The 124,220-nt window shown below is 32.9% G+C and overlaps 6 protein-coding genes across 7 annotated transcripts; 3 read left to right on the top strand and 3 right to left on the bottom strand.

Moving 5' to 3' along the window:
- Positions 1-2,659: 2,659 nt before the first annotated feature.
- LOC123696896 lies at positions 2,660-4,075 on the top strand. Its single transcript, XM_045643280.1, has 3 exons — positions 2,660-2,910; positions 3,222-3,649; positions 3,859-4,075. Exons 1-3 carry the CDS (start codon positions 2,822-2,824, stop codon positions 4,029-4,031), a joined length of 690 nt encoding a protein of 229 aa, XP_045499236.1. The 5' UTR covers positions 2,660-2,821; the 3' UTR covers positions 4,032-4,075.
- A 1-nt stretch (position 4,076) lies between these two features.
- Positions 4,077-16,260, bottom strand: LOC123696895 (protein CREBRF homolog). 2 transcript variants are annotated; one of them, XM_045643279.1, is made up of 7 exons: positions 16,089-16,260; positions 15,045-16,008; positions 10,531-10,717; positions 10,032-10,236; positions 9,250-9,500; positions 8,743-8,859; positions 4,077-8,408 (listed from the first exon to the last, which is right to left on the bottom strand). In XM_045643279.1, the coding sequence occupies exons 2-7, from the start codon at positions 15,765-15,767 to the stop codon at positions 8,314-8,316; spliced, it is 1,578 nt and encodes a 525-aa protein (XP_045499235.1). In that variant the 5' UTR covers positions 15,768-16,008; positions 16,089-16,260; the 3' UTR covers positions 4,077-8,313. The 2 variants fall into 2 exon arrangements, with proteins under 2 accessions (XP_045499235.1, XP_045499234.1); XM_045643278.1 differs by having other exon boundaries at positions 15,045-16,260.
- A 433-nt stretch (positions 16,261-16,693) lies between these two features.
- LOC123696846 (peroxisomal N(1)-acetyl-spermine/spermidine oxidase) lies at positions 16,694-22,685 on the top strand. Its single transcript, XM_045643225.1, has 3 exons — positions 16,694-18,080; positions 18,706-18,826; positions 21,036-22,685. Exons 1-3 carry the CDS (start codon positions 16,744-16,746, stop codon positions 21,222-21,224), a joined length of 1,647 nt encoding a protein of 548 aa, XP_045499181.1. The 5' UTR covers positions 16,694-16,743; the 3' UTR covers positions 21,225-22,685.
- A 1,908-nt stretch (positions 22,686-24,593) lies between these two features.
- Positions 24,594-26,813, bottom strand: LOC123696854 (8-oxo-dGDP phosphatase NUDT18). The gene is made up of 2 exons (XM_045643232.1): positions 26,715-26,813; positions 24,594-26,684 (listed from the first exon to the last, which is right to left on the bottom strand). Exon 2 carries the CDS (start codon positions 26,480-26,482, stop codon positions 25,481-25,483), a length of 1,002 nt encoding a protein of 333 aa, XP_045499188.1. The 5' UTR covers positions 26,483-26,684; positions 26,715-26,813; the 3' UTR covers positions 24,594-25,480.
- Positions 26,814-27,625: 812 nt separating this feature from the next.
- Positions 27,626-39,067, top strand: LOC123696727 (protein TAPT1 homolog). Its single transcript, XM_045643088.1, has 10 exons — positions 27,626-27,881; positions 27,964-28,228; positions 28,372-28,685; positions 29,018-29,115; positions 32,657-32,895; positions 33,329-33,517; positions 33,992-34,141; positions 34,536-34,638; positions 35,154-35,288; positions 35,679-39,067. The coding sequence occupies exons 1-10, from the start codon at positions 27,764-27,766 to the stop codon at positions 35,829-35,831; spliced, it is 1,764 nt and encodes a 587-aa protein (XP_045499044.1). The 5' UTR covers positions 27,626-27,763; the 3' UTR covers positions 35,832-39,067.
- Positions 39,068-39,957: 890 nt separating this feature from the next.
- LOC123696741 (early growth response protein 3-like) lies at positions 39,958-82,477 on the bottom strand. The gene is made up of 2 exons (XM_045643103.1): positions 81,935-82,477; positions 39,958-43,360 (listed from the first exon to the last, which is right to left on the bottom strand). The coding sequence occupies exons 1-2, from the start codon at positions 82,209-82,211 to the stop codon at positions 42,459-42,461; spliced, it is 1,179 nt and encodes a 392-aa protein (XP_045499059.1). The 5' UTR covers positions 82,212-82,477; the 3' UTR covers positions 39,958-42,458.
- Positions 82,478-124,220: the final 41,743 nt, after the last annotated feature.

Raw genomic sequence — 124,220 nt, 5'->3', positions numbered from 1 at the left:
GGCATTTTGTTTACCACCGTAGTGATGTAACACATCCAGCGTATATTATCGATTTATGACATAAAATCTATTTCATATTAACGTTGATTTATTTATTTTGTTTCTTATAACAGATTTATATGTAGTTGCTGTTGCAAATAAGATGTAAATTTTCTACAGCAGAAAAATAAAAAATACCACGTGGTTGTTTTATTTGACTTATGTGTTTAGTTTGTTGTTTATTATTTTCTCATTAAGATTATTAATAAATTCATTTTGTTTTAGATTTCCAGAGCTAAATAAAAAATGGGTATAAAACATGAGACGAGTAGATTGGACGCCGTCGAAATTTGCTAGATTGTGTTCACTGCATTTCGAACTCTAGATGAATTGTGCAATCTTACGCTTACGTTTTTTTTGTTCCTGTACATAATAAATACATTTGAATAAAGAAGGTGAATTTTTATTTGGAATTTTTTTACACATAAGTTACTTGTGTAACTATGTGTAAATTGAACGGTTGATTAAATGACAGTTCTCATAGATGAGAAACTACTACATACTTGATATACATGCGTTTTCAAAGAAAAACCCGCATAGTTCCCATTCCTGTGGGATTTACGGGATCAAAAGTAATTTTTCCAAATTTCATTGTAATCGGTTCAGCAGTGAAAGAGAAAGTTATCCATTCTCGCATAATTTCGCATTAATTATATTCGTAGGATTAAACAAATAATGTATTGAACTGAAATTAATTATTAATTTTGTTTTTTATTTTTTTTATTATTTATTATTTCACGAAACCGTAAATGCAAAATGCATCCACGATTTTATCGATTGAATCACATCCCATCACTATCACCTTCTATCTATATAAATACGTACCTATAGTAAAAATGGTGCCATGACTATGTTGAAACGTAGCTTGTAGTCTATAGCTATCTCATTCTTTCATACGACGTTTTCTTTAGATAGAGAGAAACAAATATATGTAAATTGTATACGCTCGATACAAGTACTCTATAGGTTTATTGCTCTGAGGCCAGCAGGCTATAGCGCATAAAGTGTCATGCAATACGTCAAAAAGGGTTTGTATAGTAAAAAAATGCCGTCTTGTGATAATAAAACGCTGTAAAATTTGTTCCCGAAAACAAAAAAAAAGATAAAACATCGTTTCACAGGTTTTCTGTAGATTATTTGGCTGATTTATTTCTTTAATACGAATAATAATTTTACAGATATGAAGGAATACAAAACTTCAACGTATGTTGCCAGTATTTTGAAAATGAATTTGCCATTTTTATTGGTAAAACGGTGAAATGGTTAAAAGATCTTCAGGGTAATGCTGTTGGATTTTTCGATCGTGAATGTGATTATTTGTATAGTGCACTAAAGGTTCATGATAATTATTAGACTATTTTAATAAGCATAATACATTATTTTGTTACTTTTATAAAGCTTAAAAACGTCATAGTCGTTTTCGCTAGCGATTTAATTTATGTGAACTCTATGATGGATATGATGAAAATAAACGACTGGTACGACTGGTATCCTTACTGTACCATCACAGTATATTTGTAATAATATTTTGCATGAACACAAAAGCTCCGACTTACACACAAGAGTAGGAGATAGACACGATTATGGCACAAGGAACAGGAATAGAATTGAAATGCCATTTTTCCGATTAGCTAAAGTTAAAAATTCATTTATGGGTCAAGGTATACGCTTTTACAATAGAATTCCTCACAATATTAAAGAGTTTAGTAGTTCTAAATTTAAAACTTATATAAAAAATGCTTTATTTTGTAATCTAAGAAAAAATGTATTAGTTCAGAGAGCGTACTACAGTATTCAGGAATATATGGACGATAAAAACCCATGGAGGGTTGTCGCGTAAAAACCACAAGACAGTTCATTGGCATATTATGATATATTATGTAGTTAGATATAAGTTTCATATATTGTAATATTTACATGATGTTAAAAGAGCAACTATGGAGTTTCTTGCCGATTCTTCTCCATAGATACTGCTTTCCGAATCGGTGGTAAATGTTATAAATACTTACCTATGTAATGACGATTCGAAAGTGCTACTAAATAGTAGTCTAATTGAATAAATGAATGTTTGAGTTTGAGTTTGAAAGAGGAAAGGTTTGTATATATGTATGTATGGTAACATTATAAATGCGTAAGTAACTGTTTGTCTGTCTGTTACTCAATCACGCCTTAACTACTGAACCAATTTGTATGAAATTTGGTATAGAGATATTTTGATACCCGAGAAAGGACATAGGCAACTTTTTACCCCGGGACATAGGATAGGTTTTATCCCGGAAATCCCACGGGAACGGGAACTATGCGGGTTGTCCTTTGAAAACACGGGCGAAGACGCGGGCGAAAAGCTAGTGTCTAATAAAAATATTACGAAACAACAAATACAACGAAATTGAACCACGTTCATCTTATTCGTACAAAAATTTCACAAAAGGAATTTTAAGCTGGATAAGCACAGTAGGTATTTAAAATGTGATTTAAAAATTACAAAACAGGCCCCATACATAAAAAAGTGATATCTTTAAAATTATTTTATCATCAGTCATGTAAGCAAATTGCTTTTCAAATGGCAACTCCCGATCAAGTATTTATAAACTTGACAGTGACAGTATATAACTTACTCTGTGACAGTGACATTTAATCAATAACAATGATCAGTGAATTTTATAAAATTGCCTGTTGATCACTGTCGATAGTATTTTCAACTTATTTTCAAGTATTTTGTTAAATTGCCTATTAATTACATATCAGTGCGTGAATAAATATAATTTAAAATCAATCAATCATGAGTTTATTCGGAGAAATTGTTGAACCTGGCTCAAGAACTTCGTGGGAAGATTGGGATGATCCATCGATGGAAAATAATACACCGGAGTACATATTTATCTCTATCGTAATAATATAAATATCTGTGATAAATATAATGCTCCTGACTTATAATTGGAAACCAAAATTGCACTTTAATAGTTAAAATTCCTCGATAAAAACCGATTGCTATCTGTTGTCCTTCATGTTTTCATAAAACATTTTCTCTTATTTAGTGATTCAGATAAAATCTGCTACTTTGTTGTTTAATTTTTTTTCTCATTTATGGTAGTACTCCTTGGTTTTTCTTATAATCACTGCATTATGATTTCTTTGAGATACCTACTTCTCGACTTATTTCGATTTTATTCAATTTTCAGACTCAAATGGCCAAATAACCTCAACATACCTGACGAAATTGATCTTTTCATAATTTTCGATGGCAAGCGCATAACAGAGGCCGTTCAGATACGTCCACAACACTCCTTACAACTAGTAGCAACTGTAAAAGATATTGGTCTCGAGTTATATAAATTAAGGCGCCAGAAAGCTTTCATATGTCTTCTTAAAGACTACAATTTTCTTCTCACTACAGACATTGTGGAGCTGTTGAGAGTCTTTTTAGAAAAGAGTGAAGAGGTTTTGGTATTAGTGAATAGACCAATATCAGATTATTACAGCAATACAAACTTGTGCCACTCATGCATTGTAAGAACATTATGTACTACGATAACCCCAGAAATTGATCTTGATCTTAATTTCCCAAAATTGGAACAACCTAATATAATATCTGGTGTGGCAGCTGGAGGTATATGCATTGTGATTGTTTTTTATGATTATTAGTGAGAACCAGTAAATACTAATTTCAGATGATCATTTTATAAAATCTTTTTTCATTACTGTTCTATTTATAAGGTTCTTTTTACTACTTTTACTTCTAATAAATTTGTTTGATGCAAAAAAATGTATTCTTTAATGTACAGAATTATGTTATGAATGTTACTTCTTTTTTTACAGTTGTTACCTTAAGAGAGCACCTTGATTTACCAGCAAAGGTGGTGATTTATTACGTTGAGTATTCAGAAAATTATCAGATGCCAGGATTATTCCACTTCTTACAAAATCTAAATGTCTATTATGACATGCACGCAATGCCAAGTAACTTAATCAATTCTAATTTATACATTTAATGTACCTTTTATTAATGCTGTTATAATAAATAATACACATCAAACTTTGTTTTATTTTTATTTATTCTTAAGGTAAAATAAAATTACAATGATATAAATCCATTAGAAAGAACAATACCAGAAACTTAATAGAAATTATACAAATAAGCACAGCCTATTGAATCGCAGACCAGTTCAGTTTGGTAATCGAATAAGTTCACTAAAAAGGAAAGATTCTACTGTCGTTTTTGTAATATCAATAGTTAAAAAATATTTAAAACCGATAGATATTAATCAAATTCTGATATTTCTAAAATTAGCAACAGATTATCGTCCTTAAAGCGCTAAAAATAAATTTAAAATGGAAAAATTTATGGCAATTTTTACATTTTTACAATTTGAATTTCACTTTCATTACCCAACCAAGAATCTTTCCTAAAATAGTGTGCCTTATGAAGAAACAAAAAATATATATAAAGCAGAATAAAATTTGGTGAATTAATTATGTAACAACAATATAATATATAAAAATTTAATAACATAAACTTCACAAATGAATTACAAACAAGTTGATTCCTTGTTGTTTACAACAAATTATTCATTATGTAGAATAGCTGTATTGATTAAAGCTACTATGTGCGTCATTGAGACACAACTTTGATGTTTTTCCTTGCCTTTGAAAAAAATTGTGCTAATCGATTTGAGATTTCTGCACTTGATTCAGTGTATCAATTTCTATAGCATTATAATTGTTTTTTGGTATCAACATATGCTTTGCTTTTTGGGAAATTAAAACAGACGAAACTTTAAATACCGAGTGTAACAATGTACACATTATGTTAAGAAAAAATTTTTTATCTCGGATGAAGTTTGTATTTTTTATACATGGCGAAATGCAGTCGAATCGTATTAATAGTTAGCCTTAAATATTCCTTTGATTTATGGTACAGCCAACAATATTCAATACAACATATTATAACCATCGTATTTTAACTTATCACAAAATCAATAAGAGTAAAAAAAAACATGTATCATTAGTGAAATAACTTATTTGAGTTAATCGAGTAACTAAAAACAACGTTTAAAACATTACAAATTATATACATAATTATAATTTACATTGTAAAATATCATAACACTTATAGTATCACACACAAATCTTTAAGATTAATATGACTACTTGTTAACTTAAATATACTTAGATATATTTTTTTCAAATTCTTTTTTTTTTTCATTCAATTTACTTAAAACCCGTTCTAAGCTATAAAACGATACTGGTAATTTTTTTCGTTTACTTGAGTTGACTCAAGACATATTAATTGTATAAATATGTATAAGTTAGTCATAAAATATGAATATGTTTTGCATAAATGCAGTTAATATTCCATATGTCGAACGTGAAATAGGTATAATATTTTCAAACTTGCAGCAAGTGTTCATTTTTTATACAATAGCCAAAAGAATAAAACCCGCACTATACCACAATATATAGATACAACCAGTAGTGAAACTTCATACAAACGTTCGAAATGGCTCACGCACACAAGCAAGCGTATTTACGAGAATCGCAAGGGTATTCATAAATTATCCGTCAATTGTCATAATACCCTTGCGATTCTCGTAAATACGCTTTCTTGTGTGCGTGAGCCATTTCGAACGTTTGTATGAAGTTTCCCTACTGTACGTATCTGTATATTGTGATTATACGTAGTTTTATTTTCTTAATGCATCACTAGGTCACAAGTTTTCCCTGCCAATCAAAAAAAATATAATGGAACTGATTCTGGCAATACTAATCAAGTGACTTATCAAAATTACCGCCATTTTCCAATAACTTCTAACAGGGTTTATAAACTTATTGATACATCTATAATCTTATAATCTAGATAAAAATAGAAGTCAATTAATGTTAAACTACATAAAATTTGCACTTTATCTATATTGCAGGTTTTATATTAAAATTTATTAAATTTAATATGTTTAATAATAGTAAATTCTATTTTACAAATAATGAAATATAATTTTAAAATCTATCTTTATATACGACAAAATATATTTAGTATTTACTCTCTGTTACTTTATATTATTAACCACATACTCTCAGACGCATCATCAATATAAAACTAATTTAGATGAATAATTTTTATCATAAAATATGTGCCGCATCTATGCATAAGACAAACATCTTTTCGGCCTCTAAGTACCTACTGAAGATATGCATGAAAAAATTTTGTGAAATGAAGAGTTCAAATTACAAATGCATAATATAAAAAATAGCTTTTACTTATCATTGAAACGGAATATAATTATTCCAAAAAGCTAGTATTTTAACAAGAAGAAAAGAGACATTATTAGATAACATCTATGTTATCTTTTATACTTATTCATTGGTCCTATTAATTTTTGAGAACTCGTATATCAAATAAAAAGTTACATTATAATGGCTTTAATGGCAAGTTATATAATAAATCATACATTAATTTGATCACAGTTAATAGGTACCTAAAATAACGTCTAGTCAAACTTTATCTTTCAATATATTTTTGAAACATAATATGTGGTAATTTTTATCCGTGGTTAATTTTGCCGATAAAAGTGACAATTTGCACATTAAAACAGATGGTAAAAAATAACTTTTTTTATGTGTTGTAAAAATGTAAATAAGAGTATTAAATAATAAAATGTATAATTTATATTCATCGCTTTAACATATTATTATGTACCTATACAATATGTATGTAGTATGTTTGTACTGTTTGATATAAAATGACCCTGTCATACAGGTTTAATAAGTTATATGAAAATATAATATAATATTTCTTTCTATTGTTAAGTGTGTTATAGATAATAATATAAGTATGTGTTTATAATATTTTCAGATATATGTTATTATTTAAATCAATATGTCAGGTTGTTATTTGGCACCACATTAAAAATAAACATGGGTCACACTGAAAATCATGCCAGGGTGTTTTATTGAAGATAATCGAAATTCTGAAGTCAAATCTTTACTTGTGTTTCAAATAAAAAAAAAAGACGTGTGGCACTCGGGGACTGCCGCGGTAAAGAAATTGTATACAATATGGTGTGGCTTGAAGGCATGCTATAACATCTATAGCAGTCCGTACTCCGTGCCCGTCGGAGTGGGGAGCGAGAGGTTTTTTTTCGTACGGAATTTCTGGATTCGGTCCCCGCGCTCAAGGCCCGCGATAGAAGCTATGCAATAGCTTAAAAATATCTGTATTCTATAAAATAAGAAATTTTTTGAAATATGGTATAATGTAGTATTTCTCAATTAAGTAAGTACATTATCGTTAGGCCATGGTGCATGATATTTAGTGTTACCCACATATTATTATGTTCATTTTAAAATAACATATAGCATTCTAAATATCTATCTTATATATAAATAAAAGAAAGCTACACCATTTATGACTTTAGATTGGCTGCATTGGCTGATTATTGTTTTTGGTTTGTTTGAATTATCTTCTTTTTGAATAGTAATAACTGTTAAATTTTGAATTTTTTATAAAAAGAAGACTAGCAAGTTACCAATATAGTAAAATTAATGTAATTTTGTCACATTATTATAATTACCTACACAAATGCCATTAGTGCACATGAGTTAATTAGAACATCTTTCTCACTTTTGAAGCCAATAGTATATATGTATATTATATAACAATAAACAATTATAAATATAAAATCATGTCTGCCATCAAAATATATAAGATTTAGATAGAAGAGAGATATTATAAGTTATAAAACTATTTTAAATAGGTTTCAAATACTCAAATTCTACTTAGTTTTCGTATGTAATTAATATGACAAAATGTCACACTATCCGATAACTTAAAAGTTAAGTGTAGTCGAGTATTTAACGATTGCATCTCAAACTTTCTACAACTTCATTTAATATGATTATATTAAGATTCAAAAGCAGATTGTTAGATTGTCTACCCATTGGTATATAACATTAAAACCATAAGTTAAATAAAACTATAAAACCATAACCAAAACTAACTAACGTTTACTTAAAACCACTATTTGGTTTGTAACGATCAATACTTTCTACATATGTACTTATAAATACCTAATATATATGGCAAAAGATAAAAATGATGAGTTACCATTACCTTAGTTGCCTTTCGAAGCTCTAATGACTAAAACATTGAATTCGTTCATACAAAAATAAACATTGTCTTGGACAATTAAGCTTTCATATGACATAATTTTCTTCTAAATAACTTTGGAGGTACATAAAACAGCCTTTCGTTTTGCAATCTTGTACAATGTTTGCGAGTTATATTTCGTTCAGCCCGCCATTATTCTGTCCGGATTTTACGTTTTCCAATATTTTGTTGACGAATTCCGATGTTTTGCCGGCTATTTTCACTTCTGTAAATATAGTTATTAAATGTTAAAAAAAGGTTAAGAAGAAAAAAAATTATCGAAACAAAAGTTTTATTTGTATTCCTAAGAGAAAAAGTAAAAGTGAATAAATAGCTACGTAATGAGTATTTTTTTTTTCTGGCAAGCACGAGACTTCTTTTTGCTGCCAGTTGCGAATTTTTATAATTGTCAAAAATTTTCGAATTTTGAAATTTACGCACTACATTAAATTAAGACGATCACATTTACGACATTACCTTTACACAAATAATTATTTATTATAGATATTCATAACAATGCTGTTTAAATAGATTTGTACATTATATAATGAATAATTTACCTGTAGCCGTGCTAACAATATTATTAAGATGTGACGTCCATTCAACATTGTTGTCGGGGTTCGTCACTCGATTGCCTATTATTTGCTTCATTTGATGTATACCATTTATGAGACGCTCTGAAACAATGGCGAAGGATAAATAATTGCTCTTAAATTATATGAATTATATAGTTATTAAAATAAATATAGTATGGTGCATGAGAGAACCATATCTTGTATTGAAATATAATCAGACAAATATGTATTTTGAATAAATTTTTAATTTTTATATGACCTGGTATGTGGACAATGTAACAGTTAAAAAAACAAATTGAATTATTTCTCTTCTAGAATAAGATATTTTAATGTCTAATTCTAGTACCCATTCTACATTCTGATTAGAATCTTGTTAGAATATTTCTTCACTTCGAAAACACACACACACTTCGAAAACCGGCATTCCCCCTCAATAATAAAATAATAATAATTTAAGTAATACATAAATATAAAATGTTAACAAATACTCACTGTGTTCCTGTTGTAACCCATAGAGTTTCAATTTATTAGCTTCATGTTGGGCCTTTTTCTTTAACCGACAAGCGCGGGAGGCTAGTTTGTTTTTCTCCTTTCTCGTTTTTGGTCTCACATTGAACGGTAACTCGCTGACAGGTATCATATCGTTTATCACTTTACCCAAATTGTCCAATTCCAATCCAATAAGATAAAGCTTCCTTGGATTTGGTGTGAGATCGTTGCCATCGCCTTTCCTTGCTTTTCCACTGATAAAAATAAAAAATAGCAATAGGTATTATTGTTACTTTTAAAAGTTGTTTATGTCTTTGACGTATTTGCAATGCTTTATAATAGGCTTATTATTCATTTCGACTTTTCTAACACTTCATATTATGAAGTTCATAAGGGTGTTCGATACTTTCGTAACTAAATGAAAAATATATCCGTAAGTCTATAATTTCTAAATGTTAAATGAAACATTTTTTCAACACAAAATTTTTTATAAACCTAAGTCTAGTCTGCAGAAAATAAACAACAACAGAGTTTTGCGGTTATAAGCATTGTATAACGTCCGAGCGTTTTTTTTGTATATTTATCCATTTCATAGAGCTGTGACTCATACTCTTCCAATGTTTTGATCAAAACAAATGTCGTCAGAGTGAAAAACCAGTATAATATTATTTTGTACTGCATAGAGCGACATTATAGCGATTTCGGGGCTGTGCAGGTAGCATGATGTAACTTAAGCCAATCTAAAGTTATTTTTATAAGAGATGACCTTGGTCTTACAAACATACCTGTGTTTTATGCCTTTAACATTACAGTTTGGACTAAAAACTGGATCGGTGACAGAATTCAAAACATGAGGGTCTTCCGATTTCTTCTTCAATACCAGTCGTTGTCCTTTGGGCCCTTTGGCTTGTACATTGTACTGCCAGAAATACCTTTCCTTTTTAGCGTTGTGTCGGGCTTCTTTTTTCTCTGGACTTTCGTCATTTGATTCTAAAAAAAATATTTTGTGTGATTTTTTTTCAATTATGTTAACTTTCAAGCGATCATTATTACCTACACTGAATTTATACGAGAAGTCTTCAAAAATAGCATTTTATAGAGAGAAAGTTCTAAATTAATAACTTGTATCTTATCAGTGAATTACTAAATTTGAACTTACCCTTTCCAATAAATTCCTTATGAACAATTTCAGGGGAAATAAAATAAGACACACACACAGGAAAATTTGGCAATAAAATTTACGTTTTCACAGTAATAGAACAGATTTTAAAATAAAACACATACCATCAGAAGACAGATCCTCGTATCGGTCACTATCTTCGTCTGATTCAATATCTCTATCATCTTCATCCTGTGAAAAGTCTCCCGTTCCAGGGCTTAACAGACCTCCTGATAGCGAGGAAACTGATCCTGCTTCAGCGAGAGAGCTCGTGGACAGTAAGTGCTTACGAGGCTCACGACGTTGCCATATCTATCAAACATTTTATACTATACTTACTATTATCATACTATAAACACAAAATATTGTAAGTATGGATGTATGGATGTGTCTTATTCTTTCACTTAAAAACTATGGAACAGATTATAATAGGAATATTTATTTATTTATTTTGGTCTACCAACGTTAGTTTACATTACATATAAAATATCAAAATACATATACACAATTATAAGATCAATGTAAAAAAACACTTATAGGTAAGCACAGCATGCGAAAAATAAGTTTTAAAGTATACAATTACACCAAACAATTTTATTAGTGAAAAAAAAAGGAAAACCAATGAATATAGGTTTCACATCAGAATAACAATACAACTGAATAGTTATAGAAATACTTGATTTTGCACGCGGCTTTGTCCACAGGTGAAACCGCGTGGCACAGCTACTTTGTGTTTAATTATTGTACCACACCATTTAACATTTTAATGCATAAAATACATAGCATAAAGTATATTTAATATTTATCCATGTTCTATTGAACAACAACAAGGTTTGTTTAGTGAATGAATATATTAAACTTGGAAATCCACACATCAATAATGGTAAATAATCAATAACAGAGTAAAATTGGATAAACACAGTTGTTTGTCGAACAGTTTGTTTTGATCATTCTTATTGGAAAATCCTTTGAAATGTTTAATTTAATTTATATGCTATTATCAATGGATAATTGATGGTTGTGAATATATCATTCATGATTCTTATGTACAGTCACGAGCAATAATATATGCCTAGGGGGCGATGTGCAAAAATATCTGTCACTAGAATAAATTCAATAATATCTGTCTGCCCGTATACAGCAAAAATATCTGACATTAGTAGGCAACATAATAAAGTGGCATCAAAATAATGTGACGAAAATGTACAGCAAATAATTGTGACAACCTCTCACGGCATAAATATGTGACATCAACTAGATGGCAATAATATCTGACACAATTTCATATTTCTGTATTTTGCATCGATTCCTCACGAAAAGCATAAATATGTGACATCAACTAGGAAGCAATAATATCTGACACAATTTCATATTTCTGTATTTTGCATCGATTCCTCACAAAAAGCATTTAAATATGTGACATCAACTAGGAAGCAATAATATCTGACACAATTTCATATTTCTGTATTTTGCATCGATTCCTCACACAAAGCATAAATATGTGACACAAACTAGGTGGCAATAATATCTGACACAATTTCATATTTCTGTATTTTGTATCGATTCCTCACGAAAAGCATAAATATGTGACATCAACTAGGAAGCAATAATATCTGACACAATTTCATATTTCTGTATTTTGCATCGATTCCTCACACAAAGCATAAATATGTGACACCAACTAGGTGGCAATAATATCTGACACAATTTTATATTTCTGTATTTTGCGTTGATTTCACACAAAAAGCATAAATATGTGACATCAACTAGGAAGCAATAACATCTGACACAATTTTATTTTAATTTAATATTGAATTAATACAAAATATAAATTTTATTTTAACTACGTTGTTTTAAAACATTATTACCATATTAATTAATACCTATGTGCCGTCGTTGTATACTACATATTGTATGTCTAGATATTATATCCTACTAGCTTAACACCCGCGGCTTCGCCCGCGTTTTCAAAGAAAAACCCACATAGTTTCCGTTCCTGTAGGATTTCCAGGATAAAAGCTCTCATAAGCGTTAATCCAAGTTACCTTCTATGTGTGTGCCAAATTCCATTGTTTTGCCTTTTATTTGTGTGAAAGAGTAACAAACATCCTTACATGATACGAACTTTCGCATTTATAATATTAGAAGGATATCATATCATGAGTCATGACAAAATTAAAGTATTCATATAGTTAGGTGTCGTGGTCATATCGTAGATTTGATCATTTCATGATATGAGTGGCCATTTCACGAAATGGTCGCATATCGTGAAATGGCCAATTTAGTTTGGCCACATCATGATGTGGTTTGGGCAGATCAATGATAAGAAATCGTTTCACGATATGGCCAATTAACGCACGGTTTTTTCATGAAATGACCAAAATTATTTGATCATATCGTAAAATAGTTACATTAATCGTTGGTAGAGGCGCTGCAAGCTCTGTGTTTATGGGATAAGATGGCGGCCGCTGGCGAAAATTAAATTATTCGCAGTTAAAAACTTCATAAATCGTTTAATAACAATATTATGAAGAAAGTCATAGCAAAGAATTTACGACGAAGAGGTACGAATACTATGGAAAATGTGGATATCTTATATGTATTTAAGAAAAAATGCGACTTAAATAAAATAATTTAAGAAACTACTACTATATTATTATAATTGTTTGTTTTTTAAAAAGCGATCCGCTTCTGGCACTCGCCGGCCGCTGCCGCGGCACGCTCGCTTTGCTCGCTCGGCTCGTGCGTTGTTTATCAAAGTGTAACCTAACCTAACCTAATTGTTTTCTATTGCAAAAACGATTCGCTTCTGGCATTCGCCGGCCGCTGCCGCGGCACTAACTTAAATGACATTAAACAAGTTTTTAGAATATAGTTATTCTGAAATTTTTTAATATTTTATGGACTCTTTATATTTTATACGATCTGGCCAAATGTGGATGACCAAATCGTGAAACGTTGACGATTTAACGATCTGATCAAACTATGTTGGCCATTTCACGATATGCGACCATTTCGTGAAATGGCCACGCATATCATGAAATGATCAAATCTACGATATGACCACGACATAGGTACTTATATGAATACCCACTTGAGTAGATCTATTTTATTTGAAGGTTCAGTGTAACCTTCGTGTATTATTTAGAAATTGTTTTGTTATATTTGACGTTAGCGGCGTTTGACACCTTTGACACGATTGCTCCGTTATTCATTTTCTTTTACCTATAATATTGCTATTATTTTATTGAGTATCGAAAATTATGGCAAGTTAACATATTTCATTTAAATAAATTATCGTAATTTCATTTAAATAAAAAATATTTACAAAATATAATGTGTCTTTTGTTCATATTCTTGCCCCAGCAAAATACAAAACACTAATTCAATAAAAAACGTTTGACCTTTTTAAAATCCTATCCTATCTTATCCTACTAGTCCTACTATAATCCTACTTCCTATCCTACTAATCTATTATTATAAATGCGAAAGTTTGTGAGGATGTGTATGTGTGTGTTTGTTACTCTTTCACGCAAATACTACTGAACCGATTACAATGAAATTTAGCAGACATATAAAGAGTAACTTGGGTTAACAAATAGGATAGGTTTTATCCCAAAAATCCCACGGGAACGGATACTATGCGGTATTTCTGTGAAAACGCAGGCGAAGCCGCGGGCGGAAAGCTAGTGTCACATATTTATGCTTTTTGTGAGGAATCAATTATATTTTACAATACAGAAATATAAAATTGTGTCAGATATTATTGCCTCCTAGGTGACGTCACATATTTATGCTTCGAGAGGTTATCACAATTATTTGCTGTAACATTTTCGTCACATAATTTTGATGCCACTTTATTATGTTGCCTACTAATGTCAGATATTTTTGCTGTATACGGGCAGACAGATATTATTGAACCCGTTCTTATGACAGATATTTTTGCTAATCTGCAAATGGTAATATATTTATGCTTCTGACTGTAATTATCTCATTACTTCAATGGTGTATTTTATTTGAATAAATTATTAGCAATGAGTGAAATGCAATATGGAAAATGATTATTTAAAATGTATTTAATGTGTAAATAACCCCTACAACGACTTTCGTACAAGGAAAATGTAAAATTTTTATGATTTTAGTCATTTGTTAGAAATAGTTTTTAATAGTTTGTAGCATTCTAGTTAATAGCTTTTTGAAGGAAACATTAATAAATAATAATGATGTGATAATAATGTACACATGTAACATGATATGAACATTCACATAATTTCAAGTACATAAAAAAATAACCGTAATAACTCAGCCCCCAGAATCACAGACACAATAGAGAATCTATTGTGTCGTGGTCCGATCGGGCCACTCGGGGCTCAATAGGATACTAAAAGTTAAAAACACTCACTTTATTTGATTATTTTATTATTATCTTTTAATATGATTCGGTGCAGAGTTTTATTATATCTTGAATAAAGATAAGGCCACATACTTCAGATATATTAGTTACAGTATTTAAAAGAGGGAAAAATATAATATTATATATTCTTAAAGTTATGAAATAGCTTATATTTCTTGCATCAGTAATTTAATATAAGTATACAATATATTGTTTACATAGTACATTATAATTAATTTCATTTACCTGTTCCATAGTTAAATGTGTTGGAGCCGATGATGACAATTGCGCTGGTTGTGACTTTACACTAGTAGGAAAGGGTGGTAGTACTGAAGATGCAGGGACAGACTGTCCTAAAGCTATTTCCCCACTATAACCATCCATTCGCAGTAACATTTCCGGTAATTGGTTCATTGGCTGTGCGAAACTGGATGAAGCAGAGCTATGCTGGCTTGACGGAGAGAATGCTAGCTGAGCTCGACTGTATGGACTACAGGGACTCTCGGAAGCTAGTGGAGCAGTCTGTAAAGTATTTGCAACCCGCCTGGAACCACTCATCGCACCACCAATTTGTATACAATATTCACTCTCTTCTGGCATCAACAGATCGGCAAAGTCCAAATCATCCAATGATGTATCTGGGTTTGCGTTTAACTCCGCCAGTGTCGGCCCCAATATTAAATCAGCTTTGTCAACTTGAAATATATCATCGTCCTCCATTTTAAACGGTTCAATTTTAGAATTCTCCGCATCGAAAGACAGCTTATTGTAAGTGGGAACACTGTGGAAGGAACCTACTTGTGTGTCGGGTAAACAAAGATCGAAATCAGAGTTCAAGTCACCAAAATCGGTACGCCTCTGTGGTATTGGTACAGAAGCGGACATCGTGCCCAATTCGAAGGGCGATTCCTGCTTTATATCAAAACTGGACTCTAAAAGAAAGTCATGAGTGTAAATAGAATCCGACATTGCACGTGTTTATGTAGGTTGACCTTGACGTAGAATCGTCTCGTTGATACACAGGCGCACGCTTACGTCTTTATCGATTTTAATTCACTGAGGCCCACGTGTCGTTTACAATGTTTATTTATTTTGATTGTATATAACAAATATATTATATGTCACCATTGCACACTGTTATGAAATGATTTATCTGGGTCAATTTCATCTTTCAATTACATAATGGAAAACACAACCTAAGAACACAACACTAAATAAAATCCAATTAATTATTCACAATGACTTTTGATATTGTAGCTATTTAGAGCAATATAGATTGTTAATACACACAGGATTGAAAACGTTTCAACTCAATAACAAGTCTCACAGAATTCACTCAAATTGATATTAAAAACAGTATTCAAAATATTTCCGGATAAAATTTTTACAATAACAAAAACACTTGCACGAGATTAGACTAGTCGAGAAGTAAACAAAGATTTCACGATATTATTATTCAGCATATTCAAAGGTCATTAGAAAGCAATAGGTATAGGAAATGACAAGTGACAAAAAGAGATAAAAGATTTGCCAATCTTGTCGTTGCTAAAATCAGGAAAACAAATTCGCGGGACGGGAGGGTATCGGTCAGTCAGGATGTGTGCGTAGGGAGGCGACATATATTATATCCTATCGATTATTTACTTTTTTATATTCTTATGGAAATAATTAATGTTTAATATTTGGGTTCATTTTATATTAAATTTAAATATAAATAATAAATATATTAAATATCATATCAATGTTTATCAGTTTTCCAATAAAAATATTATCTGTATTCAATCAATTAGTGAGGCTGTATACAAACTTACCATTGTCCAGGAAGCCATGATGTAAAATTAAAAATAGTGTTTGACAGTGACAATTACACAATTAGATTTTAACAGCTGAGCGTCAAATATAAAAGCTCAGTTGTAAATTTTCTCTGTAAAATATAATATTTAGTATGGGCGACGACGAAATTAATTCTAGTAAAAAATGTGAAAAAAATAAATACAATGTAATTATAATTGGCGGCGGTGTGGCAGGTCTAGCCGCCGCTAATCATCTTATCAATAATGGGATGCAGGACTTTATCATAATAGAGGCAAGAAAACGTATCGGTGGTCGTATTATTGCTATACCAATGAAACATCACAGAGTAGAACTAGGAGCGAACTGGATCCACGGCGTTTTGGGTAATCCAATATACGAGTTGGCAACAGCAAACGGACTTGTAAATATAATCAACGTACCAAAACCACATAAGGTTATAGCAGCAACAGAGGATGGGAAGCAAGTACCTTTCGGCGTTTTACATGAAATTCATGAGGCTTATGTGTGTTTTTTAAGACGATGCGAGGAATATTTTTTGTGTCAGTATCTACCACCGCCTGATATTCACAGTGTGGGCGAACATATAAATCTTGAAGCAGCAATATATCTTGAGCGCTTACCAACGTCAGAAGAGAAAAGGTTGCGACGCCTAATCTTCGACTGTCTTTTAAAACGTGAAACGTGTATATCTGGATGTAATTCAATGGATGAAATTGATCTCTTAGAACTTGGTAGTTACACAGAATTACAAGGTGGTAATATTTTGATACCTTCAGGGTACAGTCGAATTTTAGAACCATTGACCAAGAATATTTCAGCAGATAAAATAATGTCAAATCATCCAGTGTCTAAAATAATTTGGAATACAAATGGAAACTCTGATGATTTAGGTGAAGAATCAGAAGATTCAGATCAGACTGTTATAGAGGATATCTCAAAAACATCAGCCCCTGACCAAGCTAGTCTACACAATAAAGCTAGTGCAGAATCGGAAGATAAGCCAAAGAAAAGAACACATTTAGTTGAGGTACACTGTGACAATGGTGAAAGTTATTATGCTAATCATGTTATATGCACAATTCCTTTGGGTGTACTCAAGGATCACGCCAGCACTCTATTTGAACCTTGCTTACCTCAATACAAATTGGAGGCGATAGAAAGGTTGCTTTTTAGTGCTGTTGATAAAATTTATTTAGAATATGAAAGACCATTTCTTAATCCTGACATAACAGAGATCATGTTGCTTTGGGATAATGCCTCGTCCACGGAAAGTATGGCAGATTCATGGTATAAAAAAATTTACTCATTTACAAAAGTAACGGAAACCCTTTTATTAGGCTGGGTATCAGGTAAAGAGGCTGAGTACATGGAAACTTTATCAATGGAGGAGGTTGGAGTGACATGTACCAAGATATTGAGGAAGTTTTTAAATGACCCCTTTGTTCCAGAGCCTATACTCTGTGTTTGGTAAGATCCTTCATATATATCGTTTTTTTATTAACTATAATGTTTTGGACTATGAGGCTAGACATCTGGCTTCCTAAAGCACTACAATGTTTGTAGAGTAGTGAACTTCGTAGAGTGAATTGGGGTTATCATCTCCGATTAACAAAATAGTTGTGGATGTAATATGCATTTCTTATAATAATTATTATTTCATTATAAACAAATCCACAAGATAGAGCAAGTGATTCATTGAAGGAAATTGTAAAACCAAGCCCAATACATTATGTACTGAACAGATTATCAATCTACACACCATAATCATAATTAGCAAAATATTTCAAAATTATGTCAAAACATTATCATTTTCATATTCTTACGGAACCAATTAGATTTTATCAGTTCTTCCATATCTATAGCATATTATTAATACCCATGTGTTTATCTAGCAAGCTAATAAACTTATCCTTTTATCTCAACCTTTAATTGTCTTCATTTAAAATTACAGGAGCTGAAAAATATATTTTAATCTCAATTTAAAACCACTAGTCTTAAAAGAAGTAATAATAACAACAACAAACAATATATTAAAAATATAATTCTTGAAATAATTATCAATAATTTATATAAAAATGTCTTGCCATTTCAGTACTAGTTGGAAAAAGCAACCGTACACGCGCGGCGCATACACAGCTATCGGAGTAGGGGCAAGTCAGAGTGATGTAGAGAGCTTAGCCCAACCACTATTTAGGAATGTACGTGATAAAAAGGTAGTAGCTAGTTATCTTATCATATCATTAATCAGACCATATTTGTATCTTAGCTATAATATAAATTCCAATTTATTATTTATTGTGTTTCTTGTTCGTTATTTTTGTTTAAATGTCAATGCACCTCTATAATGGTTTCATATCTATAAAATACAGAAATATCATAGTAATCATTTGACTCAAAAGTATCTCTAGTAATGTCGCCATAACATTGATGTTAAAACCGTTAGATTATAATTTTTCGACAGATTGCAATCTCGCGAGCTATAATAATCTAATTGTTTCTATAAATTTATGGTGGCAGTTATTACCAGGTTTCTGGAGTTTGAATAAACACACATTTCTTTCACTTACTTTATGGCCAAGTAAGAATCTTCAGTGCCCTGCCAGACCAAATGTAGGTATTTGATGTACCTATGGCCGAAATAAACTGCATTTTTATTACATAATATTATGTTGTAAGTTTTTACACATTAAACTGATGTAAGCTGTTGATTTTATTATTATTTGCCAACTATTACACACATAATTATAAGTTATTTCCTGTATGATGAACAGGGTTTAACGTAACGGCACCGGTTTCCGACTAGCCTCCTCTATCCGACCATTTTGATTTTTATTTGATAAAACGTTTAAAATACGCGCGACACTCGTGAAACTGAAGGCTTTCGATCCAATCACTTATCGTACGTCATCTGTCCAAAATTGGGTTTCAAATTTTAACCGACATTTCGTCAATCCAAGAAAAGCTAGGCGAGGGTGTAGTTTGTATTGAATTGAATGCGAAAAAAACATAAAATGGTGAAAATAAACATTTGGATTTTTACGCTAAATACTCTGGTAAGTTTGTGGTTAATTTACTTTGAACGTTTTATTGGTGTTTTAAATTATTAATTTTAAAATATACATGCAAAGATAGCGTGTTTTTATAGGTTTTTTTGGACAAATAATTATGGACGGAATGAGGAGCTTTTCAAAATAACAACATTCCGAAATCCGACCAAATCGGTCGGTAAACGGAATTTCGCACTTTGTAAAAGAAGGTAATTATCTATTATGCATGTTGTTTTGTGGAGGTTTCGTATTAAGTTATTTATTCTAAACGCTATGCTTACATACTACACCTGTATGCGACCAATGCTAACTTTAATGGATTATTTGTAATATACGTTTTAACTGACACTCTTTTTTGATTTTTTTGTTATTCATTTACAAAGACCGGTCCGGTTTAAAAACCCTATATTTTACGTTTATGACACATAATTGCATACCTACGAAATTGTGAGATATTTATAAGTGTACATATGAAATAGAAATGAACTAAAAATGAATATCAATTTCGGTTTAGAGGCTTTATTACGCAAATTTAGGTTTGGTCGGAATCTAGGTGCGATATATTTCCCTGTTTCCGTCCAACTGGGTTGCTTTTGCTTGCGCTGTGCTTGAGTGAAATTGCATGCGTTTATTTCAGGTAAAGAGGCTGAAGTATTCTCATTAGCTGAAATAATACTTTTGGTGAAATGGATTTTAGAATTGGGCAAAGTCAATGGGACATTCTAATTTAGTGTGGATGACCAGTGAGGCATTTTATGAGTTTGAGTTTGAGTAAATGTAATTTTAAACTACTACAGTCTAACATAGAGTTAGTTTTTGTTATTATAAAAAATGCTCAAATATTATTTAAAACTAGCGGTCCGCCCCGGCTTCGCCCGTGGTACATATTTAAAATATCTCTCCATAAGAACCATCCTCGTACTTCAAGTAATATAATAAAAAAAGAATTATCGAAATCGGTCCACGCGTGCGATGCAGTGAAAAGACGAAACTGGTTTTTACGAATTTCCATTGTATTTCTATTATCATAAAGTTGATTTTAGTAGAAAATATTTGACTGGTCGGAATCTAGCTACTCAGTGGTCGGAAACACGTGTATTTGTACTCAGTTGGTCGGAAAATGGTGCTTTCAGTTAATTTCCAGTCGTGACAGTTAAAATCCAAATTTAGGTAATAAAAAGCCATTATGAAATACAATTATGTGCATATTTTAAAATATAAGTTCGTAATCTTTCATAATATCATTTTTTCTTATGACCTCTAGAGTATTTAATTTATCTTTTAAAGGATTCATTTAGCCGTATCAATCAGTGGTCGGTATTCGGTGCCATTACGTTATATTTTTTTTAATCATTGTTATTTTTTAAATTTTCAGCCAGTATTACTCTTCGCTGGAGAGCATACACATAGCAGCTTTTATTCAACAGTGCACGGAGCTTATTTATCAGGTCAAATTGCCGCGCGGAGGATACTAACTCCGGATATAGCACCAGAAAATGATCTAGAATGTCCTGGATCAGCTGATATCAATGCATGGATTCAAGGTATACAGTTAGAAGGGTAAAGTTACCATTATCTGTGGAATGACTTTTTTTTCATGACAATGGCAGCAGGCCTGTTATAATGTTTTTGTAGACTCTGTAGGATGTGATAGTAATTAATATTTATTTAGGTTTATTGAGCCTTATGGCAGCATATAAGACAATGCAATTTTCATAAAATGGCTTATGGTTTATGCGTTTATAATTTTTTATTAGATTAGTTAAAATTAATAATGAGTTGAACATAATATTATATGTGCTTCAAATTGAAAAATGTTATATTTTTTTTTAGTATTGAGGTATTTTGTTAAGTGTATGAGTAATGAGTATAGCTATTTACATATTACATACATGCATTGGTTTTTGTTTCGATTGAAATGTTTAAATTTGTTAATTTTGTGTAATCTATGATACCAAACTCGCATAATACCTATTTAATGCAATAGTCATAGAATCTACAATTTCGATTACTCCAGTCTGTATTTATATATTTATGTCCATTACTGTTTCAAAAGTAATACCCCAGCCACACTATGCTACTCGTCCTGCTCATCGCGCTGCCGCTCGCCTCGATATTGCCGTCTGGCCACACACTGCTCTACTCGCGCGATTAATCGCGACGCTCTTCATTTCGCACTCGTATTGCCGGTCCTTTGACTCGCGCGCAAAAGCCGACAAAATAGGGAGCAGTGAGCAGGACGATGAGCACGACGAGTGGCATGACGAGTAACGTTGCCACACTACGTCCCTGCCTAATTTCCTCGTCACTTCCCATACCACTCGTCGAGTCGTGTGGCTGGGGTATTATGAATGGATAGGATGATTTCGTAATTTTATGTTTAGAATTATTTTTATATTTAAATTAAAATTATCTCAAATCATAATAGTTTTACCTCGAGCTTCAATTCCGAGTTTTCTGGATAGTCAATAAATAGGCATTTATGTAATCTAGATAAGATATAGGTTTTTCATTGATCAGAAATTGAGGCTTCACCCAAATCGTCTACTAGAGTCGTAACGGCTTAATAAAGAACCCTATGAAGTTGCAATAAGGCATACATTTCAATTGACCAAGGTTTATGTTTGCTCTCTAATTTATCAATTATCTTATTATATAAACTAAACGCCTTTCACATTCAAGAACTTATGCTTCAAACTTGTTCTATAAAAATTCTAAATATCCATTAAGGGCATGAAATAAAATATGTAATACTTAATACGTTTAAAATTTACGCTCGAAATTAGACGTTCGAAATTTATGTAGCGGTACATGAGCGGTACCTATATTAATGTGAATACTGTCTTCCATAATGCCTACAATGTGAAGAACACCGTTAGCAAAAATCGACATGTTTCATTAGGACAATATTTTGTGATGGGGAACCCCATTAATTATTATAATAATAATATGTTAATATGAAATATTAAAATACTAGCTTTCCACCCGCAGCTTCGCCCGCGCAGTCAAAGAAAAACCCGCATAGTTCCCGTTCCCGTGGGATTTCCGGGATAAAACCTATCCTATTTCCCGGGGTAAAAAGTAGCCTATGTCCTTTCTCGCGTATCAAAATATCTCTATACCAAATTTCATGCAAATTGGTTCAGTAGTTAAGGCGTGATTGAGTAACAGACAGACAGACAGAGTTACTTTCGCATTTATAATATTAGTATGGATATTGTGATCTCTGCCTAAAATGTAATTGACTAATAAATAATGTTTAATTCTATACAAAAACAGATTATGAAGTTGTGTACACTGTGTTCATTATCTAGGGACGCAAATAATAGGCTATGGCGTGGAACCAATAAGTAATAGAAATAACTAGTTTACTTGTTATATCATGCCCTGTTAGGTTGACACATTTTTTAATTGTTTAATATATCAGGGGGTTTTAGATACTATATAAAATATTGCAATTTTTTCTGCTAGCTAACTAAAATAGATTTATTAAATTTGATAATTTTGATGAACGGTACTCTATAATAGGGTAGGTAAATGATATGAACTGTGAAATTATCTTCGATCATGAATGTATGGATACCCATGCGATTAATGGAATGGAATTCACATAATTACAAAATAGCACAAAATCGATTTTCATACAATAGCTGGATGAGACTTATGTTATAATTTATAAAAATATGTATATAATTATAATAATATGTACAACCAATTATGGACTACACTGTACACAATGTGTATTATATTATGTACCAAAGCTTATTTTTTACAATTAATGTTTTTGTTTTTACCATTATTGCACTAAAACTGTTATTCCAAATCTTATGTATTTTTTTTTATTCTCTCTGGATTGGTAGAGTTCTTGTAGAGTTAATAATGCACATTGGTTTTACGAATCGCATACAGCGATGTTAATAGTGATACATAGGTACATTTACACATAAATATTAGGAATTATGACATGAAATTTATTGAAAATAACCTGCTGTTCAATTTTCTAGTCAGGTGCAGGTTTTGTAATGCTTAAATAAAATCATATAAAAAAAAAAAAAACAATTTTATTTTATTCAGAAACTAGTAACCCTGAAATGGACGAACTCCGCTTGTTTCCTCTGTGCAACAAAATATTAAGCACTTATTCCAAAAATTATTATTTATTTATTTATTTATTTACGGCATACGCCAAACCATACATATATTAAACTTAATTCTAAACTTATCTCTATGTCCTTAGTTCTAGGTACCTCTTACATTCTTCACCTATCATTCCCATCCCTGACACAAACAAATCATATACTGGTGCAGAATTGAGGACTGAGTTCAGCAGCGAAAGCAGCGCCCGGCAGACTTCTTGGCCAAACAGTAGCGTGGTGGGGGGAGTTTGCGCATCAAGTTTTAGTTAGTACCACGCTACTTTTTGGCCAAGAAGTTTACCGGGCGCTATACTTAAGTAATCACGGACGGTTCTCAATTTAACTGGCAATCATAATTAATTAAGAAAACAAAAAGTTAGTTTATTGTTGTTAGGCAAACTAGGTATTTATGTTATTCTCCTTCTCAGGTGAGTGAGAATAAAGACTTAACGAGGTCTATAGCTTTCTCTGTCTACAAAATGTAATCACTAATAAATTAATAATGTCACTACTTTACCGGCTTTTTTTCTGTGAATGATAATTAATTATGGTGTTAAAAGAAACAACAGAATTAGAAAAATATTTTATTAAGAATTTAACATATTAATATAATATATGTAAATCAAACATAATATGCAATAAAATGCATAATAGCACCTTGAAAAAAAATGATAACAATATTCAGATTATTGTATAATGTATATTACAGCTAGAGGACAAGAGCAACTTTTGTCTCCGCAACTATTTTGTCTCTCCCATCAACTCTATGGGCTAGTAAGAAAGTGCGCGCACGTAGCGACGACGCAACTCCCAGCAACTCCCCATAGAGTTGATGGCAGAGACAAAAGTTGCTTTTGCGCGCTAGCTCTTATGCTCACATATGAAGACATTTTACCTATGTGTATACTTTAAGTAGCTGCTTTTTTGATAAATAAAAAAATACAATATGTTTTACGTTTTACCAAACAATGAGCATACAGTTTTTGGACAATACTTATCCTCAATGGAATGTTAATTTAATACTGATTTTGTCCTTATTGAATATACATATATATCTATATATCATGGCTAAAAATTTAAAATAATATTACTTAAACCCATCTTTTTTGGTCTCTTTGATTGCATTATTAATTATTATCAGAAAAGCGTTAGGGTAAGTACCCACCAGAAATATTTATTTTTACAATATTTGAATTTTACTAAAATTTTTGCTATTGTGATTTAGTTTGCTTGCAATATAACAAAATTAATTCTACTAAAAGTGATTAATTTTCTGGCAAGCAACAATTTTGTTAGTAGGTTAGAACTTTAAATATTGTCCCCATTCACCCGTTTTTCTTATAATATGTTAATTGTTTTGTTAAACTTCTTAGATTATTATAATATGATTATTGAATAAAAAGATATATTATGGGCAATTATACTTTAAATTCAAAACTTTCAAGTAAAAATAAGCTTGCTTGTAGCTGACACAATATTCCGATTTCAGATCCATGAAGTAATAAATAAAAAGAAAAATAAATACATATAGTTACATTAGGTAAAAATAGAAAAATATAAATAACCATCTTTTTTGGAAACAAATGTTTCAACTATACATATATAGCAATTGTTTATACTCTTCATAGAGAGCCAGCAGTAAATGAGTATTTGAAATTCATATGGTACAAGTATTTGTGTCATTTTAACGTACCACATGCAATTCAATAGTAGAATTTTTTCTCGACACAACAGGTAAGAGATTCCTTTCAACTTCTTGTGACAGCTCATGCCAAGCACATTTACCAATTAATGGCACTTCCTCAAGTGGAGGTCTGAACACTACAAGTAGCGAGAGACAGCAACCATGAGCTGAAGGATCGGCTTCCACATTAAAGAGGCCCAATGGTCTGTGCTGTGCAACATCAGCCCCAAACATTTCAACCATAAACCTTCTCAATGTGGAATGTACACTCTTAGCTGGGTTTATTTCACATGTAGGAAAATGTATAGAACTTTTCTCACTCAATAAAACATGCAATCTGTTTGTACTTCGTTTTTTTATTAGGACGATAAGTCGCAATAGATCTTTTGTGTGTGGAGTTGGTGCCGGTAGAATGTTTTTATGCCAGGTTTCACCAGGACAGTTCTGTTTGTACATTTTAGCTCGCTCAATTAAATGCAAAACGTCATTTGCTCGTAAAGTTATCTCATCTAAATTCGAAATCCATTTTGCTTGTAAAGATTCCTTATCAGCTTTTGCTGTGGTTTTGAGTTCGCCACCAGTCACTTTTCCCGTTAAAACAAATCTGTACCAAGTTCCGCCTGCGGTTTCCACGACTAGTAAAGTTTCTGGTTTGCAGTACAGTCCAGTTTCCTCGAGTACCTCTCTTGCTGCAGCTTGAACAATTGTTTCGTCTTTTTCCATTCGACCCGCAGGAAGATACCACTTACCGGCACAACTTTCTTTAGCCTCTTGCATCATTAAAATCTCATTGTTTTCATTCAATATCACACAGGCTACGACATAAGTTACATTACTGCCGAGTACAGGTTTAAAATTAGAAGGAGTCGTTGGCGTTATGCCTTGAGATTCAGCAACAGAGTTCTGGTCGGCTATAGTAAAATCGCAAAAATCATTTTCATCTCCATCGAGGCCTAATCCATCGAGTAATTTGTTAATATTCACGTCCACTTGGCGCGACATAGTTACCCACTTTTAAATTTAAAAATCTACTTACATTCACAATATTTACCGACAATAATTTAAAAAGCATGAAATCTTTTAGATTTAAGTTAATGTTAATGTTTATATTCGAGTGAATTATAAATAAATATTTTTGTACTATTGTTAACACTTTGACATTGTAGCTACCTACATGATCGAACCACAGAGCAAGTGATCGAACCTATATATAAAAGTACTCTGTGGATCGAACTCAATTCAAAAACCGGAATGCGATTACGGTACGTATTACGTATGTCGTATAGCGGACTGCGGATACTGCGGAAATAATAAATTCACAACTTCATTAATCAAGATTCAAGAATGCGGATTGAGCAAGTTCGTGTTTTGAGGGCCCGTGTGTATTTAACATTTAATTTTTAAAGATTAAATAAGTTCAGTTGTAATATTGAGAATGAAAAGTAAGAAAAATATAATTAATACATTGAGATACTATTACTACGTAGTAATAATAGCTCAATGAATTAATAGTACAATGTTTAGTACCTAGTTATATAATTAGCAGTAATTCATAAAAAAAGAGACGTGTGGCACTCGGGGACTGCCGCGGTAAAGCTATTGTCATATATATTATATTACTCTATGGCTATTGCATAGCAATTAGCATGCCTTCAAGCCACACCTCCGCCAGTCGGAGTGGGGAGCGTGAGGTTTTTCGTTACGGAATTTCTGCATTCGGTCCCCGCGCTCAAGGCCCGCGATAGAAGCTATGCAATAGCTTAAAAAAACTCTTACTCAAATATACGATAAACAAACGAGTATATTATAATCTAGATTAGTTAGCCTTACATTGGCTTAATTTATTCAAGTTCTCAGATTTTGTTTATAGCATGCATGAAATATTATCATAGTCGTCCGTATTGTCCTTAGTACTGCGTTAATTTAATTGTATGGTCCAGCATCATTTTACAAATATTTAAATACACACGAGAAAACCATTTTTTTTAAATTAGCGCTTTGCAAACCTAGAAAACGAATTAAACTAATTAAAAAACCACAGACGCAAAATTGTTAGTGTCAAAGTCACGACTGATATGAGATTACTTACTCTGTAGCTATGACATTTCGATCTGTCAATTGTCATATCATGAAATGTTTGTCTTCTGTCAGAATTTTGTCTGTTGTCGGTCAAAGTATTTTTAATTTTATTTGGGTGTAAGTTGTTTATTAGTTGTGCGTTTAAAACTCTTACGATTCCTTTAGCAATGTTTTTGAATTGACGACAAAGTAAACCTGTATAACATGACATTAAAAAATGAAGATTTACAAGAGCACACCAAAAGGTTACGTTTTAAGAATGTTAACCAAACTAACTCCGGAGAGTTTACGGATAGAGCGATTAAAGAGATAAAAAGCAAAGGTACGATTTATAGATAATGTCAAAAACTATCTGTATTAAATTATTATTCCTTATGTCTTTTGATTTGCCTTTAAATTTCCAGATAGTGAAAAAAATGCTTCACTGTTTACATTTCTGCATGTAGAACTTACTAGAGGCTATTTATTGGAACACGATGAAGAAAGATTCTCAGCGAGACGAGAGAAGGTGTATTCATTTATTAAAATACCACAAGAATTGGAGAAATTTATTGCATATGGATTTTTCCAATGTGCCGACTCGCTACTGTTCATTTATACATTTCTTCCTTTAAGATTTATAATGGCGTTTTGGTCCTTTTTGGAAAGATTATTTAGAAGATGTTTTGGGTAAGTTTTATGTTAAAGTAGTTATTTTGTTCATTAATATGTGTAGCATAGGCTATTTAAGTTCCCAGCCAAGTGTATAATTCTTAATTGATTATGCTAAGTTGTTAGAAAGAAGATCAGGTACTATTAAATAACTTTTTCAGGTTCTGCTCAAACTCCCATAGAAGTATACTAAAACCGGCTGAGACATGTGATGTACTTAAAGGATTCATACTCTTAATATGTAGTATATTAATGTGTTATATAGATACCAATATGATGTATCATCTAGTGAAGAGTCAGAGTGTTATGAAGTTATATATATTCTATAATATGTTAGAGGTTGGAGACAGGTTGTTTTCAGCGTTTGGACAAGATACAATCGATGCATTGTTCTGGACAGCGACAGAACCAAGAGATAGAAAACGGGAACATTTGGGTGTTATACCACACTTGATTTTTGCTATGATATATGTCTGTATCCTTTTTAAATGATATGTAGATCTAATAAGACTTGATATATTTTTTATTGTAAGAATGTATTAAATAGATCTTGCAGTGCTATTTATTAAATCTCATGTTTGTCTGGAAATATGTGATAGGCAAAATATTATCATCAGATGTAATATATTGATTACTAATTATACAAGTAATTGATAATTTACTATTTTTGACTGTAATTTTTAATGGTTTATGAGAGATATTTACATCAAATTATGTCAACAAATTTTTCTTAGATTATTAATGAAATATAAATTGTTTTTCAATAATATTAAACATTGCAATACTATTTTCTTAACACAAATTCAGTTCTCCACAGCCTACTAGTTTTATTTCAAGCGACCACACTCAATGTGGCATTCAATTCCAACAACAAGAGTCTACTCATCATTATGATGTCCAATAATGTAAGTTGAGTCATTTAGGTTGCATCATTTAATTAGCGCAATGCTAACAATATGCTAATAAACAATGGCTATTGTAGTATATGGATATTATGATGTTCATCTTTTATATTGTTGATTATAATTTAGGTTTTTGATTGTTGAAAATTAGTATGAATTTATTGTTGAATGAATCAGGAAATAAACTTATGTTGCAGCCAAACAATTAAATGTACTGTTTCATTTATATCCTAGGCTCTTGCCTAAATGGCTGATTTATAAACACAAAAACATTTATAATAATAATTTGGGCTTTGTTAAATAGATTGCTTAGAATGTTGTCTTCATTAACCTAACCTAGCAGAATACTGTGCCTCCAGTGAATAAGGGAATAACTCAAAAACAGCACTTTTCAGGAGAGACAAAAAACTATATATCAACACTAAATCTTTATAACTTCAAATTTTTAAGCTTGTATGGGTAAGATATGATGTTAGACTTTAGTTTTACATATAAACAGATATTGTAACAACCCCATAAATATACTTTTTTCGTGTTTTTTTGTAGTTGTGGCCTTATGAACGAGTACTTCATGGAATAACTCAATGTATTCACATAATTTTTTTTTTGCTCATTGCAATATAACGACTTATGCCCTAAAGCACTATGTTCATAGTCGCATAACACGACTTATATTATTGACACTTTTGGTTTTATAGAAATAATGCGACTTATCATGCTTGAAATTTGTGTACTTTATGACTCAATTGAAGCCTTTTAGTGGAACAACCATGCATGTAGCTTGAAAAACGAGTGAAATCAACGGATTTTTTAACGTTTTTAGATATAATAAAAACAAAACAACATTTAGGTGTTTATGCATTTAATCCTAGAAGTCCAATCTACGTAAATTTGATGTACACCGCGGCGAAATATCTTTGTCTTTTCTATATTTACCATCGAATCACTTCGAAATCCAGAAACAACTCATTAGCCGTCGAGACCTAGCAGTACATAGTTGGCTCCAGGCATGGGCGTTGAATCAACGGACTAGTTAAATTAACCGTCTATGTACATTCAACGATTCGACTAGTCCATCGCTCACCAACGCACTAGTTGAATTCAACGACTAAACAAAAGAGTCGAAACGCTCGTCAACGCGTCCGCGACGGTACTCTTCGACGTGGCCGTTAATAGTCCACCGTAGACGACTAAACGACTCGTCGTAGACGGCTCGTCAGTCGACACGTTTGTATTAACTATCAACTTGCGACGCGACGCGTCGCGAGTTGATAGTTCAATATTTTTACCGTTAATTCCGTTAGACTTTTAATGAGATTACTATGATCAATGCTCGAAATATTGAAAAAAAAGGAGACTTATTTGTATTAATTTGATATTATTGAATTGTCTTAAAAATCTAAGATATTTTTTTTATTCAGTTAATTTATTACATATCATAAGCTATAATAATATTATATTGAATAATGTTAATATATCGACTCTAACTAACGACTTAAAACAACAAGTTAAATCATAAACAAAAACTTGGTAATAGATAGGTGATATATATATATATAATTATTGTTAAAAAATAGCTTTGACTTTTAAAGTGAAACTTTTATTACCTACATCGTCTCAAACTTTTTGGTCTGTGTAGCGCATGTCGCGTGACGCACGATACGTACGATAATTATCGTACAAATACGATAATTTTTAGTTAAATGTCTATAGTGTGAAAAAAAGTTTCACTTTTACCGTGGTTTCATAAAACCACACAACTTTTTTCTTTACTAGAGGCAACCCTGACATTGAATTCTTTGAAAATCTATAATTCGTAATAACTTCGTGGTAAGAATGTGGAATTTTACATGTACAGTGTAGACCTCAGTTCAAGGTAACGAACGTTCGATTACCAATACCGTCGCGCGTCGGTCGACCGTGTCAATTCGTTTCAGTTTACACATCGACTAGTCGAAGATTTTAACTAGTTGATCGACTAGTTGATGAACGACATTTAACGGTCTAGTCTCGTTGATGAAAAATGCGTCGACGACCCATTCCTAGTTGGCTCTTCCCGGTAAATTCCGCCATTTTGTAGTAAAGAGGATGTTGTACGTCATTTTGACGTATAATTGGGCTTTTCGTAACTTTTACGATTGTTTAAAAAAATTATTTTGTAATTTATTTGAATATTTTTTTTTCCAAGTCACGTTTTACATGATATAGTATTATATACTATATATTGAGTATAAAATAGGATCCAGAAAACTTTAACACTAGGACGAAAAACCTTCAATTTTAGTAAATGACTGTTGTCCTCCGCTGGATTTGGACTCCAAGAAAGAGGATTGGGTGGCTGAGATGTTGTCTGGTGGTTATAAACGAATATGTGTTATACATTGATGATACAAGCACTATAAAGAGTTAAGAGAAGCTCGAAAACCATATTCCTGTATGTTCAGTTACCTTACAGGGAAAGTAATAGGTGGTCTGTGGCGATATTTTACGGCATGATATGAAATTTTAACAATTTCTATATCTTATAATATCAAAATAATATAGATAAATAAAGAAAAAACAATGAGCCGCAGAGATTTTATGAAAAAATTAAGCACAATTTGAAGGTGCCTTGGATGCAAATACGACTTGAAGAGACTCTACAAGACTGGTTTTAATTTTTTTTTCTATGCGTCTATAATTATAGTATTATTGGTTAGATTAAATTTAAAAAAAAGATTAACAACTAGTAATTTTTTATAAAACTTACCCAATTATAAGAAGAAAATATAAGTTTAACATTTTTGTTGGCTTTTTTAGATAATTCAATTATCGTTCTGTATTTATATAAACAAAGAGTATATTATCATTAAATGCACTTAATGTGTTAATTAAAACTGTATTTTTATCAATTGCAAAAAATAGTTAATTTCCATAGAAATATTATTAGTATTCCAAGTTGATTGATAAATACCTTTTTTTTTAAATATAAAGATTTATTGTTGCATATTTATTGAAAAAACGATTGAAAAATATTATTAAGCAAAAAGAAATAGTGTCTGTTGTTTCCGTGCAGTATTCAAATAGACCAATTACAACACGGCATTAATGCGAAACTGTCTCATGTCGTCACTTGAACCAATGACACTAAGAGTTGTTCCTTTATGCTCATGTTAGAAAAATGACACAAATGCGTTTATATACTAAAATAGTGTTAGCACGGATGGAACAAAATGAATTATGTCTTTATTCAAAAAGTATAACTACACATACGTCCTTGTGTTCGTGGGTTATTTTGACTCGAGACGAATAGTTCCTTTGCGATTGCCTAAAATGATGGATAAGGTAACTTATACCGTTAATCACACCCTACTTATACCGTTTGGGTCATTCGAAAAAATGGGTTAGGATGCAGCTAGAGATATGTCCTTTTGATATGTTGTGTATTTTGACGAGCTGAATCCAATGGTGCAATAAAAACCAAAGGGAATAACTCGTCTTACTCCCTTATTCACTGGAGGCACAATAAATACCATTAATCTTTAAACAATGATTGTTTTTACAGTTCGTAGAGCTAAAAGGCAGCGTATTCAAAAAATTTGACAAGAACAACCTCTTCCAAGTGTCTTGCAGTGACGTCAGAGAGAGGTTACATCTCTCCGTACTACTGTTTATAGTAGTGCTACAGACTATGAAGGAATATGTGTGGAAAGAGGAGCGGTTTTGGATTTTGGCGCCAGACTGTGTGCTTGTGTTGACGTTTGAGGTTATTATTGATTGGGTGAAGCATGCCTTTATAACTCGGTGAGTAATAAAACATTTAAATATCCTAGACTTTGTAAAAAGTTGTAGATGTTTTCATCAAGTGCAAATGAAACACCTTTATATTGGAATAATACAAAATTATAGTAACTATATAAAATTTTAAACATTTCAAAATAACAACCCATTGAGCCCCGAGCGGCCCGATCTGACCATGACACAATAGATTTTCTATTGTGTCTGTGATTCCGGCGGCTGAGTTATTAATAAACAAATAATTAATTTGAATTATAACACAAATTTCAATCATCATTGTCTATGAATTTGTGTCTATGCGTACGCATTGTGCATATTGAACACTTTGCCGATTTCCGCGTTTCGCGATTTCACAAACACCATAATATATTATTGCATTTATGATGATGATATTAATATTTTGGCCAAACCAAAAATCAATTATACTTTTATCATTTAGTTTCAACGAGATCCCCTACGGCGTGTACCGCGAGTACACAGTGAGCCTAGCGTACGATGTTGCCCAAACTCGACAGAAATATGCGTTCAGCGATCACTCGGACTTAGTAGCGAGGCGGATGGGCTTTATACCACTTCCTTTAGGGGTGGTTATCACGAGAGTGTTGGTGCACGCTGTTAAGGTTGACGGGTGAGGATGTTTTTTTTAATAAATGATATCACTTTTTTTTTGGTCTATGGTTTGTCAAAGCCTCTATCGCTAACAAAAATAATAATCTGTGTTCGAAAAAGTTAATAGAGAAATTATATTCTTTATGCCTTGATAGTCATGTGTTAAAGATTTTTCTTATAATAGGCTGCCAAATTGTACATTTATTTTAAGTTATATCCATACTAATATTATAAATGCGAAAGTAACTCTGTCTGTCTATCGTTACTCAATCACGCCTAAACTACTGAACCAATTTGCATGAAATTTGGTATGGAGATATTTTGATACCCGAGAAAGGACATAGGCTAACTTTTATTGCGAAATATGTATCACGGGCGAAGCCGGGGCGGAACACTAGTTTACTATAAGTGTGCATTGTACAATAAAGTGTATTCTGTGTATTCTATCGCACACCATACAGTTATATTTTTAAATTATAATATTATTTCACAGATTCGCGGCAATATTCCTAATCTTCCTAGCGTACATATGCCTGATAACAGTGCGGGTATTGATATCGATAGTGATACTGGGCAAAGCGTGCGACCTCATCACCTTGCACCAAAGCGAAAAGACTGACAGCCATCAGACTACGCCTAAACGGTAAGATATTACCACTAATTTTTTATAGTCAAGAAAAAAGGCTATGAACTGAAAGAAAAGTAAAACAAATAATTATCTTGTTTTTTATATGGCTTTGTTACAACGAACTTTTGAGATTAGAGAAGCAGTCTAGATGTTTGACGTGACATGAACATAATAATATTATGTCGTTTCAAAGGAAAAAAAAGTATTCTCCAATTTAAAGACCAAACAAAATATATTATATATTTTGACTCGTATGATTCAACAATTTATGAGTGTGCTCATTATTTAACCATATTGTTAGTTTTTTTCTTTAGTTCATACAAATTGATCCAGTTGTTTAATCTTATTAATTTAAAATATCCCAATATACAAACCAATACAATAATGTAATTGTATATTTATTTTTCAGAGAGCACAAAGACTTCAAAGAGATCTACACACACAAAACGCCAGAAAGCGAGCCGCCCGATAAGAAGCAGCAGTTGAAGTTTTTGGTGCCCAGTGATACCATTGTGAGTTTTATTTATGTACAAATGATTAGTCTTTTCATATTTTAATTTGAAAAATAATGTAGGTATACTATAGTATAACATTGTTTAGTTCCTATATGTAACATCAATGTTGGATCAGTCGCTAAGGCCCCTAATTTCAATCAAAGTGAAACTAGGCAAGTATGTAAAAAAAGTAGAAATTTTTAATTCTCATTCCAGAAGCACCAATACTTATAAACCTGTTATGAATGAATGATCTAAATCCACCTTATTAGTATCTAAAAACCCGCACGACTACGATAACGATGACGACGATGACGATGATAATCTCTATGTATAAAATTCTAGTGTCACAATGTTTTATGTTAGTTACGGAGGAGTACTTCCGAAACAGCTAGACCGATTCACATGAAATTTGTGTGCCCATTGGGTAGACCTGAAAATCGGACAACATAAATTTTTCATATCTCTAAGTGATAAGAGAAAAAGCAGAACAACGTTTGCCGGGACAGCTTATAATTTATATTTTGCTACAGAAAAGCGAACCGCGTGTAGACTCGACGGGTGCGGCGGCCATTTTCTCCAACAGTGCCATAGACCTGAACGGCGTATGTTATCTCAACGATAATCTCGCTGAGATCAAACACGAGCCTGATTATGATAATGAGCTGGTTAGTATAATATAGTTAAATAATAATAATATTATATAGTTTCGATCATATAGGACTCTTGAACTGGTAAAACAATGGTTTTCACTGAATATCTTTTATTGATAACTTGAAGTTGTAAATGCAGAAGATTGAAAAAACAAACTGTATCAATTTTCTTGAACTAGAAACTAGGAACTGGAGTCTTTGCTGTCTTAAAGTTAGTTGTGTCTTTCGCAGTAGCGAATATGTGAACTAGACTACATAGTTACTTATTCTCTTGGATGAACTGTTTTCCTTAACACAGGATTTTCCTAGCTACAAAGATAGATCAACAACAACGATTTATTGAATTCTGTATATCAAATTGTCAAAAAAATATTTATAGTAATAATTATGATTTATATCCAACAGGTGGACGTAACCCGCAGTGCGCCAGACATAAATAAATCCACAACAACAACAACAGAGAGCACAGAGCGCTCGATCTCACCGGACGGCGACACGCTCAAGCGACGCTCTGAGTCCGAACCGAACCTCGCTAAAGCGGACGATGAGACCAGCTAGATAAGTGGCTTGTTAATTAGTCGACAGTTGTATACGATTTCAGTGTAAAAGTGATTATTGACAGTGACATTTGTAAAAAAAATTAGGTGTTGCCAGTTTTTTGGGGGGTCAAAAAATAATAATTCATCCACCCATCTTCATAAAACGCGTATATAATCATGGGGTTATGTACCAATTTGGATCCGATATTAGCAAGTATTGAAAGAATGGAAGGTCGATGGATCGAACTTGCCTAAAGAGTACGACGAGAGCAAATAGAGAAGTGTTGCTTGTTTATAACCTGATTGTTAATAACTAAACTCACAATCGGCCAAAAAGTCAACAAAAAATGTTCGAGTCGACTTGTATATAACATACATTCAAATTAGCACCTTATATCCTTGCAGTAAGGTTCAAAATTTGTTGTGTAAATACACTCATTACGAAACTGCCTAATACATGATAAGCAAAGTTTTTCTTTAGACAGTTTTTGAACGTGATTGTGAGTCTAATTGTTTATTGTGTAAAGTTTTTCACCCAATCTGACTGAATTTGACGATGAGAGTAAAATAATAATTTGTAACTTGCCAAGTAGTTTGCGTTCATTATTCGACACATTGATATATATACGGAAAGTGGACTGACTAAAGCGGACAGGGAAAGTAATCGAATAAGTGACTAGTTGATTACTTGACATGTACATTTGTTTGTACAAATGTGATACTCTAAAGATTTTCAGAATGGGAACGCGTGTAGAATTTAGAATTGGGTGAATAATTAAGGCCTATTCAAACTATTGCCTGTTTTCTACTGATACGGATCGGTACGCGATTAGAGTCTCTATAATATTCTATATAAGAGATTTAATAGCGTACCCATCGGGATACCGCTACCCACGACGGTAGCGGATACCGCTGTACTTTGATTAGGCCATTATGGTCAGAATGTACCCAACCTAACAAGTGGTGCTTGTTAATTAAACATTTGTAAAGATTTGCGGGAATTAAATATTTTTATGTAATTGAACAAATATGAGCCATATTCTGAACGCTTAATGAATTTAAAAACGGATGTAAACTGTCATTGTTATATACTGATATAACTATTTAAATTTTGAATTGGAATAAAGCAGCATTGGCTTTTAATATACTAGGTATTTTAATGTTGTAGGTAGGTTTTTTTTAAATAATTTCACTTTGAGTTTAATGCACTCCATGACCTACCTATGTCGCTATTTATTTTTATAAAAGGTATTATTTGTAACAATACATTTTATAATGTTTTATTTATTAACTTAAGGCTTATGTTTCTGTTTATAAATATTGCAGCCTTGTTCTTGTTGTATATTTTATACATTTTATTGTTCCTACTGTTATTTTATCTGTAGTCTTTTTAAATTGCGGTTATATTTGTGTGTGTTCAAGTAAATATTTATTAGCATAGTCTTTATAATTTTTGCATGCTCCTTCCTGGATTATGCTGTCGAAGAATTTAAATAAATAAATTAATTATAATTAGATAGATATGTGAAATAATATTAAATAATGACTCAGTGCGCACACCTTGCGCGGTCGATGGCAGTACCGAGACTATATCATCGAGCTACTGACTCAAGGAATATAAACCACAGCATGGCCCGTAACCCCATGCATTTCATATTGACAGTTGAATATCGACATTATGTTGTACACCATAGAGTACATTGTAATACGAAGGTATAGCCACATAACAACTACTCTGTTATAATTCTCTCATTGCCTTTGTTCCTTATAATTTAACCAACTTTCACAAAATAGTATCTTGTTTGCTTTGATTGTATGTAATTTATAATATTTGAAAGCAAGTATGCACATAACCGTAGATTAGATAAAATTATTTTGTAATGAAATGCGAATTTTATTAGGAACTGTAACCTAGTCTTAGGTTAATTGGTGCGAGATTCATTTCATACTATGTTGAGTAATAAGCTATAATTTTTAAGCTATTGCATAGATTCTATCGCGGGCCTTGAGCGCGGGGACCGAATCCAGAAATTGCGTAACGAAAAACCTCACGCTCCCCACTCCGACGGGCACGGAGGTGGAGGCTTGAAGGCATGCTATGCAATAGCTTTACCGCGGCAGTCCTCGAGTGCCACACTTATTTTTTAAGATTTTTTTTGTTAAAAGTTTCGGTTCTGTGAGATTTGTGGTAAATTGGAAACGAATTGAAAGTGCTCTATGTAATTATAAGAAATTATTTTGCAAATTTGTAGTGTTTTATTGATAGAAAGGCCTTAATAAATTATAAACATATACTATAACAAAACTACAGCTTACTCAAACATGTACATGTCCTTTTATATCCAGATTAATTCATTATTTATAACACAATTTTGCATTCAAGTATAGTAAATATATTACGTTTTAAATCCTTAAAAATAATTCACTATATAATCGTTAATATCTAATAAAATATATAACAACTGGTTTAGACCTTTAGTGATATAATGTGAGTAAAAAGAAAATATATTGTTAGTTTTAAGACTGATTAACTTGGGTGCTTAGAAGAATAATTATTGAAATATTAGATTCTAACATGCCAACAATATGTTTAAAATAAATTATTATGGGGCTGTTTGGTTGTATATTTTTTATGTATGAATCAATTAATACTAAGAGGTGTTTCATTTTGTGTTTGAAGTATAGTATAGGGCGTTGTTTACATTTATTTATTGACAATTATTTATATAAAATGCGATTTTTTCGTATTTGTTTTTTTCTGATCAAAAAGAAACAAAACATCTCATTTACCATGGATGTTATTCTAAAATAAACCTAAAAATCGTGCGATAGGGCACATATTAATAAAATGCTGAATTTATTTTTTAAGTTAGTTTTCATTAAAATGAAGCTGTCCAATAAAAGACATAGTTTCCTTGTGTGTACTGTAGCTATCGGTTTAAATGTGTGGGTTTTGGCGACAATGGTTTTCATACTAATTATGACATTGTAGCAGTTCTAGTGTCTTTTTATTTAGATTACTATGAATAGGACAAAACATCTCCGTAAAAACGGATAGATAGCATTCTTCTTCAAAGAAATATATCACAGAAATTACATTATAATGTATATTGTAAGCTATTTCCATCTCCTTCGGACATTGTAAAACTTCATTTTTTTGTTTGGTCTCCACAATTCGAACGAGGTTTGTTTTTTAAGTAGGTATTTATTTTATAAAATAGCTTGTGTAAATACAAATAAACTTATAAGTTTATACTTTGGTGTTTTATTTTTAAGACAACACTACACATTTTACATAAAAAATTTTATTCTTTATTTTCTTAATAAATAAAAAGTAAAAATAATATTATGTATATTTAAAAGTGATTAGAACAAAGAAAGTTAGTACACACGAGTGACGAAGACGAGGTCCATTTCTAAACAATGAACTAAGACTTACATAAGTTACGGGTTAATATTAATAGATGGCGCTATGTGTGATACTTTTTGATAATAACGCCCTCTAGGGACTGGCAATGAAAACACTTCGAAGTAGCTGAATTTCACAATTTTGAATAAAGCGCCATCTGTTGGTAGGATTGAAATTTGTTTGAAAAAGTGACGACAGCACTTTTATCAATAGATGTCTCTGTCTGTACTAAAAATTACTTTAAATTATTTAAATTGGTTGTGTAAGGTGTAAGGGTTATGTACTCTTATATATTTGTTTCATATGATTCAATAGTTTTTGTAAATAAAGACAGCTCTTTTTTAACTTTATTTTTAATTTGTGAACTAAAAAACCATTATAAAAGTTTCAGATTTAATTTTAAAGTCTCTTTCATCTTTAAATTGCGACATTATTGTGTTTAGTGTTTACGTTCATGAATTTATCTGGCAATCTTTTGACTTTTCTACATGTACTGTTAAAAAGACATCGTTGTCTTTGCCAATTATAAAATATTTGTCCCAGTAAATTTAACATGCTAATGTATCCATGTAGTCGCCAAGTCACAATTTACATCAAAGAATTCGCAAGAAAGTTTAGTTTTTACGACTCTTTTATAGTTCACAATAAAATATGTCGCATTTTCTAAGCTAGATATTTTATATCCAGCTTTCAAGGATCGTTCACATTTAGTATCTAAATAAAAAGCATATTTCAATTTTTCAACAATTTGTATTTTTGCACCTTAGGTGATTTTATATTAAATAAAAATTTCTTTTCCTCTTATATACACATTAAATCAAAATTTAGTCAAGTGTATTTACAAATATATCTATTAAATAGAATTTAGTAAAAATTAGAGAAATTTAACAATACCTAAATTGATACTTAAAACTATCTATAATTAAGAACATCAACAACATTTTTTCACTCTGGCGAACGCACAAGATAAGACTAAACTGTAATAGTAGGAAATTCGTACACATTCACAATAGTGTGAACACCATAAAGCATTACCGTCACGTTGAAATTCGCTGAGGGCTAGAGAGACATTCATCTAACGAACCGGTGAACTAGCGACCGAGTGGTTCGCAGCAGCGCAATAGTCCTAAACAAGTTCAACAATACGAGTTCTCTTCACAAACAACACATTCGCACAGACCAACAACCATTGCTAACGTTACATTTGAATTTCCGTGGTTCGATGGCAACCGTCAGTGCTATAACAAATTTGAACATCGTGTTAGACTCAATTCACTACAAACCGTACATCGATAACGTTAACGCGATGCAACAATACATAAAATGTCAGAATTTAGTCTTCTCCGTTTCGATAGTCACACATTTAATTTGTTTACACTTTTAAAAATACCTACCTACGCTAGCCTTGTCTATGGAGACTTCGTCTCTTCTACAATAGTAAAAACAGTATAAACTTTTAGAGCCACACTATTTAACAGAAGCATAACAAATGGGTGTAGTCGTGATGCGCGTGAACGACACTCGCGAATGTTCTCTATTGATTCAGTGGGGGCAAACGGCGCCAGTACTGTTTAGTGTTTACATCAGAATTTACTCAAATTTTCATGAACGCCGTTCTCGATAATTTATAGCTTTTAGTTGAAAGTTAGTAATATTATTGTCAGATATTCTAAATTCATAACGATCGAACTCCAAAAAGGCCCACCCTGTTTTGTTTGATTTTACTCGTTCGGTGTGATAACGTTATCTTTTTTATTCAAGCGTAATAAATAACGACTCAAAGAAAAATACGTACAATTTATAGACACTAGTAAACAACCATTAGAAAGGCAATTAATTTGTGCTCGTTCAACATCTGTGTAGAAAGAAGTTTGTTTGTGTGATATTTAGCTACACGAATAGCGAAACGGCGACAGCCGTCGCGTTCGTCCCGACGACCGTCCACTAAACAAATATTTATATCTACGTATAAAGAACTTATGAGTATTATAAATAGGGGCCTTTTCTATGTAAATAATTAATAATGATTAAGAGATCATAATTTAAATCCTACTTCTATTACCTTTGCTAGATTAGTCTAATTACACAAATTTAATTATACATGCCACTGGAAATCAACGAAGGTGGAAAATAACTGCTGCGTTGGAAATTTGAAAATGAAAAAGGGCAATAGTTACATCTAAAAGAAAGTTGAGCAAATTTTGTTAAATAAATCTTGAGCAAGGGAAGTTTGAGACAGATAAAGTCGAGGTTCTGATCTAAAGCTTACGAAGGAAAGAGTAGTAAATTCGAAAGAAGTAAAAAGAGGAGCAACACGAGAACGAACCGCAGTTGGATACTCAAACACCCACAACTACGACTAGAAAATTCCAAACGAATTACATTATATAAAATTATCACTTAATCAACAGTCATGTTACACTTAGTATTAAATAATCTGCCGTGGCACGTGGTAAAGTTAATGAATGGCACTGTTTCACGTTAGTTTCAAGTACAAGAACAATATAAAAATTTACAATTACAACTACTAATGATAACGCAGTAAGGTAGTTTGGTTATGAAATGTTTGCCGATGATAAAACACTTAACGGAACAACACCAATAAATCGTAAGCTAGCAATGAAAGGAGACGGCAAACATTCGATGACCAAAGTCGTATACTACCGTAGGCTCATTACGTATCACCAATGATCAATCACCTTTCGATGCATAACACGACCGAACGGTCTCATATAAATTTCTTAACTACAGAATTTACTGAAAGATATGACGTGTTCGCACTGCACCGCGCGACACTCCTAACGAATCGGTGCGCACACACATACATTATTTTAGGCCATTCCTCTCCGAATCTATTTGTTCCCAGTCTATTTCATTCAATTATCCTATCTAATCAAAAATAAATACATCGAGTTGATCATTACCTATCGCAATAATTACAAATATGTATAAAAAGATATATAAATTTCAATGAATTTACAAATGTAGAGTTAATAAAGCTTCGTTAAAGACGATTTACATCTAAGCGATGAAATTATTTGATAACTTCAACGTGAAAATAGTTATAGTTCAGTTTTGGGGCGCCGGGGGCGCGCGGGGCGCTGGGCCCGCGTGGGGCTCCGGGTCCGCCCGGGTCGCCGGGCCCGGTTGGGGCGCCGGGGTGCCACTTGCGTCACTGTAGGTGGCCGGCGCCGCGGTCGGCGCGGTCGCGGTCGCCGTGGTGGCGACCAGTCTCTGCTAGAGGGACGCGTGTGAGTGCGGCTCGTGCGAGCCGCCGCCGCGCTCGCGCTTCAGCCGCTGCTTCAGGTGCACCTTGGCGTGCCTCTTCTTCTCATCCGAGCGGGCGAACTTGCGGCCGCACACGTCGCACGCGAACGGCTTCTCGCCCGTGTGCGTCCGCACGTGTGTCGTCAGGTGGTCCGACCGGCTGAACGACCGCATGCATATGCGACACTGGAACGGCTTCTGGCCCGTATGTATCCTTATGTGCCTCGTCAGCTCGTCGGAGCGGGAGAACCGGCGGTCGCAGCCTTCGACGGGGCACGCGTACGGGCGCTCGTGGACGGGCGTCTTGCTCGGCCGGTTGGGGTATTTGCGCGGCTTGACGGGCACGAGGCGCAGCGGCTGCGCGCTCTGCTGGTACACCTGCGAGAGGATCTCGTGACCCTTGCTCGTGGACGGGTTATACTCGGCGAGCTGCACGGGGCGGTCGCCCGCCGGGCTCGGGTAGGGCTCGCGCTTGGGCAGGCCGGACGGGCCGGGGGTCGGCTGTGGCACGCTCGCGTACTCCTGCGCCTCCCAGTGCTGCTGCTGCGGCGGCGGGCGGTACTCGCAGTGCTGCGGCGCGCAGGCCTGCGGCTGGCAGTAGGGCGGCTGGCAGTCGGGCGGCAGCAGGTCGACGCGCTCCTCGTACTCCTGCTGGAAGTACTTGTCGACGCCGGGCCCGGGGCCGGAGGGCAGCAGCCACTGCAGCGGCGGTGAGGGCGCGCGCTTGTTGCCGAGCGGCGGCCCGTACAGCGACGCGCTGGCGCTGGACGCGTTGCTGGCGTCCTCCGCGCGCGCGCCCGGCGACAGCGACGACTCATGCTTGTGGCGCCGCGGGGAACATCCTAGGGACAGCTCGTCGCCCGCTAATGTACCTGCAACAACAGACACAATACGTGAGCCAACGTTTTTCAGAGCTTTATATAGCAGACATAATACCTACTTATGTGTTTAAAAATAATGTTGAAAACGTATCTATTGTTCATCAATGCCAGTAAATTTTGAGTAAACAAAAATAATTGACCGTAATACCGTTTGAATATTATAATCTTATTTATATATTTATTAGATTAAAGAAAATACAAATACAGCTTCAGTATTCGCATTAATTTTATAAGTAGGTAAGTAGGTAGGTAATTCACGCTGTGTTTTAATCACTGATTTGTGCACTAAAAGTGAAAATAAGGAAAGACCGTTATACATCAATATTTTAAATATTGCTAAATTTTATTCATAAATCAAACCTAGCGTATAATTATTATAAATCTTAAAATTTTGAAATAAGTACTTTTTAATTTTTCGCATAAATCGATTTTCCTACTCTAAATTTAAGTATTATAACTATATAGTGTACTCGACTCTACATTTTTTATCTTACGCTATTAATTTAATTTATCCTAGAACCAGTAGAAAATTTTTACTTTTTATTTATGTTTGATAAATAAACATTTAAAATGCAAAGTCTAAAATGGTTCGCGTTTAGCTGACAATGTTATGGAGCGGAAGGCAGACCCTCAGATAAAGACGGAAGCTGATAGCCTGTTATCATTGTAACATTTTACCAACTATTGTTGTGGTCACCTTGTTGTGAACATTAATTACCTACTATGAAATATTTATAAAAATAAATCCACTTTTTCATCCATTAATTTTCTTCAGAAAATTTATTTTGTTAAATTATGCAAAATAAGTCCCATGTTGGGTTTCATATTTTATATTTAGTATCTATCGATTCAAATAATGTAAAATGTTTTCGATATCTTAAAATTTCCGATATGAAGAAGTTAAATTATAATTTGTTTTGTAATCTGCAATAAAATGTCGATTTTATCTGTAATGTGAACCTTTTCGAAAGAATCTGTCGATGTGAAATAAAATTATTAAGTTTATTGCACGCCACATCACACATGGAAGGCTTTATTGTGCGCTTCGACATAATAGCGTAATTTGTGTAAATTTAAATTGGCATCTCAAAGCATTTATTTCAAAATAAGTCATTGATTTTGAAGATTTGAATTTGTATGCTAATTCCCTAACGAGATAAACAAAATTAATAAATCCGTCCGCCTTTGACGCACGTTACCGTCGGGAATTCACAATGAAAGTTCCTTCATTCAAATAACTGTATCGATCCGGGCCAAGTTAGAGTCGCACTCTAACTTTCCTTTTCACTCGAACGCAACACAAAATAACTTTACTGAAACTCCGAGCACGTGAACATAAAACACAAAAATACACTATGAACTGTGCACTGAATGAAAAACCGCATTGTTTATTTACAACGTTATCGGTCGACCGGGGGTGTACCGCCTACGGGATCGGGCGCAAGGCAGCGGCAATCGCGGGGTCGCGCCAACACACCTGAGATCGGTGGCGGCTCCAAGAGGCTCGGGAAGAAGGCTGGCAGGTCGGACGTGGCCACGGGCGTGTTGAGGTCCGCGGGCGCGCCGGCCGTGCTCGCCGAGATGGGCTTGAGCGGGCAGTCGAAGCCGAGAGAGCCCACGTCAGCCAGAGACAGGAGGTGCGCGCCGGCCGGGGGCTCCACGTCCGTGCCCATCCCGTCCGGCACCACCTGCTCCTCGGCCCACGGGCCTAACGGGATTACGAACAGCGCCAGCGTGAAGACGGCCTCTCGCGTGGCCGGTGCGAAAGGGACTGGCGCCGCGCGACCCCGCGCCGCAGTTTTATCAATGGAGCGGCGGTCCCATATTCGGTAGCGGCGCGCGCAGGCGAGCCAATCGCGTGGCGGCGGTCCCCCCGCTGACGTCACCGCCCGGCCCGCCCACCGCCCGCGCCTCCCCGCCTGCCCGCCCGCCGGCCCGCCGGCCCCCTCCCTGAAGCCTTCGCTATGAATCGCGTGCCTTCACCGCCGCTGCCCGACATTGACAATGAATCCGCTGCACGTTCCGTTCAATAACAAAACGCCGCCTGTTTATTTACACGATTGCATATTGTGTGCTCAGCGTATGTTTCATTTTATTTTCATTTCGAATTCTTGCATGAAAAATGTATTACGAAATACATTTTACAATTTTTAAGAATAAGGTTGTAGGTATATTATTTTCTACTGCTCCATATTTTAATAGATAGGTGAATTAAACGAAACAATACCTACACAATGCTTGTTCAATGTTATAAACTTGTCACGACAAAATAATTTCTCGATTCTTTTTCTCACTCTATAATCCTCTGTGCAATATTTGAATAAATATAAAATGTACTTTATTACGTTCTGTAAGTAGTTTTGGGAACAATATATTATTTTATTTTTATTTCGTAATAAATGCTTGTATGGGTACCTACCTAAATAATTCATACGATAATCCATATATCTCTACATAAGTATTTAATAGTAGGATAGGAAATAATTCGGATTTATGATAAATTTTATGTTCAAATAACTTCCAAAAATTTAAAAAATCTGGAAGGTAATGAAATATATTATAATCCTTTTAAATGCAAAATTATACAACAAACTCGCAGATAGAGTCAAGGAGCAAATTACCTAATACATAATATTACCTATTTTAAATAATCTTTTCGTGAAATATTTATATAATTCGTATTTAAATCATTTAAATACTGAGCTTAGAGATTTTATATCATCGTAAGAGTTGCATTTTAAATGGCTCTTCATCATATTTTCTGTATTTGAATAAACGTATCTAGAGCAAATTGCTCTTCATTTTATTTTTAATTAATTTTTTTCTAACTTTAGTTAATATTTCTCTTTTATATCTTCTATCAGGGTAGATACCTACGATTAGATTATATTAGGTACGGTTTTAGTACCTATTATAAAATAAGATGTGTAAAATTTTTAAACAATATAGAAATTAGAATGATTTTGAATCAAATTGTTTTACATTAGGATAAGATATCTATCTTAGCTACAAAATTAAGATTGGTATGAAAATTACTTATGATAATTTATTATTTTCCCACAACTTATTTTACGAAAAAGATAACAATATTATGTACTAACGTAAGTAGGTACCTACTTAATGTTCATAATATATGGTTTTAAAAACAATAGGTACCTACTAAACCTGCTAGTGTCAAAAAATTAAAAACCTAAATTGGTAGTTTCACTTAGGTGCTTAGAAATCATTGGTTAAAATACAGTATAATGTATGTATTGGCTTAATAGATTCCGCTAATAAAAAACCGTTTAACATGCAAATAAGTCATTATATGGAAGTGTGACTGCCGCCTACTCGAGTATCACGGTTTTAACTAAGGGTGACCATGTATGGGCGAATAGGCACTTTATTCTATATATTTAGGGTATGTGTACAATTGCGATTAATAGTCGCTAGGTAATGAAAATTATTGAAGGAGGTTTTGGTGTATTAGTTAAATATTGAATTCAGTAGTCGTTTTGGTATTGACTATGAGTGGCAAATGAGACAAAGGTTTTTAAGAAAAATTTGCGAATCATATTTAATCAGAAATACCTAGCATGATTCATTTTCGTTTATCGTTATAGTTATCATCTATGTATTGCTGCATGTAGCTATCGCCATGAAACATACGATTGACAAATCTGTATTAGATATTAATGCAATTTTTTATTTTTTTAACCTAATGCAGAGCTATTGGCTGGGTAATGTTTAGTTGGTTATATAAAAAAATAAACAACTTCATTATATTTACGACATGTGATACCAATAACTTATATATGTAGGTAAGCCAAATACAATTTTTACAACTCTTTATAGAATATCATTTTATGGACCAACTAAGCTCTAGCGACTATAGGCGCACGTGTGTACTCAGCTTTATGGGTGTATTAGGGGAAACTTGCCTAATTCGTACCACTTAAGGAGAACCTCAAAAATTTTGGAAATGAACAATGATACACAGTTATTTATATTAAGTAATTATAATTTCACTAATGTTCTATTAGTATTTCAACAAAAAGTAACATATATCTTATAAACTTCTGAGAAATAAACAATTTTCAAAAACTTAAAAAAAGTACGATTTAAGACCATTCATCTTAAATCGTACTAGTATATTCTTAAATCGTACTTTGAGATCCTATCATTGGTTTACAGTCTTAAAAATCACAATCTTAATAATCTTCTCCTCTTTTTCTTAATTTTAATGTACCTAGATTAATTCTTATTAATACAGCAGATGGTCTTTGCCAAATCCTGACAGTCATCGCAGTAATAACATTTTGTTTTTTTAGTTGTCCCTGCACATAGCTCATGTAGGTAATTGTGAAGTATGGGTAGGTACCCATACTTCACAATTACCGCATTTAATCATGTTTTCTTTAACGTCTTCTTGACATATTTTGCAATACCAACTGTCATTTTCATCTTGTTCTTGTTTCCTTTTTGAGGTGTTTTCATTCGTTCGTACAGGTACGTTTTAAGAAGTTGCTGCGAGTACGAAATAGGCACAAGTATCAAAAGAATTTCAAATTTGCCGCAAAAAAAACTGTCAACGAACAAGCCGGCTTTACTATGTGAAATATATTCACAAATATACGCATAAATATAAAATAAACAGTTAAACAACTTATGAACGGTATACTTGGAAGACAGTTCTTGTGAAGTGTGCGAAAAAATTACTCAAAAAGTAAGAAAAAACTTACTTGATAAATATTTTAGTCGGGAGCAACGTAACAGGTATTTATTTGTCACATGGCAATATGACCGACTATTATTGACATTTTATGCCACCAGAGGCGCTGGTAACTATTACCCAAGCCGAGATATAGACGAGGTACGATTTAAGCGCAGGTACGAATTATGCAAGTTTACCCTACTAATTGGTTGATTCTGTCAATACGTGTATAGTGCATAATTATCTATCTAAGTGTCGGTGTGGGCGGGGCAAGTATAAGCAATGTTTATCAAGAAATTACCTCCGTGGTAATTAGTCAGCGTGCCTGTAATTGAGGCAAACAGGTAATTATTAATACCTAATTATTATTTTCGGTAGGTAAATTTTCCAGCGAGTATTCGATTTGATTTAGTTCAAATTCAAATTCAAATTCAAATTATATTTATTTGCAAGAATGTAGTTACAAATTATAGATGTTTTCATTACAATATTATGTGGCTAATACATTCTACCCATTTATTGGGTGTGCAAATATTAAAAAAGAAAGTTGATTAGTTTAATTATTTAAATGTACACACAATTCAATTTTCACAATTACGCGAAAGCACTACGATTTACACGATTATATCACTACACACTTCACTTATCACACACAATTCAGTTTACACTACTTCAAAGTCATAAATTCTTCAATGTCATAAAATTGTTTTACCATTAACCAGTTCGTCAGTTTATTTTTGAAAAGATTTACTGGTAGTTCCTTGAAATTGTCCGGTATTTTATTATATATTTTAATAGCCATAAATGTTACACTGTTTTTAGCTTTGTTGATTCTACACGTTGGGAAATGTAATTTGTTTTGGTATCTTGTCAACATATGCGAATTTACTTCTCCTTTCTTCTTAAAGTATTCCGGGTGATATTTTACAAATAAACATACTTCTCTTATGTACATGCAAGTTAAAGTAAGGATCCGTAATTTACTAAACAGAGGTCTACAACTGTCTCTTTGGTTCAAACCGCACAGAGCTCTGATACATTTTTTTTGTGAGACAAGTACAGTGTTACAGTTTACATTGAAGAAAAATCTGAATGATTTGATAACTTAATGACTTATTAGCTATAAAACCACTATACTATCAACACTCCAATTTGTCAATCTTTAAACAATTCAAACAACTCGTTATTCCCAAAAACGTCTAACCATAACAGATCATTCGTCATGTTCATACTACAAGCACACTAGGTGTAAGGACAAGGCACGGGCACGGGCAGTGCACTCCCAGACACGCCGACGCCCTAACCCACATGCAACTAACCCAATTACGACGACGATAAAGAAAAATAACAAACCCACGATTTCACCGCGTCTAATTATAGCGAACTATTTGTGTGTGCGCGGGCGCAGGCCGCATAGCGTGGCCGGCATGTCAGGGCTATTCCTGGCCGTCAGCTGATCCGGATCGCTCGTAAACACGCGAGCTATTGACGTAAAAACAATCGCCACAGGTGAATCACGGGATGAAAACGTCCCTGCTAGTCGTCTATTATTAACTTGACTGTTTTTGGGCCGAAGGCGGGCTCTATTTCGGCGCGCTAACTCACTTCTCTATTTTCGACGCGAACGTTCTGCTAGACGTCATTTGTGGTAGCCATCTTTTGTCTTGCAGTTTACTTCACGTTTTTTATAGGTTTGATAGGTATTTATAGTGATCGGGTTATTGAACTAGTATTTGTATCGATACATCATACCTACGTGGATAATTTTTAGGAACCTATACGTCATATTCTAGACGACGAGATGAGTTATCTATTAAATTATTTAAAATTAAAAAGTTATCTATACATAGATATAATAAATCTGTAGAAGGGTCAATTCTGTACATTGAAAATATTGAAAAAATAAATAGCAGGGGGTGTTACTGGATCGATACCAAACCCAAATATGTGATTTAAAAAAATTTTGTCTGTCTGTCTGTCTGTCTCTCTGTATGTGAAGGCATCACGTGAAAACTAACGGTTCGATTTCGATGAAACTTGGTATAATTATCCCTTATTATCCTGGGCGTAAAATAGGATACTTTTTATCCTGGAAAAATACGTAGAAAAAAATTAATCTTAATTTTTCAGTTTTATCCATAGACGTTGTACTGTAGAACCGCGAACACACGTTGAGTATTATTATAGGCCTAGCCGTATTTGGGTCCAATAGATATTTATAAGATGTCATTGTCAGAGTTACTCAAAATGGAGAAATAAGCCATCCACGCGAAGACCGACATCCGCGCGGGCCGCGGATGGAGTCGCGGGCGGAAGCTAGTGTAACATATTTTTATACTAAATATTTCTCTGCTATAATCAAGATATGTTCCAGGCATTATTGCTAATTATCTACAGGCATATCGTTTTAAATTAAATATAGATATAAAATGTCGATAGGTACCTAGAAACAACTCTACACATGCACCTCTAACTTCTCTTTTGCAGTTACAATGAGAGCTTTAAAAACGTACGTCATTACATGCCATCGGTTATTTACTTAGTAGCACATTGTCTATAGCTGAGCAAATGCACGTCATAATATGTCTGAGCACCCTTGAGGATTGACAAACACATTGGTTCCCACGGCCGGCGCCATGGCCTGCTACTCGTGAATGCCTTGCACACACACTATGTGTACTTTGGAGGTTTTACCTAAATCTCTTTGAGGTTAAGTCAATCGTTTTATAAGTTACGCGTGAAGCTTTATAGGCTGTTAATTGAATGTGTTGGTTTATGCTGTTTGGTTTAGGAAATGGCTGAGCTGACCAACTTCGCACGAACGCATCACGTTCCTACATATTCATTTCGTAACTGTCTTTTATAACTATAGTGACATTAAAAATTTAATATAAGTACGTAATTTCCATCAGCTCTATCGTCCTTCACTACACAATAGGTAGGTATATCCTTTTAAAGAAATTACCCCAAATGTTCAACTAGTTATTTAAAAATGTAGTAAAATTGACACTCATACAATTGTTAGTAAGTAAATGTAAGTTTCCTCAAACGAGCAACAGTTTCAAATCATTATTTTCCTAACAAGATGTCCAGCTAACTGATGCCAATTGATTTCGTACGCCGTATTCATTAGTAAGTGAAACTGCTTTGTTAACACAGTAGAGATAACTCGTGAATTATAACTTACTAGGTATGTAGGTAGTTGTAGAAATTTCGCATGTCAAAATTTCATTTTATAAATTTAAATAGAGTTCAATTGACTAGGAGATAGAAATTGTAAATATAGTGCCTATCACAACCATCGATTATTTATAGAGAAAAGTTAATTAATAAAAAAGGCAATTTATTAATTTCGACTTCAATCTTAGAACTTGTTGTTTTTTGAAAATTACCGCCGCCATCTTTCTTAAATAATTTAATTTCTAAAATAAAAGTAATTTTGTATGCAGTTATCACAGAAATTTCTTCAACCAATGTTATCTACAGACTACGTCGCAATATCAAAGTCACCTATTAATATTAAACATCAAGGTCAAAAGTTGGTTTCAATTTCTTTAACATTTTATTGATGTGCTAAAACCACAGTAACCTCGATCTAATAAAACAGAGAATAAAACAAATGTTCATACAAACGGTACGAAAAGCACTTAATTTGTCGACCCACTGTCATTTGGCAAGTCGAGAGAACTATTAATAAGTGTCGCCAAATCATTTCTAGGTGACGAATCTAGTCTATTTCTAATGCATCAGTTACCTGTCCGCTATTTATTATGTCTTGTGAATCATTTTAATGTCTGAATGCACTTTTATAAATACCTACCTACAGAAAAACGGCCAATATAATGTAGGTAACTACTATTTCTTGTATTTTATTCGATTTATCTTGTCATTTGAATGTTTATTTCGCCACATGTCTGTAATTTTATTTTTTACAATTCTATTTCTTTGAAAATGTGTCGTAAATTTCGTGGTGTGATCTTGAAATTGTCGAAAAATTTCATGTGATTTAAATTTGGAATTATAGGATTGAGAATTGATTTATAATCACATAATGTGACTGTTACATAATGTTGTTAGTAGATAAAATAAATAAATAAATAAATAAAGCTTTATTTTTCCATAAGAATATACAATTTTAGTTACAGTTACAGTTTGAGTACATTGTAGAATAATTTAGATACTAATCTAGTTTATATAATTTAGAAAAATTAAGAACTCGTTGTTAGGTTTCTATATGGACCCCGTACGGGTAAAAGCCTCCCCCAAAGAATGCCACTTATCCCTGTTTTGGGCCAAGTTCAGCCAATTTCCGCCAGCGACTGCTACTATTTCGTCAGCCCATCTTGCCTTTGGTCGACCCCTTGTCCTGGTGCCTCTTGGCCCCGACCATTTAACTGACCTGAGGGTCCATCTGTCGTCTTTGTAACGAGCCAAGTGACCCGCCCACTTCCATTTTCCCTTCAGTGAAAAACCTAAGGCATCACATACTTTTGTTTTTTTTCGAATGTCGATGTTCTTTATCCTATCTCTAAGTTTGATGCCTAGGCAGCTTCTTTCCATTCTTCTCTGCGAAGTCTGGATTTTATATCTAATTTTGTGGTCGAAGGTCCATGTTGGGCACCCATAAGTGAGGCAGGGCAGTAGTGCTGTGTCCATGACTATTTTTTTATAGTTGCTAGCGGAAGTTGCGATTTAAGAATTTCTTTAAAGCTCCAGAACTTGCTCCACGTAATTGCGACCCTTCGGTTTACTTCTTCAAGGTTTCTTTCCTTACTAAAAGAAATCTGTTTGCCTAAGTAGATATATTTATTTACGTACTCGAGATATGTTAGTAGATAGTATTGTTAAAACTCCACACAAAGAATTATCCACTGCCTATTAGGCATTATTGCTCTTACTTTGGAGTCTAAATTTTATCTGTAAGAGAAAATATTTTAACTCCATACAATATAATATGGAATATTAATTTGAATAGAGAAGGCAAACTATTTAATATCACTGGGTATAAGTAATGGTGGCTATGCGAACCTGCCAGCTGGAATATCTTTCAACTTAGTAATAACTTCTAACCAACTTGTGTTAGGATAAGGTCGGATAGAAACCTAATCGTGAAATTAATACCTACATAAAATATTTTGAATCAAAATATATTTGAGTATTGCCAACTCTTAGTCTTATAACTAAAAACAATATTTTCGTATAAAGCGTAGGTACATAACAATTTTTCATCAAGCGGTTGGAAAAGATCAGCATACTTAAAAGTGCCAAGAGGAAAATAGAGCTTCAACAGTGATTGCGATCAAAGTGTGCTCGGAATATGTTTTACACAAGCAAAGATACGATATGACCGATAAGCTAGAACAGTCGAAAGCAAAATAACATCTGCTCATCGCACAATAATGTTGGCACGAGTCGCCGCGCGTCACGCGCCCGTCACATTTATAATTACAACACTCTACAACTAATCAGAGATTCATCACCATTGACGCGTTTCACGGCTCAAAAGTTTCGAGTATATATAGGATTCGTGTAATCGACAACGTAATGCATTTACGTATAAGATAGTCGCTATCTTTATGGGAGAGCGTGACGTTTGATGGCTGTAGTTTCGGCCCGATGATGTATTTTCGTGTACAGAATGCGTCGAATTCCTAACAGTAAATATTTTGAAGAAGCCATAAACTCGTCGAACATAAAGACAACGCGTTACAAAGTCCACGAATATTGCAAATAATAATCAGGTATCTGCATATACTTAAACTCTGAAACGCAATACCTAGGTACCTATATCACGAAAACAAAACGCAAGTGTGTTATAAGTATTTTGCAACAGGCGATCCGCAAATACCTACATTCTTACCACGTATATTTATACAAAGAGGAATCACTGTCGCTAACAATAACATTTATCCGATCGTGATTATGTCACTGTGCAGTAAATTTTATGGCTTCACAACGACGTTTCATAACATCACACTGAATTTAAGAGCGAGTTAAAAATATATTAAAATACACCTACGGATACGTTAAAGCTCGTATTATGGTTTAGTGCAAGTGATTTTGGATATGGGTCACATGTAGAGAAAGGAGACATAGACAAATTACATTTTGGGTGTAATTTGTAGAAGTTGTGAATCACGGGGGGATGGGGGTCGATTGCGTCACGCGCCGGCCCGCGGCTGTCACGCCGAGGAGACCCGACTAGTGACGCACAATGGACTTTTAGTTTTACTTCATAATTCTCTACATTTCACAGATCATAAAATATTTATAAATACGAATACGATTATACGTTGCGCTGAATATTTCAGAATGTTAAAGATGGGTATGAAATAAACGATACACAATATTGTCTGTTTATGTTATTTATGATATAATATTATGAGCTAAAATTAATAAAATAAATTATAGCGTCAAGTAATAGCACAAACAACATGATTTTACAAGCTGTGAACTGAGATATGTTTGAAGTTATTTTAAAGATTATTAAAATTTATTTCACATGCACACAAGCACACAAAGCAAGGTTTTGCGTCAAATATAAATTATATTAAGATATACAACGTCAATAAAACTGTTTCTTTTGTAATATGTATAGCATGATACACTAAAAAATTATCAAATAATATTAAAAAAACTATTCATAGGTATATCGTTTCAATTCACTTAATATTTCGTCGTATTCAAGAGCAAGGTGAATACGAGAATGACACACAATAATAGAAACGTAATAATTTTTAAATCATATAGTATCTTTTATTTATTTATTTAATCTTAGTATGTATTGATAATTTTAGTTTCATATCCTTCAACATAATTTATTATATTTTTTTATATTCATTTCAGTTTAAATACATTTTGTAATTTCATTGTTCCGACTATGAAGTCAGGCATAATATGTACATATTATGTCGATTTTGAGATACAAAAAGTTTATTGTTTCCGATTTCATTTTTAGACTGTTCCATGATTAAGTGATTCCCTATAAAAATGTCGTATTATATTTTTATCAATACCATAATTAATTAACTATATTAAGCTTCTGATTACATTTCGACTATAAATAAATTATCTTTGAAGATGTAACCAAATGAGTTACAGATATTAAATAATTTTTCTCAAAATGAAAATATGAAGGATGTATAAAGGAAAATTTTCTATAATCATTTTCATACTTAGCATTGGTTTAATTAATCGTAACGATATAATATGGTTGAAGATTGCTTTTCTCTTTTCATTCTTTCCGAGTTATTTTCCTTTAAAGAAGAAAAGCAATAAAAACTTTTCGGTACCATTTTCCGGCAATTATGAATATGAATAATGAGCGATTTATAAAAATATATTGAGCTAGTATAAGCTATAGGGGTGTTCTAAAACTGAAATATACGCTCTAAGTTTCAAGTGAGTTTCTCTTCGAAGGCCATTAGCCAAATCCACTTATAAGTCGAGACTGATATAATAAGATCGCAACGCTAGCCAGATAAATAGCTGTTCCTTTGTTTACCATCGAGTGCGTCTATCATCAATATAGCCTGAATAAAAGCTAGAATAAACATGATATCGCGTCAATGATAATCAAGTAATGACGTCATATGTGACAAAATAATATTTAAACGGAAACCTCTGAACGTTTTGCGTCAGCTGGTGACCTGTTGCTGTGCCCTTGTGAGCAACCTCAGCCAGGGCCGCGATCGATACCAATGACGTATACCCTCATTCATAAAGAGGGAGTCACCCCCTCCTCTCTCCCTCTCGCGGCACCTGCCTCCCTGTGGGGGGAAATTTATGAATGGCGCGCACACTTGCGTATTCCGTTCGGTTTTTTGGTGCTCTGGGAATTTGATGCGATACAGTCAAGTTTAATGTTGGAAGTTTTTACTTGTTTGTTTTGTGTATTTTGATATATATTGATTATGTGGGTTGGTTTAATTATCTGTGGGTATTAGAATTTCAAAGAAGTAACATTAAGTAATTAACGTAGGATATTTCAATGAAATGCGTGATAATGTAGATATGTGTTACTTTTAAAATTTCCTACTGCCTACTTACTTGCATTCGAATTACTTTCATTTTATCAACATTAACATGGAAGTCATTGAAGCCTGGAAGAGATCGCTGATAAGCGATAAGGTTGCCTTATGTGCTATGCATGTTTTCCATTTCTTTTAATATTATGTAATGTAATGGTACATTAAATGGTTAAATAAATGGTTAAATAAGTCAATCCATCGTTTTATCGATTCTACAGACTACAAACCATTTACAAAATAATCCCCTTAATGTTTTTTGTACAGACCATCCTAGACTTCTAGACCGCTGAAAGTAGGAACTACGAAGAGTAATCGACATCCACTGTCAGACACTACACGTGGGCCGCTCGATTGGACACGCACGCGACAATCAGTTTCAGAGACTACGTTGTAGAAAGCTATAGAGTATTGCTTTTGAGTCTTTTTTAAGTATTAATAATAATAAATAATTAGTAAAATGGATTGTGTTTATGTTAAACTTGCTATGGTACAAATCGCTCTACAATAAACCATACCATAAGGAGCTTCATTACGTAGCAACGAAACCTTCTAAGATATAATAAAAATCGTAAGACCGTAGTAATCATATTTTATCAAATAAAGCACAACATAACGAAGAAATTATACGTCAAGAAATATCTGATTAGAGTTACATATGCATCGGATATACTTAGCTTAAGAAATGTACCAAGACGTGACGTACATAGATAATACAATATACTATGACGATTTATATGATGACGCAATCACTGAATCTAAGAACTAGGGATGTAACGATACCGATACCGATACCGATATATCGGCCGATATATCGGCAAGCCGATATATCGGTATCGCCGATAATAAAACAACCGATACCGATACCAAACAATTCAAAAAACCGTGGTTCTTAGTAAGAACCATATGGTATATCTCATAGTTATTACGATATAGATTATTATACTAGAAGATGAACTCGTAGAAATACTGAAATGACGACTAATCTACGTTGACGTAAAGTAATATACTAAATGTAGGTCAATATTAATTCCAATAGAATTATGAAACAGCTATAGGTTAAGTGAATTTGAAGAACATCTCAGTGTTAATCAACAGCAATAAACAAACATCAATGTGTACTATTCAACAGTCCTATTATTGCCTCTACTATGTAATTTTAATTCCTCCAATACTAAACTTTCGCTTAGCAAAGCTATTTTTAAACCAATCCACCTCTACCTATAAACAACGACTCTGTTTACAATCTTCAAATGTTTTCTTATCAAAAACATGTTTTATTCAAACTAGTTCGTAATAAAATAATTTAAATTATAACACGTAAGCTGTTTTAAAATTTATTGTATCATCGTATACCTACTCTATATTTATTATGAAAGACATAAATCTTGAAGAAATGGCGCAAGAATTTAGGCTCATTAATTTTATGAATTAAAATGTTAATAGAGGATTTGACGTTTGAATGTAATGTATTCTTATTTCAATTTTCTGGAGACAGAATATTAATGGTTGTAAAGTTGATATTTTGAGATAGAATATCTTATTAGCCATTAGGAATTAAAGTTTCTTACTATGATTTATTTTATACCTGTATACTCTATTATACAAATTTAAATAATGTCGTATTGATGTCTAAAAAAGGATTAATTTTATTTGTAGTAGATCCAAAATTTTATATAATATAGGTAATAAAAAAATGGAAGTAGTTACCTATGAAATGCATTTTAGTAACTTATAAATTTTTAGTACTTTATTTCATAAAATTTTGTATGATCGTCGATCAAAAATATTTTCACATAAAATTGAATGTCTACAGCTCTATACCTTTCTTTGTTCCCGTGTGTAATCAGCGATGCGCACGCGTCTCTTATTTATGCCGGATTACGCCCGCAATCAAGTCTCGTTAAATAAAAAGACCACATAATAATATATGACAAGGTGTCAACATTTTTATTTTACGAATATTGAAGGAAGATGAAATATACAGAATTCACACTATCAAATTATTAAATACTAGCGGTCCGCCCCGGCTTCGCCCGTGGTACATATTTCGCAATAAAAAGTAGCCTATGTCCTTTCACGGGTATCAAAATATCTCTATACCAAATTTCATGCAAATTGGTTCAGTAGTTTAGGCGTGATTGAGTAACAGACAGACAGACAGACAGAGTTACTTTCGCATTTATAATATTAGTATGGATTAAACAATAATTTTTAAACAATAATCTGTACTTATCTATACTAATATTATGAATCTGAAGAGTTTGTTAATTGTTTGTTTGAACGCGCTAATTTTAATAACTAGGTACTGGTCCGATTTGAAAAATTCTTTCGGCGTTGTATATCTCATTTATCGAGAAAGGCTATAGGCTACATATTATCATCACGCTAATATGCTATAAGTTTGGCATATTATAATATTAAATACATACTGGTATAAGTATAAAAGAACGTAACTACTATAGACTAAAGATAAATTCCTTGAATTAAGTAGATGCGTCACATTATGGTTTACGACGAAAGCAGGCAACCCCAATAATTCGTATTTATTGTTGGGTGTGTTGCCAACCTATGGGTAAATGGGGGAGGTAGGAGGAGGGGGGAGTGGGCTATCAGCTGTCTTATTCATAGTGTGAAATGAGGTGATATAGAAATGTCCTACCAATTTACAGATTTTGCCGAGGGTGTGGCTGTTTTCTTTGTGTGTGTGACCTAATTTCTATGTAAATATATTTCATCATATTACTTTGACATTTATTTCTTATTTTATATTTCCTTCACATATTGAATTAGTACTTATATTATTACCTACTTATATTTATTTGGATGCTCAATTTTCTGTTTATTTATTAGAATATGATAAAGGTTATTGTTTAAAGTGGCGATATAAATAATTGATTAATTAATTGATTGCGTGTAAAGTATTCATCTCATCTACATTTACTACATCCCTAAACCCAGAAGTATTCCCACAAAAGCAACAGAACTGAACTGTTCAAAAGGTTCCACGAGCGTTCAACCTGCGATCTGCCCCTGGCATTGCCATTGAAGATACCTTGCGATCAATGTGCCCCTGAACTTGGCGCATGCGCTCTGCCCCTACGTCACAGCGTGGCCATGGCCGAGACACCCGCCCCATCCCCTCTGGGGTTTCATTCATCGCTGCCTGACCCTCAACTTTGCCATTTCTGTATCGATCAGTGATGCTTGTGGTGAATTAGCCGGCCTGTTTGTAAGTCACACGTTTAAGATTTATTGCTATTTTGAAGTAATTAGGACGAAGTGATTAGTTTCTCTAATATAAGGTAAGTAGGATATTGACGGACGATTAATAATAGATTAAAAATTTTAATTTAAAATCTGGTTATACGGGTCATTTTTATGAGCTTTGTATAGAATATGTAATTAACGTTCTCGTAAACAAACTTAGTTTTCATTAAATCGTATTTATATTATTTTTTTATTATAATATGCTGGTATAGTGCACAGCTGTTGACAGACATATACAGATGTTATAAGGGGTTTTCCGTTTTGAGTGTTACTGTAAATATACATATAATTAATTTTATAAATTACTTTTAACGATAGCAATAAATACAAGCATAATATGTTTCATTATTCAACACGTGAGAGCGGACACAACCTTTTGAATATATTTCCTTCTACATAATTTCTTCATAATATTCGCGATATAATTTCATATTTTTGCAATAAAATTGTCATTGGTATAGGAAAGATTTAATTTTCAATCATTGGTTATAATATTCTGATGGGTATTAAGAAAATATTCCTATTCAAGTTTTATAAAATCTGTACTTATTCAAAGTGCAACTAATAATTAATTATTTATGAATATTCAAGTTCGATATTTATATAAAGCTTTTAATGAAAGCAATGCTTTTTTTTTCTAAATAAAAGTGAAAAACATCGCAACCATCATTTTTATTATTAAAATTAAACATTTGCAATTATTTATTTCTCTTGAATGTGTCTAGCTATGTTGTAGGATTGTTATTGCCTATTAAAAATAACTATATAAAATGCAGTGTTATATTCTCGTGTAATAAATAATTCATTCGATAAATATATGACATAATAACAAAGTTTTAACTTTATTCGCTACATTATTATCGTATTTCAACATTAGATAAATGATTTTGTAACCGCATCACGCTTCCGCACAAACTGATACACTATTATATATTTTTAGATGTGACGCCACTCTAACTAATAGGATTACACTTACTGTACTCTAAAAGTGTATTTTACAATAATCTCCGACTTTGAACTCTACCCTTTTCGGTCGCACGTGGACAACCTTTCACATTTGTAAAGAAAATGCATGGAAATTGGCCTATAAATTACAGGATTGTCTCGTCATGCCCGAGCATTATGTACTTTGCCTGCAATTACCTTCAGTTGAAATTTATTTAATGGATAGAGGTTCCACATGGCTGCAATTTAAGCGTAGTTGACTATCAATTTATTGCTGCGTATTTTGCGTATAATAAAATAAACAAAACAAAGAGTAGAATTGTGAATACTTGCGGTGAAATTGACACACGCGCCAGTTATACAAGATGTCATTGAAATGACTGTATTAATAAAATGAATTCAGTATTAGGTTTTTGATCTCGACCGTTACTATAATATGGCTAATGTGAATATAAATAGAAGAAAGACGAAGCAAATTATGAGTGACTTTAATATAAGATAAAAACAGGTTTTGTTATGAATCATGTCACACAAAACGCCGTCGCTGGACAGGATACATCCTTTTATCTTCATCTCTCTTATTCATAACTCTGATATATCTCTTTATAAAATGCATTTAGATTTTTGTTATGTTTATCCTTAAAATAAGATATACTTATAAGATAAAAATAAGAAGCCTAGGTAATTTTTCACTCGCTATTGAACTGCAGACACCAACATTTTGATAAATAATTAGGTAAATTTTGAAATCAGATGAACAATGAAGCTTCAAAATTGATGTAGGTACCTACGTGGGTCATTCAAATTTGTCCAGTGACTTAGAGTAACTTATAATTTATTCGAGATAAATTTGTATTTGAATGGTATCTATCAATCTATGACATAAGTACAAGAAATAATTTTAGTTGCACAGTTATATTTGCACGTAACAATTGCCTTTTAACATCCGCAACAAGAATCGACTTCTAAATCCAGTAGCCATGATTCGTATCTTCCGTAACTCAATCCAAACAGTAGCTTGCAAAAACCACATCCCAATTCCCCAATGAAGCGCACAATTAAAAAACGATTACGTAAGTATTAATTGAAAATCGTAGTGTGTGTAAGGTTACGTATGTTAGTGGGTCGGCATTGAGGCGCAGGGCCGCTCAGTATGAATGGAGCCGTCGTGGGCGGCGCGCGTTTCATTCATGCCTTTTCTTCAAATGTTAGCAATTAGCCAGATGTGATTATCACGTGGTTTTATAGATTTAGGGTTGATTTGGCCGTATAGTTTGATCGGAATCCTGAGGGATTTGTAAAGGTTATTAAACTTATATTATAATTTACGAATTACGATATAGATCATGAAGTATGAATGAGTTCATAACATGGTTTACTGATTTTTATTTCTCATAGACTTCTTTTCTTTATATGAAGTTATATCTAACAATGTTTATAAGATGTGTATAAGTTATCTCTATTATTTTGTAGACTTTCTGAAGCGATATATCCTTTAAATCGGGTTGGTAGAGATAGCTTATATCGATAAGAGCTTTTGCCCATCATAAGCTGTAATTTAAGTTGTATTCTGTATTTTATCTAGCACAATAGGCTTATTCATTCATAGTCAAACTTTCACGTCGAGACAGCTAGTTATAATTTTCATTCGTCCTTACTAAGTAACATTAGTTGCTCATTATAGCGTAGGAGTCAAGGTAAGGCCTGCAAGTTTTGCTAACACGGATTAGAGCCCGCCAACACACAACCATATGCTTCTAAAATCGTCTTTGGATTTAGTGTATTATTTTTTATTAACGATTCCGTGCGCAAAACCGACATAAAATGTACATATTTGGCGATACCACCCACTCTTGTTTTGATAGAGTTAGTAATATTTGTTTTTGATTTTAGTGATTTGACACGTTTGATGTTGAAAAAACGCGTGACTGATAAGTAGCTCGATTGCGATGTTTTTACTTTTTACCAAGTTTTTACCTTATACAATGTTAACGCCACATCATTTGTACAAATTATTTGCCAGATCCATTCATGCGGAATTTATTAACAATTATGTGAATCTATCTATAATACACAAACTATTGAAATCACATACTATACTCTAATAACTACGAACTAGAATTTACGAGAAATTTTCTGACAAAAATGGTATGAACTGTGATGCTTAAAAGTAGCAGAAAAAGTTATTTACACCACAAAATATTCTTCAATGCAAAGGGGTTTATTTAAACAGACGACGTGGCCAGACAGATCTCCAACTAAAACTTGTAGTATGACTGAAATGTATTCTGCTACAATAATATTGTGTAAATCAATGTTGGATTACAATAGCATTTGTCGTCGGCGGACTTGCGGCCTGTCAGTTTGATATACAGTACGAATCAACGTCAAATCATTCGAATATGCCTAGTCTTGGTTTGTAGGAATATGTATTGAAGTTTAAGTAAAGATTTTTGTACGACTTTGTCTTTGTGTAGTTTTTCTTAATTATTCTTTTCCGAAAAATTAAATCTGTAGAGGGTATATATAGCTTGTTTTTTCAATAGAGACTGATTCTTGTATCTTTGAAGTATCAATTTCATTACTTCGTTTTTATTGACAACTAGTGGTCCGCCCCGGCTTCGCCCGTGGTTCATATTTCGCAATTAAAGGTAGCCTATGTCCTTTCTCGGGTATCAAAATATCTCTATACCAAATTTCATGCAAATTGGTTCAGTAGTTTAGGCGTGATTGAGTAACAGACAGACAGACAGACAGAGTTACTTTCGAATTTATAATATTAATAATATGGATTAATATGGATATGGATACGTGTTTAACAATGTAACAGGAGTTGTGATTTCTGCAATATTATTAAACAAAATATTATATTCAGCACTAGATTTTATTACAGTTGCGTAGTTCGAGCGTATCGTCAATTAGCCACAGATTACTTCTGGTATAATGTTATGAAGTCCATTTATTGCTGACATAAATTAATTGCACATGCTCATAATGTGTGCAATATTTACGATACAATGGAAATTTTAGGGCGCTGTTTATTATGTAGTATTAAGACATAATGTCTGTTCATTATTAGTAAATAGTAATATAACATGTGTAAATGTGTTTTCGTATTAAAATTTGTTCTGATATACCTAATTGAAAATAACTGTTGTATTGCGAACTATGAAGGCTACAGTAAATATACTATTTAAATTCACTGTCTTATTAGCAAAATATGATCCTTATTGTTACTCTTATTTAGAACTAATTTCTTCGTTCCTTTTGTTTTTTCGTTTTTATTAATTATATCAATGTAACTATTACCTATTATAGGTGTTAATATAAAACCTATTGTTGGTAACGTGATTTAGACCAGCTATGAAATACAACTTAAAAATATCACCTTCATCAGCCATATAATGTTCCCACTGCAGAGACACGAGCCTCCCAGTCCCGTTAGGGATCTAGAAAATATATTTGACACTACAACAAACAAAAGAAAACAATACACTTCGCGTATCTCGCAGTCAGCTGCATAACCTAATGAACCGTCATTTTGGTCACATTAGACGCGCTCGCAGACGGCTCTAATTAGATGAGCGTGTCGGGGTCCTGACCGCAATTACTTGTGCCCGTAAATATATGTGTCGTAAGGGTCCGCCTGGTCACGTCTTTGTTGCAGTTATGTGGAGTAATGGTAGTAGAGTATCGGTATTTCGTGTGTCTTGTAATGTTCAGTTTGGTTTTCAAACAGTGCAAATGACTTTCTGGCGGTCTATTATAAAAATAAGTGTAAACTCTACTACTGTAGTTATTTCTACCTATTGGATACTTTTGACGAGAATATAAATTTTGAAGAACTTGAAAATGGCAACTGCCTGTTGCACGATAGTGTAAAATAAGACTTTTGTAATAATTATGAATGAGCTAAAGAACAATAAAAGAACGTTACCTCGGACCTTGCCCTTCATAATGCAGAAGGAAACAATTTATTTAAATTGTAACATGAACAGGAGTGAAGTAAAAGTGTCCCCCTGATTAAAGCAATGCTTTCCACCTTTTAAACTGGCCTTTATAGGCTTTTAACAGTCCAATCGTTTCTACATAGTGCCACCATTGTTAACTACAAAGAATGTTCGAGACTTGTTGCATCTAGAGTTAATAGGTACTTAGTTAAAGTTTCTTATGTATAGGAATGTTTTCCCGTTGTATTTGGCATATTATGTTCTTTTTATGTGTTTTGTGGACAATTACATTAAGGCAATTGTAGGTATATGGATTACATGAAAATGGAATTAGCATAGCTATTCAGTATGGTTATTGCTAGATTTGAGTCAAGTTACATAATGGATTGTTCTCAAACCAAATTACATACTTATGGAAGAAATTTTATGAGTTTATTGGTTTGGCTTATGCAGCAATGGCAGTATATTCATATTGAGAGGACCAAATTGCAAATACAAGAGGTCCAATACAAGTAGGTAAGCAATAAATGGCGACTCAACACACAAATTATAAAAAAAAATAATTATGTTTTGATAAATTCTATTCATTGAGTTTGCACGTCAAAATAAAGTAAATTTTAAAAGCTAAGTCAATGTACCAACCTTCAACAAATTACTAGCATCATATTATAAGTCAAGATGTATAGACCGCTATCCACAAGACATGTCATACGACGTGTCGAAACTGCATTGACCGGTCAGGGTCCGCCATCAATTAGAGTATCCGCTTTTTTTCTATTAGCCTGTATATTACATTAGTGATGATTCAATGAGGGCACGCGACAGTTAATTACTTGATGAATTAATGAACACTTGCTTTGTCTGATGCTGTGACTGATTGGCGTTCAAATTGAAGTGAATTCTGCTTTGTGTTTTAAGTGGATGTGTTATACAAGGTTGTGTTTTGACAGGAATATAATATGAAATCTTTCAAGGTGAATATATGTACAGTTTTGAGTAACCTAAGTTTAAATAATGAATAAAAAGCTCTGTTTTATTAGTTGTAATTTCTAACCTATTTCTTTTCTACCTTTTCCATAAGTTTGTACAAAACTCTATAATTAATTGCATTCTATTGACTGCATTAAAAATCCTTAACCTTGAAATCGAATGGTCCTGAATCGTAATAAAATATATTTTGCTAAGTTGTCAACAAGTTCTCGGTAAAGAAATTAAAACAATGGTTTTACTTTTACATTTACTTTTAAAATTGTGATAGAAAAATACTTCTTGAAGTTTCTACAAACTATGTATTGAAAAATAAAATTTTTCGTGTACTCTACATGAGACAATCAAAATCGCATGTTATTAGAGTAACAAATTGCAGAAACAAATAGTCCTACGACTAGTATTTATACCACAATAAAAGTATATTGTTGTACAAATGCCACAATTCCTAACAGGTGAACACGATTAATCTAACAAACATTCGTGTTGGTATTTATTTCTGAGCGCGTGAACTCCCGCCGCGACGCTTATAGTTTAAAAAAATAGGACGATTGCACAAAACTCGAAATGTGACGAATTTTGGCACAACTCCAGTCGTTCTACCATACGCTATTAAATTTAGACGACAAATTAAATAAAATTTTCAGTAAAAAATCTTACAAGATTAAGGTTTTGGCTGAATAATGTCTGTGCGTTTGTTATTCTGTTTCGTTTAAAGATATGCTAATTTGAATTGCGTTTGTGGATAATAAGACTATTATTAATCTTGTAATTTTAATAGAAAAGCTACTTTGGATTTATAAAATACGTTACAAGAAGTTTCATTTTATTTAGTACATTTACAACGTACCGAAGGTCATAAAATAAGACAGCAATACTAAGACTATAACCAACATTATAAAATCAGATAATTTCATGAATTGATGACTCTACTACATGGAAAGTACCTTCTACGGTCTACCTATATTAAGTCAGTTTGGGATAGCAATATTACAAACCTAAATTAAAATTTCAACAATACTAAGTAGGTAGAGTGTAGATAGCTATGCCACGCGGTTTTACCCGCATTGCTCCGCTCCTGTTGGTCTTAGCGTGATTATTTATAGCCTATAGCCTTACTAGATATAAGGGCTATCTAAAACCGAAAGTATTTTTCAAATCGGACCAGTAGTTCCTGAGATTAGCGCGTTCAAACTAAACTCTTCACCCTTATAATATTAGATTTCACTCAATAACACTTTTTACTTCAAACTTCTTACCAAACTTACAGTTACATCAACAGGAAGAAGGATCAACTCCATACATACCTACATCTGTATACAGTGATCACGGACACGGTAGCCGTTTGTCTGTCACGTGCGAGCCGGAATGCTTGCGATAGTATCTGAATTCTGTACCATCTGTACTCTGTGCTTTATTTCGTTTTATGTTGAATTAACAGATTAAAAATATTTTTAAACACTATTAGTTTACTTAGTATATTGTAACTAGCAAAACTTTTTGGAACGATTGACGTGTGTCTAATTCTATGAAATAATGCTGACTAATGATTTATATATCCTTCTATCTACTTATGGGAATAAATCTATCGTGTCCAGTCTTTGGCCGATTTTTACTCTTTTTTTGTAAATAACATAGATAAGATTGAGGTATACTAAAATATTTTATACTCTTAAGTGATAGACTGATGGAACACCATATGATAGTTCATCCATACTTACTTATAAAAAATCGAAATAGCCCTATTAGTAGGTACTAGGTACCGCAGTTATTGCTAGAAACTTACTAGACGAAATGTTTTATTAATAAGTAATAACTGTTTATAATGTCATTAAAATATCCTCTCTTGCAAAGTATTTTTATTCAATAATACATTCATCTTATTGATTCAATATGCAAAACATACATTCAGGAATATAGCAATCTGCGCTCTTGTTGGTGACAATATGATATAATGGGCGTGCTTTCATATTAACAATGAAGAATATTTTATGCGCGTGCCAATAAAATAGCGTTCTATCTCCGACATAGTCAATTGGGCCGACTCTATTATATTTAATCTGCCAATGATCAATCTCTAATATCAAACTCGACGCGATACGTGTGCTATGTTGTAAACAGTTTCAATATTGTTGGCTGCCAATTCGAACACACTAAACACAGAAACTAAAAATTTGAACTTTTTTTAATTGTAATGACTACAATTTTCCTTTGCAATTTTTCGATATCTTGTTAATGCTCTACATTGTATTTAGTATACTATTCGGACAGTATTTATTGTTGTACAGACTAATCCCTACAAAACTACAATTATCCTACGCCCATTCACATAAACATATGTCATATAATATACACTTTATTTGCGAACCGTACACTGATTTAGAACAAAACGTTTGCCACCGTCTTCCGGTCGGAGATAAGTAGATCTCAAAGTGACGTGAATATTTTATGCTCACATTTGCTAAACTCCGTACGCCGCTTGAATAACATTTGTGACTCATACTGTAACCTTTTGTTAAAGCAATCTTATTTTTATTTATGCAGCGGTCGTTGGAACTGATTGATGTGGATTGATGGGATTCAAGCGAAATTACAGATAGTGTTCACTTGTTTTGATTTTACGCGGTTATTTTATGTCTGCCAAAGATGTGCCACGTGGGCTGTGTTTGAAAAGTGTTAAAGTGTACAATTAATAAAACCCCGTATTATTTAGTTTCTAAAGTAAGATCATAAAAATCAACTTTTTTAAAGAGCTTTGCGTATCCTTATCCTTACTAAAGATAAGCTTCGGCTTCACTGTTGCAATAATTGAAATTGCGCAGCTCTCTGTTGTTATGGTTAGTGCTGCATTTCTTTGCTAAATTAGTGAAATAGATATTAAATTATAACTTTATTTTCATATTAATTATTATCACATTTTACAGAGCAGTTTATCTACACGCGGCACGCGCTCATTGCATTGTACGATATACAATAATATAAATACCTAACATGTATGAAATGTTTATGTAATGTATGAAACATACTATTTATAATATCCTTTACAATAATAGTGTCTAAACCGGGTAATAGTTATACTCTTAAGTGATTTCTAATACGAAATTATCTTGTTCACAATTGATACAAAATTCTATGAGAAAAGCTTAAATTCTAAGTTGTCAGATCTTGTGTTACTGTAGTGAGACAACATTTCATAGATCGTATCAGTACAACGTTTAAGTAATTGCGGGAACGACTATTGTTAGCCCACAAATTGGGCATTAGCAATAATTTATCGACTTTTAAATTACCTAACTTGCTCAATGTTTGTGGATTGGTCAGGGATTTTCAAATATTACATTTGTGTGGAAATCAAATTTGATCAATCAAATTCAAAATCAGATTTTGATAAAATCCAAATTTGATCATTGTGATTTTATTTGTGGATTTTATCAAAATCTTATTTCAACGTTAAAATTATTGTTTACTAGCTTACCGCCCGCGAATTCGCCCGCTTTGAATAAATTATATACTAAAACCTTCTTCTTGAATCACTTTATCTATTAAAAAAAAACCGCATTAAAATCCGTTGCAAAGCGACATAGGGACATAGGGACAGAGAAAGCGACTTTGTTTTATACTAGGTATGTAGTGATTTAATCCTTCTCCCATAAGATGAATTCATAATGTTATTTTGCCTTTTCTATTTACCAATTCTAAATATTATGAGGTTCAACTGCTTATCTAAAATAAAAAATTACAAGACATTGTTTCAAACCTCAACTCAAACTCAAACATTTATTTACTCGAATAGACTTCTTTTAGAAACACTTTCGAATCGTCATTACATATTTTTAACATTTACCACCGATTCGGAAAGCCGTATCTATGGAGAAGAACCAGCAAGAAACTCCATAATTGCTCTTTTAAAATCATGTCAATATAATAATTTAATTTTACTTAAAAAGTAACTTATATCTAACAACATAATATATCATAATATGCCAAAGAACTTTCAAGATTGTATCCTTTGCGTGTTTTTAAAATTAAATTAACTTCTTATCTGAACGTTTCTAGGAATACTAAAAATAAACAATAAATTTTAAATGCAGATACATGTTTTACAGGGAACCTTCGAAACTTCATTATCCTTTATATCTTACATTATATATTACAAAGTTTGAGAAGTATCAAGTGAGACAAGACGAATGTCAATGGTCCCTAATGATCGCGATTGTTCTATGTCATTGAGCGCGGGTTGCAGGTGCGGTCTGCATAAACAATGCGTATTGAATCCAACTATCGCGTAAACAGACAATGGTTGCTGACTTAATCGACTCAATTTTCATGGGTGAAAAATCACAGAAATTGGTCTTTGGATAGATTTGTTTGTGTTTTGTTTTTTGAGATAGTAGAGCAAAATCATAGTTTTTAAAATGTAAAAAGTTAAAGGAGCTTTTACCATCTAAAGTAGATAAGTTCTATCTATCTGTTTGTATTTTCTCTATTTCATAAATGCAACAAAGAACAGATAAATAATTAAACTCAGAACCTTTAAAAATCTTGTGAAGTTTTGTCGGCACATGACTATTGATTTTAATGTGTAACATTTGTCAGCAAGTCGCTTTTAGTGTTAAATATTTAAAGAAACCCAGATCTACTTCATCTATACATATAATAAATCTGTAGAAGGGTCAATTCTGTACATTGAAAATATTGAAAAAATAAATAGCAGGGGGTGTTACTGGATCGATACCAAACCCAAATATGTGATTAAAAAAATTTTTGTCTGTCTGTCTGTCTGTCTGTATGTGAAGGCATCACGTGAAAACTAGCGGTTCGATTTCGATGAAACTTGGTATAATAGGCATGACGAAAGATTTAGAAATCCTCTTCCATAATGTGTGTATACGTTTACTATACAAGAAAAACCCTATATTTCGGTAATATACTTAAATTTAACGAAGATAAAAGCCATTTTTCAAAAAATATTTATTAACTGTGCCAAAACAGCTCGCAGGTGTCATGGCGTAAGCGTGACGTCACTCTTTAGTAAATACGTAATTATTTGTACGCATTGCGAAGAAAATTAAAAAAAATATTTATTTAATATGTGTTATAGAAACGAATTTCAAAGTTTATAAGTGGTGTGCAGTATTGCAGTGTGAATCCACATAAAAATAATGCTCAAAAATGTGTTAGTAATTATTTCAAGCGAGAAAATAATAAGAAATGATTGTATAAAGTTGGCGCGGAGAACCCCGAAACCACGTTTTCGTGAATTCGCAATTATATTTCAGTTCTGAGTCGATAAAGCATACGTGAAACAATAGAAAATAAATAAAAATGCGTATTCTCAACATATTCATAACAACAAAATACATCTGACGTGAGTTGTTTACGTAAGCGTGACGTCACGCGTGTTTTAGTCAAAATGGCCAACTGCAGAATTTCAATGTTTTATTTTATTGATAATCTCATTAATCTTAATGTTTTTTAGATTTTTAAGTCACTATATTTAATTTATTTATTATACATTTTCCCTTAAAAACACTAATACGATCATTTATGGATACTGTCGTCATGCCTATTATACCTTATTATCCTGGGCGTAAAATAGGATACTTTTTATCCTGGAAAAATACGTAGAAAAAAATTAATCTTAATTTTTCAGTTTTATCCATAGACGTTGTTCCGTAGAACCGCGAACACACGTTGCGTATTATTATAGGCCTAGCCGTATTTGGGAATTGGGTCCAATAGATATTTATAAGATGTTATTGAATGAGGTACTCAAAATGGAGAAATAACCATCCACGCGAAGACCGACATCCGCGCGGACGGAGTCGCGGGCGGAAGCTAGTTCTAAATATTTTCATATCAGAAAACTGTCTATGTACGCCTATGATATATGAATAACTTTATTCTACGAATTGTTCTGTAGTTATTATTGTCAGGTTCTCTGAAATGAAACCCGTGTATGGTAACTACCGATCTCAAAGACGTTTCACGACAAATAGACAATAACAATAAGTAAATGTAAATAAATAGATAGTATGTTTAAAGAGCCACTGTACAGTGCTTTGGCATCATTATTATGATATGTAAATTATGTCTAATTAGCTGAATGATCTCGTGTATACGCCATTGTAATAGTGTAATATAAATCCCACCAAAAACATTTACACGTAAAATGTTGCCAAGACGAGCCCATATGACTCGCACTGTCAAAAAGTTATCAGATCTCATGTAGAGCCAAGCTTCTAACACTACACGCCCTAACTCTACAATGCCTAACTTCACAAACTCTACACCTTAGTCAAAATATGTGGCTTGGCCATTTCGCTACATTCACATAGGCGTAAGGTGAAAAATTAATTCACTGTTCATTACTTTTGTGTTATACAATAGTTCTTGTAGTAACGAACGGCCAAGCCACATATTTTGACTAAGGTGTAGAGTTTGTGAAGTTAGGCCTTGTAGAGTTAGGGCGTGTAGTGTTAGAAGCTTGGCTCTACATGAGATCTGATAACTTTTTGACAGTGCGAATCATATGGGCTCGTCTTGGCAACATTTTACATGTAAATGTTTTTGGTGGGATTTCATTTCTTTTTGTAAGTTGTTTGTAACAAAATTTTATATGTCGATTAAAGTTTTAATTTTTTTTTAACAAGGAGTACCTATACATATATATATCTAGGGGAACCAAGTTTTAGATTATTAGATTAGACCTCTAGCGTCATCAAAATTTTATTTAAAATTACAGGTCTCATACAAACTCCCATCGTATGAAAGTTACAAGTTTTATAATTTTTTTGTTGTTTGTGGGCTAATACTAGCTTACATACAAAATTTCAGCTTTCTAGGGCATTAGGAAATACCTTAAGAATTTTGATGATCATCAGTGAGTCAGTGACGAAATTAGCGTTTTTTAGATATAAATAAAATCTGAAGTATTAAAGCTAATGTAATTAAAACTTAATATGTTCAATAAGTCCGCTATTGACAATATATCCCGAAAATTTTGTTGATCTAGCATAATCCAAACCCAAGTTATGAGGGTTCAAAAAAACGTCGAAGCGCTTCGAGAAAAGGTAGGTAGTGCCCGTGCGCTTCGCTTGTTCGCTTGGCTCGTCGTCTTGGCGGGGGCACTACCGTGCCCCCAGATTAGTATGAACACAGGCACATAGCCTGGGTCATTAAATGTATGTAGCAAACAATGGTGGAAAATAAACGATTTTTTATTCATTTATATAATATGTAGTTAAATCTATACATATAATAAATCTGTAGAAGGGTCAATTCTGTACATTGAAAATATTGAAAAAATAAATACCAGGGGGTGTTACTGGATCGATACCAAACCCAAATATGTGATTAAAAAATTTTTTGTCTGTCTGTCTGTCTGTCTGTCTGTCTGTCTGTCTGTCTGTCTGTATGTGAAGGCATCACGTGAAAACTAACGGTTCGATTTCGATGAAACTTGGTATAATTATACCTTATTATCCTGGGCGTAAAATAGGATACTTTTTATCCTGGAAAAATACGTAGAAAAAAATTAATCTTAACTTTTCAGTTTTATAGACGTTGTTCTGTAGAACCGCGAACACACGTTGCGTATTATTATAGGCCTAGCCGTATTTGGGTCCAATAGATATTTATAAGATGTTTAATTGTCAGAGTTACTCAAAATGGAGAAATAAACCATCCACGCGAAGACCGACATCCGCGCGGACGGAGTCGCGGGCGGAAGCTAGTATTATATAAAATTACAATATAACATTGACATGATTTTAAAAGAGCAAGTATGGAGTGTCTTGCCGGTTTTTCTACACAAATGCTTTCCGAATCGATGGTAAATGGTAAAAATATGTTTCAAAAATGTAGTAGAAACCTAATTGAATAAATAAATGATTGAGTTTGAGCTTAGCGTTGTATATTGCCTGAGTAACAAAACGTCTCTTTACAGATTACATAATTACCTAGTGTTCCAGCTTTGTTTAACCGCAGGCTTTTCCTCTCAGGCATCAAGATCACGCGGTGGTACAAAGCACGTGCGGCTACCACGCGGCGTATCAAAGCCGTATCGGTCATCTTGGGGCAAGGTGTAATGCTCTATGTGGGCTCCTCTGACGCGCCGACGCGCCCAAAGTGACGCATGACGCGTGGGATGCGCCTTTTTTGACGCGCTCTTACGTGACACCCGCCATCTTTGGGTGCTTTGTGATGCTATTGCATGTTAACTGTGCTTCTGATTGCTTTGATGTGCCGCGAATTGGAGCAACTAGGAGTGAATGCTTGGTACGTGAGGACTACTAAATAAACATAATACACATTGAGATATACATATGGAGACGACACCGCCTACATCACTTATGTTCCGCTCACCATAAGCTATATGGCTTAACTGCCCGCTCATTTTTTATTTGTTTTAAAGTGAAACGCATCAAATATGCCTACGTGTGCACAAATAATACAAATAATACGGAAAAGTGCAAAGGAATAACTTTTCATCGGTAAGTACTAAGTACTTAACTAGATTTTAAAACTTTTTTACGATTTTAAAACTTAGAGCAAAAAATGGCGCACAGATTTTGCTCGTGGTGTCTCCTGTCTCCTCCATACGTATTAATATTATCTCTATGATAATACATGTGAACGTGGCTTTTGTGTTTGGAAATGTCTGAATGTATGCTTATGATTCAGTAAACTATTTTTTTAATAAAAACATGATTCTTGTATGTGGTGTTTTATTTTCTATTTACCTGTTTAAATTTTTATCATAAGAAAGATAATGATCATAAGATAAATAGGTATTAAATATTTATGAACTGTCTTTTGAACTTATTTGTTAAAATAATTAATATACTTACCTAGTTAAAAAACACGAACACTCATGAAATTCTTGCATAGGGAATTGGTTACAGGTGTAGCTAAGCTAAAAAGCTTTTCAAAAAATAAAACGTTATACAAGCTATAATATTTTGTATAATATTTAATAATTTTTTTTATTTGCATGTTTTTCATTATAGGTAATTAGATTACTGAAACATTGTGATCAATTTGTCATTCAAATTATTCGATTCTATTTATAAGTTGTCGCTAACTGGATACAGTCAAAATGAAAAAGTTAATTGGCATCTGTGTCATTTCGACATGGTAACAGATATTTCTTTACTGATTGCTTGCTATTTATATCATGCTTTGGAAGTTTGAAACAAAGGATTGATAAGCTGATATGGCGTAGGCGCAGCGTAGGCAAACTTTTATATTTTGTGTTTGAAAATGGAATTCAATTTAAATATTTTTCTTTTGATTTTTAAAGTGAAACTTTTACATCGTCTCAAATTTTTTGGTCTGTGTAGCGCATGTCGCGTGACGCACGATACGTACGATAATTATCGTACAAATACGATAATTTTTAGTTAAATGTCTATAGTGTGAAAAAAAGTTTCACTTTTACCGTGGTTTCATAAAACCACATAACATTTTTTTTATAATTATGCCATCGATGTATTCTGATTTCTGCCAGTGTTCCGTGCTGTTTCAATGCAGGACTATGTTATCTCTGTGAACATAACTAATTTTATTTTTTATCAATTTTTTGCTGGCAGAGCTTTTTGAGAATCTGTGCAACGTTTAAACTATTGGTTTCTAAACTTATTCTCGTGTTTTTCTACTACTATTAATAAAATAGTTTGTAATATTTTGTTACATAATATAAAACCATACTGTCATTCATTCATTATTATAATTTATAACGGTCTTTTGTTTTTTGTGAAATTTTATAATAAAGTTTATACGACTACTATGTTCATATTGAAAGGCAAACACAAAAACAGAATTAAGAACGTATCTAGATTAGCAACCTACACGTCTTGCGAACCATAGTTCGCGTAAATAACAGAATCGAAATATAAAATCCCGTTTGACCGAACCTCATTGGCTGATAATTTCGTACAACGGTTTCGCAAAAGAGAAAATATTTACTAGAACCAATCACACGCTAGCAGTTTTTCATAACTCCTCCTCTTTTCAAGTACTAATAGCTAGCTAATAAGATTAACTTGTGTTTAGTCGAAAGCTCTTATGGACAAAGTAGGTTTCGTTTATATTTAGATTTCTTTATGGGTTCTAGTGTTATTGATTTTCAGAATAGGTGTACGGTTAAAGGAAAACAATGTTTCATAAGTCATTAAAATTTGTGATAAAAACATAATATTATGTAAAAATTATTTTGATGATACTTAAATCTGTTTTCTCGTGAAATGTAAACAAACGACGTAAGTGCGGATGCTTAAATGCTTATATTTAAACGTACAGTACAGTAATATTATAATAAGCTTGCTATAAGAGGTGCCGGTTACCCCCCAGATGACAGATAATATTATGTTATATGAGTTTTTCGTTTCTTATTTAGTTTAAATTTGTTATTTGTTATTTGAAAGATATGATGGATTCATTTTGGATAGAAATTAGACATAGAGATAGGCTATAAGTAGTGTCCGATATTTTGAATGAAGCTGTGAGCGTAGCCATGAGGCAGCTTAAACATTTATCTTTTTTAGTAAAAGAGAAGAGTTAGCCAATCCTGTGATGCCAGCAGTTGTTCAAAGAAGGCACGTGGATGTCTGTAAACTATATGTAATAAATAAACTTTATATTGCCACTAAGGTAAGAAAAGTTATAACAAACTAAAAGTCTAATTGTCTGCCTGTTACATTGCTTTAGTTAGCGAATCACCGGTAATTTTTCTATTGAAAAAATTGCCAGTTTAATACATGGGTTATTGGTATCATAAAAACTAGGTATCAAAAATAACATTTTTCACTACTGCTCCATTTGATGGGCATAGCCTGATATTTTTAGTAATAAACTATTAGTTAACTTTAATATGTTGTATGAATTTAGAAAAATTCTACCTACCTATATTTACTCTTATCGAAAGCATAAAACAAGATTCACTCGATTTTCTTTAATAAAAATCCCAAATACATTCGGTGATGTGGCCGTATATTTGCGTATAAGAAATGTGAGGTAAATATCCAGATTGAAGAGAAAGGACAAGTAGCTAATACGTTATCCTTACTAAAAGGGCATCAATATATCTAGTTATCCTTAAAATAGTTTGGTTTCTATGGAAACTATGGGACAAGTTCTTTGTTTATTGTATATTCCTATTAATAAATATATATTAGTCATGTAATACACATGCACGTTCATCTAAGGTAGGTTAATTTAGTCACGTAAAATTATAGTTTTGGTAATATTGAAAAAGTAAATAGCAACTGTTGATTTCTGTTAATCAAACTCAAATTCAAACATTTATTTATTCAATTGGACTTCTTCGAGAAGCACTTTTGAAACGTCAATACATATTTTAACATTTACCACCGATTCGGAAAGCAGTATCTATGGAGAAGAACCGGCAAGAATTCAAATTCAAATTCAAATTCAAATATTTTATTCCATGAACATGGGTACAATACAAGGTGTTATACAAATATGAGATCCAGCCATATTCTACCCGTCAAGGCATATGGAATTACAATTAATAATTTTATCCTAAATTTCAATATTATTATTAAATTATCAATTCATTAATAATAAAAAAAAATACACATCAATAAGTCAATAGTTATTATACATATTAAATGTCAAGTGATTTATCATTAATGTAGTCCCTTACACAATAATAACATTTCTGTACTAAAAGTTCTTTTAATTTAGATTTAAATAGAGCTGTATTTCCTATTTCTGCCATTGCCTTAGGCAATTTATTATACAATATTGGACCCATTCCAAAAATACTTTTAGAAAAGTGCCTTGTTTTACTAGATAACATACATATTTTATGATTATTACGCTTACTTTGGTAGTGGTCATACATACTTAGATTAGATTTTACAAACATTATAACTTCATATATATATAAACATGGTAGAGTCAAAAGTACAAATTTTTTAAAATATGGAGCACAGCTGTCGGTTCGCTTTATACCAGATATAGCTCTTATACACCGTTTTTGTGATTTAAATGCCGTTTCTATATCTGTACTATTACCCCAGAATATTATACCATAGCGTAATATGGAATTCACATAGGCATGATACGCAGTTATTAGAGTTGCCTCGTTTGCTACTTTTCTCAGCATATAAAGGGCATAAGATAATTTGCTTAGTTTCGAGCAAATATGTTCAAGCAAGCAAGAAACTCCATAGTTGCTCTTTTAAATCATTTCAGCATTACAATTTAATTTTACAAAATATGTAAGTAACTGTACGTATATATTATCATAATATGCCAAAGAACTGTCCTGTGGTTTTTACGCGACAACCCTCCATGGGTTCAAATTATTCTTCTATAATGACTTACTTTTTTGTTAAAAGTACCTATTACCATCCTTTATAACCATTGTCAAGTCCAAACAGATAATTTCAATTAAATACAGATAAAATTAGAAACAAATGAATACGACCATACATTTTAAAATAAAACAAATTACGTGTATTTACAGGCTGTGTAATTCTTAATCGTGAATAGAAATAGAGGCTTATAACTATTCAGAGAATCTACTCTGTTACTTAAAATTTTATAGAATTAAGTTAGGTAGCAATTTTTTTACGTTCAATGTTCATATTGCATCACCAATATAATAATTAGTAACTTAGAGATGGATAAATATATTCTGAACTTACTTATACTTACTTTAAAAATAGCAAATCGAGGTAGAGTCTTGAGTGTCTTAAAATGACACTAGATTTGATAATTGAATTTACAATTTTGTGTTTATACGACCAACTAATTTTATCTGTTGATCTATATCTGTATACAGGGTGTCCCACCGTCGGTATTCTAAGCTCAATGGGTACGTAAAAAATACTTAAAAAATTCCAGACGCATTTTTTTTTCAAATAGATGAATTCTTATAAGTCTTTGTGTACACGCCTAACAAGCAACCCACCCAACTTTGCCATCCGCACGTGAGCTATCGTTTAAGATTATGTTTTCATAGATAAAATGCTCACAGTACTCAGTAGCGAAGCGTTATATGCTGGCTGCGCGAAGCTAGAGAAGAAAACATTAATTTTAAGCAAAAATTTAGCAAACAAATTTTAGCGTAATTTTGGTGTTTTAGTATTTTTTTACGTGATCAGTGTATTTACTACAAGTTACTTCGCGCTTAGTATACCAATAGTGGGACACCCTGTATAATAAATTTGATTTTTATTTAACACTTTACAATATGATTAGTCTAGTTACATCATTCAGTGCTGAGCAGATACCATACCGCAGACACAGATCAACGTCCGGTGCGATAAGGATAATATGTGGAATGCTGACCAGAGTTTGTAAATGCTTGTTCAGGTCGGTGTTAATGCGAATGTTTCATGGTAATGCGTAAGTTCAGAATTTTAGTGGCAGATTATCGTTATAGGTAGGTTTATTAATATTATGTATCTGTTGACTACTTGGGATATTCTACCCTACTTATTAGCAGTAGGATTGAATATCCCAAGTACAAACTTTCGCATTTATAATCCCGAAATATTATAAATGCGAAAGTAACTCTGTCTGTCTGTCTTTTACGCTTTCCCGCTTAAACCTCTCAACCCACGTTACGTATTTTCAAAGTGCATGCAGTGCTTATTTTTTATTGGTTGTCCATCATGTTCTCTAATTTATGTGTATTTTGTATGTAATTTCATCAATGTACAGCTGCTAATGAGCCTTAATAAATAATCTAAGTAAACCCATTTTGATGAAACTTGGCACAGACAATCTTAAGACCCTGAGAAAGAACATAGGCTAGGTACCTTTTATTGCGAAATATGTACCACGGGCGAAGCCGGGGCGGACCGCTAGTATTTTATAAATGCGAAAGTTTGTGAGACTGAGGATGGATGTATGGATGTTTGTTACGCAGCTTTCACACAAAAACTAGTGAACTGACTTCAATGAAATTTAGTATGTAGGTAGCTGAAGACCCAGAATAAGATAAAAGCTTTTTATCTCAGAAATCCCACAGGATCGGGAACTATGCGGGTTTTTCTTTGAAAACGCGGCCGAAGTCGCGGGCTGAAATCTAGTTAAATATAACAACAGCGTATCATTTATGAAGTGGCCAGGCATCGTTGAATAAAAAGCATAGGCTGTTTATGATGATTTAACCCTTCGGTCGCGAGGTATTTTTTAGTTCCCTCTATGGCTTCGATAAGCTATTGCAACTGTCAATGGTAAAATTATTTGATAGTAATTCTAATATAATGCATATTTAAGCTTAAAGATGTTTTGCAAGAATGTCATGACGAAATATCTTTTTTTGTGTGGTGTCTCTCAATGTTAGCCAGAAGGGCTTCTACATTTTAACGCGGACGAATTGTCTGAGAACAAGGTGTAACTATGCTGTATTTAAAACAAAGTTTTCTTTAAATTTTCTATTATTGTGTAATTTGGTATGTGAATATTATTAGTTTACTGAAACTGAAAAATATAAAACAAATATATCAAAAATATAATGTATTCCAGTACGACTATTTGATACAGCTTTTAACTGTTTTAACAAAAGTATGGCTACCAGTACATAACCTTAATATATGATTTTTAAACTGGATCTAAACGGAATCAAATCTGTAACTGTAGGAAGTCCGGAGGCCTTACGAAGGATTCGATTCAACCGTACAGTGTATAACGACGATCAATGAGCTTTCACCTCCGGCCGACATTACTCTGACGAGGAGCTATATCTTACGGAACAGTACGTGAGAACCTTTCTGGATACCTTAAAAAGGTCTATAACTAATTTATAATTCAATCTTTTATGATTTAATGAGATAAAAATGAATATGTCATGAAACAAACTATTTAAAGTTATTGTTCTATGTCACTACATAGAGCAATTTTCATAATTAGCACTATTATACACATTAGACTATAAGGTAATTTTTAATAACTGAAGAGATAAGTCGGACATTTTATTTATTATTGTAATGGCCATTTTCATCGCTTCCAGATATGCTGAACAAGCTTATCTGTCAGTTAACCTAATATGTAAATATCGCTTTTCATAGCAAAATGTATAAAAAATCAATTAAAAGGCGATCAGGGACTATTCATCAAAAATAACCTTTACAGATGTCAATTTTAGCCCCGTATTCATGGGAAACATTTATTAAGAAACAAAGTTGAATCAAGAAGCTGCAAAGTTGCTGGCCACATTGCGTACACAGTTGTTGTAAATTACGCGTGTTGAAATGTCCTCGTCCAAAGAGCGTCAACGATCAAAGTATCCAGCAACATTGTTGATCAAATGTTGTTCAACAAATGTTAAGCATGAATACGAGGCTTAGGTCATTCCGCATAAGAGCGGTTTTGGGCAAAAATCATCACCAAATCTAAGTTATGTAGTAATCATTTGAGCATTTTATTCTGTGTTACATTATTGTATGCATTCATTAATCTTTGTAAAAAGAGTTGATTTACCTGCTTAGAAACAATTTTTTTTACAAAGAAGGGTGGGGATAGCAGTCATTGAATTTGGAAGTGACTCTGATAGTCTAACCTTAATTTATATTTTTAAAATTGGTAGAATATTGAATAAGAAGAAGAGGAGGATTGAGACTCTTTTTGGCGCGAAAACAAAACTTAAAAGAGGTAAAATGGAGTGAAAACTTTAATGGGCGCTAGTCGCTCTTGAAGGAAATCTTTGAAGAAAAAATAAGCATAAAATATTTTCACTTTGAGGTTTTGATGTGATTGTTAAGAAGTTTGCAAAATATTAAAATATCGATTTTTTAGTTTATGAATTATTATGAATACTGCATGTGATGTATTGACTTTATAATTTTTATCCTGTCTTTGTTTGTTTATTTCAGAGGCAGTCCTGTCCATTCTCCATACTATATTCCAAGTACCGCTCCGTAGATGAATATTTATTAGTATAGAGAAACATTTACATTTTGATTGGTAGAGCCAGTGTTATCAAGAGAGAGGACATACACAATTATTGTAAAGTTATTTCTATCGATGGTAAAATTTGTGTTATTTCTCTGTATTTTCTATAGAACAAAAATGAATAGCCAAATCTGTTGCTTAGTGTTAATCTCGAGAATGGCTCTACCCTTACTGCTTATTTTTTTACGTTTTTGTTAAGGCACAAGGTTCTTATGGAGCGAAAATACGAAAAATGGTCAAGGGCAGAACAACGTCTGTTGGGACATCTCGGTCAATAAATATCTACATTATACCTTTAGGTGTTTTCGTAAAAAATCCTTCCTTGAGGTAGGATAACACTAACCTCGTTAAGGTGATAATGATAAACAGTATAATGATGTTTTCCTTATCTAATGAGGTATCTTTTCCTGTCACATACGCTGTAGAACTGGTTTCAGTTGTATTGTTTAATAAGGTCTTAATTCGAATATCAATGCATAACACGTGGTTTTAGTGGCGCGTATTTTCTTCCATGTAGCGTTTAGCTGATCGCGATTAATTTTTATGAAACTGAATTTATTAAATAACATAATCCTGTAACTTTTATGAAGGTGCATAAGTGCTTTTAAATGTAAATACTTATAATATACACTATATATTATGTTTAGCATACCCATAACCAGTTTGCATTCATCCATCATTCTTATTCTAGTTCTATAGCTATATTGGTCCTGTTTGATAACAGCAGCAGACTATGGGAGGTGTAGCGGCGGCTCACCGTGAGTAGCCGGCGTGAAGTAGAGCGCGAACAGGTCGTCGACGGAGGTGGAGGGCGCGGGCGGCGCCGGCGACTGCACGTAGGGCTGCGGCTGCGCGAGCGGCGGCGGCGGGCCCCCGTAGTGCAGCCCGCTCGGCCCGGCCTCCACCAACAGCTGCATGTGCGAGATGTCGACAAACTCGTCGCCGTCCCGCCCCAACTCCTCGTCCTCCGGCCGGCGCATCGCGATCGCACAGAGCATCGCACGAGCGCATCCCCGCACTTGGCACACCACCATACGCACAGCCACACGCACACTTAACGATAATTGACGCGATCACAGATTATGACTATCTCTACTGTTAAATGAACACAGGTTTCGCACGCGCGTCGCGTCGCGCGGGTCACGCCGCATTGAGAGCTCGGGGCGGCCGCCCCCGTGCGATGCGCGTTATCAATGGACGGCTCGAGCAGCCCGCGTTCGGCGTTCATTCAGCCGGCTGCGTTAATGGCGCGCGAGGGCCTCACTCGGTTCGCCGGTCGCCCACGTGCGCGGGAAAATGGCGCGAGGTACGAGCGTGAAAAGCGCGGGACGCACAATGAGGATAGCAGTTCGCGAGCGCGTGGGCACGGAGGCTCGCCGAGCGTCATCTACCACTTTCACCGCTGAATCACTCCCGCCTTCGTGCTATACCGTTTTGGTGATGCCACAATTAGCCCGTGACGTCGCCGGCCCGGTCAGATAGCAGAGAAGTTACGTCCGATGCTTGGGCTAAAAATAACATTGATCATATTCGAATCTACGTAACGCGACGATGCAGTACATCGTATTTCTATTTTTATAATGACATATTGACGTATGTATTTACGTAGGCATCGACTCATCAATTATGTTCGTAACGGCTTTTTCATTATGTATGCCGTAGGTATGTACGTGTTTAATTCTAGAACAATTCAGAATGGAATTCCAAAGATAAACTAGTAGGTTGATATGATGTAGCACACCTACCTACGACTAAGATTTACGTTTTAGAATCAAGTTCAATGGTCGACCTAGCCCACGTCATTTGATATTTGAATATGATTCCATTAAACACCAATTAATTATTTCTCTTTGTTATCGCTATAATTCTTCCCCACGTCCAATACACGGGTACTGTAAGACCGAAATAAGGAAAGGTCGTGAGCCGCCACCGCCGTTGCCATGACAACCACCTGTTGATCTCCGAACCTCCGAATCGTCTAAATGTCAAAGTGCACGTGAGTAGGCTGGGAAATTGGGCAGCTTAAGATAAGGTGTGAGTGCACCTTAGCGGAGTTATTATATTTTGATAAACAGTAAATACGAGGAAAAGCTCGCTTGAAAAATATGACACGAAATAAATGTATGATATAATAGGTAAGACTAATTACTTGAATGTTACTTACATTATTTATTTAATGTTTATTTACTTTACCGCCCTTCATTTCTCAATATTACTTATTTATAGAAAAATCTTCGTGTAGTAAACAACACAAAAATAGAATTTTTGTTCGATGTAAATTAAATAAGGAAATTCCGAATTATTAAGATTCTCTTCTGATATTAAGGGTGTAAGTTGTAAGTTATATATCTATATAAAGTTTTTTCCAGAACTTTCACAAGAAATTTCATGTTATTCACAAAGATAAATAATAAAAATGTTCCCATAAATCAGTTAGCGCTTTCATAATCGACAACACATAAAATTAATGAAATAGTCGCCACATATATGAAAGAAACTATTTCATTGGCACGCAAGTTAATAAATGTCATTTATTGTTTTTTATGTTTAATTTAAAGCTCTATAAAGCTGACCCAGGATAAAAACGAAATAAAATATAAGTTATGTTAACTAATAAAGTAGCTTTAAATTAAAAAAAACATTCAAATCAGTCCAGTACTTTAAGAGCCTACTAAATAGAAACAAACAAATTGGTTGCCTAGAAGAGATCACTCATACGTGATAAGGCCGCTTCTGTGCTGTATTATCCTTTAGAAAAAGTTTTGTTTGTTTTGTATATTATTGCCAGCACAATAAAGTATTCAAATAAATGGATAAATTAAAAATAAAAAAAGATCTTGTGTGCCGAGCACATGACTCAGAAATTAAACTTCTTTGGCAAGTTTCAAAGATAGATACCAATATCGTCGCCGTACTCCATGACAACCTTAAAATATTACTCTCAACGCGCCTAAAGAAATTTCACTACAATAAATAAAAAAAAACTTTTCTATTCATAATATTAGTGTAGATGTCAATCGGCCGCCCACTGCATGATTGACTAGCCCAATAGTATTGTTTGATTTTGATTTTGATACCTATACTGTTTGATTCAGTTACAAAGTTCATATGTCAGTATTGTGAAAATTGTGGAAATCATTCGCGCCGCCTACGGGTTTCCGGCGCCTACGAATCTGATTGCTAAATAGGGCTGCGGGCTTTGAGATATTAATAATAATTAATTATTACGTACGTGATTAATTTATTTAAGCCCTACATGGGAAATTGGTAAGTATACTTATATTGCTGTTTGTTAGCAAATTATTTTCTGTTCAATTTATAAGCTTTTTATCATTACTGTATATTGTATTCAGTATTTTATGTAATTAGGAATAAATCTTAAAAGCATCACGTTGTATTTGTATATTTTATCTCATAAGTTCTTTCACCCACGGCGGATTCCCTGGAACGTGGGCAGCTTTCTTCAAATACACTCTTAAGACATTAAAATTAATTAAATGAAAACATTTCATCGACCATTTATTGATTAAAGGATATTTTTAGAATATCTGCAATTTAAGATTTTAAATCATACAGTCTATCTCAATAGGTATTTAGCCCTAGGCAGCCCTAGCTAGAAGCCTTTAAACAAATGTTTAACATTTATGTGGGTTTCATTTGGTGAAACAATTGTTAAAAATGTTATGTTAAATCACGTTACGCGAAATGGCGTGGGAGTATTTACTTCTCGATATCGTTATGAGTTTAACATTTAAGTAGATTAAGTAAACGAACTTTATAACAACGCCCGCACATTGTCGCGTACTGTTTTAAACGTTTCGTTATTTATTGTTCTCTTTAACTGAAAATAAATGGGAAAATTGATTATAGACGTATATTATAGATCTTAAAATTTGCTATTTGCATACGTTGTACTTTGAATTGCACTAAGCAGAGTGAGAATCAGCACTTAACTATGTAAAGTTATTGCCATTGTTTATGACTTTTTGTGCTTATGAATGAGCGTATATATTTTATTTCAATCAAATATCGTAAATATACCCGAAAAAGTTTTTCAGGAAAACCTGGAATATATGTTTGTAGTTCATTTAGTGATTACCTGATAAATATATACAAGTTTCTGCATATTGCAAGTTAATTACTTTGTAAATTAATGTTAAATACGAAATTTAAGAAAATAAAGACGATTAACAAATATTAAAACGAACAATCCTTTGCAAGTTTTCAAAACAGGTACTTAGGCATAAAAATTCCCAGCCGCTGCTACAGCAAAAGCCAGATAAACACAGTGAGTAACCAATTGACCAAAAATATACTGATAAAATTAACATTCTAATAAGGCCAGGTTCGATAATAAGCATGTTGTTTCTGCGGGGGCGAGTAGGAAGGCTTTATATGGAGCGGGGCGCGTCACCGCCGAAATTATACTCTGATCACTTGATCAGTTAGATATACTTACCTGTACTTTTAAGGACATAGGAATAGAAAACTCGTGTCATAAAATTAAACTGCTTTTAATATAGTGTTAACTGTTTGGAGATAAATGATTAATTTAAAACAGTTCTGTGAGAATTTCGAATTTACCTACCCAGTAGAGATAGGATGTCAGATTATAAGTGTGGCATATTTTTATAATTTTCTCATTAAATATGTGTTTTTTTTAATGTACAGTTCGATCCAACTTGAGAGATAGGATAGTTTAAATATCAAATCGTTTTAGAGAAAGCTGGCGAAGCCGCGGGCGGTAAGCTAGTGTGACTATAAATATTCCAAATATCATTTCTTAAAAAATGTTTAACGCTTCGTGTTTTCTTTCGCCGAAATCTGCGAATTATGCGAAATACCCATTACAATTTTGTTTTAATTCCCATTCTTTATATCCCATTTTCTTGGAATTTTTTGTAATTAAAGCATTAGGTAACACAAACATAGTGTTATTACCGTTGGATTTTAACACCTACAACATAATCCCATTATGATTCTGTACAATATGTGATTTTAAAAACACACGACAGATCTATAAACAACAAAAAAATTCACATATTCTCGATTCTACAGCCTCATGATTAAAAATACTCATATCAAGCCTACACAATACATTATCTACATTAACAGTCGACTTTTCAAACAATTTAATTGCTACATTCAAAGCCGAGTCGCGAACTGAAGAAAAACGACGCTTTCAAAGCAAACATGCATTAAATTACATTACACAGATGTATTTTGTACAAGGCTTGAATCGACTGAATAATGTGGCCATTTAATTATGTGTTGAGACGTAATTAACAAATAGCCGGTTATGATTACTCAGCCGTGACAGGCTTGCTTAACTGCACGCGCTGTAGCTTTTGTTATACAATTATACCTCGACTTCATACATTGAATACTTTTATTTCACAAGGTATATTATGCTAGTGTACTGTTTATGAAGTCGCTTACTTGCACTCTATATTTTTGTGGTATAAAATTTCGTGTCAAATTTTTTGTGATGAAAAAGCTTCCTTCCTTTATATGTAAGTATATCAATAGTGTGCCATCATTCGTTTCTTGTTACTCAATTGAAACAACGAAGCTTAAAGCTTCAATTTTAGAAATAAAGTTACACGTATAAATCTAAAAACGAATAAAAATAAAGTAACAATGTAAAAAAGAAAGAATTTCATAAATAGAAACACACAGATAAACACTTCCAATTGTGGAACAGTCCTTAAGGCGCAAGTTAAAAAGCGCTTTCATGTAGTTAAACCCTGACAACAACCTGCAAACCGACAATTACGCAGTTCACGATTCAACACCTCAACAAATTCCCTACCACATTTAGCTAAACAATCCTAATACGCGCTGCATTCACGGGAGCAATTTACCGTCAATTGCAAGGCCGGGGTGCGATCTCGCGAGATAAATTATCCAGCTGTCGGTACTAACACCGTATTAGATCGGCTATTGAATACAAATCGCGGAGTCATTGCTGCACGTTTGAATAAAGATTTAAAGTTGCCGTTTCCTGGATGGAACGGAGGTTTAAGCAATTTGGTTAAGTATGATTTGTGATAAAGGAACGTCCTTTCAGCTTTAAAAACAAATAAAACCAATTTTTTTTACTGAAAACTAAGCGTGACTAAACCGCTTTTAAATTGTCAGAATTAACCTAATTTGAATGGGACTATATGCACCAGCTTTCAAATAAAAAAATCTCAAAATCCGTTCACCAAGTCGAAAGTGCTGAGGTAACTCAAAAAAATACAGTGGAATTGAAACCTCCTTTTTTTGAAGTCGGTTGAAAATATGTGTGTAAATAAATAAGATTAAAGGATTCTTATTCGCTTTCATAATCTTAAATTAAAATAATTTTCCGAATTGCAAAAGAAAATTATGAGGAAATGTAAGACGCAAAAGTTCGGCGAGGTCATCTTGAACTTGGCCTTACAACCTTCATAAGCGACTTTTGTTTACTGTACAAATGTTACGTATTTCATACTCCCTGTACACAGTCTTATTTTATTTATAAATACTGACTTTTTGTTAATAATAATATAATGTTACTTTTTAGACGAACTATTTCACTTATTAGATTAGTACAAAAAGAAGCAGTAAACAAAAATTATGGCATCAAAACATCCTCATAGATTTAATTCTACCAACTCGAAATTCCAGGCTCTAAAAGATAACGACCAAAAACACAAACAAACACCGGTCTAATGTTATTAAATAATAATTGCTCTTCCATCAAAAAAGTGGCATTTAAATATAAATTATAGAGCCAGCATTCGATACTAATATGATTACAGCGCGTTAACCGGCGGTTTCCTCTAAAAATCTGGTTATCTATACATATAATAAGTCTGTAGAAGGGTCAATTCTGTACATTGAAAATATTGAAAAAATAAATAGCAGGGGGTGTTCCTGGATCGGTACCAAACCCAAATATTTGATTAAAAAATTTTTTGTCTGTCTGTCTGTCTGTCCGTCTGTCTGTCTGTCTGTCTGTCTGTATGTGAAAGCATCACGTGAAAACTAACGGTTAGATTTCGATGAAACTTGGTATAATTATACCTTATTATCCTGGGCATAAAATAGGATACTTTTTATCCCGGAAAAATACTTAGAAAAAAAATTAATCTTAATTTTTCCGCGCGGACGGAGTCGCGGGCGGAAGCTAGTAAGTAATAAATAATGAAGTATTGAGATCGCTACCGCAGCAGTTCATTACGACGTTGATTTATTGTATGAAATTGTGTATTTTTCGTAGTCAATCTTCCGACGATTCAGCGTCGATAAGTGCTATTTAGCACTTGATGTAGTGTCGGTAATTTGTGTCCGCTTTTCCTTTTTCAATCACCACCAAATCGGTGTGACGTAACGTTAAATTAAGGCTGTTGTAATAGAATGTTTTACAATGTTTAACTAACTTTAACACGATGTTGTTATGACGTTGAATTATATGCACTATAATTTTATTACATTAAATATAGCAATGAATAAGGTGGTGTCAATATAAGTGTGTGATTTTAGTAAATAAGTAATAAATTTTCCGTTTCATTGATTAATTATTGAAGTTAAAACCTGAATACGAACTTTTGAAGAATATTACTTGATACGGTTAAAATAAAATTAACAATAAGTTAAGATTTTAATTTAAATACTTTGTTGGGACAATTTTTAAAGAAAAGAGACTGGCAAATGGATATCAAACCTATAATAAAGAAATAAATTAACCAAAGTTAATCAAACATGACAAAACGTTTTAGGCTCTTGCAAACTAACTGTATGAATATGTAAATTAAAGGAGCAATAACTTTGGAACTAACCGAAGTCGTAAATCGCAATGACCACGGGTCGGGGGTCAGACCCGGGGCGCTCTAGGGCGCGGAGTGGCCGTAATGACTTGCTACATCTCCCCGTCATTTGCAAGATCTAAGACTTACCTATATTATATCTATTGTATATCTTGAGGACAATAAATAATCTTGAATACTTTTGAATTGAAACTTCTTTAAGCGCGTTAATAGTAAAATTTCAAGGTCACGTCATGGCAATACCGTCATGGAGTAAGGCGTCGATTTTGGTATCTTTGAATCTTGCCAAAGAAGTTTCACTTCTGACCCGTGGGCTCGGCACACATGCTCTTTTTTATTTGCCTTTATTACAGTGAGAATAACAAAAAAGAGAGAGAGATTAACAAAAAATACACAAACCTGACTAAAATAGTTTTAATATATAAATTTATGAATCCCGCTCCAAAATCTACATTGGTCACTCTATTTACCTATTTCGAAATAAAGTGTAAGGAATTGTAAATGTTGTACGTATATTTGTTACAAGTAGAGATGATGTTTAAACTGAAACTCATTGGGTTTCAGGTGTGAATATATATTGGGGCAGTATAAAATACCCTTAACTAGTGCCAATCTCTACCAATAATTTTAGAAAGATAACCGTTATAATTTCACAACGTAGGATGTTAATTTCTAGTAAAGATTTAGCGTGTGAAAATCAAGTGAAAGTACATTGTTAATAGTTGCATTACTCATTTACCGCCCACGACTGAATTTCATATTCATATTTTGTAATGCAATTGCTTAAAACTCATTGCATCGTCCTTGCGAAATATTAGTCTGTCATATATATAATTTAGATGATATATATAGCTATATATCATCTAAATTGTAACACTTCTTGTTGAAGTGCCTGTGACGGCTTTGAAGAAAAGAGAGTGGTGGTAATAGGCGTTAGATCGTGAGGGGCGCTAAAATGCATAACGTTAAACTAAAAGATAGCAGTTTATTCATAGATTTTCATTTTGTTGGTACATAGCAGAGCCATGAAATGGAAATCACTATAAATAATACGAATAATAAATACGGATTTTGATCCATAGGGCGTGATTAGAACTTTCGGCTCTACCATCAACGCGGGCCAAGGATGCGCTATGCTATGGCATAAAAACTTATCTTTAAATTATATGTTTACGTTACGGTAAATTATTCAATTTTCTTTTTTTTTTACTATGGGATGTTGCGTTGCTCTGTTTTTATGCGTACAAGAGAGATAATTTGTCTCGTGACATTATCATAAAGCCATAATGAGATTTAGATGAACGCAGCGTGACTGCAACGAAGGCCAAAATGTAAATCCCTAAACGCCTTAATCTACCAACGCCGCTGGTTATATCCATATTAAGCACTTTAATATCCACATTTAACACCATACCGACCTCTTATTTGTTTTCGAGTCAATTTCTAATCTTAATAACCCGCTATTTATTCTGATTTTATATGAGAATTTAAAAGATGCTACGAATTAACATAATATCATATTACGTGTTACTGTGCATCGATTGAATTGGACGCTTTAATTCATTTTTATCATGTTAATTTTTATTTGGTATGTTACTGCAGTGTGTTAATGATCCTTATTTACCATATTTTTAATAAGAGGACCAAGAATAAAATGAAAAAGAAAATGCATAATAGATATAATATATTGTAGCTTATATTCTAGTAAAAATTTTACAGATAGGTAGCTAAGGAAATAGGAAAACGATACGTTGCAGTTGATTCAAATATCTTACTGCTTACATGTTTTGTTTTTACACAAGTATATGTACGTAAGCAAGTTAAGTGATTTTTTTAATTTTGTATGTTTCGTACGCATGAAGGCTATATTCTGTTATCATAATATATTATACAAATAATATATAGTCTCATTTCATTTACAAATTTTTTATGTAAATATGGTGATGTCTATAGTTATGAGAATATATTATACAAGCTCATAATAAAAGCGCAATATTGTACTGTTGTCACTTTCTACAGATTGTGAGCTTGAGCAAGCTTTTCACTACTTTTTTCTTATTCACCATATCGTAGATGTACAACAATAAGCATATTCTTTTATGGTCACTGTCACAGTCTATTTATATGCAATCTCTATGTGAATCAGTCCAGTCTATCGTTAGTTTTATTGTGGAAGAGTCTGTCCTAGCGTAAGATAATAATATACGTCCACATCAAACTTTTCTTACCTCTAACCTACCCAAAACGAAGGAGATTCATAGCGTTTGTTTTTACTATTCTACAATCCAATTAATTAAATTATTAATATATTCTTAAATCTGCTGTGTAAAGTTGTATCAAAATTAGAGCCCTACATGAACATAATGTAATCTCTACGCACGTCAACTTATATTATTATTGCGCTTGTCTACACAGCTTGAGTTTGTTTTTACGACCCCATGGGCCATAACCTACACTATTTATAGTTGGTATTTAGCATAGATTTCACAATAGCTTTCAAGGGTTTGGTAGTTAGGTGTTTTATACACGAGTTTGATTGTAGTAGCCTTGTTAGCTGAGACTTGTCATTTCTAATATTTTTTGAAGTGAAACTTCTTTATCGGGGTTGGAAAAAAATTTAGTGTGTTTTTCTTATCTCTACCATGCGTGATTCGACGTATTTCTGTAATGGTGCATATAGTAAATTATTTTTTGAAAAATAAGGTCATAAAGAAGTTTCACTTCTTACGTGTGTACACTAGTGTCTAGTACACACACACACATTTTTTTAGTTAAAGACCAATGATAGACACTATGTGTTGTGATGAATAATTAATCATCATACCTATGTGTAGCTAATACATCCGACCGTGAGATAATTTTACAAAAATATAAAGATATTTCCTCTACAATTTGCACGACAGCTTCAAGCTTTAGCTTAGTAATTTATGGCTGGTTCACACTTTGATTAGTGTGAGTGCAGGTGATTAGTGCGAGTGCAGGTGTGTAGTGCGAGTAGTGTCCAATTCAACTGCGAGTGCAGGTGATTAGTGGGAGTGCAGGTCAATGGTGCAATTCGCGACGCTACACACTACGCTAAACACTAAACACTCGTGTCCAGACGTGTTTAGGCAGGCACACTGCGAGTGAGGGGGAAGGGAGGGCGCGCGGGACGTGGCTACTCGCAGTCCACTCGCAAAAAAATAGAACACGCTTCTATTCACTTTACTACACAGCCTACTAAACACTTGCACTAAACAGTCGCTGTCCACACGTAGTTACTAAACACCTGCACTAATCACCTGCACTCGCACTAATCAAAGTGTGAACCAGCCTTTACTATAGGCACGACGAAATCTCATACAAATTTAACAGCTGTCTCCAATCCACGCGTCACACCCCATCACACGGCTGCATCACATCACGTCACACACGACAGTAGTGTGGCGCCGGCCTTAGTCCGCGTGGGATGCACCTACCGACTATCGCGCACAGTATCAATAAATTGCGCTTGTATTTCTGCTTGTGTAAAAAGAACTCGGCGTTATCGACGAAAGCTAAATAAATTCGTAGTATGTTTGTACTTTGTTGTTTATTACGTGATACCTCTGATATCATCATTAACTGGATGTTTCTACGGATATTTTCCGCTCGTGCCTACATTGTGTTTTCAAAGTTTGTAATAATATCTAGTGAATGAGTTGGGAGTTGGAAAAAAAACTATTTCGCCAAGTATACCTATATTTTGGTAGTCTTTACAAATACAGGCGTAGTTCTATATTTCTGTTATTTAGGAATTCAAAATCACCCTATTCGTCAGTATCCACAATATCAAAACCGCGGAGCGCAGCTGGTTAATATTCTTCAATCGCCCCTTAATTTGGGATAAATTTTAAGCAAGAGATATGAATATTTGTATGAAATCGTTTTGAACGATTCAATTCGCACATTGTGCACAAACGACCATTTGTTATGAAGCAATAACTCGCTATCGTCCGTCATGTATTCAATATTCCTTCTTTTATTTATTTTATTCGATAATCGAACAATCGAGAATCGAGTCTTAACGAGCAATTACGGGTTCGATGTACGCTGGGTATCAATTAAATTCATCACAATTGAAAAGTGTTGTGAGTACTATTTCAATTTCACGATGGTTGAGTTATGGATGTATGCAATCGAGAGTTATACTTTTACAAATAAACAGTGATTATTATCGGTGTATCATCGAGTCAAGTTCGAGAGCGAAGAAATATAGTAGAGCAGTTTTATTTAAAATATTGTTACAGACAGATAGATACATTAGAATATAGCTCTATGTCACAGGTTGATGTTTCTTGCAGAAAGCTTTTGCAAATAAGCTTTTAAAAACGCCATTTTTGCATTTCACCTGCTCAAGCAAAATGTGGCATACAGAAGAGAGTTCAAGGACTTCACCTTTACTAATAATTTACCCACATAGAAGATACATTCAATCAATATAATATTTAAGTTGCAGCACAAATGACGTCCGCTTATTTCTAACAGTCAGCGATTCGCAGGGCCAGATCGGCGGAGTCTTTAAATCGACCAGCTGGATTGAATGGCCCCCATTACGGGCCATTATACGTCAATAAATATTACCCGAGACACTCCAGTACTTGGTAAGAATGCGTCGTAATTCAATTTTACATAAAGTGTTCGGACTGCGGGAACAGTGAGATCGCTACGGGCCTTTCTCAACCGTGGAGATGGGCTATACTTCCGTAAATAAATATTAGAAGTTATTTTGCAATGCTATTTTTATGGTTTGGATATACTATAACGATAAATAAATGTTAAACAATATATATAAATTAAAATGAGCTTTATCCATTTGTGTGAGAGCTTTCGTTAATATACGAAAGTTAAAATAATTGATAGGTAGCAATTAATGAAATTATTGCAACATAATATAAAGTGAGAAGCCACTGACAACCTAAACAGTTTTCAACTAGTATTCACTCATCATTTTAAATGTGTTGTTCTTGATTATTCATTAAATATTTTTTTATTTATTTATTACAAAAACAACTATCACCAAAGATTAGGTCACAGCTTCGTGATTGCGTGCACCACGAATCACGATATAAGGTCTCTCCACTCACGATGTGGTGTCAATTCCCATTCATGTGCCTATTATCGAGCTTTGAGTATAAATTGAAGAGCAAAATCGCTTTTTCAAACGGCCTTTTAGGGTTCCGTTGAATTTATAGTGATAGCAATTGGTACAAGATGTAAATGTGAATCGATTCTTAGAAGTCGGAATACGAACGTTTCAGAATCTAGGGGATATATATTTTCAACATAGTTTAAATTCAGTTTTTATTTTGGAAATAGTAATGAACTCTCATTTCTTTTATTTGTTCAGGCTCCACTCCATATGTTCATATCTGAAAGAAAAACATTCAGTTACATGCTTTAAATAACAATAAAAAAATTCAAAATCGGACTTATTTAATAAAATTAATAAAATTAAAGTTCAAAGCTTCATCTTAGCTTTCTTTAATATGAGAATATACCTACACGCGCAACGTACATAACTGCTATGCTGGCAAATCATATTTTTTATGGTTCTAAAAACGTAGATATTATATCAGCATTATTCTCTCGATTCAGAGTTCCCTAATTAATTTAATTTATAAACGATGTCGGTCGAAGGATTACAAAACATACATTAATTACAAACTATATTTTCAAATATCAAATCATATTAATATTATCTTAGTTAAATTAAAGTATAAATCCCAAAAATACGTAATTGTAAAAATAATTTAAAACTGCGCTAAAAAGAAGCGTACGGAACCGATACATTCGATACGTTTCACCCTTATCTATCTCAAAGTTCTTATGAATCTGTAATTTACCTCGACCCGTGTTCTAAGTGGAGTGTAAACTATGAAATTGATGTTATGTTTATGATCAGAGAAGTGTACGATATTTAATTGTGCCGTAAATACTATATTATTAGCGATTTCAGATGTCTATGAAGGGATTAGGAAAATACCTTGAGGCATGTTGATTTTACGTAGATAAAATGTTTTATTGATACTTCATTTGTTTATTGATCACGCTTTGATATTAATCGGGACACGCTTTTATTATAAAAATAAATTATTTATTTGTATGCATATTGCTAGTTAACGGATAGACCACATCTACTGAAGTAATAAAAAATCACATATTAAAAGCTACTTTACCTAGTAATATTGCAAGTATCACGAAAACGAATAAGAAAGCCTAGTTATTGGAAATACCAATATAAATGCTTCTTTACATAAGAATATTACTATCTTCAAATTGAAGAAAATGCTACAATAGACAAATAAAGTCAAGAATGAGAATAATTCCTATTGTTGAACATTTAATTATAATATATTTGATACTACTACATTGTAATTTATGTGACATCTAATCACTACAAATTAGTTGCAAAACAATATTGTATGATTTGAAAAAGAAACATTTACAGTTCTTATTTACAGCATGAAAGCAATAATTTAACACTTAAATATTTGTTTTGGCAAATCACCAATGGACGTTAAGTCCTATATCTTTGGTAGATTATGAGACGTAGAGTTCGTTTCACAATTTTGTATCTGAGCTATATATTTTAACCGCCACTTAAAATACTTAGCTGAAGATTCTACAGGTAATTATTTAAACCGACCATTTAAACAGGCGTCAAATTCATTTTGAAATTAAAGACCTCGAAAAAGAGCAACTACCTAATAGATAATTCACACAATAAAGTTTAGAGAAATCGTTGTGATAGGCACAACTAATATAATAATAATTGTATTTTGTTGATTGGAGAATTTTTATTTTTAGTAGCTACACCTAAAACAAACTTCTGAAATGCAATGAATTAAAGCGTCACGCTTACTCCATGCCTAATAATAAACAGCTTACAAACAATATCGATCCAGTTATATGTAAACAATATAAAAGTTGCATTACTGTATTTACCAGTCTCATTTACATGAATAGATTCTAATATATGCTAGCGATTAGAGTCGACACATCTACACCGTTCAACTAGTGATTATGTTTTCTTATGAGACAGGCAAACTAGTAAACGCAATGACTATAACTAGATGACTTATTGTGATGTAGATGTTGATTATAAGCCAATTTTATTAAAACAATGTTATTCTATAGAATAAGCTGTAGTTTGCAAATTGCATTCAAGAAGCTCTTGATGTTCCCATTTAAAAACTAAGTCACTAAAGTAACTAATTTTAAAACAGTTTTTAGAATTAGAAATACAGATGGCTGTAACTCTTAATAGAATAAAAGATTGTCGTAAAGCGTGTTATCCACACTTATGCTACTATTAAGTATTAGTAGTAGGTACCTCTGGTAGTATGAACTTAAAAATTACAATAAACTAAAATCATAAATTTCCACGAATACAAAATACCTTGTTATCCAATATATTGTGAACGAATCATAAAATGCACGTTTATATTATCAAAAGGTAAATCAGCGTTTACTACCATGTCCTTTTTATACACTCACTATGTATCTTACGTCCTATCAAATAAAAGTACATAGTTGATTGATATGCGTCGTGGCAAGGAATTTAGCGTAAGTGGATTCAAATGAATGCGCACTGTTATTATCACCATGGATAAACTCTTAAAGCGTAATTACACTCACTGGGACTTGATAAGCATTCTGGTTACACGTCTATATTCAGTTTGTTGTTGGCAGTTTGCGCAAACCTTTGTAAAATATTGTTATGTTCTAAGAATTGCAGGCTTCATTACCATGACGTGGAACCAAAAAATTAAAGAAATAAGTAATAATAAAGTCTTCTACAAATATCAATACTCTAATCTATTTTAAGGACTTGAAAAGGTTTTAATTTGCTGCTTAGAACGTTTTAAATTTTAATAAACTTAAAATACACAGTTTTAAGAAAATACATCAATTATTAATCCAATAAATCTTATCGGTTAAGAAGGTTTAGTATGAATTAAAAATAAACAAAATAATATTCATCATCACAACTTTATTTAAGTGTTACACGTGAAATAAATATTGGCTTGATGTCGTGTAGACGAAGCATAATGTGTATCACCTGACAGCAGTTATTATTGCTCAAGCATGTCCCGCAAATTGCCGGTATCAAGCCTGCTATTATCCTTTTTATTTCAATCATTTAACATAAATTAACATGCTATTTTGTAACTGATTTAAATCTCAATAGCTATTGTTTATTCAAACTTTTTGTGATAGGTTAGACTAGGATATAAACGTTTTTCCTTCTCTATATAATTTGATAAAAATACATTATAATTTTTATTCCATAAGCCCCATGGCTAACAACGGATTTTTTTTTAAATTGTACTTTGAGAGATTTGAACTTTAATAGATTTAAAGAATGGATATTTTCAGTTATTATCCTGTTTTGCGTTACCTTTGAAATGTATATTTTTTAAAGAACAGGAAGTAGAGTTACGTAATGTTTTTAATAACTCAAGCCCCGGAACCACAGACAAAATAGAAAATCTATTGTGACATTTTATCACAGACACAATAGAAAATCTATTGTGTCTGAGACCGATCGGGCCGCTTGCGCTCAATGGGTTATACAAAAACATCCTTATTTCCTCAAGTTTTTCGTCACAAACACAACATTTCCTCGCCGTGTAAAATATGTCTTGTACAAGATATTGTATTTCACGTCCGCACAGACATCGTCTATATTTGCGTGAAGACTACGAAATATAGCAGAATTTCATGCGACAGGACACTCGATTCGTCCCGGTGTTGGATTTCATTGAGCTATATTCCAGACAATACAAGATTTTTGCGGACATATATTACTGGCTATGTTTTTGTTCAAATAGATAGCTGAGGGCAAAAGATGTTTTAGTGACATTGACACTATCAAAGCCTGAGCTTTGATAGTGTCAATGTTTATATTTCAACGTTTTATTTACCATTTATTTACCTAACGTAATAAAATACATAATTTTTTTTAGTACCTATCACCTTTTTATTATTTTTCTCCTTAGTATACTTAAGAAATTTTATTACTGATACCTAATTGATGAGTAAAAAAAAGTCAACATTAATTTGAATTACGTTAATTGCATCATGTTACGTGGATGCCAGAAATAACCTGTGACACTGAGAGAAAAATCTAAAAATTCAATGTTTGATATCACTTGCGGAAACATTGAACCGATGTTTATTTACAATTCTGCTTGGCGTAATTTGAACATAATTGACTCGCTGATTTTTAAGTTGAGTCATTCATTTGAATATCTAACTGTGGAGATAAGCTCAATGAGTAAATTTGTTCTAGATGATTAAAGAAATTACTTATTAAAAAATAGGAGAATATTTTTAATTTTTATGTCAAGCTTTCTAAATAAAATTAACCGATGTAACAAAATAGAAACTATTGATAAAATGTTAAATATAGGTCCAATATAAATACCAACAACTTTTTGAATACGAGTTTACATTGAATATAAAGCTTCATTCATGATTCTTAACAATGTACTTATTGGGTTTGTAATCACTGCAACTTACGTAAAAATAAACGCATTTCTCCTTTAGTAGTATATGCATTTTCATGTATAGCATTGAAGTTTTCCCCACAAATATTTAAATGTTACAAGCGCGATGTTATCCGCTATTGTTAATCCTGTAATTTGAATTTATTATACGTTGTATAAATGGTCTGTAGCTATCGGTGTATCGATACTCGCTTCTGGGACAAATAGGGGGATATTTACGAGTTAGATTTTACCAAGTGGATACTAATAATGTTAATAGAATGGATGTATTAAGCGCGTCACACACGGTGAAGATTCTATAATATTTTATGTTAAGATTCTCTATCATAATTCCATTTATCATTATTATATTAATTATTTTCTAGAATAGTTTGTATAAAATACATTCTTTAACAATTGAAACTGTACGGCATACAGAATACGAAAACGTTTGGTGTAGATCTGTACGATTGGTTAGCCGTCGCCCTTCTACTTAGGTTAAGTTTTTACCAATGTGAAAAACTTTTATTGATTAATTAGCCGCAGATAAACAATGTATCGACAATGCATGCTGGGAAGCGAATCTTCCATTGCCTTGATTGTTTGTCCTTAACGGGTCTAATCTTAACATCCTGTTAATTAGCATCCGAGAACAAGGTTTAGATGTTCATGTATCTTGCAGGCGATACGGTGTAACATTCTTAGGACTTTAAGTTTTTATAAGAAGAATTGTTTCTTTAGAGATGTTGGCGGAGAGGTTGGCGTCGGATGGTATGCTGATGAACTGTGACCTGTGAGGGCTAGCTTTAACGTGATTCCACTGTTACAAAACACGGTTATATTAAAACTAAGTGATCACATACATATACATCTGTATGATTATGCGATATTTGTATTAAATTTATGATTAATAAATAGTTGTAAACAATACGTCGATAGATGCATGAATCGCGATGGCTTCCAAAACTTGACTTTTATGCAAAAAACAGTTAACCTAGAGCCAAGTAGAGCTGTAGCAAGAATATTTCAATGGTACATACCTATGTTAATTTTTTACTATTAACTTTAAATTCATAAATAAATGATAACGCTATTTCATAACCGGAATTATGTTTTTAGTTGGATCTATATGCCTTGTAGGTCTGCATTTTAATTAAACCATATACTAATAGTTGCTATTATTTATTATTGATGTCGATCATTATTTCTCGTATATTGATTAATAGTTTAGAATAATTAATACAATATCAGTATAATAATGAAGTTAAATAGATTTTTTATCAAAGCTAGTAAACAAGTAAAGTGGAATATTTTTAATTGTGGTTGTCATACTACCTTAAATATATATATTTTATTCTTATTATCAATATCTAGTAGCCCAATATAACGGAATTTGGGATTGTGATGGGATTGCAAATATTATAAATGCGAATGTTTGTGAGGATGGATGTATGTGTATGTTTACATATGGATGTGTTTGTTACTCTTTCACGCAAATACTACTGAACCGATTACAGTGAAATTTAGCACACATATAGAGGGTAACTTGGATTAACACATACAATAAGTTTTATACTGGAAATCCCATGAGACCGGAACTATGCGGATTTTTCTTTTAAAACGCGAGCGATGCCGCAGGCGGAAAGCTTAAATATAAGAAAGCAATAATTTCTATAAATATGTTGTCACTATAATTATCTTCTGAGAATTAGCAACGTCAAATTACCCGACAAGCATGACCCATTTCTATAATTACTCCGTGTCTAACTGTTTTAAAACTTTCAAACACAATAGCCCAAAAAAACAAGCAACTAAACGATTCCGTCAAATTCATCACCCACCTAGTCTCAGAAACGTTAACGAACTAAACAAAAATAAAACAAACAGGCTAAAGAACGTAAACAACATTTCAGCACATTAAGCTATTTTTAAGAATGTTCGAGACGCACGTGTCATCTGATAACTACACGTAAATAATTATTAAATATTATCGAATGTCGGCGTTTAGGCCTTATCTGCCGTATTTGTCGTTAGCCGAGACTGGTAGCGTTATCGTGTTGAAATATGGCAATACTGAGGACCATCTCTAGTTACTGTAGTAGTGTTGCCCGCTTACTGCCCGTGATATGATCTTGATGGAAGCGAATCGTATGTCTCTTGACTTAATGTGAATTATGTTAGAATTAAAAGCTTATAATTAATTGCTTTTGTATTACATGTTTTAGGATTTTATGAAAATTTGATATTTGTTTTGGTATCGATATGTTAAATTTTTACATGGGTGGGATCCTCCCGCATCGTCTTTAGGTTTCAGAACATTAATTTTTATAACACAAATTTATTACTGCCATTGGGCTTTAAAATTTCAGTTATGTTTTGATGACAGAATAAACAGCATCATATTTTGAGAAGTTTCTCTTAAAAACTTAAAAGTATCTCTTTTAGTACTTATATTTCATTTAAACTTAATTAATGTACATAATATTGTGTAAATACTTTATTTGACAGTTAATAAATTTGCTATTTATTACTATCCGAACATTATGATTTAATATATTTTGTAATTTTGAAGTCATTACTATTGTCTCACTCTTGCTCATTACTGGGCCCATTATATACAGTTGTAAATCAAGCTGGGTCCAGAATCTGATAGTATCTAGCTCTAACGAGTATTGGAATTGTCTTATAAATTGCGACACTTGTATCAAATCGTAAAATTCACAGGTTTTATTGTCACATCGTCACACTAACGCACATTGACACGCACACTTAAAAACTTGCAAACGTCTTTCCAGTATCTCGATTTAATATACATTACGGGTTTTATATTATAGCACACCCCGGACACTCCATACAAAATTATAGTTTTGACAGTCACACTGTAGAGACTGCAAATGTGTGTGTAAACTCTTTATGGTTGGCACATTTGTGACTAGCGTAAAAAAAAATTCGCGTTTTTCTGATGAAATACATCCGTAAACAGCACAATATCTAACCATTTTCTACGAAAAACGATAATCACAAATCCAAAATAATAAAATAGCTTTAAGTCAATTTGATTAATGTTGTCAATCTTCGTTGCGTTTCGTCTAAAGACGTCGTTGGTATCGTACTTGCGGGGAAATGGGTACCATAACATGTCTGATCGTGCGGGGTGAGGTAAGTGTTTAATTTTGGCGGGAGGCGGAGAGTGTCCGTTCTGTAGCGTTTAGCTACTATTATGTATTCTGTGATTATAGCTTCATTCGCTTTGTGGTTCGCATGCAGCAATGTACGCTAAAACAAATGAATTTCTCCAGTTAGACAAAGCTCAGTTTACGGCATTTTGATGTCAATTTCGTAATAGTAAATTAACCAAACGTCACCTGTCAATAAATCCAATTCAATTCGAGTTTCTAAATGGGAATAATAATTAAGTCACCGACTTTGACTGGTTGTTTTGTTTATGGTCACGTTTAAAGCCAGCAATATATATGTATAAATTAAATTGTTTATGGATTTGGAAATAACTGGCTTTGAGCCTATATTTAAATTCATAAATAAGCGATGAGGTATTTATAAATATATTGTTATATAATCGACAGGTTGTTCTACCTGTCAAGCTATTCTATATTGTTGGAATTTAACAATTTCACATTAAATTTGCTTTCTTCCATAATTATCTTTGCTCTAAAATTATCAAACGCGTTGATCAACGCTTACAAATTTAGGTACATATATCACCTAGATCTACAATACCTTTTATATTATAATTTTATTATACACACAATACTCATAGTGCAATGTAGAACCTCCTCCTCTTTTAAGTTGATTAAAAATAAACCCACAGCACAATTTTATTTTTCTATACTCCACACATAATAAAGCTATGTTCACACAAGCGAACTGCAGTTGTCTACATAAATCGTATCGCATGATCAGATTCGCAATTTGGCCTAGCATGTTCAACGCACATAGTTCATTGTTTGACTAACAATCGTACATGAGCTTATGGCCTAAGGAACTGTATTATATTGTTCATGTAGTGTTGGATAGATAGGTAATCAATACGTTATTTGTTCGGATTTATGTTGGACCAATTTAATACTTGATATTGCCATTTCAGTAGTAAATATTGTTATTATGTGGTGATGCTATGTTGCTGCTATAATCTAATAGACCGTTTACACTTCAATATCATGAATTCAGTCAATTTCATCTACAAAGTTAATACAATTTCCACGGAGAGTCTCTACATTGAGGCTCTACATTGCTTGTAATGGACTGTTCTTTAGTTATAAACGTACCAAATAACAACACAAAATCAATCAAAATGTAATAAGTATAACAATAAAAAAAATACTTATTTAACATGCTGTTATTTCCAGTAATAACAATAAAAAAAATACTTATTTTACAGTATGTTAGCTTAGCTTCCTTGCTATCGCGTCGCGCCTAACATCGCGAAATACATATAGGGCCGTCTGCGTTCTGAAATCAACTAAAAATTAAAATAGAATTTCCGCTATCGCAATAATAAATACGAATCAAGCAAGGCGAATTAAGCGGGACACTTCGATTTGTCATGACGTCTACTCAGCGGCGTGTTATTAGTCGGCCCCGGAGGCTCTTAATCTGGTTTATTTCTATAAGAATATAAGCCGTAATTGCAATAACATTCCTCTGACGGCTTGCAAAATAGTCTCATTTCTGAATGTCTTCGATAATGTACAGGTATTTTTTACTAGTGAAATTTTGTAATGATAATCTACACTTGAAATAACATCAAAAGTTTCACATAATAAACACTAGAATCAAATAAAAAAACAAGCATGATCAACAAAAATAAAACACTGAACTAAGACTGACTATTTAAAACATCTCTTCACAATTAAAACTATAAAGCCCACATTAGCTTAATGAACACTTCCTTTACAGTAGTGTCGATGGTAATAGCATCTTGAACACCATTACTTTAACATTTAAAATAATGTCCCCTACATCACTTATCATTCTTAAAATAAAGTATGTTCTGTCGAATGAAAAATGAGCAGGGTCCCTAAAAGCTCGGCTGCTACACTGTATCTATTCGGTCATTAGAATGTGAAAGCCACTTAATTCCCCATTTTGATATCCCACCGTTATTAATATAGAAGCACCGATTAGCCCCTTACGCTAGGATCGGCTCGTATCACAGGCTATTAATTACAAAAAGATACCTAGTTTTAATGCAACCGCTTCATTCGTGCCATATCGGACGTAGTGATAATTGTGTGACAGTGCCATGGCCAATAATAAATTATTTTTTATCTGTGACAGTGCGTAGATTTAGTACAGTTACAGAATTGACCATTCTTAAGAGCTACCTATTCACAGTCCTTGCAGAGTGCAGACCCGATATTGTTTGCGGTGTTTCAAACTAACCACTACAAATTATCTTCGTATTTAGCTAGAATATTCATTGTAAAAAATACGCATTATTGACAAGAGAATTAAGTTCAATTTAATTACAATTATGATTAATTATTCATAGAAATCATACTAGTTGTGCTCCTCGTTATATTTTCAGTTATAAGCAGCGAAACCTTACTGCTTATTTTCAAATAACTTGTTATAACAAAAAACAAGCAGCTTAAATTTATAAGGATTTTTATTGCTGTTTAATTTTAACTTTGATTTTATAAAATATTTTACAATTTTTTTGATTGCCATAGTTCTACAGAAGCTTCAACCACAAACTAAACTGATACAAGTAATGCAAGAAGTCCTTCCAGCAGATTGGCCTAATAGATAACTAGTCCATTGCCATAGCATAGCGGTGTTACACGTAATCTCGCAATTTGTGCCATCATTGTCTAAGTAGCGTCCGTATATCAGGCAGACGGGCCAATCTCGGGCCAATTGATACAAACGAGCGTATGTCACTTCTAAATATAATATGTATTAAGAATCTCGGCGCGAGCCAGGATATATTAATTTGGAGTGGTTACCGCGTTGTGCTGTGCCGCGGCCGTTTGTCGCGTGATTGCGATGGTTGGATTGTTTCCTTTAGTCTTGTCTGCCATGCTGGTGACGTCACGCAGGAATTTCAGCGAATCTTAGTCCAATCGTCTCCTAATAACATTAAAATGCGAAAATAATACTAGAAACGCGAAAGTTTGTAAGTATGTATGTATGTTTGTATGTTGCGCAAAATCAGCTGTTCGGATATGTATGTATCTCGATACATGACGTAAATCAAGTCGCGGACTCCAGCTACCCTACTTTATTTTAAACGTGAAACTTGAAAGCTCTCATTAGTTAACAATTAGGTAAGTAAATAAATAGGTACTGATGTGTTTTTGTGCCACCCTACCACATTTTTACCACCATTATTTAATTTTCCAAAGCGGTATTTTATTTTATTAAAGCATCAAAATAAACACCCTATTGTGATATATCGTATACTCTATAGTCTGTCGTAACAAAGGAATCGTAAACATATCTCCATTCTATCAGAGAGCTAATAGAAAAAGGAAATAAAGTAACTCACGATAACATTAATTAACATCAAATCAATAAATCACAATTGGATATCTTCATTAGTTGAATAAAATTTTTATTGCGGTATAGCTTGAGATTAGATGATTTACGAATGAGGTCACTAAAGGCACGTGCGAGCCACGCGCCGCTCTAACCATAGTATAACTATCACCGTCATATACTACGGATAAATTTCTATTATGACCGGTTTTAAACATTGTTTATTGACCAGAGATTGACAGTTCGGAATCTTCATTTGTTTGATAGATAAATAGGAAAATTTTGGTAACTGATTGCGAGGTGGGTAATTCCAATGTATTTTTTTCTAATTTACAATTACGTTAGTGATTGCTAGTCGCTAGAGATAATAAACACTTACCTTTTATAATTACTCCATATCTAGTTGTAACACAGGTACTCTATTAGAGTAAATTAATGATATTTTGATTTTTTTATGATTGCTATTGCAAATTGGCTCTAGCTTGGATGTTATGCGTAATTATTCATTTTTACATAAAGGACATACAAGTAATTATAAGATATCCTTTTGCACCTTAATAGAAAAGTTTTTAATAATTATTTTATTTTCTTTACATATTACCTCAAAACTGTACCTCTATAAAATATATCTTCTTTGCTAGCTTTATAAAGAGAACTGTTTTAATGTTGTTTTACATATACATTAATAGTCGATAAATAACGGAAACTTTCCTAGCTAATAAAATTGTAAGCGCAAATTTATTGCACTGAAATCAATAAATGCTATCAAAAACAAGATTTAGTGAATCCCAGATCTATTAGCACACAAAAGCGTTAACAATAAATCAATTCTAGAAGCTTCCAGTACAAATACCAAGGCCAATAAAGGTGACACAAAATTGCAAAGCGCACATAAATATCCCGGAGATATCACGCAACATAGATCATTGAGAATATCAACTTATAATAAATTATTATAACCTACATTTACACCTTGTAACGAACTTGTTACAGATCTATTGCTAACAATAAGTCTAGTGGATTCCTTATAATATTCGAGCGAGAAATATATTTCGAGATCTCTCCAAGAAATGTTGCTGCTATTTTTCTGATCTACATTCAAACATTTTGCTTTCTTTTGTAAGGTTGTTGTTGATAAGTTGGATGGGATTTGTGTTGTCTACAGTTAAATCTATGATTAGAAAGAATTATTTATAGACCAAAATGTTTTTATTTACAGTCTGGAACTTTAAGTAAGTAAGGACAAGTTTACAAAAAACCTTTGAAATGTTTTTGTGAACTTGTCCTTAAAGAATATTCAAGTATGAATATAAATAGTTTTGATAGGTACTTTCTCGGGAAACTTTATGCGTTTGCCTTTGCAGAAAATTGCTATTTACAACAGATCTTCTCAGACTTCGCTTTATGGACGAAGACATAGCTTGCACTAAAAACAAAAGGTCATCTAAATATAGTGCATTATTTCACATTGTTCATAGCTCACATAACTTTATTACGTTCAATTGAATAAACTGTGATAGGAACGCCGAGGCGCTCGGCAGATTGCTCAAATTTCCTCCTCTCACAGAGATATGGTGAATTTCTAATTGGATAAACGTGTCGTTTCCTATTTAAAGGCGGCGGGTAACGTTTCCAGTTTAATTAGAGCCGTGATGGATGGTTTGTGGTCTCTTAAGTGGCCCGGTTGTTGTGGCGGGGAGGGGGGAGGGGAGGTCTGGTTGTGCTGGTTGATAGCACGCGTCGCGAGTTATGGACTATGGGTCGCGCGTGCCGCCTGACCGACTAATGATATAATATGGTTAGGGTTACATTCTTATTGGACATGCTAAGTTATATAGAGGGGAACATTTGTGTTTTAAGGTGTACTTACTTAGACTTTGCATAATCTCGTTTACGTAACAAGCTCATTATGTTGAAATTTCAGTTTCATGTTTGTTTTGCTAACGAAAAATTTTATAAGCCTGATTAAAATCAAATTTTATATTAGGTGTAAATTCTTGAAGTAACTTTCCAAAATAGGTAACATATTTCAGATATAATGGTAGGTATAACTACGTGAAATCCATAAAATATATCTTATTAAAAACAGAACCTTGAAAAGCTTACACGAGGACTATTTTCTTAATATTTTCCGTTATTACAAGACAAAGTTACTGTCGAAGCAAAGGACGAGTTTTAAAGGCTTCAGATTGAAAATATTCTTTACAAATTTTAAGAACGTACCTTAGGGAATTAAATCAGGTTGGGATGGACAAATATGGTTTCTGTTGAATATTTATACCTATACAGGGTGTCCTACTATCGGTATACTAAGCGCGAAGGAACTTGTAGTCTTGTATACACCGATCACGTAAAAAATACTTTAACAACAAAATTACGCCAAAATTTTTTTGCTCAATTTTTCCTTAAAATTCATGTTTTGCTCTCTAGCTTCGTGGCACGCGGAGTTGGCATATAACGCTTCGCTAATGTGAGCATTTTGTCTATGAAAACATAATCATAAACTATAGCTCACGTGCGGGTGGTGAAGCTGGGCGGGTTGCTTGTTAGGGGTGTACACAAAGAGTTTTAAGAAATCATCTATTTGAAAAAAAAAATACATCTGGAAGTATTTTTTACGTACTCAGCGTATGCAAAACTATAACCTCCATTGAGCTTAGAATACTAACGGTGGGACACCCTGTATACACTCGACGTAATTTTTAGTAAAAATTAATGAAGTCATACTTAATTAATCACTATCTAGAATATTTAACAAATATTTAAGTAAATTAGAGTTCTTGGTCGCCGTGTGAGAAATCTAGACACGCGGCAGCGTGTCAAGCCGAGTTCAAGCGAAGAGAACTGGCGAGCAGCAGCCGTGTGTATATTTACACGAACCATTTCGAGCCACTTTTCACCCCCTAATAACTCGAAAACTATTTGAGTTAAATAAACCAAATTTGGTACATATCAAGAGGACCTCAAGATAAACAAGAACCTTAAATTTCATAAATACAGATTAAACAGTTGCGTAGATATTAATATCCAAAAATCGCAATTTTTAAGACTGACTGACTTATAGACATATACAAAACCTAACCCACTTCCAGATGACCTAGAAAGTTCAAATTTTGTAATCAGCTAGGTAATAGTGAGTGTACAAAGGAAAAAATCAGAAAATACTGAATTTATTTGTATTTAATTTTTTTTTCAATGACATTAATTTTGTTTGTATGGAAAAATGGAAAAGTTTAAAAAAATAGAAAATAGTATATTCACCTTACTAGTCTTAAAAAATAGATCAAAACTAATCAGTGGCCGAAAACATTTTTGAAATCCATCAATAAATGACTGAGATATAGATTATTGAAGTTTACATATTTTAGGACGAAACATCTGTAGATTCGAAGCGCCTCTGACATCACACTCACTCGCGCTAGTATCGCTAGGGCGGATTACTTCGATTGCATGATTTCTTTATTCAAAACTGTTATTAAACGTAAAATAAAAGAAAATTGTAATAAAAATATTGCTCATACAGTAAAAAATAATATATAATTTTACATATTCACATTTATTTATTCTTTATTTATGAGTATTAGTTTTAATTTCAGTGTAAATAAATAAATAAATATATATATAAATAAAACCTTTATTTTTCTTTAAACATGGTCTTCAATGGTGATACAATTATATTAATAAAGCACAAACATGTTCAGCCAATACAAGCATGCAAAAATAATTACCATAAATGGTGTAATGGAAGAAGGCTTCGTCGAAGGTCGAAATGATTTAATTTGCGTAATATTAATATGAGTGAAACATCTTTAGGCGCGTTTAGAGTAAAATTTCAAGATCGCGTCATGGCAATACCGTAACGTCATGGAGTAAGGCGACGATTCTTCTACAACGATCTTTGCATCTTGGTAAATGTGTGTGTACAAATTCACGCTTGATGTTTAGAAAATCATGTAATCTTTTAAACAGAAAACGAGTTTAAAAAATTGCAGATAATGACGGGGCAATGTGCGCTGACATTCATAACATATAAGAAAATATAGAAAATAATACTAAAAAGTTTGGAAAATCCAAAAGTGCACGCCTCATAATCTCATCCTTTACAATAAAATTGATTATTTATAAAGGTTTATATAATATAAGTATGTAGATACACTTGTTCTCATGTGCCAATGATCTTGTACTGTCTCAAAACAGTTGGAAAGTTGGAGTTTTTAGAACCTCACAAAATATAAACAGTATGTAAAACTAGCCTCATCAAATTATGGGGTTCAATAGGTCATTAGTTGTTTGCTTTGTGAAAATAATTATATTATTCAAATTAAAAAAGTTATATTTTGGAATAAACATTGTTCTCTAAGGGAAAATAAAACAATTGAGTTTTCAGTCAACATAAGAACTTAATACATCTTTGTAAATAAATTTCTGGACTGTCTGCAGAACTTGGCACACATTTAGATCTCATTTCTTTTTTTGGCAAATTAAGTCAACGATTGAACTCGGCTCCAAATTTTACATTTATGTTTTTGGTGGGATTCTATTTACACAGAACCTAACATTGACGTAATACCTACATTCATATATTGCCCTACTACATTACACATATGAAAAGCCGTTCATAAGGTTCACATTACGAAGAAACTAATTAAAAAGATATGCATTCGTATCAAGAACTATAAAATAATGTTTTATTACGCCTATTACAAGATATTGTAACCTATCACAATATTAATCTATATGTATGTCACTAGATACCTTATAAATCAACGTGCAAGTATAAAAATATCTGATTTGATATAAGGTGCTATCGTTATTAGTAGACTGATTAGATATTTTATACTTTTCTGTTTAATAATTTATGGGAAAATAGATAGTTGACATTCAACTTGATTTATTATGATACAGTTGAGTATTGGCATTTATGAAAATACATTTGTATAATAATAGCATATATTATATTATGTAAAATGTAATAAATAAAATTTACAAGACGAATTTTTTTATAGGTAAACTCTCTCTTGAGCGTGTTTGTCATTGAAGTCTTGTGAGAATTTTTGTGTCTTCAGTTGGTTTCGAAACAGGTTAATTTAAAGCTGTAGGCAAAAATTCTTCTATCAAAAGCCATTAATAATAAAACCATTTTCTTATAAGATTATGTAATCTTCAAATATTTATTTATTTTATTTAATTATCTTTATGATTCAAATCACATTTAAGTACATATATGTATTTATAAAATAGCTGACCCAGGCAAATTCGTCTGCTCTCGTAGGAATAGGTTTTCCCGCTTTTGCATGATCCAATCTATTTTAAAGATTTTTTCTAGAGGCTGGGTCAAACATAGTCTTCATATAAAATTACCCTAACATACTTAGGCATATCAAGTTGAAACTGCATTTCTTGCAACATGTTCATCCGCCATTTATAAAACAAATTTATACATTTTCATAATGAATTAATACGAGATATAGTTAATTACATCTAGTACACTGTAGACCACCCGAGCGGCTTCGCGTTACTATTTATTGTTACAAAAATAATGTATCATCGGTCGGCCACAATGATCTTAACAAGCCGCGGTGCGTTACAGTTACATGCTTGAGTTTGTCGTACAGTGTGAGCAGAGCTATAGCTATCTAAGCTAGTCAATATGGGATCTCAAACAGTATAATAAATAGCCGTCAACTTTCGTTTTTTAAACAGCCACAAAGTGATTTAACTCATAACACTCGGAAATGTATAAGTGTGGAATGCTAATTTGATTATAAAAGAAAATCGTTATCGTTTGCTTGAACGTCAAGAAAAGCAGAATAACGTAATAAAAAACCGTAATTATATAGACTAGAGAAACAAACCAAATATTAAGACTTACAGTCTTTTAGCATGTCTCATAAGATATCGAATAGGATAGTTACAATATACTTCTTGTTCTACGGAAGCTAAGTAAATGGCAATTAAATTCATTTACTCAATACTTAATAAGCAGAATAGCTATAAAATTAAACATCCAAATGAACGTAACACGATGCATGCTAGAATATTATAACTTAATAGTCTAGCATGCATCGTGGAGCGCAGGCTTTACAATCATCTTATTACGAGCACATTGATGGATGGTCGGAGTCAGCAGTTTCCGATCTGGTTCAGTAGCGCATCTAACAATTGTGGAATACGCCTTTGTTCCGGTACACTTTATATTGTATGCTATGTTCATGTTGCGTTGTTCCTTTATTTATAACTAGCTTTCCGCCCGCGGCTTTGCCCGCGTTTTCTAAGAAAAACCCGTTCTCGTAGGATTTCCGGGATAAAACCTATCCTATTTCCTTTCTCGGGTATCAAAATATCTCTATACCAAATTTCATGCAAATTGGTTCAGTAGTTAAGGCGTGATTGAGTAACAGACAGACAGACAGATTTACTTTCGCATTTATATTATTAGTATGGATTTAGCCGCGACATCGTTGTATGGAAAAGTTGCGTAGGAAATATTTATTTCTTTACTATAACATGATATTACGTAAAATAAAATACTATAGAGCAGGGTATTTTGGTGGATAAAGGGTATAGGATTGTTAACGTAAAATATTTGCCTAACGCTAGATTTCATCTTTTATGGAGGTGGTAATTTTTCATAGTAAACATTAAAATCCTATCTTTATAACAGGTATACATAATATTTTATACAAGCTTTTAGCTCATAATATAATACAATCTATAGGAAAGATAAAGGAACACAGAAGGAACTAGTCTATACCCATATTCACCACCTAAAATGCTCTAAAACAACCATAAACTCTGATATCGCGATAATATAAATAATTGTGGTAAGAATTAAATTCTATTACCTGCGCGACGTATAATTAAACGACAACAAATTGAAATTTATATTATTTGATGGCTGCCGACCCGCGGTGCTGTTATGAAAGTTTCGCTGCAATAATTATACACCGCAAATAGCTGATAAGTGGTCGGGCCGGGAGCGAGCCGGTGGCTGAGAGCTGCTGGAAACAAAACAACATAACACACATACTTATTAATAATAGATAATATTTTTAAGCATCGTTTTGTAAGGAATTGATCGCCAGATCGAAATCGCTACCATCAGTCATCACCTATAAACGTTTGCAGAAGGAAGAGCTATCGGATACGGAAATTTGCTGTTATTTATTTAATAATGCTTTATTGTTATGAAAATCATACAATGAAACTTAACCTAAGCATTAATACATTGGGCAGTCTTATCGCTAAAACCGATTTATTTGGTTCCACATAGAGTAATTAAAGGAGAGGAAAAAGCTGCATATGTTTCACGACATCCCTCCAACAAGCACGTGCATCAGTAAGTTGTAGTCATGCCATCTGAAAGAGACAAAAATTATTTAACATTATCTATTAATATAGAACAAAGTCGTGTTGATTACAAACTTAGTACCTACTCAAGGACTGAGCCAATTTTAATAATTTTTAATTTGTTGGATGTGTCTCTACTTAGATTATTAAAATTCACAAAAAATAGGTAAAAAATAATAATAAATAAATAGTTAAGCAGCTCTTAAAGCTGCACTGGATCGAGTCTCTTATCAGATAGTGCAGTGCGACACTATTAATGCCTTCGCAAATGACGTCTGATTACAGGTGCCGGCTCGTCACTTCACACAATTTATTTTGATTCCAGACACTTTAGTATGATAAAAAGAAAAAAAAATGTAACCTAAAAAGTTCTTACCAAACGTTACCTGTTATGTCAAGATTGGGATGAATTTAAAAGTACATAATTGAATAAATTGTTTTAATCTAAGCAAGATAGAAATAAATAATGATGAAGTGCTAGTAATCAGTGTTGTTTATAGTTTATCTAAGAAAGTCGGTCAGCAGAAAATAGAAATGTACAAAAAACAAAGTTTTATTTTCATAGATCATGTATTTATACATTGATATATTATTTTTTTTAATATTTAGTGAACAATTTATTTGTCACTAATCAAATTTAATAAATGTGTGAAACTAACTTCCCAACTACGTTACATAATATAATATTTATTTAAATAGCCACCACTTAAACACAATTTTCATAATAATTACACATAGCGGTTACACTTATCGAGGCACTACTGTAATCTACACCGCGGGAAAGACACTATCATATTAATAACCTGAATAAATTATCTGTATGATATAGTTATTTATAAGATGATTTTAATTAGTCACTCTTAGATTATCGCAGCGGATACGTGTAGAAACTAGATACGTTTGTAATTATGCAGAATGTCGCAGCTTGATTGATCCCTGATACATCGCAACCAGCTTTAATTACCTGGCGATACCAAACGATAAATATTATGTTTATTATTTTCGTAATTAGCGTAGACTTGTTGGGAATTAGGTGCGAATTCATTGAATAGATAACGAACTTATGAATTAAGTGGACGGATTTGTTGGGTAAATTGGCTTGCAATGAAATAGTGTAATGTCAAATCGTTGATTGTAAATTAAAACTTTAAAACAAAAAGTAAATAGAAATAGAGAATTTATTGGTTTATATTTGCACAACATTAACAAATTGTGAGCAAAACAAATCGTTTAAAAGGAAATTAATTGAAAATCGCCATTTGAATAAAAGTTCAACATTTCTTCCTGGCCAAAAATTTTGATTCCGGAAACTCCGTTGTACACTAAATAAATTATATTAAATGCATTATTATAATACAGTTTGCCTGATAACAGAGAGAGTAGTTATTAGTATAGTAGTAACTAGTAGGTAGTAGAGAGTTAGAGATTTGTCACTTTTTGACGTGAACCAATTACTGGTCATACTCAAAACAGAACATAACGTATCTTCTACATTTAAAATCAGTCTATATTTAACTTTTGCTCCATTTCATCTTTCTGTTTTTAATGTAATTCACATTCAAGTGGTATATGTTCGCATCGTGTTAGCTGTCACATGCGATAGCTGAACCGTTTAATCATGCTACCGCCATAGATAATATAAACTACTATACTACTACCGCGAAGGTTTGATTGCAAATGATTAATACTGGCCATGTACACAACGCTACCAGACGTGTAGTTTGTTTATGTTACTGTTTTATAATCTGTACCCATCAAAGTACTTGTTAATATTCATACGATGTTGAGTCGTGTTTTAGTGATATATTGATATGGAATTTTATAAGTTCTAATTGGAATTGATTAAAATAATTGGTGGTGCATCAGGTTATGTGGCAATTAAAGAGAGCAAATGAAGAAAGTTTTGTCGTTATACTATGACGAAGAAAATATCTTGGCATTGCTTCTTAGCCAAAAAATTTAATTCCGGAATATCGGTTGTAAATTAAATAAATTATATTGAACCCTTGATGTTGAAACGTTTTAAATGCATTATTATAATACACTTTGCCTGAAGGGGTACAAATATTTGGTTAATTATTTAATATACCCCTATAATATTCTAATATCAAAAGAATTGACTGAAAAAAGTAGCAAAAGAAGCCGTCATTTTTCCAATAAGAACACTATTTGTGTTGGTTTAATGCTCTAAGCTATTTGTACCCAAAAATACTTGAAATAAAAAAAAGAATAACTCGTATTTATTTTTGTGTAAGTAATAGAGTGTTTTGATTGGATTAAAATCAAATCAGGATTGCAATAGCAGGTGTTTTTCTTGAAAATCACTTATATCTGTTAGAGGAAACTAGTCGGAGTTACATTGTATCGTAATCGGATTAATTCAAGTTAATCCGCAATTATTTTAATCAATTCCAGATAGCAAACTATAATATATTAATGTACTAAATAGTGATAGGTGTGTTGAATCTGTTTATTTAGTTTTCTAGTTCACGAAAACAAAGTTTCTAGTTAATTTCGAAGTATGAAAATTGTCGTATTATATATTTACTTTGAATGATAGTACATAGACAATTTTTCTCTCCATCTAGAGGTTAGAATCTTTAGGTTATTTTATGAATTTTGGATAAAATATAGATCTAAAGTCTAGTGACTTTTTTACACTGTATGATAAACAAGCGCCGGCGCCATGGTAAACTTATTACATAATATTCATTATTTTATATTGAACTGAGATACTTAGATTAGAGTTTTCTTAAATATTTTGTGATTATGTGACGTCATGAATATCGCTGCATAATAAGAGCATAGACCTAAAAAAATCTGACTAAAAAATCGTAATTAAAAGAAATATACACATGAAAATTTACGTCTAATCGAACAGACCCTAAACTTCGCGTATTCTAGATAACTCTATTTCGCACGATGACGCTATGCAAATGATAAATAGTCTATCTGCCTCCAACTTCTCACAAGCAGTCATACATCAAACATTTCAAGGTCCCTCACTAACGGGATTTTGAAAATCTTATTACGATATTGAAGGAGGCACGCGTCGCGATCATCATGATTCATTCAACTTTTGAGCTAATATGTGCAAGAATAGACAAATATTTGACTGCGCGTATAATATAATTGAAATTTTTAAATAATAGGTACCTATATAACATAACTAGCTGTTCCCCGCGGTTTCACCCGCATTGCTCCACTCCTGTTTGTCTTAGCGCGATTATATATAGCCTTCCTCGATTAATGGGCTAACACCGAAATAATTTTTCAAATCGGACCAGTAGTTCCCGAGATTAGCGCGTTCAAACAAACAAACAAACAAACTCTTCAGCTTTATTATATTAGTATAGACTAAAATTAAAAACTACGAATTAAAAAAAATATACCTGGTAACAAAATCAGGGGTTTCTTCTCGAAGTAACAAACGAAAGAAATGAATCCGTCTGATAGAAATGTTCGTACTTTTTTGCTTTATGATAATTAATTATTTATTGAAAAACTATATAATACAAAGCTATGGCCAGTATATTTCTTTAATTTTAATTACTTACCGTTGGCATACTAGCCATACCATGTTGCTAGCTACGGGACACCAAGCAAGCTCATTCATAGGGTTTCCGCTGGATAGTTTTAAAAATAATTTTTAGCTGTATTTTTGATATTTTAATTTATTATCTTGTATTTTTTCAAAATCACAAAAGATATAATTAATAAAGGATATATAACATATTGATGATGACAAGATAATTACATAAACAACATCAAAAGTGATTTCCCTAACTTACTTTAAGTAAATAGAATCTATTTTTGAGATAATATATTATATCTATTTAATATATATACATTAGCTCAAAACTGGATTCCTTTATAACTTATTTCATAACCAGCCATAATTTAACTTCTTAAGTCTGACATGTGGCAACCCTACGCGAACGAGATTTAAAAAAACAAACTTCGTGATCGCCGGTACCATTGATGTAGTTTATTAATTGGGATCACTACTGAGCAACCTGATATATTGCTGAAGAAATGTACATCGAGTTATGAGCAATGCGTGTCATTAATTTCGTTTATTAATTCCACGATGACGCTCGGGATATCTGTGTATATGTTAATTGAACTGGAGGTGAATTCAATTTGGTTTCGTCACATTTCGATGTGGATTGACTCTGATATTGGTTTAATTTTGTGATTCAAGTGATATTGGCTATTAGGTATGTTCTAATGCTGAAAAAGAGATGTTAGTGAAACTTGTACATAACAAAAAAAGCACAATTAAAAGATACCAAAATCGTCGCCTTAATCCATGACGTGATGATATTGCTATGACGCGGTCTTGAAATTTTACTCTCAACAAGCCTAAAGAAGTTTCACTTCAAAAATATTTCAATTCGAACGTAAACTGGAAGCACTTATAAATTGTGTAAATTACTAACTGTTAGTTCAGAAAGCTCCTCGTTTCAAGTTGTAATCTACTTGCAACAGGAAAGCTCGATACTCTATTAGAGTATAGAGCTTTGAATAAGGGACCTAAACGAAAGGAAACAAAACCAAACTAAACCGTTTAATTCCCTTATATAACTGAAAGATAATAGTTCAGGATATATCGCCCATTTTTGCAAGTGACTACTATCAAGCTAATTTTCCGTTTGTAGGTTTATTTTGATGAGACGCCCAATATCCTTGTTATCTCTGTTAGCTACCACAATCGAGAGTTTCGTACACGAAATTATTCGGTGTCTCATCAAAATAAAGCTACAAACGGAAAATCAGCTTGATAGTAGTCACTTGCAAAAATGGGCGATGTATCCTGTACTATAATAAATATTATGATCTATTGCATTGCTTTACATCATAATATTGCTTTAGCTACTTTTAGTTGGAACCCACTATCGATCTACATATATACTACTGAACTTAAAATGTTGTGTTATTGAAAACTTACCTCGATTTAAGGCCCGTTGTTTATACTCATTTAGTAATTTCATTATACCGCTATCTTAGTGGTTTAATTTTAAGTGTCCAATACTTCAGATTATAAAGACTTAAAGCTCTAGAACCGTAAAAAAGGAATAAAAAAACGTCATACATACACTTATCCAAATTTTATAGTCCGAAAACGTATCAAATTATTTAAATAAACATAGAACAAGCATTATCTATTGGCATTGTGAAACTGCATTACAATAGTCCGTTAGGTAATGGCCGATGTATGGAGGAATTTAAATAAAAAATGTTTTCTTTATATCAGAGGGCATTGTTGTGCGACATTAACGGTGGCCACACGCGCGCTCTGCCACTTACTTTATGACTTGCATCCGATAGCGCCATTTATACGTTACGATCTGTCGTGTCTGTCTGACGATATTATATCGTGGCAATAGTTAAGCGAGTTTGCAATATTTTATATAAAATAATAGATTAATATATTGTTAGATTTAAAATTGAATTAAAGGGTAGCTATTGGTGAAAACAGCTGATGATTATGTTTATAAAGGAGATGAAGTAAAATGATAATTATTCAACTTGAAACTGCAATGCGTAACAATATCTAGATTGCAATGAAAAACGTATTCGTTTTGTAACACGATAATTTGTTTTACAATAATAACAAGTTAACAAAGCACCAAGACCGTGCGCTGTAAAGGCGTTCCGACACGACCGACCACACGTAACGATACCTACACCGCGTCATTGTTCATTTTAAATTTGTTTTGTTTGATAAGAGTTACTTCAGCTTACTACCAAAATGTATGAATTGTATCATATTATCATTCTTTTCTTTGCATACGACGCCTCCACTTTGTTAAAGATTGGATTGTTTGGAAAGGCATTTATCATTTATTTATCGTTAAGTGCTTCAAGCCTCGATCTAGGTTAGCGACTAAAATGGTAGGAACCATTATCTACAATATGGAAATATGACGTAAGGCTTAAAGAGCCGCAATCATTCCCTTTGTGCGATGCACATAACCTATTATGGCGCTAAATAATGATCTTAAAATATAACACGTAATATTAAAAGCGCAATCGTGAGCCTGTTTTCTTTTATATGGTATTAAATAACAATGTTATTTGTGTCTTAATGATGTTTGTTTCTATAAATACAGCGGAGATAGCGCCGGACTTAGGTGGGAATAAGATTTTAGATTTTGACGTCTTGTTTGCTTGTAGTGAAAAGTCTTATTTTTGATATGGATTAGGTACTTGTGTCTTAGGTTTCCAATGAAATCAAAGATGAGATGCTACTGCATGGTATTATGTTTTAATCTATTCGTGCTCATGTAACATAAGATTTTTATTCCTATTTCAAAAACACAATAGGTACTGGGTAATAATAAATAAACCAAAACAAACAATGCACTTACAAATTCAACCTCTGACACGCGCAATGAGCAATCTCTCAATAGAACATCCTAGCAAAGCCAAGTTAAAACTATATCAAAGTAATTTCTTCATCCCTTTGTCTCATTAAAAAGTGGAACATTAATATCTGTTAATGGCCGATTACAAAACAATAATTGTATAATTGTTGCTCGAGACGCGCGGCCCCCTCCTGCGCGCACGCTTCGCAAACACGATCCACTTTAGGGTTGCCATTCTTTTGTATTCACTTTATTGACGTATTTTTAAATAGATATCGATTTTTTTGGGAAAATTTTGTAGTTAGATTTATGAGTTTGATTAATTTATTTATTTAAATAATGTTCACTTCAGTTATCATTAGGTACTCATATTTCAGTGAAAATTATTATCTACTTATAATTAATTTTACATCATTCATTAGGTAATACGTTTCATAGATAAATTCACGTAGGTAGGTAATATAAAACAAAAATACAGCGTGTTTTAAAGCAAAGCTTTCAAAGAGCTTATAGATCCCGTATTGAGGTTTCGAAGTAAAGAAGTTATGTACTAAGTCTACTATTTATTTAATTTTCAGCTATAATGCAAAATAACAACGTACAAAACAATAAAAACTACATTTTAATCATATTAACAAAAGCATGGTGTACCTACATATCGGCAACTTATCCAATTACAGCTGTTTACCAATTATGGACAACATAATATTACTGCCTTATATCCCATTTGTAATTATTTACACACTGCTCACTGAGGTATGGTAAAAAGCGAGGCTTTGCAATCTCTTATCGATGTTTTACCGTTGATATTATCATAATAGTTTTATCGAATTGTTAAGAGGTTTTTTAATATCACTTATTATTGGATCGTTTATAACATGATAAAAAGTAAATAATTTTTCTTGGATTAATTCTCTTAAATGATGATGAGGAATCTTGATAATGCTGTTAATTATAATTTTGATTTTAGGAATATCACGTTAGTTAGTGAGTTCCTGAGTTCAGTACGCCATTTAAGTATTAGGTAAAGGTTAGTAGGCACTGCACATTCCATAATTAGGAATGTGCAGTGCATGCAGGTCTTATCTTACTCTGATTAGTAGTTATTAGTAGTCCTCTTCAAAATTAGTTCAGCATCTCGTGCTTGAATTAGGTACTCCATTGAACCGAAGAGATGCTACACTTGCCTATAACCAAATATTACTAACTTTATGCTTCATCTGAATACTTTACCCTTATAATCTGTACATCAAACCACAATCCCGCTATTTCGTGTTAAATCAATGATAACAAATTAGAAACAGTATGAATAATGAATGGTACACAACATCAGGCAGGACCCAGGAGTGTAATGGAAGCGTGTAGACCATTCATTATGTATTCTTATTCATCGAAGTTATGCTACATGACAACCATTGGCAGGCTACAAATGAGTATCAGCTTGCTATCAGCTGTTTATAACGTTACTGGGAATTATATTAATTATTCTGTTAAGAACATCTATTTTTTAGATTTATTTATTTTGGGGTAAACCATAACCCATCCTAAAATCCATACAAAGCATATAAAACTTACACTTATAAGACTGTATTGTCAATATATAATAGAAAACTCTATGCTAATATTCGGTTACTTTTTAAATTGATTTCAGGCCTTATTCTTTACCTTGTATAATATGCATGTCTTTCTCGAGAGAAAGATAACACTGAACGCAGAAATAAAATAAAATAAGTATGTAAATAGCCGACCTTCAACTAAGAATACAGCGTTGTTATAATTATTATAAACAACAAATGTAGAGGGAATTGATCCTTAGTTATTTTGTAATTTATATTTTACTTTTGATTTCATTCTTACATGACTAAATTTCAATATAATATAGGTAATGAATAAAACGCAGAACCGACATTTATAACATGCATTTTCCTCACAGAGGTGTGCTTACGATTTTGTTTTAAAAGTTAACAATTTTATGTCTTGTTATTCTGGTATCATCTAAACTAGGGAAGTAATTATAAGGAAAACATTAATGTGTCACCCTAGGTACAACTAGGAACAGGAAATATTTATTACTCTTTATTTATGTAATGTCACTATTTTGATTAAACTTTACAACTCAATTTACATATTTAACTAGTGACAATTATCAAAGTGAATTGCAGTCCTCCATTAGATTTAATTTTAATGCCCCGAGCAATATAAACTAATTGAGTTTCTTAGTACAAATTTCATAATTTTATTCTCGAATAATTTGGACTTATCCGAGATCTAGTGTAACAGCATTACTACTAAAAATTTGATACGATGTTGCTACTTTTTCTACAATTACCCTGTAACGATGATTCTTATTATATCCAATACATTGCGTGTGATGTTTTATAATATGTGAATCTGTTCTTACTCTACTGGTAATGTATTCCGTTTGAACTCGTAATGCCACTGCACCCGAAGATGCGCTTACGTTTTGAATTATTCTTATTAAGCTCTGGATTCGGTTTCACGACGCGTAATGAACCGAATTGAACTTTCACCAGATGTATATCTAAATATTTAAAACGAGATAAAATATTCTTTTAATGACTAGCCTAAATGTAGTTTATTTGACACGAGGCGTCGCTTCCATTCGGTATAAAAAACATGCGTTTTCGTTAACTAGTCTTAAGTTTTTATTTTACATTTAAATTAATCGAACACAAATAAGCTCCGCTTTAATAAAAATAGAGCTCGTTACGTCTTAAATTACTAATAGTTTAGGCCTGAGAAATTTAAATTACCAAGCCGCTACCATTCTTTATAGGTTTTATTGCCTCGCTGTAAAATAGTCACACTTATAAAATCATATGAAATTCTGAGATGTAATTGTGGCTAGACGGACCTTTTTAGGGTCTCAACTTTACAGCTTACAATATTTTATTATATTCGTCTAGACAAATTAATAAAGTCCCTGTTGTTTTCCGTGGAAAAAATTTGAAGATTAAATTTCTGTAGATCGACAGACGCTGATATTTTATGATGCAAATAAAACATACTAAGGAAATAATTGAAGTGAAACATCTTTATCGGGGTTGGAAAAAAAATTATTGTAACATTTTTCGTTACGCCTGACATTTTTCCGTTACGCGCCATCTTTTTCTTATCCCTACCACGCGTGATTCGACGTATTTCTGTAATGTTGCATATAATTAATTATTTTATTGAAAAATAAGGTCATAAAGAAGTTTGACTTCTTACGTGTTTACACTAGTACACGCACACATTTTATTTTTAATACAGTTAAGTCTAGTAATGCGAAAAGCTTTTCGATTTTTTGGAGGTAACGTATTTCTTATAACAGGACTGTCAGCGATCAGAGAAGCCTTTGCATTTAAGCTTTTTATGAGCCGAGTGTTCGTAGTCACCAAAATGTTCTCTGTATTTTTTTTATTTTGGACAACCAATCTTTGATGCTTTTTATTCATTTAAATTATAGGAAAATGATAGTGAATGAGCCGCTATCTTCTTATTTCATTCTACTTATTATACTAGTTTTATATACCTAACACTGACTTTTTGTATTTTTAAATTAATGTAAACACTTTATTCTTTCCTTATTTTCAGCAGAACCTTCAAATCTATAATCACGTTCACGCTTAGCCGCTTCGCTAATAATAAGCAAGCACACACGCAATAAAACTGTTCGCTGTTCCATATTTTTATTTCATACTAAGAGACGAGTTATAATCGTCCCGAGGCAAGTATATTACGTTTAAAATCGTTAATAGCGCACCTAATGCGCGTATTAGAGTCATCATATTCACGAAAAATAAAAATAATTACACGGTTAATGGTCTCCGTGATATATTTATTGCTTTAATGTATGTTCGTGTGTATTAAAACATATTTTTTTTCGATAAATATTCATGAGGCTTTGCTATACATTACAACGGTCATAAGTCATATACACGGCGAGTTGGCGCCATAGTGTGCTGTGTGCGGACTGGCCCTTAATGACGTTTACACGTGAAGCGTTTTGTTTTGATTAACGGGTGACATATTTTTATATATAAATGCATAATAGTATTTTTATGGAACAAAATAATATATTAAAATTGTAAGGGGGGAGCCCTACAAATTCTCTTTCACATTACGGCACACAGGCCACAGGCCACGCCACAAAACGCCGCCACCGGCATATTTTTTGTACTTTTCATACATTTTATATGGACTGTTGACGCCGGTGGCAGGTGGCTGCTACACGCTTCTAACTTCTCGTGGCAGCGTCAGCGCTAGTTGCTGTCGCGAGTGGCTCGTGTGCGGCGACACTATAATAACATATGAAACTAGGTACTTGAGGTGTTTCAAATAGAATGTAGATCAAACTTAAACAGGACAATTACAAGTATATACTTACCAAAAAAATATTATTGTCTATGAGCTATATTGAGCAGTATAAAACATACTCAGATGTCACTTTTTTAATTAGTTGCTCTTGTTATATCGTCAGGTATGATCCGACCCTTACTTATTAGTTATTACAATCTACATTTTACCACTCGTGTGCACAGAGCCTTACAAAATATATTAGTACCTCGGCTAGAACATGTCCACACTGAGCTCATATTTTGAAGCGTTTATTCGTGTATGTCCACACATAATTTAACTGTCATAACTTTGAAATTATTATTGTTTGTTGTAAATGTAACAACAATTAAAGAGGTTTTATTGAAATTAATCGTGCTGTAAGCGATGAAGGCTAACTTCACTTAACAGCGTGCATTATGGCCATTAAATATATTTTAAGTGAGTTTCTAACAATAAAAATACGTATGTAATATAATTTTTTGTTGGAAACTTTTAAGATGTACAGTTATTTAAAATTAATTCTCTTTTGTATCACGTAAGATTCTGCTTATTTAAATTTATCGAACAAAATAATGAAATACAATATCCAATATATTTTTGTGTTGCTGACGGATGAAATAAAAAGAAAGGGCAAGCAATTTCTTACATGAGAGTTCAGCTTACAAGTAAACTATAGATACTTTTGCAGCACTTAGCGCCGTTAAAGCCTCTTTCGTCTAGTATAGTAATAATTCTTCAAAAATGTGTATTTTCCACTTCATAAATATATCAAGTAGGTATTGATTTAATTAAAAGAATGTATAGCTAGTGCTACCGAAGCTCATAACAAATAACAACCCACACATTCGTTACGCTACCGTGTTACAGTGAAACCGATTTAGCTGTAACAATTAAATATCTATGGACGTTGTCCCTTTCAATTTAGATTTGAGGTTTTCTATTATATTCTATGTGAATAAATGAGTTATGAAGTTATACTTTCCAACCGAAAAAACGCATCTCTGAAAATAAAATTATTAAATAAATACCTACATAATCTTATAGTATTTTAGAATAAAGTGACGCGGAAAAAGGTAAAATAATATCCTACATGTTTTAATTAAACAAAAATGATATGAATTTACAGCCGCTAAGTAATTCATCTGAATGTGATGATTAACTTTATTAACTTT

Source organism: Colias croceus, chromosome 13 (genome assembly GCF_905220415.1).
Source record: "Colias croceus chromosome 13, ilColCroc2.1".
NCBI classification, from domain to species: domain Eukaryota; kingdom Metazoa; phylum Arthropoda; class Insecta; order Lepidoptera; family Pieridae; genus Colias; species Colias croceus.
This window is presented reverse-complemented; position numbering and strand designations above follow the sequence as displayed.

Bases quoted from the DNA above. Each gene is read 5' to 3' on its own strand.
- LOC123696896 (XM_045643280.1), top strand. From the start codon at position 2,822: ATGAGTTTATTCGGAGAAATTGTTGAACCTGGCTCAAGAACTTCGTGG. The intron at 2,911-3,221 runs GTACATATTTAT...TTCAATTTTCAG, and splicing joins ATGGAAAATAATACACCGGA to ACTCAAATGGCCAAATAACC. The intron at 3,650-3,858 runs GTATATGCATTG...CTTTTTTTACAG, and splicing joins ATCTGGTGTGGCAGCTGGAG to TTGTTACCTTAAGAGAGCAC.
- LOC123696895 (XM_045643278.1), bottom strand. From the start codon at position 15,767: ATGTCGGATTCTATTTACACTCATGACTTTCTTTTAGAGTCCAGTTTT. The intron at 10,718-15,044 runs GTAAATGAAATT...AATGTTTGATAG, and splicing joins CACATTTAACTATGGAACAG to ATATGGCAACGTCGTGAGCC. The intron at 8,409-8,742 runs GTAAATTATTCA...CTATATTTACAG, and splicing joins TATTGTTAGCACGGCTACAG to AAGTGAAAATAGCCGGCAAA.
- LOC123696846 (XM_045643225.1), top strand. From the start codon at position 16,744: ATGGGCGACGACGAAATTAATTCTAGTAAAAAATGTGAAAAAAATAAA. The intron at 18,081-18,705 runs GTAAGATCCTTC...TTGCCATTTCAG, and splicing joins GAGCCTATACTCTGTGTTTG to TACTAGTTGGAAAAAGCAAC. The intron at 18,827-21,035 runs GTAGTAGCTAGT...TTAAATTTTCAG, and splicing joins GGAATGTACGTGATAAAAAG to CCAGTATTACTCTTCGCTGG.
- LOC123696854 (XM_045643232.1), bottom strand. From the start codon at position 26,482: ATGTCGCGCCAAGTGGACGTGAATATTAACAAATTACTCGATGGATTA.
- LOC123696727 (XM_045643088.1), top strand. From the start codon at position 27,764: ATGACATTAAAAAATGAAGATTTACAAGAGCACACCAAAAGGTTACGT. The intron at 29,116-32,656 runs GTAAGTTGAGTC...TTGTTTTTACAG, and splicing joins TCATTATGATGTCCAATAAT to TTCGTAGAGCTAAAAGGCAG. The intron at 35,289-35,678 runs GTTAGTATAATA...TATATCCAACAG, and splicing joins CTGATTATGATAATGAGCTG to GTGGACGTAACCCGCAGTGC.
- LOC123696741 (XM_045643103.1), bottom strand. From the start codon at position 82,211: ATGGTGGTGTGCCAAGTGCGGGGATGCGCTCGTGCGATGCTCTGTGCG. The intron at 43,361-81,934 runs GTGAGCCGCCGC...CTGTTGTTGCAG, and splicing joins CTTCACGCCGGCTACTCACG to GTACATTAGCGGGCGACGAG.